This window comes from Leptodactylus fuscus, chromosome 5 (genome assembly GCF_031893055.1).
Source record: "Leptodactylus fuscus isolate aLepFus1 chromosome 5, aLepFus1.hap2, whole genome shotgun sequence".
In the NCBI taxonomy this organism is placed as follows: domain Eukaryota; kingdom Metazoa; phylum Chordata; class Amphibia; order Anura; family Leptodactylidae; genus Leptodactylus; species Leptodactylus fuscus.
Window position 1 is genome coordinate 157,796,122 of NC_134269.1, and position 112,482 is coordinate 157,908,603.

General features: G+C 40.5%; 2 protein-coding genes and 1 long non-coding RNA gene across 4 annotated transcripts; 2 read left to right on the forward strand and 1 right to left on the reverse strand.

Annotated features, from left to right (window-relative positions):
* Nucleotides 1–2,359: 2,359 nt before the first annotated feature.
* LTA4H (leukotriene A4 hydrolase) lies at nt 2,360–38,135 on the forward strand. Its single transcript, XM_075274544.1, has 19 exons — nt 2,360–2,589; nt 5,349–5,479; nt 6,655–6,775; nt 8,234–8,302; nt 10,550–10,654; nt 10,997–11,049; nt 13,577–13,649; nt 15,252–15,392; nt 25,446–25,469; nt 26,932–27,002; nt 28,141–28,252; nt 29,011–29,155; nt 30,612–30,715; nt 30,883–30,953; nt 31,880–31,934; nt 33,218–33,313; nt 33,896–33,978; nt 34,613–34,717; nt 37,871–38,135. Exons 1-19 carry the CDS (start codon nt 2,443–2,445, stop codon nt 37,989–37,991), a joined length of 1,827 nt encoding a protein of 608 aa, XP_075130645.1. The 5' UTR covers nt 2,360–2,442; the 3' UTR covers nt 37,992–38,135.
* Nucleotides 38,136–43,532: 5,397 nt separating this feature from the next.
* On the reverse strand, nt 43,533–64,214 carry LOC142203639 (uncharacterized). Its single transcript, XR_012716118.1, has 3 exons — nt 64,094–64,214; nt 46,337–46,361; nt 43,533–43,570 (listed from the first exon to the last, which is right to left on the reverse strand). It is a non-coding gene; the product is annotated as an uncharacterized LOC142203639 (long non-coding RNA).
* Nucleotides 64,215–77,690: 13,476 nt separating this feature from the next.
* APPL2 (adaptor protein, phosphotyrosine interacting with PH domain and leucine zipper 2) lies at nt 77,691–106,875 on the forward strand. 2 transcript variants are annotated; one of them, XM_075274547.1, is made up of 21 exons: nt 77,691–77,828; nt 82,638–82,736; nt 83,746–83,805; nt 84,456–84,527; nt 93,536–93,623; nt 94,883–94,924; nt 95,028–95,086; nt 95,975–96,121; nt 96,211–96,293; nt 96,565–96,723; nt 97,446–97,634; nt 98,407–98,449; nt 100,372–100,428; nt 100,521–100,609; nt 100,712–100,867; nt 100,953–101,008; nt 101,094–101,268; nt 101,591–101,627; nt 103,086–103,226; nt 104,734–104,781; nt 106,256–106,875. In XM_075274547.1, exons 1-21 carry the CDS (start codon nt 77,775–77,777, stop codon nt 106,388–106,390), a joined length of 1,989 nt encoding a protein of 662 aa, XP_075130648.1. In that variant the 5' UTR covers nt 77,691–77,774; the 3' UTR covers nt 106,391–106,875. The 2 variants fall into 2 exon arrangements, with proteins under 2 accessions (XP_075130648.1, XP_075130647.1); XM_075274546.1 differs by lacking the exons at nt 104,734–104,781; nt 106,256–106,875 and having other exon boundaries at nt 100,703–100,867; nt 103,086–103,247.
* Nucleotides 106,876–112,482: the final 5,607 nt, after the last annotated feature.

Below are 112,482 nucleotides of genomic sequence, written 5' to 3' on the forward strand. Positions count from 1 at the left end.
GCTACTGTTTGTTATTCCAGATCAATCCTATTCACTTGAATTGGTTTGAAGTTAGGCTAGACTCGCATCATATTTTACTACATTGTTCATGCATAGGAATGGTAAAAAAAATGTTGCAAACAGATACCCAGAAAAGGGGTTGGACATAGACTTCAATATCAAAAAAAAAAAAGAAAAAAAAAGTATGTATCGCTCACTTTTGTTTTTCAGTACAGAAAAATGTAATCTGCCACTGATGCAAACAGGTGCCCTGTCCTTGGTATCCATATTTTGCTGTACTTTTTTTTAAACATTACATGAACATTCTATTAAAAACTTGATGTGGAGCTAGCCTATGCTGCAGCATCTTCATTATTATTATTATTGTTTATTTATATAGCACCATTAATTCCATGGTGCTTTACATTTGGGGGTGACATACAGTGCACAGAATATACAGGTAGATATAATACTAACAATGACCGACTGGCCAATCCTGTGATTGTGGGGATCAGTCTTATGTGTCTTGGTAAGGAGTTCCAGAGTATGGGAGATGCACGGGAGAAATCTTGGAGACGGTTGTGTGAGGAGCGGATGAGAGTAGAGCGAAGTAGGAGGTCATTGGAGGATCTGAGGTTACGTGTGGGCAGGTAGCGGGAGATTAGGTCCGAGATATATGGAGGGGCCAGGTTGTGGATGGCTTTGTATGTTAGCGTTAGTAGCTTGAACTCAATTCGCTGGGCTATAGGTAGCCAGTGGAGGGACTGGCAGAGGGGAGCAGCCAACGAAGATCGGGGGGTGAGGTGGATTAAGCGAGCAGCGCAGTTTAAGGTGGGCTGGAGGGGGGCCAGGGTGTTTGCTGGGAGTCCATGGAGAAGGGTGTTGCAGTAATCTAGGCAGGAGATTATGAGGGCTTGGACAAGCATCTTGGTAGTTTCAGGGGTGAGGAAGGAGCGGATTCTATGGATGTTCTTGAGCTGGAGGCGGCAAGAGGTGTTGAGGGTTCATTCAGCTTAAAGGAAGGGGTGCTGGAAGTCAGACCCCAACCAAACTGATATTGATAGCTGAGCCTAAGGCCTGGTTCACATATGCGCCAGTAATCAGTTCGGGGGAGTCCATATGGGGAACCCACCGAACGCATTGGCAAGTGGTGTGCAGTGAAAACACACGGACCCCATAGACTATAATGGGGTCCGTGTGCTTTCCGCACGAGTCATGCGAACATGAAAGTAGATTGTGAAGTACTTTCCTGTCCACATGTTCCGTGTGGAAAGCACACAGACCCCATTATAGTCTATGGGGTCTGTGTGTTTTCACTGCACACCGCTTGCTCACAGTACTTGTCCATTGACGAGTATTATCAGGAGGGGAGGGGGCATTACTTCCCGCTCACAAAGTACAGCGCGATAGGCGCTGCTTTGAAGAAGGACGTACCTGACAGACTGTCAGGAAAACCCTTCTGACTGTAAAGAGCTACGGTACTGGGACCAAAAGCTCTTTACCTGGGGCGCAGATCGGGAAAGCAGATAGTGCGCTGAATTCAGCACACTGTCAGCTTTCCAGCAGTATATAGAACTGCCTGTGCCCCGGACCATAAAAGGTCCTCTTTAAACTTATGTGTAAAGATAGAGAGAAGAAGAGGGTCGGACACATCATCCAAAGCAATACCAGTGACTTTCCTAATAAGGCAACAGACCCCCGATCAAAAGGGGCATAGGAGTGTACATCCTCACCAAACATGCGCCATTATACCTTGGTCAACGTTACATAACCAGTAACAATCTGAGGTGGAGGGGTAGGTCTCATGAAGGACATAGGGGACTCTGTACCACTGAGAGAGAATTTGTGGCACAGGATTCGTTTCCTGCGCCATACAAGAACTTGTGGCAAGCCTGAAAGCGAGTAATGTTTATTTTTATAATTTTCCCAGGTTCTCTTGTTCCTAACCCACTCTTCACAATCTGGACATCCCTGTAATATAATAGCTATCTATAGCTGCCACTAGAGGGAGCTAAGTGTATACGGCAGTAATAATAACCCAGTATACAGGGAACTCCATGCTTCCTTTAGTGGTGTTCACAGGCAGTTGCACCATTTTTGTGGATTAAGCCAAACAACAAAGAAATTCTATGCACCAATTGTATTTCTGTAGCTGGAGGTGATACTAGCGGGTTCTCTGGCACTATCTGGCTACAGTCTATTCAGTCAGCCTCTTACATCCCGCTACATGTCTGCAGCACATTATAGGGTTACAGGTTGTGCCCGGCTCCCCATAGGCTGGCCACAGATCACGTGCCGGATTGCCATAGCAGCAGATGGCACTACATCTCCCATAAGGCCTTTCGCGGTCACGTGGCCCCGTTGCATGCAGGGATTGGGGTTTTTCTTTCTTCTCTTTAGTGTGTGAGCCGTCACTTTGCCGTCATTGTGGTGTGTGCACACAGCTCCGGTATCGCAGTCGTCATGTCTGACCCCAGCTCCTTCTGTGACCCGGAGCAGTTCACCACCCGGCACCTGAACCTGCACCTGAGCGTGGACTTCTCTGCCCGTGTCATCTCCGCCTCCTCTGCCCTGACTGTGCGATGCCTGCAGGACTCCCTCAGCAGCCTGGTACCTGAACTCTACCCCCTCATACACACAATGCTGCAGCCAAGCTCTGCTCTATAGACTCACATTGATAGAGCTGTCTACCTATCTGGAAGATGAGCATAGGCTACATAGCATCTATAGCCGGCTAGTGACCATGGTGCCCACATGGTGGCAGATTCTACCCTCTGTGACCAGCACTGCCAGCTATATGGCCACCATGTCCAGCCCTGCAGGTTACATTCACATAGTGATTATCTGTCTCTTCTAGGACATTGTGACCACTAGAAACTTACTGAACCTAGTACCAGATGTGGGACAAATTTCTTATATTTTCTGTAGATTTGTATTGTCTTAGATTTTTGATGCAGGGTTTCAGAGAAATAAGGGGTTAAAAAGAATTGGGCAGGAGGTGAAGAGTACCCGTTCACCTCCTGGGCGATTTGTAATCTGAAAGGGAGAATGAAGATACTTGTATAAGACAAGGTAGGTAGATGGCAGTCTGCGAACATGATCAGGACTGCTGTAGTCTCCAGATTTGGGAGCGCTGCCTGGGCTTGTTCTTCCCTATTGTCAAGCCAAGCCTGGCAGGGTGAAGACAGAGGAGTTACCCAGCTGGCACTTCTCCTAGTGCCTAGCTCTTTCTAAAACTGAGGGCTATGACTGGTATTTCCTATCATACTCTTATTAAATACCCTGATGGCGCGAGAGGCGCTAGAATTATCAAGAGACTTTTGTCTCTTACTATCTCTAGTGCATTTTAGTAGGTCTCTGTCAGGTGCCGGTGTAGATTTCAGCTATAAGGGGGCATTCATACAGAGTTTTGTGGCGCTGGTTTTGCCACAATAACTCGGGTAAAGAATACATGCTGAAAATAGAACTCCCATTGACTTCAATGAGATTTTTTTACATGACTAAGAAATGCGTCGCGCCAAAAAAAGACGTGTTTTTCGTCATGTTTTTTTACTCTTGTAAAAAAAAAAGATCTCATTGAAGTCAATGGGAGTCTTATTTTCAGCGTGTAGTCTTTACCCGAGTTATTGTGGCAAAAACAGCGCCACAAAACTCTGCGTGAGTACACTCTTAACTCCTGCAGAAAAGGGATAAAGTGATGCGTTTTCAGTTCAGATTGGATCACAGCACAAAGAGAAGTATTTTGCTGTATGTTCCTTAGTAAATTCTCCCCTTTGTTTTTTCTAAAACATGTTTCAAAGTAAGGCCATGTTCACACTTGTGGCAGAATCTCTGTAGGAAACTGAGTAGGAATGTCTGTCTGAAATTGGCAGACGTTCCTGCATGCAAAGCTTTGTTGTCCGTCACTCAGATTTAAAACAACGAACGCCCGACAGACCCCGTTATAGTCAGTGTGATCCATTGGGCTCCATATGTATTTGCTATTTTAGTGTTTTACCTGTCCAATGGTCCAGAACAACGGACAGGTGACGCCAGTGTGTACCTTACGGTAGCTTTCTTTCATGGTAGTATGGGAGCTTGTTGATAAGGGCAGCATAAATCTGCTGACATGTTCCTTCTAAATTTCCCTATTGTTCTCTTGCAGAATACAGTAAGATAAATCTCTGCTTGGTCACAATTTGTATTGTTTGGCATAAGTTTGTGCCAGCACACACTCTGTGCACAGTAATAATCGAAACCTGGCACATCAGAATTTCCTTACTTGAGCTTTGACCCCTTGTACAGTAGAGCTAATACAGATATATAGAGTTGTATTATGTTATATACTGTATAAGAGTTCCTCTTAGTTGTAGAACTACGAATTATAATGTGAGAATGCCACAGATTGTATTGCAGACTGTTGTTATAATCCTGTATACAGTTCCAGTCTGCTGTCTCACAAGTTAGTATTTTGGGTCGGGAGATTCTCTGCACTTATCGCAGTCTCTTGCCAGGATTTTATTCTGAAGTGTAGCAGTTTTTTTTACTGTATTAGCTTACTGTTTTGTAATCTTATACTTTGTAAGTAACTCGAGTACTTTAGTCTTCAGTTCACTTCGTCTCTCATTGCTACACCCTATATTATCATTCTTGATCACTAGTATGATGTGTTTGCACCAGGTAGGTGGCTCCTGTTCACACATCAGCTGATCAGTTGACGGAACATTCATACCTGATCTTTGCCTGTACTAAATATGTCCAGGATTAGCCAAGAAACAGTTGCTCCTTTATCGGTTGATCACATCTTTTATACAAGTATAATTATGGTTTGTGAACAGCACATCCTATGTAAACGGAATGGACTGCTGCTTAAAGGGGCTCAGCAGAGGCTGCTGTGCTGGTGACTCGTCTCTGATGTGCATACACATAGAGCAGACAGTGCACACAGACACTTCTGGTGCACGGTCGCAGCTCATTAGCATATGAATAAAACTGACTTATTCAAAATCTACTGAGACAATTTACATACTAAAGGTAGGTGTGGAATCGCCCTTCTAAAGGCTATGCAAGGATGTGCTTATCTAAAATTGGCTTTTCCCAATGATAGAGCCCCTTTAATTCACTTATCACCATAGCATACGTTTTGATACCCCCGCAGATATCACATTGGTCCCATGCTTGGTCTATAACTACAGGTACATCTGCGTGCCCTCTTTCGAGTACCACAACCCCTTAGTCAGAACCATTGATCGCACTTTGAGTACTTCTCTTGGAATATCATGTTTCTGGGTATTTTCAGACAACCTCTCTAGTGTTCTTATGATGTAGAGTAGTTTGTACACCTTGCTTATGATTCATAAGTGCTTATTTATATTTTTTATTCTCCATAGATTTTGGACACCAAAGACCTCACTATCAAGAAAGTTTCTCTCAATGGACAAGAGGCCAAATTTTCCCTCGGGACAGCTCATAGTTTTAAAGGCACACCACTGGAAATCACCCTTCCTTCCCCTCTGACCAGGTACAGTGGCCTTTTGCCTACCTTGCTTGCTCTTACCATGATTTTTTTCAGTTTTATGGTTGACACACAGTGGTCCTGGCACCCAGTTATCAGTTCTTGCACAGTAGTAGGTCCCGATCGATAGCTGGTTAGACTTCAGTTTATTATCTTTTTGGCTCTTTGACTTTTGACACTTTGGATTGCTTTGAAAATATGATTACAATTTGCAACCTTGTACGTTGTGAAGACTTTGACCCGCTTTATTACTAACCCTCATATCATGGTTGTCTGAAGCATTAACATAATGACTGGGCTAAGTACAAAATGTATTACTTTTATCATTCAGGCCCTGGGCTGCTTGCATGGCGGTTTCTCATCTTATAGTTGTATCTACTACAAGGTTCAGTACATTCATAGTAACATAGATTATTTTCACATTTCCATCACATTTTCTGTTTTATTTGAAAAGCAGGAAATAAAATGGGCATCAGTGCAACAAAAGGATCTTAGTTAGGGTTGAGCGATCGGGATTGGAAAAGATCGGATTCCGATCGGCAGTCGAGTAAATTTCACAATAGCGATCGGAATTTCGACCTGATTTTTTCCAGCAGGATAGAAGTCGGAGATTATTTCAAGATTGGCTCAACCCTCAAGTGACTTTTCCCATAGAGAAGCATTGACTAGGGTTGAGGATCGGGATCGGAAAAGATCGGATCCCGATTGGCGATCGAGCAAATTTCACGATCGGGATCGGCTGGAAAATGATCGGAAATCGGATTTTGAAATCGATCCTGAAATCTCAAGATCGGCTCAACCCTAATCTTAGTGTCTTACAATGGGGACCTTCATGTTCCACCATGGGAAGTTTGATAAGAAGACTAGTGCTGCATGTTACATTATTCTTTCAGTCAAATATGATGGAATGTCTTGGTAATATGAAAGTATCCTTATACAGGACACATGTAATCTTTCCAAGGCATATTAGACTGGGGCTGTAGATAAATAAAATGTAAACAGCATTTTAGATTTTCACTATTTTCAGACACTTGTGACACTTACAGATACAAATACAGCTGTGGATTTACAATTTCTGAAATCCAATTGTCAAAACTAATTTGGAAGTTCGTTCTCTAAAAATTTAAAATGTGTGTTTTTAATATCATTATTATTATTATTGTTATTATTCTCTTGCACAGAGGACAAGAAGCCGTTTTGGAAATCTGTTCTGAAACCTCACCCAAATCATCAGCTCTTCAGTGGCTTAAACCTGAGCAGACTGCAGGGAAGACTCATCCTTATCTCTTCAGTCAGTGCCAGGTGATGCAATAAACTTCTTACATATAAATGGGATGCAACAAAGAAAAATCCAGCACCGCTCCAGATTCCTTAAAACGTAGCCTTTATTCATGCTAATTTAAAATCCAAAAATCCATGCAATGCTGCTGTTACCATGCTTTTCCCAGTATGATGGAATCATGGTAACAGCAGCATTGCATGGATTTTTGGATTTTAAATCGGCATGAATAAAGGATTCATGCTGGATTTTTCTACGTTGCATTCCTTGGATGCATCCCAAGCCGATGGGTACAATATCCAAGCATCCTCCATTCTATTAATTTTGGCATACCCCTTGCATAGACTTTACACAGAGAAGGTCACGTAAGTGGGCTGTGATTCCCCTTGCCCTTATCCTCTTTCAAGCTTTGTATATAAATGGGATGTCCGAAACAAGATTTTGGCAAACTATCCTACTCTTAGGATACACTCATATGACCATGGCTAAAAATGGCCATGAAAAAATTAATAAAACTATTTGTTTTTCTGTATCCATTTCTATAGCTGTATTCATGAATCCCTTGGAGCCTTGAGTCTATTTAGGGATGCGTGAAAACAAAGAATTGCTTCATAGATTTCATTGTTTTGAAAATGGCTGTTTCTTGCGATCTAATTATAGGTCAATATCAGGTTGCTGGTGGTCTGGCACCACCGCTGATCAGCTAATTGTATAAAAAAAAAAATACAATTAACGTTTATAAATTTTTTTTTTTATTATTATTATCATTATTATTTATTTCATTGTTAAAAAAAAAAAATCCACACAGCTGCAGTTCGAGCTGCAGACCTCCACAGTACATTCTCTGTTTAGCTATAGGAGTGTGGGGAAAGGTGTGAAGTCCCAAAACAAATAAAATAGTCATCTTAAAGGGAGTCTGTCACCAGAAACCAGCATATTAACTGGAGCTCGGTCTCACTCGCTTATATTCTAGCCACATGCTCAGTACTGGTGTGGTTCTTGCCTGATCTGAGTAACATGTACTGCACATGTGCCGAGAATATACAAAGTGGCCTTGCCCTGTCAGTCAGAAGAAGGAATGGCAGAGGATGGCACAGAGGTAAGTTTAAGTGCTCCTGTGTCTCCAAAGGACTATTTTGCTTATTGAGAAGAACTACAGTTTCAGTGCACCGAAGGTGCCGATTCATAAGGGGCAACCAGTTTGTTTCAGGTAACCCTATGCTGGGTTCTGGAGAATGACTTTCTTTAATCTAATTCTGGATATGTTGGGGTGCTATGCTCAGTAGTCATAGTTGATTCCTCTTCTGATCTGACAAGGCTGATAAATGCGCTAAATGATGGAAAACAACATTTTAGCTATTCTTTTCCACAATGCAATTAAATTCCATTGTTTTTAGTAGTTTAACATTTTTCAATTAACCGTTGCATGTTTTACAGCAAGGACGACTGGTACCAATATCTTGTATTTTATGTTTTTTCAGGCTACACATTGCAGAACTATAATTCCTTGTCAAGATACTCCTTCAGTGAAGTTCACCTATTACTGTCAGGTTTGTTGCCAAAAGAAGAAACGGTAGAAGCTAGCCTTATTCTCACCAGCCTCAGCCACTACATTGGTGTCAGTGTTTCCTATAGAAATCCCTGATCATGACACTTACAGAAATACAAATCTAAGTAAACGTGGACGTAAATAAGCACAATTATTAATTTCTGTGTGCAACAATACCAAAGAAATACCAGAGCTCACACAGAGCACAATATCATAGTAAAAATTCATGATTTATTTAGACCACGGGGGTTAAAACATGTAGAATAATATGTGTGTGTGTGTGTGGGGGGGGGGCAACATAAAAAATACATAAGGAAGTGCTGGAACTATATATTAATCATCCTATATGTCCTCAATAATATAATAAATGTCAGCATAGACCACAAGCACATTCTCAGAAATGCAGCACAAAAAACTGCACCATGGATATAAACATCTTAACAATGGAGAGCACCCAGTGGTGAACCTAGCCTCTCTGCTGCCTGAGGCGGACGATTCAAAGACATACCCACCCCCCTACTGAATACCGGTGTGGGGGGGTGCTAGTTGTAACATCACAGTGAATACAGTGCAGTAACATTTTGTTACTTACAGGAGACGTCTGCTCACATTTCCCATCTCTTCCCTTTGGACCGCCATGACCACTTCTTTCAGCTCTGACTTGTCTCTGTAAAGTTTGCAACACAGACATTTTTGACTCCTCATTTCTCTCCCACAGACTGTGGGGCATAATAGAGGTTGGGTGGGCCACAGTGGGACATAATAGAGGTTGCGGGGGCCACTGTGGGGGATAATAGAGGTTGAGGAGGCCACTGTTGGGCATAATCGAGGTTGCAGGGGCCACTGTGGATGACGTCTTATCATCGCCACCTGCGCTGAGACGCAAAGGTCTAAGCCAGCCCAGGACAGGTCCGCTCAGTTTTGTTTTCACAGCGGCCTGTCTTAGGCTAGTTTAAAAAAAAAAAAAAATGCTCAAATTGCTGCCCCACTGAAAGTACTGCCGGAGGCGGCTGCCTTACCTCATTAGCGGTGCGCCCCTGAGAGCACCAGTGGAAAAGATATACACCACAGCACTTCACAACCCAACACGTGTTTCACTTCCTGCTTCATAATAAGCGTGAATTTATACTATTATATTCTGCTTTAGTATTATTGTTATTATTATTTTTATTTTTTTAATTATTGCAAAATATTGTTAGGAGATACTGTATATTTGTTATGCACTGCTGTGTGCGAATGTCCTATGATTGTCATCTGTAAAATCCCTATGATTACTGTAACACTTGTCATAACTGACCGGGCTCTCCTCAAGTGCAAACCAGACATTTTTCATCGGGACAGTGAAAGCAGCAAACAGCTATCTCTGAACCCTGAATTGGGGTCTACCATTCATTAAGATGGGCTCCTGGCCAATTTAGAAGATTCTGTTATGGGAGTCTCCTTAAAGTACTTTGTGGATGGGGCAACACTGTGGTTCACTGGTTAGCACTGTAGCCTTGCAGCGCTGGAGTCCTGGGTTCGAATCCCGCAAGGAACAATATCTGCAAGGAGTTTGTTTGTTCTCCCCGTGTTTGCGTGGATTTCCTCCCATTCTACAAAAACATACTGATAGGTTAAAAACTAAATAAATGTACATTGTGATCCCTATATGGGGCTCACAATCTATAGTAAAAAAAAAAAAAAAAGTACTTTGTGGAGAATAGTGAATCTTATGTGGCTGCCATTTTTCTGCTGAAAATTTTATAGAAATAAGGTCTTACACTGTTCCAAAAATTCACAGCTTCAGTTTGCAGTACAGTTTTACGTCGGCTATGTTTTTATATCTGTTTAATGCACTAAGAATATTTTCTTCTAGCCACACTGAAAATACCATATTGAATTAGTGACTAAGACACCATGTGGAGCTGAGTCTTCAGTGGAATGTACTCAGATGACACTCGACATGTCATTCGAGTACATTCTGTTATGTACAGTACTTACCTCTATGGGGACTTCCAATCCATTTTTTTACGATGACATGGAGCAGGAGAAGGACCTGCTCTTTCTTTATTGGAACAGACCAGCCCCCTTGGTTGGCACACAGGGAACCTCATTGTTGTGGTTTTCAAAAAGTTTTAGGAAATGCTGTTTTTCTGCATTATGTATTTTGTTTCCTTTGTGTGACATTCTGACAGATTTGCTTATTAACGTCAGGTATTAAAAAATTGTACATGTAATATATTTTAGCGTTGTTATATGTCTCCAATAGGTGTCTGTTCCAAAGGAGCTGGTGGCATTAATGAGTGCTCTAAGTGATGGAGATTTTATTAGTCCACAAGACTGTAGTAGGAAGATCTTTCGCTTCAAGCAAAATGTAGGTTGTTTTATTTCCTTTAATAATAATATTTATGATTAAATGTATGTTTACCTTCTAATATACAGTTTCATTTATTTGGGTTAGAATACAATGATTCCTTTGGCCCATAATGTAGTTTGCAAAATATGCCTGCCAGACCACAAGAATGCCTTCCCTTCCAGAACTAAAAAATAAGAAACTGCGAGACCTTGGTTAAACATAACAGAATCAAGTCAACAATTAAAACAAAAAATGATCATTACCGCATTTATTTCCTATGATCAGTATGTGCTTACTGAAACCCACAGAAAGCCTTTTGTACATAATATCAGCTTTTTTTTTTTGTTTCTATTTCAATAGGTGCCCATACCAAGCTATTTAATTGCTCTTGTGGTTGGCGCTTTGGAGGGGAGGTAAGTCTACTCCTGGTCTTGCTCTACATTAAATAAATATTATAATCAGTATTGTATATTACAGAGTAAAAGCTAAGTTCACACTGGAGAAAATTAAGGGGAATTTGAAGTGCACATCCTGCCTCAGATTCCTCTTCATTTTCCACCCTACATCTCCTTTAGACTCTGGGGCTGAAACTATGTCAAGATTGGCATTGGATACAGTGGTAGGCAGAATCTGGGTGGAATCCGCCACAATATCAACAGCAGATTCCATCATGCCCGTCAGGTCCTAGAAGTGCTATATTAAACAGACTTTTGTTACTACTTTAGGGTGGGTTCACACCTGTGCCCGGTATCCTCTTTCTGGTTTCTGTCTTCATTTGAATGAGTGTGCAAAGTGTCCGCCCGTGAGCGTCTTGTGCCTTTCTGCGGCGAAACCGTTTTTTTGTAACCAGACACAAAATCGGACATTCAGAACTTTGTGTCCGGTTACAAAAAAAAACTGTTTCGCCATGGAGACCAGAAGACGCTCACGCGCGGACACTGATTGCCGGGTTTCAGTCTCCTGTCGGCAGAAGACGGAAACCCTCAAAGCGGAGACCCGGGCGCAGGTGTAAACCCGCCCTTACTGAGTCATCACATATGACATTATGGGCTCTGCACTTGCAGGTTATCTAGCCCTTTGTGCCTAGGGCAACACTTACTTCCATTCTCAGGCACACTGTGCTTTAGTTCTTGGAATCAGAGCCATGTGGAGAACTCTTGGGAAGAAGCCACAACACATAGCTAGCACTGAAGCCTCTTTAGTTCAGGGGTCATGGCAGGTGAAATTTTCTATGAAGTGAATATTCAATAATATAAACTCTATTTTTTCTTAAATTGTAATTTTTTTTTTGAGGTTTTTACAAATAATTCAACAATAAAATAGAAGCAATAATGGAACTGTGAGACAAAGGTGCAACGTCACAAAGGGTAGCCATTGCACCCAACTATGTAAGGGCAACCAGTGTAGAAACATACAAAGAAGGGAAAAAAATTATCCAACTGCAAGACAAAAACATCAAATTAGATAAAGGGGAACTACAAAGACAAGAGGTAGAGGGGAAAAAGAGGGAGGGAGGGTAGGAGTTAGAGACCATGCAAGATATAGTATGACCACACAGCGTCAAAAGCTTCCATTGTATGATTAAGCGATAAGCAGTTTATACTGGGTTTCCCTAAAAGTTACACGTCGAGGACTTGGCCACACGGGACCAAATATAACCTGCCATTGTCCGGTTGAGATCTGCCTATTCAACGCCTCCGACCATTTGTTCATATACTTATCCCTCTGGAGAGGAGATTGTAAATACCTGGTATCAGGCCAGCTCTGCACACATTCTCAAAGGCAGTGGAGATTGAAACCTTCAGGGAGCCAAACTGGGAGGCCACAAAATAGACTATTTGCTGGTAATTGAACCACTCTGTAGAAGGCAAGTGTAGTACAGAAGTAAAATATCCAAAGGGCCTGATCTCCAAAGTCATCAGGTCTACCAGGTCAGCGATGTAAAAGAGGCCCCATTTACTCTATGGTTATACCATATCGGCTGATAGTTCCCCCAAGAGGAGTGGATTGTACAGGAAGGTAATCCTAGAGGAACGTGATGATACTAGGGGAAAAGTTTGGAACAGGATATCCAGATGGCGCATGTGAAGCAGATGGGCCTAAGGAAAAGGAAGGAAGGGGGAGTAACAGGACCACAAGAATGCATTAGGGTGGACCGGTGCCAGCCAAAATTTTACCTGATAACATCACAGAGAGGGATGCGGTGGCATTTACTGTTCCAGATAAACTGGAAAATAGAGTTTTGGAGGGAGCGTTGTTCTGACCAGGGCACTGCAACTGGTAGCGTTTCAAAGTAATAAATATGTTTCAGAAGGAGGGTCATTTTAACTGCCGTAATGCGAACTGTGAGAGATATATGAAAAGGCTGTCATCTGTCTAGAAGAGTGGGTTCACTAAACAGGCGGGGACAATTGACTGAGTAGAGAGAGTAAGAGGGAGACAGCTGAATACCCAGGTAGCGGAGGAGCGCTCCCTCCATTGAAAGTCAAATTTGGACCGGAGCAGCTGTAGAGTAGAGTCAGGAATGTTAAAGAGGACCTTACGTGACTTTGGGCACAGGCAGTTCTATATACTGCTGGAAAGCCGACAGTGCGCTGAATTCAGCGCACTGTCGGCTTCCCCGATCTGTGCCCCGGCGTAAAGAGCTAGCAGTGCCGGTACCGTAGCGCTTTACAGTCAGAAGGACGTTCCTGACAGTCCCCCACCTCTTCACAGTGAGTCGTCTCTCACATCAGAGCGTGTGGGGAAGACAGGGAGCAGTCTGTTGCGATGCTTATCTCTTCTGGAAAATGTTAGTATATTCTTTTGGTAAAATATGTATGTTTAATATGTATATATGTGTACATTTGTGTAAAGTATGTGTCTTGTATATTGTGTGAGTACTGTATGTTTTTATCGTCTTATGCTGTATTCATAATATACTATCATGTTATTTTTTAGGAAGATTGGTCCTAGAACTACAATATGGACTGAGAAAGAGCTCATGGAAGCTTCTGTCTATGAATTTGCTGAGGTGGGACGTTAAAACCTATTTTGAGGATGGGTTTGAGGCTAATGCCCCATGTAGTGAGCCACAGTATAAAAAAAAAAAAAAAAAAAAAGTTCCATGGGAAAAAACGCACAATGCACTGCAGGTTTTTCCGGCAACGCTTTTCACAGAAAGTCCACAGAGATTTCCTGTGCTTCAGTTATGCATATAGGGAAACCGCCACTGTTTCTGTAGGTATAATTGACATACTGCGATTTCCAAAACCACAACAGTTTTGGAAATTGCAGTGTGTCTGCTGTGCGTATTTTTCCGCAGTTTATGTATGGGAGTTTCTAGAATCTGTAAAATGCCGCTGCCTTAAGGGTTGGGGTCCCCAGCCATAAAGGGGTTGGCCACTTTCAGACCAATATTGAGAAACAAATGTTATTGTTTGTACAATAAAAAGATATACAATTTTCCAATATACTTTCTGTATCAATTCCTCACGGTTTTCTAGATCTCTGCTCAGTCATTCTGTTACTTCTAGTGGATAAAAGTCTGACCATGGTCATGTGATTTACGGTCCATGGTCATGTGATGAGCACACAGGTGCCGCTCGTTATAATCACAGCACAGTAATCAGACATCTGCCTGGTAATCAGCTGTGCACCTGTGTGTACATCACATGACCATGGACCGTAAGTCACATGACCATGGTCAGACTTTTATCCTCTAGAAGTAACAGAATGAATGACAGCAAGCAGAGATCTAGAAAACCGTGAGGAATTGATACAGAAAGTAGATTGGAAAACTGTATAATTTTTTGTTATACAAACCATAACATTTGTCTCTCAGTATTGGTCTGAAAGTAGCCAACCCCTTTAAGCTCATAGTCATATTAAATTAACGAAAGACACAAAAGTAAAAATGAAGTCTAAGGCTATGTTCACATCTGCGTAACATATTTTAGGAGCTTCTATTGCAAATTGGCTAAAACAAAGGAAAAAGTCTTAGGCTACTTTCACATGGTTGTGTTTGGTCAGTGATTTTGTTTGCCAATTGTGAGCCAAAATTAGGATTGGAAACTACACATAGATCAAGTATAGTAGAGATATTTGCACCTGTTCTGTTTTTTTAACCCACTCCTAGTTTTGGCACACAATCACTGGTGAAAATCACTGACGAAACATTGACCATGTGAAAGCAGCCTTATACAGTATATAGAACATCTATATGACAGAAAACGTAACAAATACCTTCCTGACACTTTACAGTTAATGGATTCCATTGGGATCTGTTTGTTTCTATTATATGACCTATCTATCCCATCTGAGTTTTGGCTAAAATGAACAACAAAATGGAAATGCAGATAGAGTAGGGAACATAACCTAAATTTGGCCATTCACACAAGGTAGCTGTCAGCTGACACTAGGTTCACACCTGCGTTGGGGTTTCAGTTTTTCGAGTCTGCTTGGGGACCTGATAAATGAAAACCCAATCTGCTCAAAAAGCGGATAGACTATAATAGGGCCTGCCCAAAAAATGCAGAAAGAAAAGTCCTGGACTTTTTTTTTAATAATTATATTTGTATTGAGATTCTTTTGTGTTAAACAATCTAATATATAATTTTCTACATTAATCTTGTAGACAGAAAAAATGCTGAAGCATGCCGAGTCTTTGGCAGGCCCTTATGTCTGGGAGAAGTATGACCTGCTGATTTTGCCTCCATCATTCCCATATGGTGGGATGGAGAACCCTTGCCTTACCTTTGTAACTCCAACTTTGCTGGTAAGTATTTGTGTATGAGACCTATTTCTTGCACTTTAGGTGATATATCGGCCTTATTAATATAAATAGATCGGTGCCATAAAACTTCTCACGTTCTGAAATCTCTCAGAATATAATAAAAATAATTCATTTTATGTATGTAGTGCCAACATGTTCCGCAGCACTGTACAATTTGTAGGGTTCAAGTACAGACAAAAAAAAGATACAAGATTACAAAGAAATAGTCACGTAACACAATGGGACTGAGGACTGAGGGCCCTGCTCGCAAGAGCTTACAATCTATGAGGTAGAGGGGGTGACACAAGAGGTAGCAGGGGCAGCTTCGGAGGTAGCATTACTTATACAGAGGTCCAGACAATTTTGTAATAGAGGTTACTGTCATTATACATGAATAAATCTTTATGAGCCGTCACCAGTCTTGTCCTTTAATGTGCAGATGGTGCCTGGACATATAAAGTTAGTATGAAACTGCATCATATCCTTTGTGGTAATACGGGAGCAGAGGAGGGTTAGTTTTAGGGATTCTAACTGCAGAAGAGTTTACATTAGGAATTCTGATAGGCCTGTCTGAAAAGATGTGTCTTTAGAAAAACAAAAAGAGAAAGCACCGCGCTACACCTAGTGCATTATCACTTGGTAACAGAAGATTCTAATAACAAGTGTAGGGATAATCACCTTATTCAGCTGTGATATGTCACAGCCCAAATATAGCTAGAAAAATAACACAGGGTAATCTCAGCAGCAGATCCAGCCGTATAGAAACGTAACAGACCAGAAAAATAGGACCAACTTCATATAAACTCTATTTGCCACAGTATGAGTTAAGTAAAAGATCCGCGCTTACCCTCAGGATAGTTGAATAATCGCCTTTATTTAAAAATCACAAACAGGGATCTTCATCACTACGCGTTACGGGACACCCTGGTCCCTTTTTCAAGTGCAAAAATAGATCAATGTTCCACAGTTTAAAAACACTAGGTTTAAATAGATCAGTAACTGGGGAAAGCCCTTCCCTATGGGCGTTTCCACATCACATGATTCCATGTTTCTATGGTCACAAATACAAACAGACAGGATATACATATAAAAAACTTATCCAGCTTCAAAATAGTAACAAAACATGATAGTCACCTATTAGTGTGTGGATATATATTAATAAAAAGAGGTCAAAAGCAACTGCCCCAAAAAATGAGGCACTGCAAAAATATATATATCAGAAAACACACATGCATCTCCTCATTAACCCTTAAGCGGGGGTCTAGTAGGAGAACAAAGGCTGTGCAATACCTCTGATATATCAGGGAGTTTATCCATCGATTCTCCATCCCCGATATATTACAGTCCACTCCAAACTCTTACTGTCCATCATTTACCGTGGAACGCTACTGCGCTCCACCGGAAAAGAAGAGGCCGGTGCATGCATGCATCATCCACATAACAGGCGCATGCGTGCTATCATGCCCCATACAGATAGAAAAAACTGATGTGCGCATGCGTTCAAACGCTCAAGACGGCCAATAGTTGTGTATACACACCCAAACAAGCGCAACCACGCCAATATCAATACGGGTATGCGCTTGAAAAAAAAGGGGGGGCATCTGACCCTAGTACTAATAGAATAAATATAAAATATCAGTGAAATTATAAATGAATATACACATATACAAATCATCATTAATACTGCATACTTACATGTAAATCTAAAAATAGACATCCATATATAAAATTTTAAATATAAAAATTATGTAATAGATACATTTTTATAAACATTTTTAATACAACTACCAGAGGAGTTAATAGTTGCCTCAAAACTACCCATAATGATCCTCAAGCAATAAAATCATAAATCCCTAGGGCTCTATGATGTAATATCTTCAAGGGCTTCATTTAACCCCAAGGGACATAAAGTATTTAATTGATATATCCAATACATCTCGCGACGCTTCAATACCTCAAACCTGTTGGGGACGTCAGCTGGGATGTAATCTATAGGGGTGACTCTAAAGCCTGTGAAGTCTTTATTATGTTGGGAAAGGAAATGTCGGGACACGCTGTGTTTAAGATATCCATTTAGAATATTTGAACGGTGTTTATTAACCCTACTCCGTAAGTACATAATAGTTCTCCCCACATATTGTAATCTACATGGACACTCCACCACATAAATAACATACGAAGTGGAGCAGTCCATGCAAAAATTTAGGGGGAAATATTTTTCACTAGAGTAGCTGTATACACGAGTAGTGTTATGTGTGATACATTCACAGCACTTGCAACGTGGATGGTTGCACTTAAAGCTGCCCTTACTAGTTATATCAGTAGAGGTCGTACTTTTTCCACTGACAGATCTTAGTCTACTAGGGGCAATCACATTTTTAATACTGCGGGCCCTTCTATATGTGATATTTGGTCTACTAGGTAAAATCTTTTTCAAATATTGGTCACTCATTAGAATGTACCAATATTTAGAAAGTATATCCCGAATTTTGTTATATGCTCCATTGTAGGTAGTCAAAAAGTTGTGTCTATAATTGCTAGTATTTGTCCTAACCCTTGACACTAAACAATCTGTCTGTGTTAGCTGATCCACTCTCTCTTTAGCCAGATTGATAATAGCATTCGGATAATTCTTAGCCCTGAACCTGTCCCAAATAACATTACTTTGGGATTGATAATCTCTATCATCCGTGCAATTTCTACGGATCCGTTTCATCTGACCAAAAGGGATATTCTTCTTCCATTTAACATGGTGTAGACTTTCATAATGTAACAGGCCATTACAGTCTACACTTTTAAAAAATGTTCTGGTAATAATCTTATTATCATCATGTGTGAGAACCAGATCTAAGTATTCCACAGAGGTTCCATCAATCTTACCAGAGAAATGGAGTCCCCAATTGTTATTATTCAGATATCTGACAAACTCTTCAAACAGATCTTCTGGCCCTTCCCATACAAACAAAAGGTCATCAATATAGCGCCGAAAGTATACTATATTACTGCACCATGTAGGGTTGTTGTAAATAAATTCTTGTTCAAATTCACCTACATATAAATTGGCGTAGCTGGGGGCAAATCTTGTCCCCATAGCTGTTCGGCAAACCTGAAGGTATGTTTGTTCCTGGAACTGAAAGACATTATGTTCCAATATAAATTTTATTCCATTTTTAATAAATTCTTTTTGAACTATTGGGAAATCAGATTTGGAGTCTAGGGCTGACTGGATGGCCATTAGTCCTCTATTGTGCGGAATATTGGTATAGAGTGATGTTATGTCCAATACAGCCCATGAATAGGAAGGTTTCCATTCAAAGGGTAGTAAATCAGAGAGTAAACTAGAGGAATCACGTAAATATGATGGAAGTTTAACCACTATTTTTTGTAACTGTATGTCTATATACTCAGACAGGTTACGCGTAAGAGCGTTCATACCGGAGATTATGGGACGACCGGGGGGGTTAGTAAGGTCTTTATTTTTCTACAGCTTAAACCACGGTATATTTGGACCTATACTGTGGGTTTCTTTAAAGGGGAATATCTCCCAGTGTCGACATCCTGTGGGAACCCCTGGCACTTGCAGCAAGCACCTCCGATACGTTTATTGAAACTGTGGGAACCGGTTGTGACATCGATTAAGATAAGACTATGGAATTTATTAAAAAACGACTCATTACTAGAGACGATCTTATTAACCACTACACCATCCTGCCATCATTGGGGGTTAATTTAAAGGAAAAGGACACCAATGATATAGAGGCATCAACTGACATCTCTAAAGAACAACTGAGCAAATTATTTTGGGAATTAGAGGATGTTTTGACAAAAGAAACAAGACATGCCATTGATTCTAAGTTTTTGAGCATATATCTGAAGGAGAGCCTAGTCCCTAGGGGACTAAGGCTTAAACATGAATCTCCGTTTCCCCAGGACTGTGACTTTACTAAACAGTGGGACTTGTGCCTACACCAATGTGAATTGGAACTAATGAAGCTACTAGTCCTCAAGAGCAATGAGTTAGCTTCTGAATTTGGCTCCAAGGTTGACACACTAGTTGAAGATCTTGATAAATTCAATCGACATGCGGATTTCATTCGATTATGTCGCATTATACAGACACGTACTCTTAATTTTGAACGTGGGATATTAGAGACTAAAACGGACAAATTGAATAGAGACCGCAACGATTATTTCTCTAATAATGTGAAATTTTGGTTAAAGGGAAATGGGAATGGTAATGATAACACCAAGGATAACCAAAATAAGAATAAAAATAAAAATGAAAATAAAAATAGAAATAATAGTAAGAATAAAAATAAGAATAACAACAGGGAAGGAGAAAAGTTGGATGACCTGTATAACGAAAAGTCTTACCCTTTGCAACAATCTTATAAAGGGACTAATAATTATAACCATAATACACAATCCTTGAGGAAAAAGATGTTTTTTCGTAGTATGGCTTCCAATAGAAACACTCCCAGTGGTTATAGTGGGAAAAGAAAAAACACTGATAACACAGATAAAAGAACCAAACTTGATTACAAATCAGGTACCATTAAGAGATTTTGGTCTAACCCCAATGCTGGGGCTGTTGACACCACCGTTCACATTGGTCATAAACATGACTACTTGTCTAAAAAATCTAATAAGAGGTCCATATATAAATGGGACCCTCCGGCTCCAGGATTAGGGGGTTCCAAATCACTTGCTTTACCTCCCACGTCCTTCGGGTTTGCCACGCCGATTGATCGATCTAGGTGGAATGCTAATACTACCAGTAGAAGCAAAAACAAAAGTAAGAATGAAAATGCTTTGATAGATACTGGAACCCTGCCAGTTGACTTTAAACAAGGTGGCAGGACCATTACTACAGTTGCCCAGGTTCACTCGATTGATCATGTTAGTTCCAACCTAATTATAGGAGAGGAGGACCTAGTAATAGAGGGTGAAACTTTGGATGATACCATCTCCGATTGTGGTTTGGAGGACTCTTTATATGGGACTCCCCTTTCCAACACCCAAATTGAGAGAGCTCTTGATAATTCAAGAAATGTTAATACAAATTCAAATAATAAGAGTTCTTTTTTAAAGCTTCCTCCCATTCTAACTCCCAAATTATTACTCAATACACAGGAAAAACCTCTGTATCACAAAATCTCAGAATATTACAGCCCGACTCGATTGAAAAGGAAAGACAGGGAGAGTATAGAGGAGATAAGGACGGAAATTCAACTAGAGTCTGCCCTAGAAGACGCTTTAGAAAAAGAGGGACTAGAGGAGGACGATTTAGGAATAGAAACAAAAAGAAACTCCCCACAGAGTCCGAATCACAAGAAAAACAGATTGTGACCGGAAATGTATATAATCTCTCTAAATACTCCCTATCGACAACTGAATTAGCAGTGTTATCTAAGGGATTATCTTTTTGTCCCGACCAGGAGGTCAATGAACTTCAATTATTTATCGATTTAAATCAGTATGTTAGAAAGCTGACTTTAGCTAGACATTTTAGCATTACTGAAAGGAAGAAACAGATAGCGACATCGGACCAGTCTAACGATCTGATTGGATCCGAGATCCCTATGGATAGTGCAGATTTGAAAACTGGAATTATCCATACGGGATTAAAACCGAAGTCCAAATTCTACCCGTTGCATCACAGAGGTAGTGCCGTGGAGACCTTCTTCTCCTTGGTATCTATGGAATTTAGGGATATAAATAATCCCGGTAATAAAAGGGAATCAAATTTGTCTAAAGTTGAGAAGAAGGCCCTTCGGTCATTAGCTGATAACACCTCTATCGTGGTTCGTAATGCGGACAAGGGGGGTGGGGTAGTTGTACAGGATAGAGTGGACTATTTGCGAGAGGCGCATCGGATTTTGTCCGATGAAGCTTATTATAAACCCCTGACCCATGATCCCACCCATGAACACATGATGGAATACAAATATCTTATAACATCAGGATTTACAAGTGTAGTATTGACCCTAAAAGAGAAAGAATATCTCAATGTGAAAGCCCCTACACCAGGGGTCTTTTACCACTTGCCAAAAATCCATAAAGACCTTACTAACCCCCCCGGTCGTCCCATAATCTCCGGTATGAACGCTCTTACGCGTAACCTGTCTGAGTATATAGACATACAGTTACAAAAAATAGTGGTTAAACTTCCATCATATTTACGTGATTCCTCTAGTTTACTCTCTGATTTACTACCCTTTGAATGGAAACCTTCCTATTCATGGGCTGTATTGGACATAACATCACTCTATACCAATATTCCGCACAATAGAGGACTAATGGCCATCCAGTCAGCCCTAGACTCCAAATCTGATTTCCCAATAGTTCAAAAAGAATTTATTAAAAATGGAATAAAATTTATATTGGAACATAATGTCTTTCAGTTCCAGGAACAAACATACCTTCAGGTTTGCGGAACAGCAATGGGGACAAGATTTGCCCCCAGCTACGCCAATTTATATGTAGGTGAATTTGAACAAGAATTTATTTACAACAACCCTACATGGTGCAGTAATATAGTATACTTTCGGCGCTATATTGATGACCTTTTGTTTGTATGGGAAGGGTCAGAAGATCTGTTTGAAGAGTTTGTCAGATATCTGAATAATAACAATTGGGGACTCCATTTCTCTGGTAAGATTGATGGAACCTCTGTGGAATACTTAGATCTGGTTCTCACACATGATGATAATAAGATTATTACCAGAACATTTTTTAAAAGTGTAGACTGTAATGGCCTGTTACATTATGAAAGTCTACACCATGTTAAATGGAAGAAGAATATCCCTTTTGGTCAGATGAAACGGATCCGTAGAAATTGCACGGATGATAGAGATTCTCAATCCCAAAGTAATGTTATTCGGGACAGGTTCAGGGCTAAGAATTATCCGAATGCTATTATCAATCTGGCTAAAGAGAGAGTGGATCAGCTAACACAGACAGATTGTTTAGTGTCAAGGGTTAGGACAAATACTAGCAATTATAGACACAACTTTTTGACTACCTACAATGGAGCATATAACAAAATTCGGGATATACTTTCTAAATATTGGTACATTCTAATGAGTGACCAATATTTGAAAAAGATTTTACCTAGTAGACCAAATATCACATATAGAAGGGCCCGCAGTATTAAAAATGTGATTGCCCCTAGTAGACTAAGATCTGTCAGTGGAAAAAGTACGACCTCTACTGATATAACTAGTAAGGGCAGCTTTAAGTGCAACCATCCACGTTGCAAGTGCTGTGAATGTATCACACATAACACTACTCGTGTATACAGCTACTCTAGTGAAAAATATTTCCCCCTAAATTTTTGCATGGACTGCTCCACTTCGTATGTTATTTATGTGGTGGAGTGTCCATGTAGATTACAATATGTGGGGAGAACTATTATGTACTTACGGAGTAGGGTTAATAAACACCGTTCAAATATTCTAAATGGATATCTTAAACACAGCGTGTCCCGACATTTCCTTTCCCAACATAATAAAGACTTCACAGGCTTTAGAGTCACCCCTATAGATTACATCCCAGCTGACGTCCCCAACAGGTTTGAGGTATTGAAGCGTCGCGAGATGTATTGGATATATCAATTAAATACTTTATGTCCCTTGGGGTTAAATGAAGCCCTTGAAGATATTACATCATAGAGCCCTAGGGATTTATGATTTTATTGCTTGAGGATCATTATGGGTAGTTTTGAGGCAACTATTAACTCCTCTGGTAGTTGTATTAAAAATGTTTATAAAAATGTATCTATTACATAATTTTTATATTTAAAATTTTATATATGGATGTCTATTTTTAGATTTACATGTAAGTATGCAGTATTAATGATGATTTGTATATGTGTATATTCATTTATAATTTCACTGATATTTTATATTTATATTTATTCTATTAGTACTAGGGTCAGATGCCCCCCCTTTTTTTCAAGCGCATACCCGTATTGATATTGGCGTGGTTGCGCTTGTTTGGGTGTGTATACACAACTATTGGCCGTCTTGAGCGTTTGAACGCATGCGCACATCAGTTTTTTCTATCTGTATGGGGCATGATAGCACGCATGCGCCTGTTATGTGGATGATGCATGCATGCACCGGCCTCTTCTTTTCCGGTGGAGCGCAGTAGCGTTCCACGGTAAATGATGGACAGTAAGAGTTTGGAGTGGACTGTAATATATCGGGGATGGAGAATCGATGGATAAACTCCCTGATATATCAGAGGTATTGCACAGCCTTTGTTCTCCTACTAGACCCCCGCTTAAGGGTTAATGAGGAGATGCATGTGTGTTTTCTGATATATATATTTTTGCAGTGCCTCATTTTTTGGGGCAGTTGCTTTTGACCTCTTTTTATTAATATATATCCACACACTAATAGGTGACTATCATGTTTTGTTACTATTTTGAAGCTGGATAAGTTTTTTATATGTATATCCTGTCTGTTTATAATTGTGACCATAGAAACATGGAATCATGTGATGTGGAAACGCCCATAGGGAAGGGCTTTCCCCAGTTACTGATCTATTTAAACCTAGTGTTTTTAAACTGTGGAACATTGATCTATTTTTGCACTTGAAAAAGGGACCAGGGTGTCCCATAACGCGTAGTGATGAAGATCCCTGTTTGTGATTTTTAAATAAAGGCGATTATTCAACTATCCTGAGGGTAAGCGCGGATCTTTTACTTCTTAACTCATACTGTGGCAAATAGAGTTTATATGAAGTTGGTCCTACTTTTCTGGTCTAGATGTGTCTTTAGTCTGGGCTTGAAGCTGTAGAAATTGGGAGTTAAAGGGGTATTCCCACCTCACATACTCAGCAGTCTTCACTCTTGTAAAATCTTCTTTCTTCCTGGTTTCTTGCATCATTTGGTGGGCGGGGTTTCACAGGCAACCTGCCGTTTAGCTCCGCCCCCAAATTTGAGTGTAGCTCCGCCCACCCACATTGGACTATGAAGTACAGGCAGCAGCAACTCCATTCTGTGTTACATACAGAGACTGCCTGGCTCTGCCATAATGAACACAACTGAATTAGCTAACCTGATAACTGGGAGAACAGAAGAAATGAAAGCAGCTCCTCTCCCCTATCTGCTAACAGGAAGCTAGGTCACATGGTGTTGACACAGGAATAGCTAGAAACACAGGCTCGCTCCCTGCACTTAGCCCCTCCTCCCTCCCCCCTGAGAGAAGCAGATACATCATTTGACTCAGGAGCAGCTAGGTCAGGGCTGTGGCCACAAAAAATTGAATAAAGTAATATAGTGGCCAAACAAAGCAGTTTTGCTGAAGCAGTGTATTTAGGAAAAGTCTTACATTCACATTAACAAGCAGTATAGATAGGATCCTTGTGATAGGACAACCCCTTTAATCTGATTGTCCGGGGTAGAGCATTCCAGAGAAGTGGTGCAGCTCGGGAGAAGTCTTGTATACGGGCGTGGGAGGTTCTGCTAATAGTGGATGTAAGGCTTAGGTCATTGAGTGACATTTAACCAGAGGTGCTCTGCTTCTATTCAAGTAAAGGGTTCAGAGCTGCAGTACCTGGTGCATCCCGACACTGATGTCCTATTCTGTTCATAGGTCATAAGCATGAAAATTACTGGGGAGGACTGGAAAATCCCTTTTCTTTTTTAGACAGATGTTAGTTGTGATTTTTGGTTCCTAATCACATGTATAGACAGAGAAAACAAGAAGTAAAATGATCCAGTGGTTAATGGATGATAATGGAATAAATATGTAATAATATATAATGAACACTTACAAATTACATTAGAAAATCTGGGTTGTTTTGGTTTTCTTTTTTTGCCATTCACAGAATTACTCTTGCATTAAGGCTGATTCTGATATTGCAGCTCTGATTTATTCACTTGATCAAGGTTAAACTGTAATACCAAACACAGCCATGGGCAAGAGTGGAGCTGTTTTGTAGCCTCATCCAAACCCTGTAACTACAATAATGATTATTGAAATATTTTATGACCTATAGAGGTGTTTAGTCTGATTCTACAACTTCTATAATGTTTCTGTATTCCAGGCCGGTGACCGATCTCTCGCGAGTGTGAGTATCCTTGTGAAATAAAATCATTGTGGGGGGCGGGGGGGAGGACTGTTTTGCCAAACCTGTTTTTGGGCTAAAATGAGTGATTTTGGCTGTTATACGCTGCACTCAATAAAAATGTGATGAGTTACACAACAGCTACAGTGCCACTTTTATAGTGGATTTAAGAGATTCGGCAATGCTTTACTCCATACAATGAAGAGACTGATGGGGATGTCACATGGGCCATTGAAGTAGCCCAAGTCTCTCTGTCCATATTGCTTGTGCTTAGGTATACTTATTATGCCCTAAGAGCAACTATTTGTGCACAAAGTAATCCACTAACATATAAATACATGTAAATCCATTGCAGTAAAAATAAGACAAAAAAATATATCAATACATTTTATTCTACATAAAGGACATATGTTAAAGGATAAAGGGAAGAAAGAGAGATCTTGGTGGAAAACAAACTGATCTTGGTGGAAAACAAACTGGATATATCCAGCCAGCTCAGATCAAACCTACTGTATAATCCTTAAACAATATCCCATCAATAATCCACTCCCTACATCCAGGACAAACATTCACTCCCTTTCCTGTAGTATTTCCCATCCAATCTTCCTACTGAAAATAGGAATTGACTCTCTGGATCACATTCCCCATCTCTGGAGATTTGGGGCCCTTCCATAATGACATTATCTTAAACCTAGCTTCACTTAAAGGGGTTGTCCAGTTTATGACACGTGTTATTGTTTGTATAATAAAAAGTTGTACAATTTTCCAATATACTTTCTGTATCATTTCCTCATGGGTTTTCTAGATCTCTGCTTGCTGTCATTCATTCTGAACAGCTCATTTCCAGGTAGATGTCTGATTCCAGTGCCGGTACTATGACAAGCTGTGTGTCCATCACGTGACCATGTACTTACATAGAACTAATGCTATATTAGGGTGCATGCACACTACATAACGCCGGGCGTGTATGAGAGCCATACACGCCGGCGTTACAGCAGGGCTGCCGAACACTTCCCATTCACTTCAATGGGAGCGCTCGTAAACGCCGCTGTTATGAGCGCTCCCATTGAAGTGAATGGGAAGTGTTCGGCAGTCTGCTGTAATGCCGGCGTGTACGGCTCTCATACACGCCCGGCGTTACTCAGTGTGCATGCACCCTTAGAAGGATTTTACTGGTGTGCAGAATTGATGGCCTATGGTTTGAGCTTCTCTGAACTGTAGTATCGGCCACTGACACTACTATAAGTGTGTATTTATGACTGAGCAATGGTGGGGCTATGGGACCTCCTTAGTTCACATGTATTATTTTCTTTGCATTACTTTTTATGTTGCGTGGTTGCAAATCCTCCATTTTCTGTTCTCTGCACTGGCCCCGTAATGAGGTTTTTCAGTACATGCAGCCATATTTACAGATGTCTGTTCTGTTTGACACCAGAAATGTAACTTTTGCCCATCTAATCTGTAGGTCATTGCACATGAAATTTCACACAGCTGGACAGGAAACTTGGTTACAAACAGAACCTGGGAAAACTTCTGGTATGTCCATTTCTCTGCGTCGTTCATCTCCTTACATGGTTGTCTCTGTCATCCCCAGGCAAATAGTTTTAGCTGATGAGGAAAGCATAACAATATCCATGTTACCTTATGGGACTCCAGTTCTGTTACCCTGTTATATTGGATCATGTTCTATAGATTGAAAGGGAATGCCACTGTACGTCAAAATTATTTTGTCACAAAAACTAGAATTTGATGAGTTTGTTTCTACTTTAAGCATCTCCAGTGATAATGCCTGGATAAGATTACATAGTGGTTGTCAGAAAAGCTTGAGCTGGTTGGGGATCAGAAATCCTCAGGACCTGAAAACTGGATGATAAAAATGTGGTATTTTCTTTTCCTAAATAGCGCCACATGTGCTCCTGGTTTGCATCTGGTATTGCAGGCATCCTTAGTCAAGTGATTGAGGGTGTGCAGCAATGTGAAACACAGACCATGGTGAGGACTGCTGCTGTCTATGGGGAAGAAAAAGTCCTTCTTTGACCCTCCAAACCTTATATATAATTTATTTTATTTATAGGTGGTCAAAAAACTTTCAGGCAATCTGAATTTTTCCCCCACTTACAACGTTTACCATAATAAATATAGGGGGTGATTTCAATTATTTTTTTTATAATTATTTATTTTATATTTTTTTTAAAAAAAACTTTTTTGCAACTTTTTGTTTTTTATTTTTAGATCCCCCTCGGGGACTTGCACATGCAATTATTGCTCACTGATACAATATAGCACTAAACATCTGCATTGCATTATATTGTGCTTATACTGGTGGCCTAAGGCAGGAGGAGCGTCAATGGGACATGTAAAGGAATCATTTCTCCCTTCTGCTGACTCTAGTCTTCACATTGGATTAAAACAAAAAACCTCTTTCCGGTGTGTGGCCTCAGTCTAAGAGATTGTTGAGGAGATGAGGCCAGAACGGACCATCACTCAGTATTCTACAGCTTGTGTGGGAATGCTTTACAATACAAGCGAAACAAAGCAAAAGTTTTTATTGACCCCAATTAGGACAAAGTATTTGGCCCAAAATACACAGAAATCAGTAATAAAAAAATGAATGCAAAGGTATATATAGCCTTTAAGGACCTTTAGTGATGGTCATTTATTTTATTTTTTTTAGGTTAAACGAAGGTCACACTGTGTATCTGGAGAGGAGAATTGATGGACTTCTCTATGGGGAACAGTTCCGACAGTTCAAAGCTTTGGGGGGATGGAAAGAGCTTCAAAATGCGGTATGTGGTGTTTTATCATATATATATATATATATATATATATATATATATATATATATATATATATATATATATATATATATTTTGGAGAAACTGTAGTATTTTATACTTTACACCAGATCATGTAGACATCCTTTTATTCCTGTAGCCTGGCTTCCTTAGGAATTGTTTCCAAATCTGGAATTTATCAGAGGCTGGAACTATCCCGGTTGTATGATATTCTCTGAACCAGTTTGTGCCAAAAGTTTACAGCAAAATCTTGCAAGTAAAGCTATACCCTCCCCCTTGTGACGCTAGTCTTAACAAATGACCTAAAGCTGGATGTTGGGTTTTGTACCAAAATTGACAAACTTTTTGCATTTTATCAGTGTTGGCTCCAGGTTTATGTGGGCCCTTGGGCAACGGAGCCTCAGTGGATCCCTTTTGGGGCAGTTCATGTGCGCCACAGCAAAAAAAATAGGAGCATAATAACATATTCCTAGTATGGGGAATAGTTTGCAGATGATTGAGTGTCTGAACATTTCAATGGAGATGCTACAGTATAGTACAAAGTACAATGCTCAACTACCTGCAGCACTCCCACTGAAAGAATGGAGCGGTGCACACTCTGCCTGACCTCTCCTGGGTTCGAACCCCCACTGATCTGCAAGTTATCCCCTATCCTACTATTACGCCACTCTTTTTTTCAATATATTGCTATTAAGTTCTTACCTTGGTAAATAGTGTTTGATATTTTGTGCATATGCTTCTGGATGCAGGTTAACACCTTCGGTGCCACTAATCCACTCACAAACTTGGTCCCCAATCTACATGAAGTTGATGTGGATGTTGCTTTCTCTTCTGTACCATATGAGAAAGGATTTGCCCTTTTGTTCCACTTGGAGCAGCTTCTTGGAGGACCAGGTCTGTAGTAATTGACTCAAAGTGATATAAAACATCAAGACTGTGCATTCTGAAACCTCCTAAGATTCGATGTTGACATAAAGCAGCCTTATAATCCCCATGTTTGTTTATTGAGTTTCTATAGTGCTTTCTGTGGATTTTTGACACACTGCTATATGATGCAGAGCAAAAAAAAAAAACTTGACTGTAAACCCAAAGGAATGCTCTGCAAGTTTATCATCTAGTCTGTGTAAAAATATCCTTCTATTTTGCACGTTGGATTTATTTGATTCTATTCATGTGTCCTTAAATTCCGTACTGGGCAAACAAAACAAGTTTCCAATATAATTATATTACTGAAAAAATATTATTCCAGCGACACAATCCGTCCTGGTTACTTCCACTTGCGTCATGCCCTTGTACGTTTATTAGATGGCTAGGGTTGCTACACCTTCACTATCTGTGGACAGGCTTCTGCAGTCATAACTCCATGTGTGTGCGATAGGATATTAAAAAGGCTGCCCGCAGTTAATGAGGACAGAGAAAGGCTCAGGAGGACCAAGGTACGTGACCTAGGCAGAAGTTAATGAGACCGGTTCATATATGGTATATTTTTGGTAATATAATTTTAGTACAACTTGTTTCATTTGCCCAGTAGGGGAAATCTGAATTGGGGTGTTAGGTGGTGAAGTATCTTTTTAAACTCTCTTACCTCTGATGCCAATATAAGACTACTCCAATCTAAAGATTAAAAAATTGGCCAGACATTATGGTTACAGATCCGGTGCACTGTCAGCTATTCAGCAGCTATCAGTCACTGGTAAGAGGCACATTGTGTTTTTTTGGTGCAGAGCAGAGGTCTTCCTGAGATATGCCTCCAGTTTGCTTCATTTTCAAGCATCTGTTTTTGAAAAAGCTTGGTAACAACCTATTTTCAGTGCCCCCAAATTGTTGCCCAGTCAGATTTGCAGTCTTACAAAACTCTGATGACTGTGCTGGCACTTGCGCCTGTCTGATTATTACAACGCCCCCCTCCACTCCTGATAGTACTTGTCCATAGATGAGTACTGGGGGGGGGCGCACGTTCCTCACCGCTCTCACAGTACAGCGCTATAGGGGCTACTGTGAGGAAGGGTGTTCCTGACTGACTTCTGACAGTGAAGAACTACGGTGCCGGCACTAATAGCTCTTCATCGGGGACACAGAATGTGAAAGCCGATGGTGCACTGAATTCAGCGTACTGTCCACTTTCTAGCGGTATATAAAACCGCATGTGCCCCAGGAGGTGAAAGGTCCTCTAACACCACGGGAAGTAACAAAATGGCTATGTGTTACTGGACTGTACAGGAGAAGTAAAATGACAAGCCCTTCCCTGATCATTCCCCGCTCTGCGGCTATTAGTTGACATTACATCTTACAGACTTCCTGCTCTGTTGTCTCCATTGTTTGTTACTTATTTTACTTATCTCTTTTCTAGATGTGTTTCTGGGGTTTTTGAAAACTTACTTACAGGTGTTTGCTTACAAGAGTGTAACCACAGAGGAGTGGAAAGCTTTCCTGTATTCATATTTCAAAGACAAGGTATGAATACATACAAGGATTTTTTTTTTTGGTTGTTTTCATAGCTCAACAAAAACCTAGATCATGTTAATCCAGAAGGTCAATGTATTGTCTTTAGTATTTGTATGGTGTTTTATGCCTTGTTCATATGCCTAGGCTAATGATATGTATTCTTCCTGCGTGTGTAGGTGGATATTCTTGATAAAGTTGACTGGAATGGGTGGATGAACACACCTGGGATGCCACCAGTGCAACCAAAGTGAGTTTTATTTTATGTACATATTTTATATTATTACTTTGCTTTATCTCTCTCAGTCCAAACCTTTATAGCATGAAAGTGTTTCCCATTGGGTACAGTACTGTTGCTGCCCAACCTTCATGCATTGTACAGTTATGTAATGAAGTGACTGTAGATCGGCATGTACAACCCCTTTGGTGATGCCTATTGCCATCTTCACACTGAAGACACTGATCTCTTGTCTGTGTCCCAATTGATCCAGTGTTATTACAGCCCTTTAAAGTTGTACAATCATACAGTGCGGTCTTCACACCAAATAAATGTTATGCACGCCTACTGGAGGTAAATGCTCAGCTTCTAAGGGATAAGACAAACCTAACATGACCTGTCTGTAATATGCTTGGACACACAGAGGACAGCGGTTTTAATACTGTCATAGGGCCAGCATTTGGTGCTGTGTATAGGCGGCCATTAGTATGATTAATGTCTCCTGTATTTTTTAAAATGTCACTTGGCTCATGATAAATTTCTCCGATGCTAACAAATGTTCTGAAATAGACACAAACTCTACATGCTGTCCATATCTGCATGACAAATGTATGTCCTCAGACATTGATAAATGCCTTGTACAGCAATGTCTTCTGATTAAAAATTCACACCTCTGCCACTCTGATGTATAAAAGGTCCTGACTGTAGCCCAGTCTCGCAGGAATTGCAGACTTTCATTAATAATGGCCGAGGCCTCCTGTAGCAGTTTTCAGCATCCTCACTATATAATTTTATTTTTTTAATAACACACCACCTATTGCTGTAAGTCATTCTTATGTGCAGTCACATGGTGATCTCCTCTCTCCTTTACCTTGGAGTGATAATAATAAAGCTGTATGCAGTTTCTCTTTGAGCACCAGACATTACATTAATACATATCTCCTACCCATATTTTGCAGGTATGACATGACTCTTGCCAATGCTTGCATTAACCTGGCCAACAAATGGACTGAGGTAAAAGATGCAACACTTATCTTCTTGGCTCTTAAAGTTGTAGCAGCATGTTTTTTATTTTATTTCAATGATCATCTTCCAAGAGCTATAACTCAGATTTTTTTTGTTGTTGTTGTTGTATTTCAACAGAACCATTAAATGTACTTTTTATGTTTTATTGAAAAACAGCAAACAAAAAAAGAGTGATGAAAAGAACCAGCACTTTTTAGGACAGTTCTGTGTGCTCGAAGTGAGATGTTAACTTTGTGCAGCAGGTTAACAGCATTGCCACAGCGCCCAATTTATATACCATATATACTCGAGTATAAGCCGATCCGAATATAAGCCGAGGCCCCTAATTTTACCACAAAAAACTGGGAAAAGTGGACTCGAGTATAAGCCTGGGAGGGGGAGGAATTCAGCTGCTACTGGAAAAATTAAAATAGATACCAATAAAAGATATGGAGGTAATAATTATTACATTAAACATTAAGGCACTTTATTATTACCTCCATATGTCTCACATATTAGTAACCCTTATATGGGGCACACGGTTTAATGTGAGGGACATGATGGGGTTATCTGTTATTAATGTGAGGCACATGGAGTTGCTAAAACTAAATTAATAACCCCAAACGCCTGACATTAATACCTTGTTTCCCTGAAAATAAGACAGTGTCTTATATTAAATTGTCGTCCTAAATACAGGATCTGTCTTAGCTCTTAGCGGAGCGCTGGCATGACTGCAGGCTGTAAGTAGTGTGTGTGTGTGGGGGGGGGGAGTGTGTGAAGGTATCCTATTTACCTTTCCCATCTTTGTAGCAGCGCTGGTGCTGTTGTTCATCATGGCAGCGGAAAAGGTGGGTGGGGCTAAGCGAGGCTTCTGGGGGAGGGGGGGGGTCCTATATCATCACTGTAGCAGTACAGCGTAAAAACTGTACTGAAAAAGTTGGCTAATACTTGAGTATATACGGTAGTTTGTTTTAATAAGTAAAATACCTTTTTGTTAAAAAAACAAACATATTTTTGCTTTATGTTCCCATATTCTGAGACAATGACATTTATTCCACCCAAAAATTGTTTTTAATGGTTCATACTTAGTACAGAAGCACCGATACAAATTAAATTATTTATATATATATATATATATATATATATATATGCGTGTGTGTATATATGTGTGTATATATATATATATATATATATATGTGTGTGTGTATATATATATATATATATATATATATATATATATATAAAATTTAGTTTTGCAGTTTTTTATTTGGATTTTTCTGTCCATTTTTTAGGCTAAGGAAAGTGATTTGAGTTCATTCACGGCAGCAGATGTGAAAGAGTTATCATCCCATCAGCAAATTGAGTTCCTGACTCTCTTGCTTCTTAAGGTAATTGTCTCTGCTTTGCCGTGGCAAATATGTCATATTTTATTATGCAAAGTGCTTTTTATTGTTTCCAGTTTATTAAACATGCTTACAGTAGGTAGACAACCAAGTATCCAACAACAATGATCTGTTCACAGGCGTTAAATCATCATCGTTGGTTTTGTTTTTCTGTAGCTAGATAGGAGAATGGACAATTCCAGTGAGATTTTATTGAACTGTTTTAACTATACTAGGTATCTCTTTACATTGGTGATGAAGAGGTTTTGGTTTTTTTTCCATCTCAGAAAGTATCTGTGTATGTCTAGGTTATCAGTTTCTAAATGGTGGGGTGGTGGTTAAGGTAGCATTTTATAATGTAAGCTATATTATTAGATCATGAGACTGTCATATCTCTTCTGCTACTCAGTATATGTTGTCATATGTCATTACTTGTTCCAATACATGGTAGTCAAGAGATGAAGATTTTTAAGCATGTATTCTTGGTTAGCAAAATCTTATAAATCAGTTTCCAACTTCTTTCCTTTTGTCATCAGATACAATGTGTGTCTCAAATATGAACCCTGATCTTCTTTTCATTCTCTACAGGATCCATTGCCTGTTTCTCATGTGAAACGTATGCAAGAGTTATACAACTTCAATAATGTCAAAAATTCTGAAATTTTATTCAGGTATATAACACAAGACCTACAGCTAGTTCACAATGTAGAAGAGGAAGTCTAAAATGTGACTGTTTAAAACCCCTCATCTACCATCTCAAATGTATTGCTTCTGCCCTCTGCTGGTTATTTACATGAAAAGCCTATTGTCAGTCACTAACAAGTTTTTGTGTTTTGGACAATAATGTTGCATTTTTATTAACTTCAGCGAGAAATAATGCAAGCAGTTGTATTCGGTCACTTTCTACCACTGCCATCATAGGGTTAGAGCAGTGGTTCTTAACCTTGTTTGATGTACCGAACCCACCAGTTTCTTATGCACATTCACCGAACCCTTCTTTAGTGATGAATCAGATATGATTTTTTTTTTTCCCCAAATTCAAGACATAGATATATGTTTGTTTTTTTTTTACTGGTACACAAAATGAACCGTGCATATGGTCTAGGGTTCTATCGATCCCTGGTTAAGAACCACTGGATTAGGTAGTGGTGGAGCTTTCTGCAACCCTATTCTAAACTGCTGTAAAACCTCTCACAAATATTATGGCTGGTATCTGTATTACACATCATTGTCCCCTTTGGAATATAGCCTTAAATTGTGGTATTGTTTTAAATAGGTTTTATTTGGTTTTCCCCTCACATATAGGTGGTTACGACTTTGTATTCGTGCTAAGTGGGAAGACGCTATTCCTTTGGCTTTAAAAATGGCAACAGAGCAGGGCCGGATGAAATTTACACGTCCCTTATATCGGTAAGATTTGTGGGTGGTGGATCTGGAAATAAAACTACTTTTAGTGATTGTTTTTCTACATTAGGCTATTAATAATGTTATCCTTTAATACTTAATTTACCAAATAGTTTCAAATTATGCAGAGATTTATTAATATTTGTCAGTGCTTGGGCCTCTTTTTTATTTCCTGCTATAAGGAGAATGCATCATCCTAGGTTTTTTTTTTGTACGTTTATGGAGCAGACATGTTGCCACAGCTAGAGATATGCTTTACATCAGCCACGTGAATGATAGAAACAATAGCCAGGAGCCTGAAGGTTATGGGACAGTTTTCTAGACAAAGCGTTGCATAGTAGATAAGGTTGGATGAAGACAACCTATAACCCTACAGTGTTGATCCAGAGGAAGGCAAAACAACCCATGAGGCCTATGCCAATTGCTCCATTTCAATCCGTAGTTTTGTTCTCTTTGAGCTTGTTTAATGAATCCACCATCACCACTTTCTGGGGCAAAGAGTTCCAGAGCCTCGCTGTTCTTACTGTAAAGAATCCCCTTCTATGTTGCTGGTGAAACCTTCTCTCCTCCAGACGTAGTGGATGTCCCCTTGTCACTGTCCTAGGAGTAAAAACATCATTAAAAAGCTCTTTGGGCTGTCCTTTCATATATTTGTACATTATTCCATCTTCCCTGTACACGTCTTTTCTCTAAGCTGAATAACTCCAATCCACTCATTCTCCTAATCATTTTTGTTGCCCTTCTTTGCACTTTTATTAGTTCTATTAAGTCCTCTAGTCTTTTTCATTAGCAATCTTACTTCCTATTAAGTACATAAAAGAACGAGAAAACATAGCACACCGGGGGAAAAAGTTTCTTACTAGAGATGAGCGAACACTGTTCGGATCAGCCGATCTGAACAGCACGCACCCATAGAAATGAATGGAAGCACCTGTGACGCTGACTTTGCCGGCATCCGGCCGGCATCACAGGTGCTTCCATTCATTTCTATGGGTGCGTGCTGTTCAGATCGGCTGATCCGAACAGTGTTCGCTCATCTCTAGTACTTACAACTCACTACCAAGTGAATAATCCCCCACCAATACCATAAGGCCCTCAAATAGGTATGTCCTTACCCAGCAACTAGATCAAGGAAAAGGTTAAACAAGGTAAGTACACTCAACATACTATAAATTATATATATATAAAAACAAACAAACACACAGTTCCTAGTAAGATTTACGGGACCCATTAAGTGTTTACACAAGAAAATCCATTGGTCAGCACCATGATTAGGGGTAGTGTTAACTCTCAATTAAAGGTCACCTGTTTAACCCAGGAAGAAGTGTTGCGGCACCTGCATAACACTAAAATAGAGAAATTGCGTGGTCCAGATGGAATACACCCCTGAGTTATGAGGGAATTATGCATGGTCATAGATAGACCTTTGTACCTAATATTTAATAAGTAGATACATCTTACACATAGTGTATCGTATGCCAAAGGATGGCAGGAGAGCCTGTTGGAGATATATTGGTAATACAATAGATGGTAGCGACTTGTACTTTGGGATTTTAAGCGACATACTCTTTGTTTGCTATGTGATTTACTTGTGTATTGAGTCGTATCATCTTAAATTCACAATATACTTTAGGGGTCCAATAAATCTTACTAGGAACCCTGTCCAGACAATTCATGTAGTGATGATAGCCAACATGATTGTAATGTTTCTATATGTATATTGGAGGTGTATCTGAGCTATGATTGCAATTTGTGATTCTGCTGACTTGGTATTTTTTCCTGTATAGTTGTCATCCTTTAGAAGTCCTTTTTGTATGAGTTTTTATGTATTCTGTATTTTTCAATTTTTTTTTATTTGTTGTAAGTTGAGTGTTGTACTTACCTTGTTTAACCTTTCCTCTACTAATTACATAATCATACTTTTTTTTTTTTTTTTTTAACGTCGACCAAAGTGCATTACTTTACATATGTCAACATTAAACTTCATTTGCCAAGTCTCCGCCCAAGCTTCCAGCTTCCTTAGATCACCTTGTAATATTCTACACTCCTCCTCATTATTGATTACCTTACAGAGTTTAGTATCTTCTGCAAATATGGACACCCTGCTTTGTAAACCCTCTACCAGGTCATTAATAAAGATATTAAACAAGAGAGGACCTAATACTGACCCCTGTGGCACCCCACTGGTGACTGTGGCCCAGTCTGAATATTTACCATTAACAAGTACCCTCTGTTTCCTATCAGTGAGCCAGTTGCAAACCCAAATGCATATGTTTTCCCTCAGTCCCAACATCCTCATTTTACATACGAACCTGTTATGTGGTACAGTATCAAAAGCCTTTGAAAAGTCCAGGTACACCACGTCTACTGCATTACCCATGTCCAGCCTTGAACTGACCTCCTCATAGAAGCTGATCAGATTAGTCTGACAGGACCAATTCCTCATAACCCATGCTGATTTGGTGTTATAAGATTATTTACATTGAGATACTCCAGGATAGCATCTCTTAGAAAGCCCTCAAATATCTTTCCCACCACAGAAGTCAAACTTACTGGCTGATATTTCCCAGGCTCACCTTTGTATTCCTTTTTGAAAACTAGCACCAAATTTCCTAAGACCAATCCTGTGGAACAGACCCAGTCATTACTGACTCATTAAATATTCAATATAAGGGTCTAACACTGTCCTTAATTCCCTCAGAACTCAGCAGTACATGCCATATTTTTCTATTTTAGTGTTATGTAGGCAGCACTGCACTTCCTCCTGGGTTAAACTGGTGACATTTAATTGAGAGTTAAAATACCCATAATTGTGTTGCTGGCCACTGGATTTTCTTATGTAAACACTGTAGAGAAGGCATTTAATAGTTTTTGGGTCCCCCCCCCAGGGTGCTGTGGTTGACACTTATACAAAGTTCATACACAGCTTTACTCCAGGTATCCATAACAACCAATCACAGATTTTTCTCTACTATCCAAACTAAGATAAACATGACACACAAAGTAGACCAGTGCAAAACTGGGCAATTCTCATGGTACCACCACAGAAAAGTGATACTATCAGAGCATCCTGCAGCACATATTCCCTCTTGTGGGTGATTTTGCTTTGTGTATAAATCTTAAAAAGGCATTTAATAGTTTTACTTTATGTTCTTGTAGGGACCTATACAACTTTGACAAAGCTCGAGATCAAGCGGTGAGCACCTTCCTCAAGAACAGGGCATTCATGCATCCAGTGACTGAAATGTTGGTGGCCAAAGACTTGCAAGTGAATGCCTAATGTATTTTATATACAATACTTGTTTCATTGTAGTAAATCTAACCATTTAAAACCTACTGCCTTAATCTTGTATATACACAGTGACAAGAAGAATTGGAACAAACTCACTATTTCTATGCTTCAATAAATCATGATGGCAAGGTTTATTTTTTTTCTTAGAGATACAGCTTCTATTTTCATATTAAGGCCAAGGCCCCATATGGCATTTTACAGTCAGAGAAAATCCCATGCCCACTTTGCAGTAAAAACAATGCTGCGGCCACACTGCAATTTCCAAAACTGATACAGCTTTGAAAATGGCAGTATATCAATTATACCTACAGAAACACTGCTTCATAGGAATGAATTGAAACAAAGCCCACAGCAGTTTTCCCTGCAGCGTACCACAATGCTTTAGCCTAAGGCCGGGACCCCACGATTTGCCCACGGCGGAAACGCTGCGGGAAAAACTGCAGCGTTTTACAGTGCAAGCAAAGGGGATGGGATTCATGCAAATCCCATGCCCCCTTTGCAGAAAAAACGCAATGCAGACACGTCATGTCAATTATATCTACGGAAAAGCTGGCGGCTTTATCACTGCGTTTACAGCCCGTGGGGCTTTAGCATAAAAGAGTTTTCCAGGTTCATAATAGTGTTGGCCTTTCCTCTGATTTGGCACATCTTGCTTGAACACCGTACTTATGAGAGGATGTCTTACCTTATAGAATTAATTTGGGCTAAAAAGTTCTCATTTATGTCTACATGGACTCATTGGAAGACAGATTAGAAGAGCGTCTTGTAAGGCCCACAGATGTCTTAAACACAAATATATGCATCATAAAGCTGGCATATTAAACTCTCCCATAATTTTAAAGTAAACAATGAAAATTGATTCTAATCTACAATCTGCACGTTCTAGAACAAGAGGAGATAAGCAGAAATGTATCCAGATTCAGTGGTAAAAGATTCAGTCCAACTAGTGATACTTCCTCATTCTAAGCTTTGGCGTCCAGTAGGTTGTTCTATTCAGTGACTGACAACCATCACTGTATGCACTTGAAGTGAATAAATTACTAGTTCTACTGAATCTTTATGATACTTCTGCTCTAGATCAAACACCAGGTCCAGTGTGACCGCTTCTCTTTAAGCACTGTTCATTATGATGCAAGAAATTCAGTACTCCAATTATAAGAGAGACTGTACAGAATGCATTGGTTACTGCAGCAAACCCTTTAACGCAAATACAGAAAAATAATTTTATTCATTTGTATAAAATTCATGTAAGCAGTTTGTATAAAAGTTTTGCATAGATGTGTTCATATCAACCAACATTAATTGTAGTAAGCCACGAACACCCAGTAAATAGATGAAGGTTATTTTCCATTTGAGTTCTACATTCAGAGAAGGATACTCTTATTTTCCTGAGCATGAGATGAATACTGCTAAATATCCATCTGGTGGGTCGGCCACTGCATGCTTGCTGTAGACTAAACTGCCGATTTGCGATCTACCTAAGACAGCTACAACTATTGCACCACGATTTATTTTTATTGCAAAACAAGCTTGGTTTTATGTAAATCTCTTTAGTGAAAATAGCTGCAAATTGTTTTGCTACTACAATATATGAATAGAGGTGAAGTGCATCAGTCAAGTCACAGTGACATAGCTCAGACTGGTGAACTCCGTGAGGATTGGTTGTGATACACAAGAATGCATCCATTCAATGACAGTTTACATAGTAAGGAATTCACGTAATCTGCAACACTTTCACTGTACAGAGAAAGGTCAAAAACATGAAACTGGTCATTCATTTTAGGCAGAAAGGTGTATTCCTTAGGTGCACAACTATTGCTACTATTAGTCACATATCACATTAAAGGCAAACTGGTTCATTAATCTAAAGTGTAATAAATTTCTCATGACACAGTGGTAGTCTTCTAGGCTTCCATGAATAAAAATTATGAATTTGAGTCTGTATCGGCAGCTGAGATGCGACCCAAAGTGTCCTCTGCATTATACAATAACCATGAGCTGTCACATCATCATTGTGGACTCAGTTACCCGTACTTAGTGTTAAGAGTTCTCAGATAAGTATTGTGCTAGCAGGTATTCCCCGGAAGATTATATTCAGACTTTGGGCTCGGTGCTTGTGCTCTTCCGCGGCCTGTAACCATTTAGAGATGTATTACATATACTCACCAAACATAAATAAGAGCAAATTCATTGCTGACCCAGCAGTTATGATTTAGTACTCGTTCTCATTAAACAGATAAGCACTTCCTATTACATTAAAGGGGTTTTCCAGGCTTTTTTTTTTTTTTTTTTTTTTTTTTTAAATAGTCTATTGGTGCTATTAATGGTTTAAAAGGTGCTCTATTACTGGGAAAAGTCATTTTTAACTAAGCACATCCTTGCATAGCCTTTAGAAAGGCTATTCCACACCTACCTTTTTATGTAAATCACCTCAGTAGTTTTTTTTAATGAGCCTGTTTATTCATATGCCAATTAGCTTACACTGTGCACTCTGGAAGTGTCATGCACCCTCTGCTACTCTCTCCTATGTGTGTACAGCACAGGCTGCTGCTGATGACTCATCTCCCTGTTCACACACATAGGAGAGAACACCACAGAGGAGTGCTCGCTGGGAACCTCCTGTGCTTACTGAAGCCAATTAGCATGTGGATAAAAACGGGCTCATTCAAAGGCGATTAGCATACAAAAGGTAGGTGTGGAATAGCCTTTCTAAATGCTATGCAAGTATGTGCTTAGTTTAAAAAAAAAAAAAATTCCCAATGATAGAGCCCCTTTAATAAGTGTAGTTATATACTTTTTAGTGTGTTTTGAGTGATTTCTGAGAGTCTTTGGGGGACCCTAGTGTATCCTGCTTTTGTTTACATCTTTCTGCTATGTAACTTCCTAACCCCTCTCTTCCCCCACCCATACAACCCTCCCTGTCTAGGTATCCTACCCTATCTATTCAGCCTAACTCCCGACCCATATTACATACTTACCCTCCATGGCTTCTTCTTGTGAGACTCCTCCTGTATTGTGTGCATGCTCCCCTGATGAGTCACCTCTACTGTGCATGTGGACATGCAGAAGAGGTGATTTTCTGGCAGCAGTGCCCTACCAGTACAGGAGGACCCTTTTGGCCGGAAGAAGCCGTGGATGGCAAGTATGCATGAAGTGGATTGGGGGGGGGGTAGTGGTGACTATCCTTTTCTGGAAATGGGGAAACTGATCATCACCGGATGATCAGAAAATGTCCCTGGGTGGTCACATGACCTACCCAGAGATATGAGTAAATATCCCAGACAACCCCTTTAATGTCTAAATACAATTGAACTAGTGGTAGCAGTCTGCTGCTGCCACAGTCTTTATACCTGCTCAAAAATTAATCTCTCTGGCTATAAAGAAAACGGAGCTTGAAGAGGAAAAGCACCCTATGTAATTTCATCAGACCATGTACAGTTCCCTATGGGGCCAGGCTGGAATTATCCAATACTGCACAAGAACCTGGATCTGGATATGCTGCTTTCTGTGATATTCTTACTGGCTTACCAAATAGGAAAACTGTTGAACAGACTGCAGAGTTATTTGTGAAGCTCACCATAATCTATGTTCGTGCAAAAACATTTGCTTAATGTGATTTAATATGCAGTTGTGCCCATGTACAGTTTTCAAACCACCATCTAAACACTGCTAGCACAGTTTGTGTGCCTGGAGACCTATTCTTAGATACAATACACAATTTCAGATCTAAAACAGTATTCAAAGTTGGAGTTCCAATTGTGTTTCAGGCGATAACTTTTAAAATAAAGTATAATAGTATTAGCAACATTACACACAAGTCAAAAATGACATTACAATTGTGGTCAACAGCTATGTTAAATATAGATTACAGGGATGGAGTTACTATAATGTATTTACCCATGTGGTCCTAAAATGTTTTGTTACTATATACTGCATGACAATATATAGTATCAAAACTTAGTTTAGTTTTAGTCCAACTTTTGGTTTTCTGGCAGTATTTGAGTCATTAATACATTTTGCAATGTTCTTTACTAATTCTATAATGCGGCTCCATATAAATAATCCTGACTGTTTTCAACCAGTGACATCTCTGGTAATATAGTTGACATTACAACCTCCTTCTCTCCCCCTTTCATAGGACACCAAATGAAAGTTTCTACATTTTAGAACACCCAATATATAAAATTGTTTGACATAACCCTCATTTTCTCTACATTTTATACAGCCCCCTTTCTCCATACACAGGATAATAATGTAGATCACAAAATATATTGATGACACAAATACTGCAAGAAAAAAAAAAAATCAAAGTTGTCCGAAAGTTTTGTTACTCTATAAGTAGTAACGTTGCATAGGTAAATGTCACTGAAGGCTAAGTTTTCATTAAATGAGCCCATCGTTTCATAACCTATAGTTACATTTTGCTGACAGATGCTATAGTAGACAACTTGCTAATCTATACATGACACCAGATCACAGTTACTTGACAACATGGGGTTACTGTACTGCGTGTGGACAAAGCATTAAAGGGATCCTATCACACAAACCCTTTTTTAGTGAGTAACGCGTCAGGATAGCCCTAAGAAAGGCTATTCTCCTACCTTTCGTTGTCTTCTCCGCGCCACCATTCGGTATGAATCCTGATTCTTGTCGGTATGCAAATGAGTTCTGTCGCAGCACTGGGGGCATCCCCAATGCTGCAAGAGAACGCTTTCCAGCGCTGCCTCCATCTTCGTGAGCGGCTTGTAACGTCTAGGCTTTGGGCAGAGCAGACTGCGCACGCCCACAGGCCACGAGAAAATGGCCGCTTACAATACTGTGCAAGCAGCCATTTTCTCGTAGCCTGTGGGCATGCGCAGTCTGCTCTGCCCAAGGCCTAAATGTTACAAGCCACCGCCGGAAGAAGAGGATGCTGATGACGAAGATGGAGGCGGCGGTGGAGAGAGTTCTCTTGCAGCATTGGGGACACCCCCAGTGCTGTTTGAGCGCTGGGGCCCACCCCCAGTCCTGCGAGAGAACTCATTTGCATACTGACAAGAACCGGGATTCCTACGGAACGGCGGCACGGAGAACACATCTAAAGGTAGGCGAAGAATAGCCTCTCTTAAGGCTATTCCGATGTGTTACTTATGAAAAAAAAAAAAAAAAGGGTTTGTGTGATCGGATCCCTGTGCTTTGTCCCACACGCAGTACAGTAACCCCATGTTGTCAAGTAACTGATCTGGATCTATGATAGGATCCCTATAAAGTGAGGGTCAACAGGACAAACAGCTTGCATTACATAAATTTGTATTTTTTTTTTATTTTTTTTTTTTTGGGGGGGGGGGGTCCGCTTTGATTAAACAGGAAAAAAAGTTATATGTACATACCTACACCTCCTTTTGAATCTTTATTTGAAGTAGATGCATCTGCAGGGAGACCAACATATACTCCTCCATAATTCCTCAAAGAAAATACATTAAACATAAAATACAGGTCTTCACTGATCAGAGTCATAAAAAGAACTGGAAATATAGGATTGATACTACACAAATTACCTGCGTTTGTCATCTGAGGAATCTTCTGACCTGTAAATCAGATAAGGAGTGTGACAATTTGTAGAGATTCTCACAACGCAGCAGAATGTTACCACATTTTCAGCAGCAGAAAGGACCATTCAAATCACTCAAAGATCAATGAACGTTTCATACTCAAAGACTTTACAAACTGACAATGGTCAGTGGTTTGGAAAAACAGTATGTGAACAGGTCTTTAGGATCTAGTAAAAAAAAAGGCAGAAGTCACTTCTCTATGACCATTGTGACTGCAGAGGTCAAACACTATTACAATATAAAGTACTATATTCATACCACATTTTCACATTAGAATATGGTGCATTTTGAAAGAAATAAAAATATAGTACTTGATCTGTAATCTTGTCCCCAAATGCGATAGAATTTGGTCAAAGAGTTGTCAAAGAGCTGGTGTTATATTTGGAGAGAATAGGGAGGCAGATGTACAAATATATGTACACCCGTTTCCTGACATATACTAAAATATGAAAGGGAGAGGGAAATTTGCCAGAATTCTGCAGTGCAGTGCTTGATGATAACGTCAAAGTACAGTCACAATTTGTGAGCTCAGATGCGGAAAAGGTGTATGACATTTTGCATTTTTTTCCTTCCTTTACTTTCTTCCTTTCCTTCCATAATGGCTCTTTCCACAGCGCTTTAAACAGAAAGTTCGCAATTTTCCTCCGTGGACTGTTACAATTATACCTATGGGGAAACCGCTGGTGTTTCCGTAGATATAATTGACATGCTGTGATTTACCGTAAAGTGGTCATGGAATTCCACTTTGCCTGTAATAAATACATTTTATTTCTATAGTGCCAACATATTCCAGAGCACTGTACAATTTATAGGGTTCAAATACAGACAGAGAGATAGATAAAGAAAGTCATTTCACACAATGGGACTGAGGGCCCTGCTCGCAAGAGCTTACAACCTATGGGGGGGGGAGAACGGGACACACAAAAGGTAGCAGGGGCGGCATTGCTTATACAGAGGTCAGAAAATTTTGTAATAGAGTTACTGACATTACACAAACAAAACTTTATGAGCAGTCACTAGTCGTGTCCTTTAACATGTGGATGGAGCTTGGACCTATAAAGTTAGCCTGAGATGGCATCATATTGTGGGGTAATATGGGAGTGGGGACAGAGGAGGGTTAAATTTTGGGGATTCTAATTACGGTACGGAAGGGTTTACATTAGAAATTGTGATGGGCCTGTCTGAATAGAGGTGTCTTTAGTTTGCGCTTGAAGCTGTAGAAATTAGGAGTTAATCTGATTGTCTGGGATAGAGCATTCCAGAGAAGAGGTGCAACTCGGGAGAAGTCTTGTATATGAGCGTGGGAGGTTCTGATAATAGAGGATGTAAGTGTTAGGTCATTGAGCGAACGGAGAACACGGGTTGAGCGGTAGAAAGAGATGAGGGAGGAAATGTATGGAGGTGCAGCATTATGGAGAGCCTTGTGGATGAGAGTGATAACTTTATATTTTATTCTATAATGAATAGGCAGCCAATGTAGCGACTGGCACAGACCTGAGGCATCGCTGTAGCGTCTAGCCTGATAGATGAGCCTGGCCGCTGCATTCAGAATAGATTGTAGAGGAGAGTTTAGTGAGGGGGAAGACCGATTAGTAAGGAGTTACAGTAGTCAGGGCGAGAATGAATCAGAGACAATAAGTGTCTTTAATGTATCTCTGGTAAGGACAGGGCATATTCTGGAGATGTTTTTGAGGTGGAGGTGACATGAGCGTGCAAGTGATTCAATATGAGGGGTGAAGGAAAGGTCTGACTCACACATCACCCCGAGGCAGCGGGCCTGCTGCCTAGGAGTTATAGTAAGGCCTGAGACTGCAATGTATACATCAGGGACAGACCTATTAGATGGTGGAAACAGTAGTAGTTCAGTCTTAGAGAGCTTTAGTTTCAGATAGAGCGAGGATATGATATTAGAAACAGCAGAAAGACAGTCACTGGTGTTCTGTATTAGTGCAGGGGTGATGTCACAGGAAGATGTGTATAATTGGGTGTCATCAGCATAAAGATGGCACTGGTATTGTAAAACTCTGCGATTTTTTTCCCCATGGCATTTGTCCCATGCTGCCCTTGCCTGCCACTGACTCCACTTTTCAAAATTGGGTAGGAAAGCAGTTATCTTATCTAGCAGATTGTATTACAGATAATTTGTGGGATTTGGGGGGGGGGGGGGCATGACAAATTTACGTTAAAAGTTGAACATTTTGTTACAAAGTCACTCTAAGGGGTAGCAATGTAATTACAAAATGGATGCAATGCAGGCTTCTTCAAAACTGACTATAAAAGGTTTCGCTCATGAAAAATTCTCCTCATGGTGTTTGGGCTAAATGTTATTACACACAGATATAGGTCCAGGAAAAGGGCAAAAATTCATAGTTCCAACAAGCATGACTATTTTATCAAATACCTTTTAGCACTTTAAGTTGAAAGTAAGAGTCAGATCTGACCTGGTGTTCTTAGATTACAGAACCATCAAGTTCTGAGTGTGTGTAGTATTACATTAGACTATTGCCAAGAAAATGCAGACCATTCTGCAGGCAACAGGTTATAGAGCAGATATATGGCAAGTGGGTGGTTTCTCTCAATGAGTGACATACAGAGTTGACCAGTCACTGAACATGACTTCCCACTGGAACCCTAGGCTCAGGAAAAGTCCAAGGGGGGAAAAGAAAAAAAAAAAAAATATGATATGGAGCAAAACAAAATAAATCTAGAAGCAATACGAAGAAATAAAATTAAAATACTCACATTTCAGTGCTGGAAACCTTGCACTCTAAAAAGTAAAAGAATGTTTTTTGTTAATTTTGTAAATGATTCCAGTAACATCTCACCTGTCCCAGCATGGTTCGGTCTTGCTGCGTCAATGTCTTTTTAATGTGGGAGAAAACATCAGAGTAGCAGGTCCAAGCCACGCTGGGATTCACTGGAGCACCAGGCACAGGTGAGTTTTTTTTTTTTTTTATTATTATTATTATTCATCACCTCCCCAGGCCTAATTTTAAATAAAAAAAACAAACATATATATATCCATATACCTCCCAAACCCCATCTGTATTAGTAGCCCTGACATCCACACTCTCTGAAGTAAACAGATTTGACACCTGACTCTTCTGCAGAAGGATCACTAGTCATGAGAAGCTTCTCCATCCTCTTGTGGGCCTCAGACAACAGCTGTCTGAGTGCAGCCTTATAAAGTCCCTTTGGAAATGGTTACAGCAAGTTCATATGGCAGATTTTGCATTGGCTCCACCATGCCAAGTCCACCATGGAAATCTTCCCACTAATTGGTAAAAAGACTTCCTTCTCCCATTCACTTCAATGCTAGATTCAGATGGAGTCGACTTGCGTGCAGGATTATCCCCCCCCCCCCTTCATTAGCTGATTTTATTTCAGCTATCAGGAAATAAAGTCTCTGCCTCCATTGAAATGAATAGGAGACAGAATTTCTGCAACAAATTCTGCTGCAAATGTTGTGTGAGCATACAGTTATAACCCCATAGCTATGTTGATAAGTTACAGGATGTAGCGTATAAGTATAAAGGAAGAAAGAAAAAAAAAAACTTGGCAAAAATTAGACAATACAGTTTTCCTAATATTAGATAACTAAGATTATTTCTTGATAAATTATTAACGGCACTCCAGCTACTGAAAAACAATAGCCTGGCAAGGACAAACCATAATCAATAGGGGAGTTAAAAGTCAAAGATAGTAAGTAAATAGCTGACACGACAGTACATCACCTGAACAGCCAACACCATGGGGACTGAGAGCCATGAAACAAAAAAAACCTCTCTAGGTAGAAAGTCCTGCAAGCTTTCAGGTTCACTTGTAACATGTAATACATTACATGGGTTTCTGATTACAAACTAGGCTCAAAGACTCAATTATGCGAGCATACCTATAAAGCTGTGTTCACACCTGTGTTAGCAGCTCTGTTAAAATCCATCATCGCCAAATGCAGAGTTGTCATATGGAGGGCTGTCACTTATTAACAGTTCTCAATGTATGACTGACAACTAGCTCTATATGCACAATGGGACCTCCTTCATAACTAGATGGCTGATTGACCAGTTGGAAAAGATTTTATCATTACTCATCAGCTTCTCCTGCAGACTAAATGGCATTTTCTATGGATTGCTAGAGAGATACCAACAAGTGTACAGCCAGACTGCTTGCTCTTAAAGGGATTTCCCAGGGCTTGTATTTATTTACTTTAAACTTTGGCTGGGGAGGGTGAACATGATAGCACCCATACTTGCCTGTGCCCCGTTTTTTCCACCAGTGATTATTAGTAACTAAGAAGTCCCCCTGGAAATTGTTACAGCAAGTTCATATGGCAGATTTTGCATTGCTCCACCATGCTAATTCCACCATGGAAATCTTCCCACTAATCGGCAAAAAGACTTCCTTCTCCTACTCACTTAAATGCTAGATTCAGATGGAATCGACTTGAATGCAGGATTATCCCCCCCCCCCTTCACTAGCTGATGTTATTTCAGCTATCAGGAAATAAAGTAACAAAGACTGTTCCATGTATCACCTTTGCTGAGGGCGAGAAGGCAGGACGTATGTTAGCGGTAGTCGTTGAATCATCATGTAGTAAAGGAGCTATGCTAAAAGAGTGGGGAGTTAAAGGGATACAATCATTGAATTCCTTTTTTGTCTGACTAACACGTAGGAATAGTCTTAAGAAAGGCTACTCTTCTCCTACCTTTAGAGGTCTTCTCCATGCCGTCATTCCGTAGAAATCCAGGTTCTCTTCGGTATGCAAATGAGTTCTGCCATACTGTGTAAGTGGTCATTTTCTTGTGGCCGCTGACCTACACAGTCGGCTCTGCCTGAGACCCGATGACATAGCCGACTGTGCATGCCTAGAAGACTGAATCCCAGGACGGAGGAAGACACGGAGAGGGCGTTCTAGAAGAGAGTCGTCACTGGAGATTTCTCTCGCAGCATTGGGGACGCCCCCAGTGCTGTTTGAGCGCTGGGGCCCGCCCCCAGTGTTGCAAGAGAACTCATTTGCACACTGAAGAAAACCCAGATTTTTACCGAATGGCGGTGCGGTGAAGACATCTAAAGGTAGGAGAATAGCCTTTTAGGCTATTCCTATGTGTTAGTCAGAAAAAAAGGATACCCAATGATAGGATCCCTTTAATACTAACATCCACTGAACTCCTAGGAGGGTAGGATAATTTTCTATACTAACCTTTACATATCCAAGACTTAGCTGGCAGACAAACTGGGGTTATCCATCATCTGCATCATTTTTTGGCCGCACTTTTCACAGGTGCTTTTTTAAAGAGGTCCTTTCATCAGATTGGGCACAGGCAGTTCTACATACTGCTGGAAATCAGACAGTGCACTATTGGCTTTCCCGATCTGTGCCCCGGGTAAAGCGCTATCTGTCCCGGTACCGTAACACTTTACAGTCAGAAGGGCGTTTGACAGTGTCAGGTACATCCTTCTCCACAGCAGCGCCTATCACGCTGTGTTATGCGAGCGGGGAGGAACGCCTCTTGCCTCTGCTCACAGTGCTCATCCATAGACGAGTATTATCATGAGGGGAGGGAGGTGTTCCTCCCCGGTCTCACAGTATAGCGCGATAGGTGCTGCTGTGGAGAAGGACGTTCCTGACAGTATCAGAAACGCCCTTCTGACTAAAGCATTACGGTACCGGGACAGATAGCGCTTTACCCGGGGCACAGATCGGAAGAGCCGATCGTGCACTGTCTGCTTTCCAGCAGTATATAGAACTGACTGTGCCCAATCTGATGAAAGGTCCTTTAAGACTCGTTTTACTGTGATGCTTATTTATGATATCGGAGTACCTCCCCGTTAAATGTTGTGCATGTGTTAGTTTAAATGCACCTTTTTTGGCCATGTTCACTTGGCGCCTTTTTTGTGCAAAAACATGCAAGTGTTGAAAAATTGCACAACTTTCAAATGCATTCTAACCCGATGGCTCTTTTACACTGCCCATGGACTGGAGTGCATTTGTGCCTCTTTAAAAATACACAAGCCATAAATACAGTGTAAAAAGGATCTCCATCTAAGCCGAGGCCCCTTTTCTTAACATGAAGCAGCAAAAAAAAAAATGGCGAGAGCAGCATTTCAGTGTGAAAGAGGCACAAAGGCTACATAAGGCATAGCACAGAAAGTTATGAAAAAAAAAAAAAAGAGCTTAATACCCCACTGACTCTTATGGGATCCCAGTGCCAGTACACTTTAATGGGGCTGCCAGACCTTGGACCCCCAGTGACCTGACACTTATTCCCTGTCCAACAAATAGGGGGCAAATCCGCAATGGCACTACCTCTAAGTGAGACACTACTTCTGAATCTACTAAAATTTTAATCAGGTCTTGTTCCTGCCAGGACATTTGCCTGGCTCAATGAACAACCTGGTTGCTGATACCCAAACCAAACAAAACTATTGACAGTGGAAACTCCTGGCTAAGCCTTTGGCCAATTGCTTTAATGCAGTGCTGCCAATGGTAATCCACAGAACAAGCAGGATTTATGCCAAACAATGTCAATCCTTGTGAATGGCCATCGGCCTGACGGTTTTGAATTTTTTCACCTGATGAAGGGCGAAGTGACACCCGAAACGCGTTGTGCCTTGTTCATATAATGAAGTCGTTGTTTTAGCCATACATCTGAGTGCGGGTCCTCAATCACTGGAACATCCAACTTTTGGTCCAGTTTCGGTCCTATCTTCTATCACCATTTATGTCTGCAATGGGTATAGAGGCTCAGCTGGATGCAAGTACTGGACCAGCGCCGCACCTCCCATGAGGCAACCTGAAGCGACCGCTTCAGGCGGCACTTTGCCAGGGCCCCAGGGAGGGCGGCATTTTTACTTACGTAAGCCAGTCCAGGACAAACTGTCCTGGACTGGCTTAGCACAGAGCGGTGGATTAGTGAGGCCGCTGAAGCAGCGCTGCTCCAGTGGCCTCCCCTCAAGCTCAGGCAGAGAGCAGGTCCTCTCCGTGCCTGCTCTCTACCTGCGAACACCGCTAAGCCCTGCCCCTTCACACCGCCACACCCCCTTCACTTCGCCCCCTCCTCCCGGCAGCGGGTGGCGGCTTTCTGTCGTTCGCCTCGGGCGGCGAAAGGGGCAGGTTCACCCCTGTACTCGATTAGTCAGGCACCAGTAGTATTTGTGGTGCTGCCTGTGCAGTCGGGCACTTTCCCTTTTAGAGGCATATATTTACTCTGGAGAGGATATATTACCCTGTACAAGCATTATTACACCTTTGCTGGCAGCAATCAAAAGACACCAAAGAAGTTTAACCATCCCTAGTGTCTTGAAGATGACCCATCATTCCCCATTGCAGCTACTTACGCTACAGTACACACACACACACACACGACAAGTAACTAGACTGGCAGAAAACACCACAAGGTCAAGTTGATTTTTAACCACAGTCCCTGCTTTTAGTTTTTATTTTAACCCCTGGACAACCACTCATTATGAATGAAACTAAAGCCATACCATGACCTCTTAAAAAGGGAATTTTTTTTAAATCCAAGTATCCGTTTTTTGAGTTTTTCTATTTTCACATATCCCAAAACATTTTTTTGATGGGAATTATGGTATGTTCACACGACTGAAACCTTTTCCATCGTGTGGCTTTTTTGCGTGGTTAGCCAATTGCTATTGGCACAGCGCAATAGCATTATACATAGGCAGCTCCCTCTCTCCCTGTAGATGCCGCAGGCGCTATTGTTTGCGGTAAATAAGAGGCATAACAGCCAGGATCAACAATTTTCTGCAAGTACATAGCTGGGCACACATGTAGAATACGGTCCATTAGTCTAAACATCTGTTACTAAGATATAAATTTTATATGTGTTTAATTTATCAGTATTCACTTTCTGCATTACTCTCCTACATCTCATCTTTATCTGAGATTTTTGTATGTTTTTCTTGTATTATATTATCTATGCTGTTGTAACACCGAATTTCCCCATGGTAGGGTTATTAAAGGATTATCTTATCTTAGTCCCAGGGTAGATGATCGCTTTTCTTCTAAAGTTAATTAGCAGTACCAATGCAATATTTCTGCATATTCCTATAAAATATATAAACTGCAAGAACCAGAGTGAAAATCCATGCGAGTCAAAGTAAATGGCTGTCTGTACAGTTAGCGATTTGCACAAGCATCTCTTCCTTGAATAGGAGCAGGGCTGCTTCTAGCCTTAGGCCCCTTGCAGATGACTGTGACCAGTGTGCTAGCCATGTATTTCACGGATAGCACACTGGCCCATTAATTTCTATGGGCCTGTACACGACCAAAAAAATTGTATAAAAACTGTATAAAATGGACAGCATTGTGTGTAGTTTGTATCTGGACCTTTGTACCCCCTTCTCTCCCAGTTGTATGACTGGTCTGCTTGTATTAGTGTTTGCTATTCCGGCTATTAAAAAAATTTTTCATCCCATTTTTTCCTCTGTCAATGTCCCACTGCTGGTTATACCATATGCTGAGGAGAGCTTTTACTCACATTCATCTCAAAAAGTAGCATGTGAGGAAACCCAAATCAATACACCATGAGACACTGTGCAAACCATAGAGGTTGCCATCTTAATGGAACGATAAACTGTATCCACATAATACATGGGCTTGGCATTTCCATTTCCTGTACCATCAATAGGACCCCATGTGTAGCTTTTACACCCACTTCAGAATAACGCATTTTAAAGAAACATTTGAGGCAATACACTAGATATAATAAGGTCACCCTGTCCCAGCATAGGAGTAAATGCCCAACCACGTCCATTGAAGCCAAATTATAACAGTTTATTTAGGCCAGCTGTTTTGTATACATCTATAGTCATGTGATGTAAACTAAGATTTTCTTATACATACAGTAGTGCTTCATAAAACCACAATTCCCTCGAGTGTCAAAGGTTGAGAGATCATACGGTATACCTCAAAGGAATGGGAAATATAAAGGAAGCACTAAGGTTATGTTCACATGGTGGAAAGTGAAGAGGAGTTACTCTTTTTCCACCACAGGATAGTCATGATGAAGCGCTGGTGCGGCTTTCCGCTGTGGATTAGACCCAGGTGAATAGGGCTATTCAGCAGGGAAGCCTGAACCAGAGAATCCTCAGAAAGGTCTAGCAGGACACTTATCTTTTCAGCGTACTGCTGCGATCTCTGCCTCCTATTGAAAACAATGGAAGGCAGGCTCTGCAGAACGTTCTGTGGATTCTAGGGCGAAATCCGCAGGAAATTCCTAGACATGACACATATACTTCTCTATTCAGCTATATCCAAATTTCTACTGTCAAATGCCTCAGAAAGCTTTAGTTTTTCAACAACCTGTAGTCATAGTCTTCAACTGAAGAGCAGCAGAGCAAAGTGTACAACAACCACTTGAGGACAAGGCCATGTTTAATATAGCACTAAGAGCACACGCTTACATTCAACTTCAGACTTCCATCTGTCCTAGGCTATGTTAATTAAAAATGAGCATGCCTATGGATCATACTTACCCCTAAGATAGACTGTGGGCCTATCGTGGGTCCAGGAGAGGCAAGTTTAGTGTTGAGTCCCATCTGAATGAGGTTGCCTTGTGGCAAATGGGCTTTTACAAGGTTGATCAATTATGTATACGAAAACCACAAATTTATATTTATAGATACCAACTAATAGTAGTAAATTCATATGTTTATAGAGCCAGTAGCAGCAAAGCATTTTCAGCATTTGGAGGTGCTGTAAATTTTGTGCAATTTATAATACACACACAAATGCACTTTCTTCAAAACTAAGCCCTACTCCAAAAATAAGCGCCAGTTACCATCAGCGCCTCCAGCACTAGTTATGTCACTTGAAGTCAAGACGACGTAAAATAGGCATACCGTAGCTCTCAAATGACCTGGACAAGTACTTTGCTACCTCCTGGTAGCCTTCCACAGCAGGGCAAAATCCCCTCACCCGCTGCCCCCTCCAGAGTCCCCTTCCTGCCTCCGCCTCCCAAGTGCCACCTCCTGCCCCCCCAGGTGTACTAGGCTGTGGGCTTGGCCATCTGTGACCAGGGTCAGATGCCACCCCTGCTCGCTCCCACATATGCAGCCACTCCACTACAGAACCTCCCCCTTACCATAAATCAGAACGTAAAGGAAATTAGAGGGCACGATGCCACTGCCACACAGTATTTAGAGAGAGCACCAGTGAGTTTGTTTAGACTAGAGATGAGCGAGTAGTATTCGATCGAATACTACGGTATTCGAAATACTCTTGATCGAGTACCATTCGCTATTCGAATGGAAAAGTTTGATGCAGAACCAGCATTGATTGGCCGAATGCTATACAGTCGGCCATTCAACGCTGGTTCTTCTCCTACCTTTGGAAGGCTTCTCCGTGCAGCTTCCCCGCAGCGTCTTCCGGCTCTGAATTCACTCTGCCAGGCATCGAGCCTGGGCAGAGCCGACTGCGCATGTCCACTTGTAGTGCCGGCATGCACAGTCGGCTTCGCCCAGGCCCGATGCCTGGCAGAGTGAATTCAGAGCCGGAAGATGCCGCGGGGACGCTGCAAGGAGAAGACTTCTCGGAGGATCCAGCCCGACCCTCACTTGTAGACTTGGTAAGTGTAATTTGATCGAACGTTGCCTACCCCTGAAACGAGCATTTTCCCCCATAGACTATAATAGGGTTCGATATTCGATTCGAGTAGTCAAATATTGAGGGGCTACTCGAAACGAATCTCGAACATTTTACTGTTCGCTCATCTCTATTTAAGACCCATTGACACTACACCATCATTTGTTCCTAACCATTTTGCAAGATTCGTCCAGAGCAAATCTGTACAATAAGACCCTTTTCCATATATATATATATATATATATATATATATATATATATATATATATAAAAATGACCCAGTCTTATTTTTGGAGAAACATGGGTGAGTGTGTCAATCTTTTTCATTAGGTCCTTAGTGTTCTCAACACATTTCCTATTACAGAACATATACCATTACAAGAGAAATGGCAATTAGAAAAATCATTACCAATGAATTATCAGTCTAGATGTATAAACAAACATTATGTTTGCCATTACATACTGTGCAGACAATGGCAAGAGCTGACAGAACAAGCTGTTTATGTCTAATGGACATATTGTTTGCAGAGTCGCCCTTTTATAACATTTGCAACCATGACCTATATTCTGCGGGGACAAAAGTGCACTTTAAGTTAGCTGAAACCGCTCTTATGAACAAAACTCGTAACCACTCATTTTCAGGCTACATTATAAATCCTGCTATGCAATTGCCACTTTTTTGTTCTGCGCTTGACAACCTCTAACATTCACTTGGACCATGTTTACTAGGAACAAATGGATTTTTATTTTACATTTGTTTTATCTAGTTATTTATCTTGGCTTTTACACCGTTGCATCAACAAATACATGTTTTTTTTTTATCATCAATAAAAACAATGAAAAGGCTCTGAATAGTCTTTTAGTCTCTTCTTGTACATCTAAAGTAGTGACAGAGCTTGTCCAACTCACAAACACTAAATTACAGGGAGATAAACAAAACTCCTCGCCAACCTTCCAATGCAAAGTCCATACATCTATCAAAGTTACTAAAAATCTGGCACATGAGATGACAATCTTTTTATGTGTAATCACGTTTTATTGAAAGTTTATATGGAACAGAAGGAATACAAAACATAAGACACAGGAAAGAGCGTAAACACCATTCACTAGTCCATAAACAAGAGATGACAATCTTTTTGATCTGTTTGTATAGCTGTAGTGCAGTATAAGTGTTGGCCTATGCAACTATGGGGTTATGCCTTTGAAGGATGCAGTCAGTGGCGGACTACCTGCCAAAAGATGATCAGCCACGTTACACATTTTTGGTTGAGGGTTGGTCAAAAACCCATCACATAAAAGCAGCTGTCTAACAAAATTGGGGGGAGGGTGGCGGCATTAGAGGATTAGTGTAATTTATAATGGTATGGGCATCATCATAAAACCAGATGAAGCCTCCACAGTGAACACACAATGCTCTACTGCATGTACAGTAATATGTATGCTGAACGGAAGATTGTACAAGCAAAAATGTTGCAATTCAGCGAATACATGCCTGAAAAACCCTTTGGGCTAGCATTAACCTACTAATGGCCGAAAGATCGCCAGCACACATAGTTGTACTATCAGTGTCCTTCACATCAATATCAAAGGGAGTCTATCAGCAGGAAAAAATTAATCTCAAACAAATGTCAGTACTTTGTAGGGTGTCTTCTATACTTTACAAATATGCCTCTTATTCTGCATTGCTGCCCCATTTTCATGAGTCAGTTTTTCTTTTATTCTTATGCAAGTTGACTAAAAATGGCTTGACGCTAGGTTCACACCTGCGTTCAGCTGTCCGTTCTGTGGTTTCCCTCTTCTGCATGCCAGAAGACGGAAACCACAGACCGGGTCCGGCGGTGAGCGTTTTATGCTCTCCGCCGCGAAACCGTTTTTTTTTTAATCCGGACATAGAGTACTGCATGTCCGACTGTGTCCGGATTATAAAACCCGGTTTCGCAGCGGAGAGCATGAAACGCTCACCGCCGCACAGCTTTCTCACCCATTCAAATGAATGGGTGAGAGAGACTCCTGCAGGTTTCCGTCTCCTGCTCTGTTTTATGCAGGAAACGGAAACCTGAAGTACGGAGTGCCGGGCACAGATGTGAACGAGCCCTTAGGCTATGGTCCCACGTAGCGAGCTGCAGCCAAAAAGGGTAACGTTTTCCTTCACAGACTTCCTGCTTCAATTATACCTATATGGACAACACTAGCATTTTCATAGGTATAATTGACACGTGACTTGCAATTTTACAAATGCTTGCGTTTTCATAACGTTTCTGCTGCAGATTTTTTTCTGCAGTGCGTGGATGGGATTAGCAACAATCCCATCCACTTTGCAGGTACTGTAAAATTCTGTGGTTTTTTTGCCACGGAGTTTCGCTAAGTGAGGTCCCCGCCTTAGGGGGTCCATCTTCTCCTGCTGGGGCTTCACTCTCTGCTCCAATGTCGGCCCACTGACAGTCTAGCTGGGCTGTGAGGAACGTCCTCTCCCCAACAATACTCATCCATAGCTCTGAACTGTCAGTGGGACCGACTGTCAGGAACGCCCTTCTGACAATGGTCAGGGGATAATCGTACACATCAGGGAGAGTGTGTGCCTACATAGGCAGTACTGAGACTTACAAGTCATTCCTGCTCCGCTAGGGATTCTGGGTAAAAAGTATGCAAATATATTCTCCAGGATGTAATTAGGAGAACAGTGCACTCTGTACGCCGCCCTCTAGAGGGCAGCATCCTTAACATCATGCATGACTCAGTTAAAAAGTCTAATATCATGATGCGGATTTAATTGCCAAATTAGTATTTCTATTCCAAAAGGAACAGATTCCCAGCTATGGACAGCGCTGTTTAAGCCTATTGGGCCATCCTCAGCATAGTGTAGGGATACTGATTTGGCAGATTGAGAGACTATAGACCAGGGGAGATATATATATATATATATATATATATATATATATATATATATATATATATATATATATATAATTACCTTCTGACAATGGGCAGAGATCAGTGACTGCACCAATATCTGCAGCCCCGGGGCACATAATGAGAGTCAATACGCACTGAATTCAACTGTTGGCTTTCTAGTGGTCTATAAACCACATGTGCAAGATATCATAAAAGGTTCTCTTTAACCCCTTCCCGCCGATGGCATTTTTTGATTTTTGTTTTTCGTTTGACTCCCCTCCTAAACCCCATAACTTTTTTTTTTTATTTCTCCGCTCCGAGAGGCATATGAGGTCTTAATCTTTGCGGGACAAATTTTTCCTCGTGATGCCGCAATTAATTATTCTGTATAATGTACTGGGAAGCTGGAGAGAAAAAAAAAAAAAAAAAAAATCAGAATGGGGTGGATCTGAAGAAAATGCATTTCTGTGACTATTACGGGCTTCGGGTTTACGGCGTTCACTGTGCAGCCAAAATGACATGTCCCCTGTATTCTGTGTTTCGTTTCGATTCCGGGGATACCAAATTTATACGGTTTTATTTACAGTTTAACCCCTTAAAAAAAAAAAAAATCCAAAACTGTTAATTTTTCTAAAAGTCACCATATTCTGACAGTCGTAACTTTTTTATACGTCCATGTACGGGGGATGTATAGGGCGTCTTTTTTTGCGGGGCCGGGTGTACTTTTTAGTTCTACCATTTTCGGGAAATGCTATTGCTTTGATCACTTTTTAACAATCAAAAACTGTGAAAAAACGGTGGTTTGGCACTTTTGACTATTATTCCCGCTACAACGTCTACCATACAGGAACAATATTTTTATAGATTTGTAGAGCGGGCGATTTCGAACACGGGGATACCTAACATTTATGCGTTTCACAGTATTTACTTTTATATGTGTTCTAGGGAAAGGGGGGTGATTTGAATTTAATAAAAAAAAAATTCACTTTTTTTTTTTTGCATTTATTAGACCCCCTAGGGGTCTTGAACCCCAGGGGGTCTGATCACTAATGCAATGCACTACAATGCTAATGCACTGCAATGCATTGCAAAAATAAAAAAAAAAAATAAAAAAAAAATCATCATTTCTTTTGCAGGCTGCATAGACCAGCCTGCAAAAGAAAGAGGCTGCAGACTGGAAACATGACGTCGGCCCTGGAGCGTGCAATCACCGGCAAAATGGCGGCGCCCATACGCCGCCGGGAAAATCGCGCCACCGGTGCCTTTGATCGAGGCGCCAGAGGGGTTAATGCCTCTGATCAGTCCAGGGACCGATCGGAGGCATTAGCGCTGGCTGTCTACTGTGTAACACAGTAGACTCCCGGGCGGCCGCCATAGTTAAACACCCGACATGCGCCGTACTAGTACGGTGGATGTCAGGATAGGGTTAAAGGGGCTCTATCATTGGGAAAAAGTCATTTTTAACTAAGCACATTCTTGCATAGGCATTAGAAAGGCTATTCCACACCTACCTTTTGTATGCAAAGTGCCTCAGTGGCTTTTGAATAAGTCAGTTTTTAATTCATATGCTAATTAGCTTCCAGCCAGCACAGGAAGTTCCCAGCAGCACTCATCTCTGATATTATCTCCTATCTGTGTTTGCAAACAGGAAACCAGCAGCAGTCTGTGCTGTACACATACATAGGAAACAATAGCAAAGAGGGTGCATGATCAGACTTCCAAGGTGCACCGAGAGGCTAATTAGCATATGTATAAAAACGGGCTAATTCAAAAACCACTGAGGCAATTTACATACAAAAGGTAGGTGTGGAATAGCCTTTCTAAATGCTATGCAAGTATGTGCTTAGTTAAAAATGACTTTTCCCAATGATAGAGCACCTTTAAGTAAGATCTCACAATATGTCACCATCTGCAGTTAGGAGAGGTTACATAGAAGAGTTTTACAGGTGTAATACTTAATAGGTTTAACCTGCAAAATGTAGAAAAACTGCAACAAAACCAATGAATACAGCTTGAAGTGCACCAACTCTGACTGCCTGGATACACTCTAAATAGCAAGGCAGCCTGTCCTGCTCACAGTTATATTAAATTACCTCAATAATGTCTTATATTTAGTGCGTTGCGTAATATAGATGTTGAGTTGCCCAAGTTCGCCGTTTATGCATGGAAGAGTTATAGAGATGGCTTCCACGCATGGGTAGGCAGAGCACTTTATAAACTCTTGTAGCAAGACCCAGAGTCTAATAATTTCACAGCTATAAACCTTTACCTATCTGCATGCAGAGTTTTGCAAACCATCAAACATTTATATCTGGGTGCAGTATTTATTTTTTTATCTGCGAGTTATATATAAAAACCTGTGTATACCAGTGTAAGCTTAGCACTATGTATGGCCTCGATTAAATGCATTAACATTGCATTTCAAGTCTGAATATACACTGGGGTTTGAGGTCTTAGGTTAGATCCAGAGCGGCGTTTTTCAGCTATTCCCCACTGTCATCAGCTCCAGTTTTTTTCTTCAAAATCTATTACAACTCCACAGTGGATTATTGTAAAGCGGAAGCAGTACAGCCTCCAGCAGAGAACAATTAACCCCTCGTGCAGCACGAAGACGCACCCTGAATTCAAATAGGGATGACCACCAGTACTGACAGCAAGGGAGAAAAAAAAAAATTGTGGAAAAGCTCAACCCAGAGCTGAGCTCTTCTACTGTTGTGGGGAAGGCAGCTGGCGACTGAGCTAGAGAACATCAAAGTCCAAGCCTGCGCGCTAGTAAATCTTGGATGTGCTTACTACAGCCTATGTAAGGATGAAAAGAAAAGCACCCAGAGGAAGTTGTTCTGGTTCTGCAGAACACCTACAGAGATAATAAAACTGCAATTGAGTAATTGTATGCATATTTTATATACATTAGAGGACAAATTTCTCAAATTCGCAGAGCTGTTTTTTTTTTTCCCAGCAGACAGACACCAAGGCAGAACTTCATAGCAAAGAATCCTTCAGACAGAACTTAGCGTAAGGTCTGATAAAAGTCTTTACCCATCAGCAGTTTCTCACTAATAGAGGCTGTGAAGTTCACTCAAAGACTGCCATGGCCTATACTTCTGATATACCAGAGAATACAGATACCCCTTTTCTTTGTCCAGCTGGGCTTAAAGGGTTTGCCCAAGATAAAACCATCCTTCCACACTAAGCTAAACACTCTGCCCACCTAACTTCCAACTTACTTTATCAAAAATGTATATTTACCTAGATTGCAGAGTGGTCATTTGACCACCCCAGGCACCTTATGCCTCTTATCTGCCTCCGGTTTATTTTAAAGGAAAAGCAGTGGCAGATTTTTATTTCAGGTAGCTAAAGAAGACCTTATGGCCTATTTTCAGGCAGTATCAGCGCTGAAAACCCTATACAATGTCAGGCAGATGGAAAATCTGCATGAAAATCTGACCCATTTTTTGTAAAAGCCAAGAGTGAAATCAAAAGGAATGGAAGTACACTTCTCAACATTGAAATTGGAAACACAGAGAAGGACAAGCTGTAGAGTAATCCGAATAGAGCAAGTAGCCAATGTCACCAAGATCTACAAATGACCAAATTTTCACTGAGCTCCAATCTGTGACGTGTGGGAGGGGCATATAAACCAGAATGAAAACAGCATTTTTATAGCCACAAAGCGTCAAAAAGTGGATCAAGTGGTGTGGAATTACTGAACAGGAGATATTACATAATGTGCCACTTGTCACACACAGCGGGACAGAATCATTTAACACCTTGGTTTCTCTCTCCAGCAGATCACTATTAGACCAAGATATCAGCACTGTTCAGCCTTGTGTGTACCAGTTGTTGGGAGGACAACGACAAAGTAAAATGACATCAAATGGTTGCAAAGGTGAAACCACTGCACTGATATTGCTTGTATGGAAGTGACAAGAATGATGCGTAGCGACCCATTCTGCACTGCAAGTGAAATTAGAACTTACATCCAAAACGTAGGGCAGAAAACAGCGTTGATGATGTGTGCAAGACACTGAGGTATGAGAAGTTTGAACCGAGACCACCACTGTCAAAGGCTATCCTCTTTAGCGAGGAGCCCTGCTTTTGTCTTAGATGCAATATTAGCCAGAGCCTGGTCTGAAGACCACGTGGACAATACTATAAAGAGGCCTTCACAAGCAAGTGTCACACCAATCCTTCTCCTGGTGTTATGGCATATTGTATGGTAACCTGACCATTCTGGTGGACAACACCAAGGCCCGTTTTGCTCATACTACTGAACAGCCTCCGTACCTGCAGTCCATTAACAGAGGGTTCCATCTGCATAGATTTGTACAGTGGTGGCGTCAACAACAACCACACACACTCATTATTATTGAAAGTTGCATTTCAGTATGTTATACAATACACACCTCTACGCCTAAATACATTGCATTAAGTCTCTGGAGTCTGTATTAGTGCATGGCTTGGTTCTTGGTACCAGTGGCTTTCATAATAAACAGTTCTGCAGTTGTCCTGGTATGAACCCTCAGTACCAAAATACTGGTTACTGCATGAGTGAAAATGACATTGTTCATCTGTCATTATCACTATTAACTAGCATTGATCTTCTGACTGTACTGGATGAATACTGCTCTAAGCAAAACTTCTATTAGAAGCATATGTGGACATCTACAGAGAGAAGGGAAGCATTCCTAAAATAGATCGAAATGAAAACTAAAGCAAAAATCCAAATATCGATTGGAAGCTATTTCCATGAACCATAAATCAACTCAATCTGCCATGACAACATGATATTCCACAACAAATATGGCAATATTTCTTCAATGAGGGATCAATAAGACTTTATATATAAGCTATCTATATATAGTCTGTGCACATATGAATCCAGCAAAGAGAAGGATGGAGTCTAACGCCATAAACTACTAGTAAATCACTGAGTCCTGTGACTCCTGTCATTTACCATCTAACATAGCAATAAAAGCTCTTTAGCTGCACTTTATGGCACATAATCTGAAGAGGATCTCTAGGCAGAAGCCTACCTAGGTGTGACACAAAAGTCCTACCTTCTGCCCAACGCCGATACATAATATACTATAATGTAAAGATCTCATGGTGCCTCTTAAGTAGGTGCACCCGCTGATGGGAGAGTACGGGTGACTTGTTTTTGGAGAATCTCCATTAGTGACAATAAATGAAACTTGTTTCCCGCAAGGTGCATTTCTAACATAAGGGTGTTATATACCATAATAGGGTATATAACAGGGTAATATATACCATGAAGGTGTGACCGAGATATGCACATCAGTTGCTAAAATAAGGGCTCCTGAAGAAACATAATTACATATAGTTGATGAGGTTGGATAAAGACATTAGCCCAACCTATAACCCTACAATCACTTTACCTTTGGGAGGCTAAGATAGCTTTTTATGCCATCCAACGTTCTGTAAAGTACCAAAAAATTGGATATCAGTTTATAACTGGAATATAAATATATTAATATAAATATTACAATAGCCCTACAGAAAGTGGTCCCACTAATAAGTTGATTAGGTTTCTATATGCTTTCCAGCTGTTTGTCAATGTCCCTTGCACATGAAGTTAGAGAATTCTAGTCATCGCCGATTTTCTGACACATCTTGTAATGCTCCACATAACTTGATGATGAATGACCTCACATTCTTATGTACCCTAGTTTCCTCTTTTAGCCCATCGTTGCAGGTGTGTACCTCAAATTTGTACTAACTTACCAAACAGTAACCAACGGTACAGAAATATTTAGCGTCTCTTTTGGGTTATGTTCACATGTGGTTAAGATTTTACTACACCTCATCTACATGCAGCAGGAAAAAAACCTAAATATACAATGGAAACATTTCAGGTGTAAATTTTTTACGCTGGGTCCACACCAGCCCTTGTATTATGCACTTTTCCCTTTTTGGGGTGGAAACCAGTTTAGTCTGAGGTCCACGGGTTTCCCCCAATTTTTTTTTTTTTTTAATGCGAATTAGGTTTCCATTTGGGAAGTCCCCAAGCAGACCCCAAAGAAAATCCCAATCTAGCCTAAGTCTCTGTTGCATCAAGTAGGCTGCAGATTTACATTGCATAGAGAGAACGCTGCAGCAAAAACTGCAGAATATGGGAATTCTATATAGTGTACACACTGATGAAGAATATTTCACAACAAAGCGAAAAAGTTTGCATTGTCCTGTACATAAGATACTTAGATGACAAGGTGACTTCTGTGTATAACTTCCTATACTATACTGTGTCTAAGATATGCTCACATGAAAAAAAAAAATAATTACAAAGACACATTTAGGGGTTTGCCAGTGATCTGAATCTGAGGCAGAGCCTGGGGTTTATGCTGCAGGCTGGCACCCTGATTAGACTCATTCAATGGAGCTAGTCAGGAAGGTCACCTGCCCAGGTTTCAGCAGCAATACCAGGGCAGGATATGTTTTTTAGATCAATGAAAAGACACATAGGAAAAATGTATGTACATGGATCACTGATGTGCAATGTATCATCAGAACATTCCTGGACACAGCTGATCCCTCAATAACCACAGGGGTTTGGTGGAGAAATCATAAAAATTAACCCTGATTTGGGATCCACTAAAGCAACTGGCATCAATGTAAAGCCCAAACCCCACAGCTCATCCCACTACCCTACATGACCTAATAGAGCAGCCCTAGTAAGACAGCAGCATCTAATAGTACAGAAGGTCATGCAGTCACCTGGCCGAGCTCTGTAAGTACTTTACCGAGCAGTGGGACGAATGCCCCCTGGTCACAGCCCTTACACCGGGACATGTCCCACAGCTTTCTACCACACCGTTCTATATATATGTGCTATGTCAGGGGCTGCATATGGCGAGCTGCTCACTAGCCGGGTATATAAAAGTGCCCTATGCCACAGCTGGCTGCGCTACTCCCAAAGGAAAGCTCTACCAAGTGGCAATGTCCTCCCATGGCAGCCCTATGTCAGGCTAATGCCTCCTTACCTCCCACAGCTGACGAACGCCCGCAGCCCATGCTGTCGGCTACACAGGAGAGCGCACGGTCAGGTTGCTGTCACGGGTACAGCTGGGCAGCAGGGAGCGGGGCTGGCGGATACTACAAGAGGGGCGGAGACAGCCCAAACACCGAGCGCACAGGCAGCGGAGAGCAGACTGAAGTACAGGGAGCAGGACGCGGCTGTAGCCCACATGGCATCTCACAGCTGTCCAATCACAGCCCGGCATACAACACTTCCTTCACTTCCATTGGTTCAACGCAAAGGGCGGGAATCTAAATGAGAGCAGCGCTCCCTGCAAGTTACTGCCCGTGCACTGCTAGGGGAGTCCCATGTGTATTCATAGGTGCAAAAATAAAATGAAGCCACTTTCTAAAGACATCCCTAGATTTTCTGTATATGTTTACACCTGTGTCCCCAATGGTTACAAACTGCAGAGATAATCTTTCTGTTATGTGATCCTGCAGTCGCACTCCCTTCCGCCTATCAAGTTAGGCTATGTTCACACAGATGAATGTTTTATAGCTAAAAAAAAATCACTTTGAGGAATTTGAAGCAGAATTTTCCTGCATGAATATTTGTACTGCAAATTCAGCACCTGCTAGGTGGTATATTTCCACCTCCCATTCACGTCAATGGGAGTTGTCAGGTGGACTTAGCCTGAAGATCAAGTATGTCGCTAGAAAAACAGGCCAAAATCAGGAGTGGATTGAGCAAAAGGGAGATTATTAATGGTTCCTATATATTCCCCATTCCGTTTGTAGCCACTCCTAGGTTTATTTCCAAAAACTGCAGCAAAATCTGCAACCAAAAGTAGCATTTCCTCAACCTAGGGCCTCAGGCGGGATTTGAAGAACATTTTAAACTGCAATCTGCCTCAGATTCAGTGCTAAATTCCCTTTGGAGTTGTACAAAAAAAAACAGCTTGTAAAAGTCAATGTACTGTTTAGTTATAAGAAGTCATTTTACTGAAAAAAAACCCCATTATATAGAAAAGTCTAGCATAAATTTCCTAAATCTCCTTGTAGAAGCCACAGCCAAAAAACGCTGCAGCTATAAATGACATGCTGAGAGTTACAAGAATGCAAGCCTTTTTTGAAATTACACCATTTCCGCTGCAGATTTTTTTCTGCAATGCATGGATTGGATTATCCAGAATCCCATTCACTTTGCAAGTAATGAAAAATACAGTGTTGTGCTGCAGCGTTTCCACAACATGGGGCCCTGAGTTCAGGCTGAGGCCCCATGTTGTAAAGCTTTCTTTGAAGCAGACTTTGCTGCATTTTTTGGGGGGTCCAAGAATGGCTACAGAAGGATTGGGAAATATATATGGGGCAGAACAGTGTGACTCAGTGGTTAGCAATGCAGCCTTGCAGTGCTGGAGTCCTGGGTTCAAATCCTGCCAAGGACATTTGCAAAGAGTTTGTTTGTTCTCCCACGTTTGCATGGGTTTCCTCTGGGTATTCTGGTTTCCTCCCACACCCCAAAGACATACTGATAGGGAATGTAGATTGTGAGGCCTATAATGGGACAGTGACTGACAACATCTGTTAAGTGCTGCAAAATATGATGGCACTATAAAAGTAAGCTAAATAAAATAATAATAAATAGAATACTCTTCTGCTCAATCCACTAAAGAAAAGAGTCAAAAGAATATGTCCACGACTTAAAGGGATTGTCCAGTAAATAAATGTTATTGTTTGTATAATGAAAGGTTATATAATTTTCCAATATATTTATTGATTCTATTCCTCACAGTTTTCTAGATCTCTGCTTGCTTCTAGTGGATAAAGTGAGTGTGCATCAGGGTTCAGCGCATCTCTGATGCAGTAGAGCTGAGTGTGCAGCAGGGTTCACATCTCCGGTGTAGCAGTGCTGGCCGTGTGCTCAGCTCGGTTGCATCTCCGGTGTAGCCGAGCTGAGCGCATGGCCAGCACTGCTAGATCTCGGCATAGGAATGCATTGACCAGCGTTGATTGGCCGAATGCCATACAGAGTACAGCATTCGGCCAATCAACGCTGGTTAAGCTGGAGGAGGCAAAGTCTAAGATCAGTCCACAGCAGTCTCCATTCTGGTCCGATCTTAGACTCCGCCTCCTCACAGACGAGCCTCTGGCAGAACCAGCGTTGATTGGCCGAATGCTGTACTCTGTATGGCGTTCGGCCAATCAACGCTGGTCAATGCATTCCTATGGGAAAAAGTCAGCTCCCGCATATCACAAGCTGACAGGGATCCCGACATAATACAGTGACTTGGGCATGTTAGATGCCCCCAGGCATGCTTCCCCTGCTGTCCCAGTTGCATTCCAGGGTGTTGGCATAATTTCCTGGGGTGTCATAGTGGACTTGATGATCCTCCTGAGTCGAATAGTGGTTCACCCTAAACAAGTATTTATTCCCCATAGACTATAATGGGGTTCGATGTTCGATCGAACAGTCGAGTATTTAGCGGCTACTTCAAACATTTCACTGTTTGCTCATCTCTAGTTATTGCAAACTAGATACCATTTGTATGTTAATCACTTCAGTCGTTTTTGAATGCTAATTAGCCTCCATCGTGCATCCAGAAGTTTCAGCAAGCACTCTCTACTGTGTGTGAGAGCAGGGAAGGCTGATGAGCCATCAGCAGCAGCATCCTCCCTGGTCTCACACACACAGCAGAGTGTGCTCACTGAGACTTCTGGGTGCACAATGGAGGCTAATTACCATATGAATAAAAACGGGCTCATTCAAAAACAACTAAGGCGATTAACATACAAAAGGTATGTGTGGAATAGCCTTTCTAAAGGCTATGCAAGTATGTGTTTAGTTAAAAATGAGTTTTCACAATGATAGGGCCCCTTTAAGATATGGCATAAGATTAAAATCTTTGAGGGTTTAACCTTGGGCCCCTACATTCCCACAGTACAATAGACATTCCTGAGTGGCCCTTCTGGCTACCAGCTCTGCAGGGATCTGTAACACAGCTCCATTCCAGTGAATGAGGATGTGGCGCACTGTAGTATCCTGTACAGTGTGCACTCCTGCACTCATTCATTGTGATGATCAGCAGGGGTTACTAAACTTGGCTCTTCACATTCAGGAAGTGATGGCGTATTCTTGTGACATGCAGAAACTATTAATGGTGGGAAAGCCTATTTAAAAAGCATACACAAATTACTTTCCTTAGCAGTGATAGCTACAGCTTGCTAAAAAAAAGTGACAGCTTTAGCACACATACAAGGATAGCCATAACCCCCATATACAGTGAGATACATGTCTCATATGGATGCTGCTACAAATTTCTATATAGAAGTCACATATATGTTCCCTAAACAAAGGGATTGCCATAGTATATGTTATTTCCAGAAGTGTTACTAAGGGCTCACTGTGGGGCTACCCATAGCTTCTGGACCAGGTGCAGCTGTGATCTCTATAGTTTATGCCAGTGGTTATGCCATGTATGTTACTTGTTACAGAATAAATGTCTGCCTGGAAAGCTGCTGTCACATTCACAAATGGTTTCAGTCTGGTAAACATTTGGCTGTGTTCACACGGAGGAATTTGCCGTGGATTTCGCGCCCAAATCTGGGGCAGATTCCTTCCAGAAGTCGCCTCCCATTGTTTTGAAGATTAGAAAAGCTAAATCCAAAGCAACCTTCTGATTTCCAGGATGTTTTTAGGGACATTTTAAATTGTTGACTTAGCTTTAGGGTTGGTTCACACTAGCGCTTGTATTCTGTCCGCAAGGAGACCCCCGGACGGAATGCAATCGCAATTGCAAGCGATGTGCTTGCAAAGCACACAGAGCCCATAGACTATGATCGGCTCTGTGTGCTTGCGCGCACTGCCCGCACAAATGAATTGTGCGGGCAGTGCGCGGCAAGCACACTGAGCCCATTATAGTCTATGGGCTCTGTGTGCTTTGCAAGCACATTGCTTGCAATTGCATTCCGTCCGGGGGGGGGGGGGGGTGTCTCCATGCGGACTCCTTGCGGACGGAAGCGCTAGTGTGAACCAACCCTTAGAATAAGTCATCAGTAGTTGATCCGTCGGTCAACCATACTAAGGCCCCAGCAGATCAGCTGTTTGAAGTGTCAGCGACACTCCCAGAGTACTGCTTCCACTTCACAGGCCATGTTGAGTACTGTTCACCGGTTACATAGTCTGACCGCAGCTCTGTCCTATTGAAGTTAATTGACTAAGCTGTAATACCAAGCACAGTTGCTGCAAAAACATGTGGCGCTGTGCTTGGTAATTATTGAAGAGGCTGCAGCCTCCTCAGACAGCTGATCAGCCAGAACCCCCAGTGTCAGACCTCTGCTGTTCTTTAATTGATGACCTATCCTTTAAGGGCTACAATGGGGAACAGCTGCTTTTTTTTAATAATGGGTTGTCTTCATGAGACAGCCCCTTTAGTTCTGGCAACACAGTAATTATAAATAAATGTATCTGTCCAATAAAATTATTCGCACACATAGTAAGATGTTATGTATCTTTACTCACCTACCATGCTAGAGAGTCGTTCTTCACACCATCAGACACCTTCCAACTCCCCAGACTATTCATTCTTAGCAGCTTGGCTCTGTTAATTCATGTTGTTTTCTAACAAATTCTACTTTTAGGTGACAACAAGAAAACATTGTCCTCCTTTATTTCTAAAGCCAAATAATGCAAGCAGTAATTCCTTGGGACTTTAGTATGATTCCTGCTTTGCCGTTTGATCAATAATAGACATTCTCACATATGCCCCATAGCACCAAGGCGCTGTTCACATGACATAGAGATGAGTGAAAACTGTGCAGCTGCCTAGATGTGTTATCTTTAACATGGGTGGTGGAAGTGTACAGACTGTTGTACTGATATATCCTGACAATGATTGTTTATTCAGGTCATTGGTGCACTAAAAGCCAACGCTACAACATATGAAATCCTGTATATGTCAGCCATGCAGTCATTTTTTTATCCAGACTTTGAGATGCTTTCTACTTGATCACCTTACATAAAAAATCATTCTCATTTCAATAACCCAGTCCATTGAATTTGTAGTAGTTTTTAGCCAGGCTTTGACAAAAGGTGGAACCAAATTGTAATTGAATCCCAGACAGATAAAACAGAAAATATATTTGTTGGCTAATGTAATAAGACTAAGGCCCAGTTCACATCTGCGTTTGGGTTTCTATTTGCACTGTCGGCTTTCTAGCGGTGTATTACACCACATGTGCCCCAAGAGGTGAAAGGTCCTCTTTAAGGCTATTCCGACGTGGGTTTAGCTAAAAACAGGATTCTAATGATAGCATCCCTTTAAATATACAGGTGTAATGTGGCTGATGGTCATGAGGAGAAGTTGTGTGGGGGGGCCCAAAATGAGCTTTTGTAGTCCAATATAGTGCTGAATTTTGCATCCAGGATAGAGTGGTCCAGTGTCTCTTTTGTCTTCCCTCAAGTATTCTCCATGGCCCTTGGGGTACTTCAACACTTTGTAAACAGGTCCTGGCCACCAACTAGCAATGGTAATCCAACTATATGGCTGGATCCCTTTTCCTCAAGTGGCTGTCTGTATGGTATGTTCACCCTTGCGAAAAAAAAAATACTTTCTTATGGCACTGTCTACATTATGCAAAACATTTATACATAACTGTTGTTACTTTTGAGAGCTGAGTGTGCCAAATTTCACATGAACATAGGGTCTGAGTAGTAAAAAGCAGCCATTTAATGCAAGAATTCTCACAACAATAGCCACATTATCTCTTGAGAAATATAAAATGCTTTCAGTGAGTGATTGTATGAAAGGCTTTATTGTCATTTCAACACATACTGACCTTGATGAAGAATTTGTCAATTCTTTCCAAGTTGAAATTAAAACAGGACCTTGAAAGTTCATAAAGTGTAATATTTGCCATAGTTCATGCAAAATTTGAAGAGGTAAAGAAGTTTGTTTATTACTAAAATATGTGTTAGTTAGATTTTGGGTTATTTTTTGCTATGGCTGGATGTACAAAGTAGGAAAATCCAACCCTTCCATAGGTTTTCTTTTCCTTCAGCATATTTTGTTACTCTTCCTCCCCCCCTTTTCATCTCCCTTCGTTGACCCTTACTCCCCAGGCGGGTCACACTGGTAATTAATGGCCTTTCATTCATTGATGCCCTGTGTTTTCCCCTTTGGTGTAAAATCAAATAAAACATTTTTGATGTAAAAAGCTAGAAAAGTCACATTAAACTTTTTTATTATTATAATTTTCATATGAAACTATAACACTATAATTCATAGATTGTAAGCTCTTGTGGGCAGGGCCCTTTATCCCACTCTGCCAGTCGGTCATTGTTAGTATTATATTTCTTTGTATATATTGTGTACTGTAAACCCCCACATGTAAAGCACCATGGAATTAATGGTGCTATAGAAATAAATAATAATAATAATAATAATAATAATTGAAATCTTGACCTGGGATATAGTAGTAATTGAACAACCAAACTAAGCCTGAGTTCACACTGAGTTTTTTGGTCAGGATTTTGAGGCGGAATCCGCCTCAAATTCCTCCTCCAAAAAATGCTTTACCATACAGTCCTATGTAATCCGCTTTTAATTTATTTCCACTAGCGGAAAAAAAGAAGCGACATGTCAATTCTTCAGGCATTTTCCGCCTGAAAAATCAATGCAAAACAATGGGAGGCAGAAAATTCTCCTCACAGTTTTTTCATGCGGAATTGGCAAAAACCTCCTGAAAAACCGTGAGGGGTTTTTAAGAAGATAATGCATTTAAAAAAATGCCTCTAAAAAAACATCTCAAAAAACGTGTCAAAAAACGCCACACAAATTCTACTTTAATTAAGCGGATTTTTCCTGACCAAAAAACCGTGTGAACTACTAAGTTGTACAACAATTACATATTTGTTTTATTAAAAAAAAAAACACTGAATTTTTCAAGTGAAATTTTTTTTTATTCTAAGTGCTTCGGTGTTAATTGGCGTTAAATATTTATAATGGTGCCCTTGTAGTTCTATTGATTTCTTCTCAGAACATGCACCGAATGTATCCATTACCAGTGGTCACACATGCTCAGTGGCTCATCCCTATCACCCAGATCATCTTGTTCATAGGCTGCATTGTGATTCCTGCTATTGTACAGACCAGTCACTAAGAATCAGCAACTTCTCACCAGCATTGAACACAGTCTTAAAATTAATCAACAGCATGGGGCACTATAAGAAGTACACAACAGCAATATTCAGGAAATGCATCATTTAATCATGGGACAACCGCATGATAATAAAATAATCAGTCAAAAATGGAAAAAAAAAACAATATGCAAGTTACTAGGGTAAAATGTATTCTAAAAGTTATGACTTTGCAGTACGGCTTTATTTGCGCCAATAGCTACTTATCACTGTTGGCAGACACTGCAGTCACTAGTTCTCTGCAGGTGGGGTATGGTCTGCCTAGAGATCGGATGGGAATTCACAGTCTGATAAATGTAACATTAATTGCACCAGGAAATCGGCACAAATCTCTCTTTTCTCTGTCACTAGCCAGCCCTCCTCCACTCCACCTTTTAACCTGTTGATAAAACCCTGGAATACAGTCAGGGTCCACACGGAATGAGCCGAGTGAGCCGTACACGCGAGCGCTTTCCATTCACTTGCCGGCTCCCATTGAAATGAATGGGATCTGCTTTATACACGCTGATTCTGAATGTGTTTTAATGTTCAGAATCAGTTATCGTATCCGTAGTGTGAATGGGCCCTCACATTGGATTGGCCGCATAAATCCAGCTCTTTCTAAATAACAAAGGCATCACTAAAAGAGAGCAATCAGAAAGATGGTTTTGCACGGAGATGGCAGACAATGCACCCGTGTGTCCTTCACATGACCATAGAATGTCCATCGCATTGATTTGTATCCTATGAAAGTAAACAACGAATCACAGCCTGCAAATATCTAGAAAACCATGAAGGATTGATACAGGAGGTTTATTGTAAAAGTGTATGACTTTTTATAATTATACAAACAATAACATGTATTTGCAGTAATTGAACAATCCCTTTAAGTTTCAATAGAAACACTGTACATGGTCTGACGATGACTTGTGGTGGACATCCATGTGAGAAGTGATCCTAAAAGTCATATAACAATGCAATTTAATAGAATAAAAAAACACTGGTCTTCCCGCTTGTTGGCCTGGACGCATACTCTACTCAAAGTGTACTTTTTTTTTAATAGTCTGATTTATCTTTGTTCCGTTTTTGGCAGTTTTAAGTAGGACTGCATAGAAATAGCTGCTTGGCCACTTTGCTGGAAGCTTCAGAAGACACGAATGTTGTTAGGATTTCAGTTCTCCATGTAAGGAAGTATGTCTGTGCATAATGCACAATCTGAGTTGTGAGCCTGTTTTATCTTGAATTCTGATTTATAGTGATATTAAAATGAATAATGATGCTATTTTTAGTAAATAATTAGGAAATGTAATTCAGGGATCCTTCCATCATAAGCTTTTGTCAGAGTGGAAATCATATGCTATAAATATAATTACAAGACTACAGACTCTATACAGGTGCCATTATTTAGCTCTTTGTTACTGAACTACATATTCATCATATATTAGTTATATTGTACATGGTATTAGAGGCAGGCAATGTTGTCTATAGTTTTTCAGTTGTGACAAATACTGGTCAGAGAGAAGGTGCGTGCTGATAAGGTAAGTCAAAGTGATACAGAGACAAAAGATAAAAGGTCATACTGTAACAAGAACATGTTAAAGGAGTTGTCCAGACTAAAATTTTAAAGTTTAAATCTGATGGGGGCAGTGAAAAAAAAAAAAAAACCACACTCACCTGTCCTAGTTGCTCCATTGTCATACCGCGCCTCCCGGTTTGTTTGTTCTCCTGGGTCTCTTCCGGCCTCAGTGGTCACGTAATTGCTGAGGCCAATCAGTGGCCGCAGGAAGAGGACCCATGATGTCAGATAGTGACATTCAGGCTCTTCACTGAGTGGCCTCAGTGGCTTCAGCACCTCGGAAGACACTGTGGGAGCAGATGACACAGGAGGCCCCGAAGCATCAGGGACAGATGAGTGTACATTTTTTTATTTATTCATTGACCCCAGCTTATTTAAACTTTTAAAGGGTTGTTTATTTTTGCCTGGACAACCCCTTTAAGTTTGGTTTCACATCTGCGCCAGAGTCGTTGGAGAATCTCAGAAACTGCAGATTTTTCGCTCTGCCACTTTCAGTTTTAAAATGCCAGAAGCCTGCGAACCCCAGGTTCCCTGGCAGAACTATACTAAGGAGAGCACAACGCTGGTGTAAATCTACAGTAGTGTAAGGCAGAGATACACATTAGACTAAGGTGATCATCTAATACATATTTGATTTTGGTCAATGTTTGTTCAGCACATAGCAGGGGAAAAAAAGAGCATAGGATATACACAATTTGAGCATGCCCTCTCCTTTTATCTCAAGATACACAGGCTTCTGCTAAAACTACATTCACGTCTGGCCAACCATACATCTATCCAGCATTCTGGCCCTTGATAGCCTTCATAGTCATATCAGACTAGAGAACAAGGACCAGGAGGACCAAAACTTCCAAAATCAAAAAATATCACATTTACCTCAAGCATTTTTCATGACTGCTTGGAGTATTCAGTATAATTCAGTTATATGATATGTATCTACATGATGCTGACTTCTTCCATTATGGAGAAGTCGGAAGGATTAATGAGCAATCAGAAAATAAGTTGAGACCTCAAGAACTAGGTGGAGACATACATTAAGGTGAAAGAACACCAGACAACATTATAATTTATTACATATTACAGTACACAGCAGAGTGGAAAATGTTTAGTTGGTGAAACATCTGGAGGCAATATCAAATGTATTTGATAAAAATTCCATGCAAAATGAACAATATTATTTTGGGCTAGAGTTCAATGAGAAAGTAAAAAATGAATAATACTTGGTGTACGTTTTCTTTTCCCCAGAACTCCAGTGCATTTCATGTTACTATTTCATTATACTATATGTTGTGTAAGCCAATGGCTGGTCAGGTAATGGAGGGCATGTACATCTCACCCAGAATACTCAGGTGGGTGAGATGAGAAAACTCCACGAATGTTTGTTCTCAGCAGACAACTTTCATCTGCTGAGCATTTTGGTAAATGCTCAATACTGGGCTGGACTTTTTGGAATAACAGGTAGGATTAGTAGTGGGACCTTTCATTCCATCCCCCTCCAGTCCACACTTTGGGGATGTTCCGGCAGCGACTCAGCTGCAAAGAGTCTCCTCATCAAGGAGGCTTAAAGGGGCTCTATCAGCAAAATCATGCTGCTAGAGCCCCACATATGCGTGCATAGCCTTTAAAAAGGCTATTCAGGCACCGTAAAAGTTAAATTAAACTACCCCCCCGTTTTAAAATAATAACTTAAAAAAGAATGTTCTCTACTTACGGAACGTGCACCCTGGGCGGGCATTCAGGGTGCGCCGTCTTCTTCTTCCCCGCCTCTTCTTCCTCTGATGTCTTCGGGTCCCGTCCTCCTCCGGCACTTGCTCGCAGACGCTGATAAAAAAAAATAGCCCGGGCGCATGCGCAGTAGCACGCGGCCTCTACTACGGCTACTGCGCATGCGCCCAGGCTATTTTTTTTTTATCAGTGTCCGCGAGCAAGGACGGGACCCGAAGACGTCAGATGAAGAAGAGGTGGGGAAGAAGAAGAAGACACACCCTGAATGCCCGCCCAGGGTGCACGTTCCGTAAGTAGAGAACATTCTTTTTTAAGTTATTATTTTCAAACGGGGGGGTAGTTTAATTTAACATTTACGGTGCCTGAATAGCCTTTTTAAAGGCTATGCACGCATATGTGGGGCTCTATCTGCAGGATTTTGCTGATAGAGCCCCTTTAAGAAGCCAGCTCCAGCAGCAACACTTTGGTAGAGCTTGGCTGGAGAGCTGAGAGGTCATATTTTTGGAGCTGTGTCCTGAATGATTCTACTAGCTTTTGGATTTCTGTTATTCTAGGTGAGGTAACCTATTCTATGTTTAGTTAGAGCCTAGCCGAGCAGGTATTTAATTTTGTATTGTTTCCTTTTGTTGCTGCACTACCTGTTTGAGTGAAAATAAACTCTACCTTTGTTTTGGACTAAAGGAAACTGGACTTGTGTGTCTATGCCACCCCACCTAGTAACCCCAGACCCTGACAGTTGTCATTCTTGCCACTTTCATTAGTTTATCATTCATATTTCTTTCCTTCAAATCATCAGCACTGTTTTCATGAAAAGTTGAATTATCTGCAGAGTTTTTCTAGGAAGTCTGCTATAAGCTTATATAAGCCATCATATTCTTCAATTCTGCCGCCTCTAGTTTAGTACATATTAGGGATCTGTTCAGTGTGCCTCCAGCCTCATGCATGTAGGCGCAATTTATTGATCTTATGTGTGTTTGAATAGTAACCCTGTGGATGGGATCACCAAACCAGTACCACCTGGGAGAGTGAGCAATCAAACGCAGGTTGTCACTGTGAGGACCTAAAGAAGCTAAACATATTAATGTCCTGCCTGTATAGGTCACCAATATCAAATCTATGGGGGTCTGAAACCTAGTATCTCCTTTGATAAGCTGTTCTTAGCAACTGATGCATAGTGAATAGAGCAGGAACCATACAGCGTTGTTCTCTGTAAAGTAGTTAGACCAGATTATTGAAGATACGGTCCACCACCAATCTGATATTATTAATCTTTCCTTAGGCTAAGACCCCACATAGTGGCCACAGAAAAAAAAAGTGCTGAGGGAAAAAACATGGAGGCAAGGTAACATATTTTTTTCCAAAACACTTTTCACAGAAAGTCCACAGAGGTTTACTCTGCAGATGTTCTGCCTCCATTGTACCTATAGGGAAACCATTGGCATTTCCCTAAGTATAATTGACATGCTGCAATTTCCAAAACCACAACAGTTTTGGAAATCACAGTGTGTCTGCTCCATGTATTTTTTTTTCAAGGTGTGAATGGGATTCGCTAGAATCCCATCCACCTTGCAGGAACTGTAAAATGGTCATACTGCGGCATTTACTTCACATGGGACCCTGATCTTAGGGCAGGTGATTAGTATGTTTAACCCAATAAATTCTTTTGTTGTGCATGTTGAGAATACATGGCTGCTTTTTGATTTTCATTAAGTCACACACTACAGCGGGTTGCAGGGGTCCAACCTGGCAAGGGCTAATAGGATTGTTGCATTATACACTGCACTACAGCAGTGTATTATTGAAACCTTACTTTAAGGCTAGGACAACATGGCAATTTTGGGCATCTCCTGTCACGTGATCAAAGATCACTGGGTTGCCCTGCGACTCATTCATTAATGTTACTGAATGGAGTCACATTGCAACCCCTAGCGTTCTTGTGACTGTGACTTCAAGTAACAAAAATGTTGAGTAATGCTTCACTTGAAGTTGCGGTTGTGGCACCAACAGCATTGCAATGTGACTTCATTGACTAACATTAGTGAAGGAAATGCAGGGAGACCCAGCAATCCATGGTCGTGCAATAGGCAGCCATGGAGTGATAGCCTCATTAAAATCTGCCTAGATAATGTACATGACCAAAATGGAGTCAGACATAACCCCATATGTACAATGCAACAAACACACTAAATTACTCAGTACTGCCAAACAAACATGAACTGTATGGCAAAAAGAAAAAATCTTGCCATGAGGAAGGGGCTAGCAATGCCCTGTAACCGATAGCCTTTGGAATGGAACCAGTCTACTCCATCAGTTACTTTGTAACTTTTTATGATGAATCAAATAAAAGCTATATTTTATATTTACTCCTGAATCATTATGGATCCTTCCTGGTAGACGCTGGATTTTATCTCCTTTTCTATGAACTGTGTGGGCTGGCGCACTTTGCATTATGAAAAGGACATGCCATGTGACAAAGGCCAAAACTGAGACCCAGTTCGGGCCATTCCATTCCCCTCTCCACAAGAAAATGTGAAGAGAAAAGTGCTGCGATTTTTCATGTGGAAACCACATGGACCCCATTATAGTCTATGTTGTCCGCGGGTTTCCTAAGGTAACCACTTTTTTATTCGGATTAGGTTTTCGGTTGGGGGGGTCCCCAAGTGGACTCCCTGAAAGGAAACCCATGCACAGATGTGAACCAGGCCTGACTATGGTATTAAGTGGTTAAAGGGCACATATAATGGTTATTTATTTTATTCTGTAACAGACCTTAATGGATTGGTAATGGGTCTGTCAGGTGCATTTTACCAGGTAGAGTAAAACAGCAGACTACATTCAGGAAAAACTTGTCACAATGACAAACCGTGACACCTGAGACATGACACCAATGCTTTATTTACATAAAAATACTTTGCATTTGTTTTTTTGTTTTTTTTATTTCTTCCAACAATGTCTCAACATATAGCCTTTTAACCCTTGGTGCTACAGAGATTAGCTGATAGAAGTATACCGTGCTGAGGTTACATGAGCCTGGCATGAGTGCCCCTTGCATTGCTGGCCACATCTTCCCTGCTCCTTATCACACAGGATATTCTTTGCTTGGAGGGCTTTGCTGCCAACTAGCGGCCGCAGGTGTAATTTCAGTTCAGTACGTGTCGCTGAGCTCTGGAGGAAGGGCTGTTAATTGAATCCAGCTAAATAATTCAGTATCAGCCCTGTGGAGGACAACATGCCTGCTGTGGATAAACTGCTGCTGGAGGAGGCTTTGCTAGACAGCCCTCAGGTAAGGGCGCCTGCCTTGCTTATGATGAGGGACAGAGAGGGGCACAGATTGCAGGGTGACGCTTTATGCGCATAGTCAGATCTCACGCAGCTACAGGGAAGTAACGTGTAAATAACTCAGGGGGCAAAGTCCGAGACCTGCAGCAATAAGGGGCATGAGGGCAGGCTGCCAGGGGCATAGTCTGTGGGCAGTGCAGCAGGAAGGAGGACGTATACCCGGATGCTAGGAAACTTTGCTTTGTTATGGCGAGCCTTGCCGTACCTGTGCACTCTCTGAGGTCACATGACTGGCTGCGGGGTGGGTGAGGTGGTGGCAGTGCCCTGGGTAATGTCACCCTGGAGCTGCTGGGACTAGTAGTGTGACCGGCTGCTGTGAGGCCTGTGGGGAGGAGGACAGACAGGGCAGCCTGTTGTGCAGCGCTCAGGATTACTGTGGGAGAAGGTGTTGTGTGACTAGGGACATAGCATGGCTTTCTCCTCACCATGACTGTAGCAAGATGTGTGAAGAAAAGTGAGAGCAGGCCCAGCCCTCATCACCAAACCCTCTCCACATCATAGGTGCCCACACATGTCAGCACTTTGTCCCTTATGTCACGTGAGCAAACACTTTCTTTGGTACCCAGTATATAAATAGCATTAATCAAAAAAACAAAAAATTACTCCAGCATGCCCAATTATATATAAAAATATAACTTTTATTTCAAAAATTTAAAAACATAGTACAGACATGGATCCAGGCACATACAAATAAATAGCATTGCTGGTATTTCAGTAGGACTTCAGCAGGATATCAATAATCCCAACATCCTGCCTATATAGTGGAGTCAAGGGATTTCAAGTCCCAGAAATAAAACCAGTGGTACACCCCTCCCCAATCCCCCATTGCTCCCATTCTGGCGTGTCCTGGTCCTGTTCTGGTCCTCCACTGCATCACATGACCACTGACTATGAATCTTACAGCACTGGTTGTATGGACTTGAAGTCTGTCTTTATCCATTCCTATGAGACACTTGGTGTAACTCTAAATGGGGTCAATAGAGAAACTGACTTCAAGTCCACACATAAGATGCTGTAAAATTTAGTGATGCGGAGTGCAGGTCACATACTTTATAATATAACACTGTAAGTGAAGAGGGGGTGCTGCATACAGTGTCTAATATATGTGATGCTAGGGTGGCTAAGTCAGATCCTTACCAGTGTCCTACAGATTCATTCAATGAATGTAGATCACCATGAATACCAGCATGTAACAGGACTATGACTATAGAGTTGCAGGCGTACTTGGGCAGAGCAACAAGTGTTTCCTGTCTCTACTTTCACAAACGCTTATGCTAAGCAGGGGACAATAAGAGCAGTAATAAAGAAGCAAAGTTGAATCAAAAGTACAATGTGCTATGGACTTCATTAGATACCTGATAAAACACTTAGTATAGTGTCGAAACAGCCTGTACTCTGATGACTTTAAAGGGGAAAACTTTAGACGTGCTACTGATACTCATTGGATAGATTTACAAGGGTGCTTGTAAAATATTTGTTATCTAGTCACTCATAGTAGGCAGCTAGCTACACTTTGGTACTGTGTTTATTTTATTATGCATATACATATCAAAATATTGTCTGTCTTCTTTCACCACTAAGGACTCAATTTGTATGCAGCACAGTTTTGATGAACAGGAAATGTAACTTTCTGTGTCTAGGAAAAGTGAATGCTCTGTACTAGAAAGCAGTGTATCAGATGTATTAGGATAAATACTCCAGATAATTCTGCGGATAAAGCGGTTGTTTAACCCTTAAGGACTATCATGGTGTCTTATCATAATGATATGTGTATGGTAGTGGTGTATGATAGACACCATGATAGTACTTAAAGAGGACCTTTCATCACTTGGGGCACAGGCAGTTCTATATACCGCTAGAAAGCCGACAGTGTGCTGAATTCATCGCACTGTCGGCTTTCGCTATTGGTGCCAGTACCGTAGCTCTTCACCGTCAGAAGGGCATTCCTGACAGTCAGTTAGGAATGCCCTTCCTCACAGCAGTGCCTATAATGCTCTCACAGTACAGTACTATAGACGCTGCTGTGAGGAAGGGCGTTCCTGACTGACTGTCAGGAATGCCCTTCTGATGGTGAAGCGCTACAGTACTGGCACAGATCGGGAAAGCCGACAGTGTGATGAATTCAGCGCACTGTCGGCTTTCTAGCGCTTAATAAAACCGAATGTGCCGCAAGTGATGAAAGGTCCTTTTTAAGGGTTATACCCTATTGGTGGATACCAATAGATAGGTCATCAATATCAGATCAGTGTAATGACCCTTCTGCACTGTTACATCTCATATTACATTCATTTGACCACTATTCAGTATCTAAGTCTTGGAACACCCTTTAAGTAGAGTAAGCACGTTGTCCCCAAAAATCAGCGTCCAATGAAGTTTAATGCATAGCTAGTTGATCACTGAAGCTAACAGCTCTATAAAACTGTGGGCAGCTACCAGACCACCTGCACTGGATCATAATGGAATTGATGGGTGCTGTTTATTTAGTTTTTTGTTTGTTTTAATTTTAGGAAATTTTTTGCTTTGCCATTAATATGTACTTTGCGGTTCAACCCCTTTTAAGCTAAGGCACCACGTTGCATAAACACATTTTGCGAAAATCAAGGTTTTTGCTGCTGCTTTGTCCACAGTGGAAAAAAACACTGTTTTACAATACTAGCAAAGTGAATATGAAGTGATATGTTGTTAATCTCATTCACATGTTGCAGAAAAAAAGCTGCATTTTCAAAAATGCAGCATGTTCATTTTAGCTGCAGAATCTCAAGAGTTTTCTCGCAGCAAAAACTGAAGGAAAAACATTGCAGGAAAAACTCAGCATGTTGTCATTGTTTTTAGTTTTAGAATGTTTATATATATATTTCACTACCTGGGGTTATAGGGTAGGTTAGCACTTCTGTTATTTAATGTCCGTTACACTCTTTCACTGGATGAGAGCAACGGACATTAAATGATGCAGATGGAACCCCTCCCCCCCCCCAGTTGTGTGCCCATCTGCATTCACCCCAATGAAAAAAACATAATAGGAGCTTTCTTATGTCATGTTTTTCACTTTTCTGACAGAAGAAATGACGTGCATGTAGAACTTTTTATTCCACTATTAAAGTAAGCAAATATGACAAAAGAAAATGTCCATCATGTTGTTTACATTTGTGTCAATGGGAAAAGAAACAGATAGTGTCTGTTTCTGTTACTCTACTGCAATTAATGTCTGTTGTAACGGACATTAATAATAGTAATGTGAATATAGCCTTAAACTCTGCTTCAAAGCTGCAAACTGAGCTTCAAAACCTTTTTTTTTTATTACAGTTAAGTTTTATGTTACGTTCCTCAGCTTGTTTGGATGACTAATATTCCAGTGGTTTTCACTCATGTGATGAAACAGTCATTGCAAGTAGTCCTGTCCAAATTGGCTGGACCTTTGAGTGAACCTTGTGTTCTAATTTCAAAGACTTTTTTCCTTCTTTTACCATACTAAAGGAAGTAAGCTTTGTTTCTAAGAGTGCTTTTACACAGGCCATACATTCAGAATACTGATTTACTTTTGTGCCTTCTTTCTATTACTTAACTAAATCAGAGAGGTTTTCTCAAAGACAACTGCTATAGAATGGGATCTGTGGCATGTTCCCCACGTTCCCAGTGCATCTTTTCTGTTTTGTTTTTTTTTCCAGGGAAACCACAGCACAGCCAGGCATTTTCCCTACTGGGGACATTTAGGACTTAGAGATGTCATGATGGGACAACCTCTTTTAAGCAACTAAGTTTTCATGGCATGTTTGTCAGATTTTAAAGGGTTGGCCAGTGTGTGGAAAGGTACTGAATGCATAGTTCCATGGACTTAGGGGTTTTAAAAATACGTCATCAATATATCTTATATTTTCTATATCTATATTTTTGCACAACCCCTTTAATGTTTTATAACATATTGCAGTAATCTGTAGCTAACAGTAGTTCCTTAAGAGCTGCGGGTTCCTTCAAAGTGGATGGGGTTCTAGCAAATCCCATCCACACACTGTGGGAAAATACCGCAGCATGTCAATAATACCCACAAATATAATGGAAACATGTGAAAAGCAATGCATTACTGCTGTGGTTTTTCCTGCAGCGTTTTTTTTGCTGTGGCCCGTTATATGGGCTTCAAGTGGCCTGCTACATGGGCTTCCTCCTGCCTCTGCGATCACTCAGTTAGGTGTCATAAACATGACCATGCTATTTTTCATAGACCTTCCATGTTGGTCTATTTCAGTTCGTTCTACGTATATATAAAATGTAAAGAACCACTAAGGTTACTTCTACCATTTTTGAAGTATTTAAATGCCTTTAATGTGACAGACAAGAATGTTTGCTTCTTTTTTCTTAACACTGAACTACATTCCTTTTGCCCATTACAATGTGGTTGGGTGAGGAACATTGTTAACATATGACCTGTTTTAATAAATAGATTTGGTCCTGCATCACAATTGGCCCCCAGGCTTATTATTCTTTGTCTGAATATCTATATACAAAGTCTCCTGGAGAGCTTGGATTTAATTTGCCATTGCCACAACAGACTTTATCCCTACAGTATGTTTTCCTTTGTGTCCCCCTCCTGTCCCCATAACAGTTCTTTTTTTTTTTTTTAAACAAGATACATAAATTCACAATTTAAATATGGTTTTTGAATTCATCTTATTTGGAGTTGAAGAATTGCCGTATTTCTATCAAATATTAGATTTATCATTTACATATATATTTTGTAATGTTTTTATTATTTTGATAGACCCGCTCCCTCCTGAGTGTTTTTGAAGAAGATGCTGGAACGCTAACAGATTATACAAACCAGCTTCTGCAGACTATGCAGAGAGTTTATGGGGCCCAGGTGAGTACTCAAAAGTAGTCAAACCAGTTTCCATGTTTGTTTGTTGTTGTCCACATTGCCTGTAAAATATTCTTTATGGTATGTACTGGAATATAATCAGTTTGGGGAGGACTAAGGATAGGACATCACTTTAATATTGTTTTACTGTGTAACGTTTGTAAACTTGCTACATCTGTCACCCAGTCACATGACTGTGATGTGCTGAAGGGTTTCCGTGGCAGCCAAGGGATGTCGGGTATTTAAATATGGTGAAGACCTGACGGCAATGCCCACAATGAGTGCCAACAGTGATCACGGGCGCTTTAGATAACCGCCATGGCGCTATTTCCTGGTAGTGCATGTGGGTCACCATGTTGGGGTGGATTGCCAACCTCCTGAACAAGATCCAGGAAGAGGTTAATTAATTGTGTTGCATTTGCCTCCAGAATTCACAGTAATTAGACCAGCATATGACGAGCCTGTCTTAACAAACTTTTCTCAGTCTGTCACAATTGAGCATTTGCACCAAATAACTGACCTACATGTTTTCTCTATATTTATTATGTGATTTAGAGACTTTTTGCATCTAGCTTGACAACGAGTGTGTGGCTGATCAGGAAAGGTGTGAGGTACAGTGGGAAACAGGCATGGCTGAAAGGAGTTGTCCTTGGTAAATGTCTGATTGGCAGAGGGCTGGCCAAGGATTCGCTGCTGAGGGTTGTGTTCAGTCCCCGTAGTATACTGCACATGGAGTCATAAGCAGATAGCTCTGTGCCCTGTATTTTGGCACTGCTGTGTTACTGCAGCTCAGCTGCTATTGACTTCAGTGGGAGCAGTGCTGTAGTATGAGTGCCCAGCCACTACAATGGTGCTCCAATAGATGGTGTAAAGTTAGACAAAAGCGTTGACATCAGGGGTGTCATTATTTTTCCCTTTGATAATAAATATTAGAAGATGTTTTAAAAGAAATGAATTCATTTGTAAATTCCATATTTAGTTTCTAACATAAGTATTTCTCTTTTATCTGAAGAATGAAATGTGTTTGGCTACCCAGCAGCTGTCCAGCCAACTCCTTGCCTATGAAAAACAGGTATTGTACAGATACATTATTAATATTTTATCTCATTTGTAATGGGGTAATTTGATAATAAATATTGAAATGAAGTAAACTACTTTAAATACCCCTTTAAATGTACAGTGTAATTTTGTCTTATAAGCATGTTTAGTGCTTCGGTAAAGGTGTGTTTCTGACCTAGACATTTGTAGCATATTCATAGGATAAATATGCAGTAAAAGACTTTTTATACTTCCTGATCGGTGCCTCCATTGCTGTGATATCAGCTTTTTTTTCTGATATGATGAGCTGTTTTGTGCAACAAGTATGTTCCTATTGCTCAAATCACTCTTAAGAGCTACCTCCCACTATGGGACCAGGGGCAGGCATTATACATATCGATCATAGCAGGGGGATGGACTAAGCGCTGCAAAAAATAGCTTTATGGTGCAGTAAGAACAACAGTGACACCTTTGGTGCACCACACTGTTCATTAGCATATCAGGAAACTAACTTATATCTCAGCAACAAATGCACCGATTGGGAGGCAGAAAAAATGTAATAGGGACTGTTTAGTGACCGACTTCCATTAAGGCTAGGTTCACATCTGTGTCGTAGACTCCATTAGGAGCAGATTCCATCAAGAATGGCAGAAAAAAATCTGTGTTGTCTGTATTCATTTCTAGAATTTTGCCCTGGGAAAAGGAGATGAAGAAGTCATATCAACTCTACAATATTTTGCAGATGTAGTCAGTGAGGTTAGTATTTTTTCAATTCTTACTCTAATTCAATAAAACTAGAATATTTCTATGATTGTTAATGGGAAGTTTTACACAGGCTTACAGTTTAGATGCAGTAGAAAATACCTGCTATTAAAGCTGCAGCAGCACATCTCATGAGTGCAAACCTGTACGTCGCCTGCCTGTACATCAGTGATACTCATGATGACCTGTATGCCACCAGCAAATAACTTTTTTTCTATTACCCCTCAATTAACTTTTGCCAGGTTTACTTTTTGGCCAGAGTTTTATGCTTCCATGTTTCCTATTTAGCATTTAAAGCTGCAAGGCAAATTCCTAACACAAATCATAGAAGTAAATCCTAGACCAAAAAGTATGACCTCCATAACTGGCAGATCTGCAATGTCCTGGAGCAATAGTGGGATAGCACTTGTCAAGCTTTTTGATAGATATTTATGTCAGATTGTTATTGATAACTGAGATTTTCAGGACAACTCATATGTGTATGCTAATAATTGTCTGCAGCAAAATGATTTACAACTAGAAGATGTGAAAATGCTTTTTGCACCTCAGTTGGAGATGAAAAGCCCAAAAGTAGTTTGTCACAGCTTCTGGTTAGATGCTGCTGATTTATAGGAAATCTATCAGTAACAAAATGTGCCGTTTTGTTTCTCTAACTACCGGGAATTGTATGAGAAAGCATAGTTACCCACAGGTGAACCAGGAAAAAGTCATATATATATAATAGTCATTTTAATGGGTGATATTTGAGGGCCATCTCTAAAGGGAACGTTTTGTCAGAAAACAAACTATTGTTTAAACTGAGTTTTTTTTTTAAATTAAAGCATCTTTTTTGTGTTTTTTTTTTAGCCAGTTTTTATGACATTATCTGTATTTTTTTTAAAAAAATCCTGACATGTTGCAGTTTTTATTCTGACACTAAGCCTAATACAGTGAAATCTCTTTGAGCCGACCACCCAAATTTGTACAAAACTGGACGTCTATAGGGGTATAGGGTCAAATTAAAAAAGTGTAAAAAATGTCTAACAGAGTCAGCAAGCACGTACAGTTCCCAAGAGCTCCAAATAATGATCATAGAACTCAAAATTAGAGATGAGCAAATAGTATTCAAAACTATAGATTCGAATACCTCACTCCATAGGAATGAATGGAAGTGACCGACGCTTACCACCTTGGTGTTAGGCCGCTTCCATTCATTCCTATGGGAGCGAGGTATTCGAAACTATGGTTTTGAATACTATTCGCTCACCTCTAATCAAAATCATTTCTGCTTTAGCACAGAACAAGGTGTCACATCAACAGTTCATAAAGAGTCAGGCCTAGACTAGGACTAAGAAAATATCCATGGCATTGTACAAAGGTCTCTCCAACCCACACACATGACCATAGAGGCTCCAACTCTGTCTTACTTCAAGGGTGTCATGCACATTTTCCTAGTTCAAGATAGCCCCGTCATTCGTCCCCACTATGGTTTTCCTCTCGTTCCTAATCACCATGAATATATCACATTAAATCAGGGTCCTAAGCAGGGCCAGCGTCAGCACATGGCATAGTCGGGCAAGTGCCGGGACCCACAGACCCTCTGGGGGCCCCCCGACACTTGCCCACCCCAGCACAGAACGCAGGTGCAGTGCCCCCAGTTGGCGGGAGGTATGTCCCGATTTCAACTCATCGGCAGAGGACACCGATGAGTTGAATACATATGCGGGTAAAGCAGGAGCTGTCACAGCTCAGCTCCTGCCTTACCGCTGCGCTCCGGCTTCGGCGTGTGTAGGCGCGATGTGATGACGTCACATCGGGCTTACAACTATGTGAGTGGAGTGAGAGAGCGGCAGGGGAGCATTGGAAGGTGAGTACAAGTGTTTGTGTTAAACATTGAGGGGAACATAATGTAGGGGGCCTATGAAACTGGGGGCAGATGAGGGGGGGAGAATGGCATGAAACTGGGGCAGATGAAGGGGGGGGGGAAACAGCATGACACTGGGGCAGATGAAGGGGGGAGAATGGCATGACACTGGGGCAAATGAAGGGGGGGAGAACGGCATGACACTGGGGCAGATGAAGGGGGGGAAACGAGAGATCGAGGGGGGAATATAATTTACAGGTGACTGTAGGAAGATTATACTGTGTGGGGGTGCATGAAAAATGAATGAGAATGGGCGGAGTCAACATAAAAGTGGGTGGAGCTAAGTTTGCCACGGCGCGCACGCACGCCGCATATTTTGTCCCTCTTTCGGCTCTTCAAAAGTTGGGAGGTATGCTCACTCATCGCACCGGAGCGTCTTCACCGGCTGGCTGCATAGGTGACGCCACACTCCTGCGTGATGACGTGTTGTCACTCGCTTCGTCCGCCCACAGCGGCGCACAGTGTCCCAACTCCTTGCTTGTAGGAGGCGGAAGGACAGGATCGAGCTCCCCATTGGTGAGTATTCTTCAGGGGGGAGAGGGAGTTGGGAGAGGGGGGAAGAGGGGGAGGGGGAGAGAGGCAGGGAGCCCATTGATTTGCTCCACAAGGGGCCCCACTGAGACTCTGTCGCCCAAAGGCCCATAAAAACCTGGTGCCGGCCCTGGTCCTAAGTATGGTTCGCTTTTTATTCCTATTCCACAACATGGCTGCATTTTCCCCCTTCACAGTTAACCTTGGTGATACTTGCTGACATTTCATAGGCCAAAATCTGAGCTTCACTTGGGAACACCCCAAGAATGCCCATTTTATTGTGGGGTATACATAAAACCTGTCCCTTTTGTGGTCCAGTTTCCAAGAGAGTTGGCATGTACTGTATACTCAGTATCTCAGTGGTAGCTTGCATTGACTAGGACATGAGCTTTCATCTCCAGTGTGATGCTGGTGATTTTCTTCCCTGACTTTGCAAGTCTCCTGCACTTGCTTGCTGCAGTCCATTGATATGACACAGCACAGAGCTGCCTCCATATTTGTCTAACAATGTATGTAAGTCCAATTTGTGGTCTTTTCATGGGCATTCTCAATTAAAAATTTGCAAAATAAATTGGTCTTTGTTTTGATTTGGTCTACTGATAGAGAAGTATCTGCTATAAAGTATAATGGGAGAAAAATCGGTCACTGAAAAAATGGCCTTATTAATTAGAATAGCGATGCCTCGGGTCTGTGCCAGTCGCTACATTGGCTGCCTATTCATTATAGAATAAAATATAAAGTTATTACTCTCATCCACAAGGCTCTCCATAATGCTGCACCTCCCTACATTTCCTCCCTCATCTCTGTCTACCGCCCAACCCGTGCTCTCCGCTCACTCAATGACCTAACACTTACATCCTCTATTATCAGAACCTCCCACGCTCGTATACAAGACTTCTCCCGAGCTGCACCACTTCTCTGGAATACTCTACCCCGGAAAATCAATTTAACTCCCAATTTCTACAGCTTCAAACGCAAACTAAAGACACATCTTTTCAGACAGGCCTATCACAATTCCTAATGTAAACCCTTCCGTACTATAATTAGAATCCCCAAAATTTAACCTTCCTCTGTCCCCGCTCCCACATTACCCCACATGATATGTCTTTTCAGGCTAACTTTATTTGTCCAAGCTCCATCCACATGTTACAGGACACCACCAGTGATGGCTCATAAAGTTTCGTTTGTGTAATGACAGTAACCTCTATTACAAAATTGTCTGAATACTGTATAAGCAATACCGCCCCTGCTACCTCTTGTGTCACCCCCTCTACCTCATAGATTGTAAGTTCTTGCGAGCAGGGCTCTCAGTCCCATTGTGTGAAATGAAGTTCTTTGTTATGTATCTGTCTGTATTTGAACCCTACAAATTGTACAGCGCTGCGGAATATGTTGGCACTATATAAATAATTTTTTTTTTAATTATTATTATTAATAATAAAGGAGTCTTACTGTAATATGCTAACACTTCCTGATCTGTAAACTGTATATTGATCACTTTTCAGCAGTCATTTCATTATTGTCACAGACAGGATTACAATGGAAGTAATTTATTATAAAGCTGGAGGCAGATATCTAGGGATCCACCACTGACAATAGGTGATGAGGTCAGCTCACCCCCTGTCCTTCTTTGTACAGTTCACAGACCATATTTAGAATATTCTCCCAAAGTATTAGGACATCGTTCTTAATCATTGAATTCAGTAGTTTCAGGGGGATGGGTCACTGACTACTGAGATGTGTAGTGCATAAAGTTATTAATGCTCTGCTGGCTTAATAACAGAATAACTCCAGACTTTTTCTGGCATTAATATCAATACAAAACTGCTTACCAAGTCTGAGCAGCTGCAAGAATCGGTTGTTACCCTGACAGTACATATAGGTCATTTCAGGTTAGAATTTTAGTTGTGCAATATGCTGTTTCCAGTGGATGAGGCACCTACCCTCATTGGTACACATGGCCTTATAAATTTTACAGAGTTACCTCCCTTGCATATCAGCAGCTGTAACTGAAGCAGTGAGGACGAGATGTGAAGACCACCATATTTGTAATAACAATTTCCTGTTTTTTTGTGGAAAAGTTTCTATGGAGTGAGTCACTTAGCAGGGTTGGGAAACAGGTAATGGACCAATTCCTAAATAGAATATCCCAGTAAATATATGATTGTCTTCAACAAGTGTAGAAAGCTAATAAATTGGAAAAAAAAATACATATTCTTTTTTAGAAAATAAGTCTACAGACCTATATATAAAAAGCAGAGAACAAATGTCAATAGAAGTTTATAACCCCCCCCCCAAAAAAAAGAAAAAAGAAAAGAAAAACTAAAAATTGAAATCATCCACCTTTCTATAGATTTGAAATAAAGATTAATAAACAAGAACAAACATACATAGTAACCAAAATAATGGAGAGGTGGACCGCTAAAATAGCAGTAACAGATGAAGTTGGATGGACCCTATTGACTTTAATGAGATCTATCATTTTAATTCTGATACTGGCGGAGGTAAAAGTCCTCCATTCAAGACTTTTTCATCCCCTGATTTTCAGACGGACACTGTGACGAAATCTCCAACAGAGACTCAGACGCACACATGCATTTTTAAGTAATTGACTGCACCTTACTTTAAAGGAGCACTCCAAGGATTCAGGGCCTGACATAGGGGTCCTCTATAGTGCTTTTTGAATCCCTACGCCCCCATGTTATCAGGTGTATCACAGTGAATCCGCTTTGCCTGGCGTGTTCCTTTAAAGACTCAGCAGTGGTACATAGATTTTCTTAAACAATTTAACCTATAGTGGGGTCTTTGATCTAGCACGGTTGGTCAATATTATGGATTGATAAATTGCATGTATGGTTTGGAGCCCATTTTGCAATCTTAGTCTCATTGTGCAGTGCCACTTAATCAATTATTTCTCGCTTTCTGTTCTCAGAATTGTACCTAAGGTGAAAATTGCTGTCAGGCATTGCATTGTCCTTGTTTCTGACTCGCTTGCCTTTTCTTGGAAGTATAGTCAATGTAACAATAAAGCCAGATTCTTATTTTACTTTGTAGATATATAATTTCTTCGTATTGGAGTTGATACACAACACATATACCGAGTAGGAGTTTTGTTTGCTTTCCCATGCACCCAAAGCACACATCTTGGGTTCTATTGAGACATCTTGGTCACCCTTAGGAACCTCCTGCAGTGTTTCATATGCAGATTCCATTATCACTAATAGATCAAGCTCCAGTCTTCACCAGTTAACCCTTTCAAATAACTGGACAAGCACTGATTTCAGCTGGTTCTAGAGGTATTTAATAAATCATAATGTATTTTGCTATGCAAATATTGATAAGTAGTAACAGTATTGTTCTGGAATAGTAACAGATGTTTTTTTAATCAAAGGCTAAGCCATGCTCTATAAGGCCCCTTTCACATCATGTCTGTACCTTATGGACGGATATCCTTTAGGTTTCTGATGGGCAGCTATACCTTTATATCTGTAAAGGAAAGAATAGTCTGTAGTGTGTCACAGCAGAAAGGTATAGTTTATTTGCAGCATACAGTGGCATTTGTTAGACTTTCATGTTTAGTACATATTTCATGAGATTTCCCCAGTTTGTAAGTCAGATGTGAAAGGAAAATGAGATGTGAGCAAAGCTGCCTGACCTAAATATCCCAGTAATACTGCACAAGTTAGGTTTTGTTCACACTACCGTTATTACAGTCTGTTGCTGCTCTTTCATTCTGTGTTTGTATTGTTATTCATCAGAACAGTGATAAAACATGATGAGAGTAAGCTTCTGTCATGTTTTTTTACATGGGGGTGAATGCAGATGGACGTAGGGGGCCTTGTCTGTATCTGTTGTTTAATGTTTGCTCTTATCCTGGGATGAATGAGAGCAACACATCTTCAAAGAAACTGCTATTATTATACTCTGGGTCTTTTCATATTACAGAGTATAATAAATGGAAACCCAGGGAAGGCCTCCGACCATTATACTGAAGCGACCCCAGAGTATAATAGCAGTTTTCATTCGACCAGTTCAGTAGCAAACTGCCGGGCGAACCTCAAAGGATGTATCTCACAGAGTTCGCGCAACACTTAGTCATACTGTAAAAGAGGCCTGACCTAAACAATCAACATTAACATATTCCACAGCACATTACAAATCATAGTGTTCATGGACAGGCAAAGTGAAAATACAGAGTAGTAAATCAATTCACACACTAGAAGTGAGGAGCCTGCTCATAAGAACTTACAAGCTATGAAATAGAGGGGGTGATACAAGAGGTAGAAGTGCTTATACAGGGGTCCAGAAATAAGGTAACAAATCAGTGAAGCTGTTTGAGCCGGTCACCAGCAATGTTCTTGTAGGTGCAGATCCAAAGTGTTTAGGCATACAAGGTTATAGACGTATATATAGATAAGATCCGCAACTCTTCATCGTAAAAAATATGTGTTCTTTATTTCTTCATATTAAAACGGTATAGAACCATGGACAGACAAGTGCAAAAGCAGGAAAAACACAAAGTGTAATTAAAAAAACGCTGGTATTACATAGCTGGCTGACGCGTTTCAAGACCGCGAGGTCTCTTAATCATAGCCTTCTAGGTAGAGCACCTAGAAGGCTATGATTAAGAGACCTCGCGGTCTTGAAACGCATCAGCCAGCTATGTAATACCAGCGTTTTTTTAATTACACTTTGTGTTTTTCCTGCTTTTGCACTTGTCTGTCCATGGTTCTATACCGTTTTAATATGAAGAAATAAAGAACACATATTTTTTACGATGAAGAGTTGCGGATCTTATCTATATATACGTCTTTGATCAATTTTTCTTCTTCAAGTCCGGAAGAATTGGATCGTGCACCTTACATCGGAATATGGTGAGCTGTTTTATCAATAATGTTTTTTCTTGAAAAATAACTTTTTTCTTGATAAGTTTTTTTTTTTATACAAGGTTATACATCGATAAAGGCATTATATCCTGTGGTATAATGTAGGGAGTTCAGAAGTGTTAGAAAGAACATTAGGAAAAGTTAAAGGCCTGTCTGAACACGCACGTGTTCTTGGGTTGCGCTTGAAGCTGTGGAAATTGAGTGTTTTGTCCTGGGTTCATTTTGGAGAACTGATGCAAGTTGGAAGAAGCTTTGGAGACAGAAGTTGGTGGTCCTGATTAAAGGGGTTCTATCATTGGGAAAAGTCATTTTTAACTAATCACTTCCTTACATAGCCTTTAGAAAGGCTACTTCACACCTACCTTTTGTATGTGAGTTGCCTCAGTGGTTTTTGAATGAGCCTGTTTTTCTTCATATGGTAATTAGCTTCCAGCCAGCACAGGAAGTTGTCAGCCAGCACTCCTCTCTGCTATTATCTCCTATCTGTGTGTGCAAGCAGGACGCTGAGTCATCGTCATCAGCAGCCTGTGTTGTACAGACACATAGGAAAGAATAGCAGGGAGGGTGCACAAAGAGACTTCCGGGGTGCACCAAAAGGCTAATTAGCATATGAATAAAACGGGCTAATTAAAAAACCACTGAGGTCATTTACATACAAAAGGTAGGCATGGAATAGCGTTTCTAAAGGCTATGCAAGGATGTGCTTATCTAAAAATGACTTTTCCCAATGATAGAGCCCCTTTAAAGGGATTCTACCACTAAAACACATTTTTTTCTAGTTAACACGTCGGAATAGCCTTTAGAAAGGCTATTCTTCTCCTACCTTTAGAAGTGCTCTCCGCCGCGCCGTTCGTTCAAAATACCGGTTTGTACCGGTATGCTAATGAGTTCTCTCGCAGCGATGGGGGCGTCCCCATCGCAGGAGCAGCGATGGGGGCGTCCCCATTGCAGCTCGAAAACCGACCGCAGCGCCGCCTCTATGGTCTTCTGTATCCTCCCCTTGCTTCTTCAGCGTCTCTGTCGGACTCCTGCGCAGTACGCTCTGTTCGGCGAAGATTTCCAAACGTACTGCGCATGCACGAAATTGCGGTCCCAGCCATAGTGCGGGCACTGCAATTTCGCGCATGCGCAGTACGTTCGGCAATCTTCGCCGAACAGAGCGTACTGCGCAGGCCTCCGACAGGACGCTGAAGAAGCAAGGGGAGGATACAGAAGACCATAGAGGCGGCGCTGCGGTCGGTTTTCGAGCTGCAATGGGGACGCCCCCATCGCTGCTCCTGCGATGGGGACGCCCCCATCGCTGCGAGAGAACTCATTAGCATACCGGTACAAACCGGTATTTTGAACGAACGGCGCGGCGGAGAGCCCATCCAAAGGTAAGAGACGAATAGCCTTTCTAAAGGCTATTCCGACGTGTTAACTAGAAAAAAAAGTGTTTTAGTGGTAGAATCCCTTTAAGGCTATGGGCCCACAGCAAAGTTATTAGCACAGAAAGTTCTTAGAGGTTCGCTTGGAGATTGTCAATGGAGCATACTGACTTTCATCTAAATCTACAAGCACTTTATGTTAAAACCTCTTCTTTAGTGACAACAGGAAAAACCATTTATCTTTCAGATACTGTATTTAAAAGTTACTTTTGGTTACTGTTATATTTCAATAAATATTTTTCTTATTTATTCCAGCTCAATGTGCTTCATACAGAACTAGCAAAGCAGCTGGCAGACAGTATGGTGCTGCCCTTGATACAGTTCCGTGAAAAAGACCTCACAGGTAAATAAGGTTTTCATTTGTGTTTCTTCATTTTTTTAAAAGTATTTTTCAATATTGCTATTTCGCTTAGTATATTTCTTACATTTGTATTACACAAATGGTCCTTTGATTGGAATGTTATGTGGCTGTAGGCATTGGTACATCTTAGCTGTAACGCTGGCAGGAGCCACCGCTGTGTCTTACTTTTGGCCCCTGGGTGCTGGTTTCTTGTAGTATGCCCCTGACAGCTGCTGGGTCCTATTACAAGTAGTGTTTCCTGGGTGTGCAGTGCTTCCTAAAGGGACAGCACTTCCTGAACACTAGCTACCACACACCCTTTGTTAAATAAAACACCTTCCCCATGGAATGGGTGCCTGAGCAATAAGGTACCCAGTGTACTGAAAAGGTGTATGCCATAGTTTTGAATCACCTAGGTCCGCTGTCATTGAATGAACACTTCTCCAAGATGTAGTGTATAGAGGTTTCTCTGCAACATAATCAGATCTATGTACAGGGGTTAAACGATGACTACCAAGGAACCTCTTAGACAACACCCAAGTGAAATCCAGTGGGTCTACAACTGCACTGTGGGCGGGTCTATGGCTCTCTGGAGCACTGCTGTTGCCACTCAGACTACGACCAACACCTACTTGTATCATCTCATACAGAGGGAGTTGATTCTCCTATGACACAGTTGAGGACCAGATTAAAGTTGGCAACTAACTAATATAGCCACGGGAACGATTACCTTTACCTATAATTTACATTCTGTACTCTTCTAACAGGCCAAAGACTAGAAATAAAGGTGGGAACGCTACTTAAAGGGATTAAAGAGGTGAACTAGAATTATAAAAACTAGTCTGCTTTTTAAATTTATAAAAACATCTGTACTATTGTCCATTTTCAGTGTCTTGTATAGGTCACCTGACTGGTCCATTCTCTTTGTAGCTAAAATGTAATAAAAATTATATATTGTGCTGTTTGGCTAAAATAATCGATTAAAAGAATACTAAGGACACATTGTCATGTTCATACATTTTCTTGACTACAAAATTTTTAAAGGAGGAATACAATTTTTCCAGTGAAATATCACTATAACATGAGTGATAGCTTTTATCGCCTATATATGAATAGGTTTCATCGCCTATTTTATAATGTTTACTTAAACTTTTGTAAATGATTATTTCCCTAAAGGCAACAAATATAGTGACAATTTGTAACATATCACATCTATTTTAATATTTGTTTCAATAATTTCATTTCATTTTATTTTTTTACAGAAGTAAGCACATTAAAAGATCTCTTTCTTCTTGCTAGTAATGGTATGTTTGTTTTCAAATACAGATAATCTTTTATGAAATAAGTGTAATATTGGTCCCATGATATTCATGCTTTACATAACTCTTTATTCATTGAATGTTTTAGAGCATGACCTGTCCATGGCAAAGTACAGCAGGCTGCCCAAAAAGAGAGAGAATGAAAAAGTAAGCAATAAGTTGATAATAAAGTCAGCAAAGATGATTAACTATATGAAAAAAGGTTATTCGTCCTAAAGCCTTACGGAATTACAGTATATTGTCCAAATATACAATTTGCACTCTGAGAACATTGTTACATACTACTCAGTGTATGAGGATATTTCTCACTTGAGACTGCTTATATTTGATGTGTTATGTTTTCAGCACATTTTGTAGGCACAACTACAAGGGATGGATTATAGGGGAGCAAAAATAAAGTTGGCTCTACCACCATGATTTGTCTAGTTCTGCTGTAAATATGCTGTGTGATATAGAGTGAGGGGGTAAAAGCTGTTGGATATTTCTTTGTTTAGCTAGGAGAGAGGTGTCCATGTTAAAGTCTAACATGTCAACCATGCTTCTCCCTAAACTTGTCAATATTAGTGGTGATCCCCTAACAGATCTACTTATGTCTAGCTTGGTTATATATCCCTCTTATTGGAGAGGACTTCCCTATCGGATATTTTGACCAAGGACTACCAACTTTATTTTGACTATATATGGATCACAGTTAAATGCAAGACGGAGAATGAATTATGACATTTCCCATTACCAACTTGTCTTGAGCTCAACTTTCCCTATATACACCAGTATACAAAGGCTTATAGACATTGTGTCTAAAGTGGCTCATTGCTTACCATAATAGGCAATTCACTAAAATACACTCATAACATGTGGTTTCCCTGGATCCACAATTGTTTCTCATATTTGCACAAGTCATGTACCACAGATGAACCCTCCCAGGAACATTATAGATGTGTGTGAACCTTCATTTTATGTAGGGAATTTGAATTACTGGATAAATTTATGATCCAGTAAAATTGTTGTAACTTTTTACTTATTCATTTTGTAAAGCTAAAATCTGAGATTGCAAAAGAAGTTGCTGGCGCTAGAAGAAAACAACACCTCTCATCTTTACAGTACTACTGTGCCTTAAATGCTCTACAGTACAGGAAGAGGACGGCAATGCTGGATCCTATTCTTGGGTACACAGAAGGACAGGTGATGGCTATGTTTTTAGCTTTTTACCAAATAGAATTATAAAAGGGTTTACATAATATTAAAATGCAACGTATTTTATTATTTTGCAGATTGCGTTTCTGAAAAAAGGATATGAAATGTTTTCCAAAAAAATGGATGGATTTCTAGCTTCTGTGTCCAGAATGATGCAACGGTACGCATATCCAAGTCTGATATAACTTTAATACTAAACTGGGAAGTTTTTTAAGCAGGTGTTTTGTGAACACATCTCAATCTACCCTGGTTTAATGTATCATTTGCCCAGCAGAACATAAGCTACCAATTTCCTTTATGCTTCCAAGAGGAGTTAGCAGACTATCAACTATCTGGGAAACATATTGTCTTGTATCTGTTTGTACCTTAGGATTATATTACTGAAATTATGCCCAGGATCAACTACTGAGGTCTGCCATCTGTTCTTTTAGAATACGAGGAGAGTTGGATGCTGAAGCTGAGGCTATGAGGATTACACAACAGGAGCTACTTTCTGGAAGTGATGCCATATATACACCAGATTATGATGTGTCTTCTCCAGTTATCAACCGAAACCTGATCCAAAAGGCTGGCTATCTAAACATGAGAAGGTAAAATCTATGTTGCTTGAAGGTCACCATGTAAAGGGAACCTGTCAAGTGCCACCATAGACTGGACCCAGGATGAAGTCATTTCCTTTCCATTGCTGTCCCTCTATAATCTTGCTGTTGCTGTAAAGTAAAGTTTATAATGTTTGAAAATGGCCTGGTCTAACTTCAGTCTAATTTTACTGCTTTCCTGACCTTTAGGGTAAGTTCACACGATGTAACGTTGAGCGTGATCTGGCACGTATACACATGACGGCAGATGACGCGCTCAAAATGCTCCCATTCATTTCAATGGGAGTTAGGAGCGTATATGCCGCGTTATTTTGCGCCTGTGATTTTGCGTCCGCAAAATCACGGGCGCAAAATAACGCGGCGTATACGCTCTTAACTCCCATTGAAATCTATGGGATCTTTTACGGCGTGCAAACTCTGACACGCCGTATACGTGCCAGATCATGCTCAACGTTACATCGTGTGAACTTACCCTTAGAGCAAAAGAAGATAATGGCAATAATTTAAAAAGGTTTAAAAACGAAATAATAAACAAGTAAGTAAATATACTGTAAAAAATCTTATGCCTATTGTGGATTTTTTGCAGGTGGATCATACAAACTAAAGAAATATGAGCCATATTTAAAATTGAAAAGGGGCGCCTTTATTTTATGCATAGCATTTTATCATGTAGATGTATATTTTTGAAAGCCATTTTTTTTTATACCCTTTAGCAAAACCGGTTTGGTTACCACAACATGGGAGAGACTCTATTTCTTCACACAAGGGGGTAACCTAATGTGTCAGCACCGAGGTGAAGTGGCTGGGGGTCTGATTCAGGACCTAGATAATTGTTCGGTTATGGCAGTGGACTGTGAGGACAGACGATATTGCTTTCAAATCACCTCTCCCAATGGCAAATCGTGAGTGCTTCTGTTTGTTTATTTTCACACTGGCCATATACAGTATGTAAAGTGTGATATGACTTAGTTATGTAAGGTTCAATATATATCAATAACTTTTGGTGTTTGCTAATGCAAGATGTCATGTACATTTATTATGAAATTATCTAGATGCAGTTTAGTTTTATCTTTTGTGTATATTTACATGTACACAATTCTGTAGGCTGAAATATAAAGACAGACTTGGGTGTCAGAGTATGGCAGAAGAGCATATTGAACAAACATTTTAAAAATTTTTTGTTGGTATCACTGTGATCATTTTGACCCTCTATACTGCGCCATGAACTGTTTATAATGGAAACCCATAAATAATGAAGGAATTGCAATATTTCCCCATTCTATCCCACAAATATTTTTAGCAGTTTCCTAATAAATACAGTATGATACATATTAAAATGAACTTGTCTGGATTTCCATATGAAATTGCAGGTTGCCAGAAAGTACAAGCCACGTCCCTGAAGGTGTATTGTATGTAAATGTTTGACATCACTGGATTCCCTGCAGTATGTTTCTTTATTTTTTTTACACGCACAGACACACACACAAAAAAAACCACACTGCACAATGCCCATACAGCACATTTGTGAAGATTTCACTAACTAGTTTTGTAAAAATTCTGTGATTTCCTTCCAAGCTATCAAGTTACAGGGATTTATTTACTAAAATGCTTAGAATGCTAAATCATTTACTTTTTCTGTTTTCTAACATAAGTATTTATCCATTGCTGCTCTAGGAGTCTCATTCTCCAAGCTGAAGGAAAACGGGAGTATGAAGAGGTAATTATTTCTATTAGGAGCACTAATATTGGTTATTGACTGAAAAGGAAGCAAACAGGTTGTCCAGGGCAAACAGTTTATAACAAGGAGGTTAGGGAAGTTGGAAAAAAAACAACATACTCTCCTTTCCTCCAGTGTCTCCCACCGCGATCCTTCCCAACAGCACCCCACTGCCTCTTACAGAGGAAGTCCTCACCTCATGTGACCATTGAGGCCAATCAGCGGCCTCAGTTGCCTAAGGAAGAAACCGAGACATCACTCACATACGTCACCTGTGGCGTCCTGTGTCTTTTTTTCTTTGTCCGCTGATTAGCCCCAGTGGTCAAGTGAGGCGAGGACTTATGCCAGAACAACACCCCAGGAGCAGCAGGACTGGACCACAGTGGGAGACACCAGAGAGCTGGGGACAAGTGAGTATGCCTTTTTTTTGTTTTGTTTTTTCACCTTCCCCAAAAACAGTTTTCCTAATGGAATATTATTACTATGAAATTCTTTGCCTTTTACTAAGCAGGGGGCCACACACATCTTGTACTTTTGCATAGAATAAAGGATTAATATTTTATTCCTGGGCGATATATTGTAAAAGTGGTGGTTAATATGTGGTATATGGTGGTAGAATATATGACTAGTGTATGTATTTTAACTAGCGGTATAAGGTAAAATAGGAGATTATTAACCAGGGGTGTAGGATATATGGGGTTATTATTTTGTTCTAGGGTAAGTTATCATGCAAATCAGTTCTAGACAGGGAGACAGAGGAAAGTGTAGTTATGTGCAGTCACACAGTTCTCTCAGTGATTGGGCAGACATTGCATGATGTTCTCTGCTCGGTCATTAAAGGAGTTATTCGACTTGAAATAAATCATAAAAACTGCTGCAAATGGTGTAAATAATTAGTGGCTGCAGTGGTCCTGTGCCTTTCTGCTGGTATCACTTTTCAGTTGTGGGAGCCATGATACCATAGTACTGTATGTGATAGCTGCATCCTCTGACTGGCTGTAGTGGCTCAAGGACAGGGAGGACATTGGTAGCAGCAGTGCTGGGTCATTCTGTAAAAGAAGAGGTGACTACTGCTTGTCTTTTGTCTTTTTACACTACGCCATATACAGCAGTATTTCATTTTTTTTTTCTTAAAGGGGTATTCCCATAACTCTTGTTATGAAACAACAGGCTCTGTGCTCTCTTCACTTCCTGGATTTCTCGGCACATTGGTGGGCAGGGTTTCATTTGCTCTGCTATGTTTGCAGTCAGTAATGAGGGATTGGTTTGTAAATGCATTACTACAGTATAACGCTGATGTGGAAACTGATGTAGCAGAGCTGGATTTGAGTCAGCTTGCATTACATACAGAGGTAACAGACTCCTTATCTCAGCCCTTATCAGCCAAATTCAATTAAACCGGCTGACAAATGGAAAAGCTGAAGATACACAGCACAGTAATCCCGGAGCTCTCACCTCCCCCTCCCCTATCTGAGGAGCTCCGTTGCTTGTCAGCTCCTCCCTTCAGTCTTAAATCTACATAAACTAGCAGTATACATAGGATCCTTGTGATGGGACAACCCCTTTAAGGTAGAGTCCTGAGCCACCCTGAATGAGATCTGTAAGACACACAGTGTTTAGCAAGTGCTTTTAATGTTAAACTGTGTGTCCTGTGATCCGAAAAAAATATTATATATATATATATATATATATATATATATATATATATATATATATATATATATATATTAATATTATATATAATATATTAGGAAAGACATATAATGAAAAATGTTGTCTGCAAGTTGCAGTTGAAGCCATATGTGAAACCCCAACCTTAGGTTTGACTTTGTAGTAACAACAAGGTAAAGATTTTTTTATTCATGTGTTGAGTTTTATATGTGTTGAGTGTAGGTAGTAAGTTCTTCCTTCTTCATTTTTAGTGGATTTGTGCAATCAACAATATATCGAGACAAATCTACCTATCAGATAACCCCGAGGTACTGTTATACATTGGCATTTACTTCCTAATAGTCTGTGGTTTCATCCTGAAATACATGTGTAATAAGCTGTCATTTCTTACTCCCAATAGGCTGTAGCCATACGGCTCAATCAGACAGCTCAGCAAGCAGTAACTCCTATCACCAGTTTTGATAGAAAACTTGAAAACATACCACAAAGGTACTTACAAGATATGATAGTGTTTAGGTTTCGTTCTTAAGGAATAGACTCTTATGTGGTTATGTACATTTCAATTCTTGTTTCTGAATTCAGTCTGAACAGTGAAAGTGTGATGCAGACGGTATCAGAAAGTGAATCATTGCCTGTGCAAGCCTCCAGGGAACCAGAGCTGGAACAGTTAATTGCCCCTGGAACCCCCATACAGTTCGACATTGTCTTACCGGCCTCCGAATTCCAGGACCAAAATAGAGGCAACAGGTATATTATACAGAGTTTCTGCAGCTATTGTTACCGGTTGTGTAGTGTGACTTTATAATCCTGTGATCCATATTGCTGTTTTCAGACGTACAAATCCATTTGGGGAATCTGATGATAAACTCGACAGGTCTGCAGATGAAGGTAACACTTTTAATCTTTCCACCAGAATTATAATTTTTTGGAATTTATTGCCATTGTTTAATTTTTTGATTTTGCATCATTTCAGGTTTACTTTTGCAGCAGGTGTTTGTTGTTCGCTTCTTAGGCTCGATGGCAGTAAAATCAGACCGTACCAACCAGGTTATATTTGAAGCGATGAGGCAGGTCTTGGCCGCACGAGCCATTCATAATATATTTCGGATGACAGAATCCCACTTGATGGTAACCAGCAAAAGTTTAAGGTAAATTTTGTACTGCTGTTCCTAACGTAAAAATGAATACAATACAGTACAATACAGTCCACAGGGGTTTATGGTATATTTCATGGAACGAATTGCACGGTCTACAGCACTTTTCTTCCCATCAAAATTGCCTGAACCCTGATGGAAAGCTTTCATGTCCAGCTTTTATTTCTTATAGTACTCATGAAAAATAAAAGATGTGTTGTAATGAGTTACTACAGACAACAAAGACCGTTTTTCTTTTAGCTAGTTTTCATGAATCTGCCCCATTGTTCCATGTATATCCCATTATATTGGATGTAATTTTTCTTTTATATTTCAGATTAATAGATCCACAAACACAAGTTGTAAGAATAAGTGTAAGTACATATTCCTTTTTATTTTAGATTTTGTTTTTGAACAGTGTGGGTACAATGGTTGTTTTTGTACGGTGGACATCTGAAGACTATATTATCTTTTTTTTACTATTTGGGTCATTCTTCTATTTGGGATCATTTTTCATTCAAAGTCCATTGTTATCTGTTCAATCAAAATAATTCATATACGGTATGTATCTGTGTCATAGTTCATTATGATGGCTTTAGAATAGTTTACTGACTACAGTAGATAACAAAATAAATGGGAAATATATAGGAAGTTCTTATACTTCTACTACTTCTCACGTCTGCTCAATCCATTCCCAGCTTTGGCTCAAAAAATAAAATAAAGGGGTTGTCCCGAAACATGGCAGACTTGCTCACACTGTCACTCTTACTTTGAGTAGTGTCTTCAGGTGGCACATTAACATGAACATATTACTGCAACTCAAAAATGGACTTTGATGAATATTGTTTATTTTAATTAGATAAAATTAAATGTTTATTAATGTAATTGATGAACTATTAACAATAAAAAGAAATTCAAGAGACGTTTCGCTGTGCAGTGTTATACAGGGTAATTGCATGTCACCTGAGTTATTGAGATTGCATAGGGATTGGATATAGTGATATAATGCTATACCCAGACTTTCACCAGGGTTATATCACTCCCGGACTCCCATCTCTTGCACACAACACGTTTTCTTTAAGTAGTGTTTACAACATTATGTTTATTGGCGATTGCAGACATACAATGGGTGTAGTCCGTCTGAACGCATTAATGTTGGCTAGGTCCTTCTGTCTGAAAAAATTCAAACAGCCAAGTCAAGAAAAAAATAAGCTAATATGTTATTTGAATAGAAAGTATTTTCCAATCTGTTGACACTTTGTTTATCCAAATCACCTACTGCTGGTGAATGTTACAGTACACCAGCGGGTATTCCTCATACGTAATGGGACAAATGCTAATGAGAAACTATTGTTACCTAAAGGGTTATTCCCATTGCAGGCTCTCATGTCTGAGACTGAAATACCCATCTATATGGCAGCCTGAGGAGACTTGGAGTACAGAAACAGCAGAATGACCTGTCCTGTTTCCCATAGAAGTTAATACAGAAACAGCCTGGCATGTTATTTAACTTCTAAGTTACATTGTAGTTTGCTGTGCTACCCATTTCCATAAGTCTCATGCACTTCTATGGGAGTTATGGAAACAGCAAAAGATGGCTTGCTAGGCTGTTTCTGTATTTCCAGGGACAGGTATTCCATTCTAAATGATAAATGGCTGATATAGAAATACCCCTTTAAACATATGAAAGAAAAGTGCTTACTTAGCTATATTAGTTTTAAAGGGATGTCACACAGTGTTTATTGACTAATGGGAATTATTACTTTCATTCATGACTGGGTTTTTATTTTTTTTTAAATTAAAATTATCATTACTTTTATCTGTTTCACCAGTTTGACCTTGAACACATAACACAATTTGCTGCCCATCTAGAAAATAAGCGCTTGGTGGGATTTGTTGTTTGTACAGCTGAAGCATCTGGAGATGAATCCTTGAGTGCCTATGTCCTGGAAAGTAACACAGAGGGAGAAAAGGTCTGTACTTAGATTATGTTTTCCTGTCTTCTGCTGCATTTGGTAAAATCAATGATTTGAATACAGAAATCCTATTTCTACAGATCTATAGTATTATCATTCCAACTGCACAATAAGTTATCATTGTCTTACAGGTAGATTTTAGAAATGTGTGTGAATAGAGTAAATCTATGGAAGGGCTTGTTATTGTTAGAAGGAAATCTGTAGATATTTAGTGCACAGAATGTTCCACAAGCACCCTAGTTTACTACTCTGAAGGTGTCCCAGCATAGGTTTACACATAGTTAGTCCACTACGTTCCTATATTTGCCACCTGTAAGTGACTGTATAGGAGAAATCCAGCAGGTGTGGTATAGCTACTTTGAATAATAGTGCGATTCTTATGTTTCTTTATTTTTGTCATTTGATTCATATTTGCATGTATCATATTTTGGCAGATATTATAGACTGTGATGTAATATCTCAGGCGTTATAGGTGGTCTGTACTTATTACTTTGGCTATATTTCATATCCTCTTGTATATTTAACCCTTGCTTACCTGACCGTCTTCTCCCCTGACTTCCCCATATACATGCATACTTTCTTTAGCATGTTTATTGCTGTGAGACTTGTAGAAAAGTTTTTAGGCAGCTGCTAATCTGGCAAGTGGTGTCATAGAAAAAGGGGAAGCGTTTGGGAACAAGAGCAACTCAGTCACCAAGAGGTAGGCCATGTAGTGCAAACGTGCAGAGTGAATAAAAGTCACAGACACTCTGCTCACTCAATAACTGCAGAGTTGCAAACCGCCTCTGACATTAACATCAGCACAAAATCTATATACAAGAAGCTTTATGGCTTGGGTTCTCATAGCCAAACAGCTTCATGCAAGCCTTACATCAACAAGCACAGTGCCAAATGTTGGCTATAGTAGAGCAGAGCACGCCGCTATTAGACTCTGCAGTAGTGATGAATTACTCTTCTCTATTTGGCAGTCTAATGGTGAAGTATGGATTTTGCTGTTTTAGTTGCGATATCAAAGCTCATGCGTGTTATGTGTAGGTGTCTTAATACTTTTGTTCATATAGTGTATTCAAGATAATATTACCATTTTGCTGAATCCAGCTGTAGCGTTTTGCCAGCAGTGGAAGGCATCTTTTTTGTACAGTTTAGAATCCATAGCATAATCTATAAAATTCTAGCATGTAGGGGTGTCCATGAACTATTTTAATGAATTAAAAAAAAAAATTCTATGACATTATGCCTTGGTGTTCTCTCACAACATAACTTTCTCCAGTAAACTCCCATTTCATGCAAATATAAAAGATGAATGTGTGAATCCCATCCCTTATACATGTAAGATTAAATAGCCATTATAGTGAAGTACAGGATAAATGCACAGCATCACTTTACAATTGTTCTAAAGTAAAAACTGTTCTCTAAGCTTCTGAATATGGATCCTCCAAAGCAGCAATTTTAACTAGTCAGGCCCATTGTGGTGCTGTAACAACCCTTCATTTCTTCTCCACAGATTTGTTTTGCCATTAGCCTGGGAAAAGAAATTGCTGCGGCTGAAAAGGCAAGTATTGTTCATACCCCATAGTTTATGAAATGTTCATGAGAGATTACATCCACATTACCCATCACCCCTAATGTTCTGCGCTCCTGGATTGTGGTATTTTAGGCAAGTGGCTGAGCTAGTGGAGTTGAGTTTTGGCATTATCTCACGATTGAGCTCAGAAGACAAATAGTATCCATTAAGGATCTCTGTCTGACGCTTAACACATTGTAAGTCGGAAAAACATTTTTCAGTTCTCTTTTGGCTGAAAAAAGTGCTCACATGGTCATTTTACAATAGACATGACAGTATATGCCTTTTCTCATATGGGCAAGTTCATCAACATTATAAAAAAAAGACATAAACTAAACACATCCAAGTATTAAACATTGATCTATGCTTCTCACCAAAACCTACAAAAATGGACGCTTAGCATACATTTTGTTCAAGGTGTATAAGCCCACTTCATGGCAACCACTATAGTAAGTCTCTACTCTTTTGGGTCAGATGAATGAGATTGGATACCCAAATCCTTTGCAAGAAAAAGATGAACTGAACCATGTTTAGGAAGGACAGTGGGTAGGAATAAGTGGCAGGCCTAGATAATTGATAAAGGAGTTGTAGTGCTCCTTGGAGGACTGCTATCCCCTTGTTTTGCTGATTTATGGGGGCTTGGAGGTCATACCCCCAAACAATAATCATACATTGGCCCCAGACAATTGATTTTGACATAGCTACTGATAAGAGTTCACTGGTAAAATCATGACATTCTTTTACTTAAAGGAAGTCTATCACTGCACCCATGTACTTTAAACTGCTCCCATAGTGCTGTAGATGCTGTTAGCAGAATAAAAACCATACCTTTCTTATGTTTCAGAGCCCCGGGGATGGGGAGAAAAAGAAATTTTCTTTTCTTTATTCAAATGAAAATGTTGGAGCACAAGGGGAGTTTTCTTCTGTTACTGAGCACTGCTGCATCATTGCTAAACACACCCATCCTGCATTCGGCTCCTCCCCCCTGGCCAGTGTGAGGATCAACTGACACTGGGAGGATCAAAACACACTGCCCAGGGGAAGGAGCTGTATGCAGGATGGCCATGTGTAGAGTTATGATGCAGCATTGTAGTAATAGAAGAAAACTCCACCTGTACTCCAATATCCTCATTTAAATAAAGAATAAAAGTTTATTCTAGTTTTTTCTAGGCATCCCTGGGGCTCTGAAACATAAGAATGGTATGGTTTTTATTGCGCTGACAGCATCTACAGCACTATGGGAATGGTTTAAAGTACCTGGGGTAGTGATAGACTCCCTTTGAGTTGCATGTACTATGAAAAGTGGAAAATGGTATAAATATAGACATCTTGGCGTTTCAGATTTCCTGATTATTCAGGAATATATGTGAATGCAGTGGTGTCGTTCTTTGTGTATACATTAACTGTATGAGAAGAGCAGCGTGGAAAGAGCCTTATTAATGCTGTTACTTTTTCATTGCAGGATCCAGAAGCGCTGGCGCAACTGATGTCATCAGTTCCATTATCAAATGATGGCAAGTTTGTCCTCCTGAATGTCCAGTCCGAGGATGATCCGGATAGTGTACCCTGCACTGAAGAGCTGGAATCTGAAGCATAACATAAGTGACCTCCTACTTGCACTTTTGCAAGTACTTTAAATCAAGGCCTGATTGGTGAAATGTTGAGGTAGTTCTTTATAGGTGGTTGTTTTCATACAATGTAATGATGTGCACTTACCACTAATGGCAGATTGTGCTATAAATGTTTACTGCAGTCCAATTGTGATAATCTGGCACCCATGGGTTCAATGAAGAACTGGATGACGGCAATCTCTAGATCAGTGTTTCTTAAAGAATTGATCGTGTGTTTCTGTCCCCAATTTTAAAATTAACCCGTGTGCAGTGTAATGTTACTAAACTGAAAATGCAGGTCAACAGACATTTTGAGGCTCTACTAAGATTGCATTGTGTATTATGTATTTGACCTCTTGTGCATACAGGGAACATAGGTACAACAGAGGAGTAGAAAGGAAGTCAGGGCTTCGGAGGGAAGCACATGACTTTACAATACAATACAATACAGCTATTGATAAATTGTTTAATAACATTACACAACACAGACTCATTTTCAAATGGGCAAATGGGAATACTAAAGCAAATTTTACTCTTCTGTAAACGGTGTTAGCTCTCATATTGTTGATTGAAAGTCCATTTTGATAGACGTGATCATGTGCTGCACAGGACTTTCTATGGTTGAAGTATGGCTAACCTCTTTGTCCAACTGAGTTCAAGAGAGTGTAAGTATACTTTTCATTTTTTTTTTATAAATCTATAGTGCATATGAAGGGAACAAGCTTTGCAATACGCTTTAAAAAAAACAACCTTGTGACTTTAACTAATACTCCTGTCTTGTCTTCTTAACTGAGTAATTTCAGTCCATACCCTGTAGACCAGTGATTTTCAACCAGTGTGCCGCGGCACACTAGTGTGCCGTGACACATGGTCGGGTGTGCCGCGGGGAAAGTTCCCCAGACGCGTGCCAAGATTGTCACGGGAGACCTATTTTGCTGGCACAGCAGGCAGTCCCCGTGTAAATGTAGACGGAGCGTCCCTTCACTGCTCTGCTAGCTAGAGCTGAGGTGTAGGACACGCCCCCTTCTCTCCCTGCCACCAATCAGAGGTGAGCCTCTCCCTGCACAGGATAAGGGCTCCTTGGACCTGCTGCTACATGTGAGGAGGAGCTCCTGCCGTCTGCAGCCCTGAATAGGAGAGGAGGAGAGGAAGCTGAACAAAGTGAAAGTAAAAGAAAACACCAGGTTAGTAACTATTCTTATTAATGTCAGGCATTTGGGGTTATTAATTTAGTTTTAGTAACTCCATGTGCCTCACATTAATAGCAATTAACCCCATCATGTCCCTCATATTAACCCCTGTGGCTCACATAAGAGTTAATAACAGGTGTGACATATGGGGGTACTATATAATGAAGATATTTACTTAATTATTACCTCCATATGTCTCACATATTAGTGTCCCTTATGTAAAGCACACAGGGGGTTAATGTGAGGGACATGATGGGGTTCACTGCTATTAATATGAGGCACATTGAGTTGTAACCTGTAATATACATGACCAGACTTTTTATACACAACTGTGGATAAGAGTACAGACCTATACATGAGTCCCCCTGCGAACTTCCGGTTGGCACATGCGCAATGGAAGGGCGGCAAGAAGACTTCCTGTTCCTTAGTGAATTAACCAGGGCTGGGTATGTACTTCAGGGTATGGTCCTCGGGTTACGACAAGCCTGCTGCAGAACCTCATTTTCTGAATGCTATACAGTGTATAGCATTCGGCAAATGAAGGCTGATTGTGTAGCAGGCTCGTCCTTGCTACGAGCAGGTAAGTATGCTGTTACCAGTTGACTTTTTCTCATTGAAATGAATAGACCAGCGTTGATTGGCCAGTTGCCAGTGATTTGGCCAATCAACGCTGGTTCTGCCAGAGGCTCGTCTGAGGAGGCGGAGTCTAACATCGGACTATTCATTCCAATGAGAAAAACTCTTGCCTGCCCGTGGCAAGGACGTGCCTGCTGCAGAATCAGTGTTCATTTGCCGAATGCTATACATATATATAGCATTCGGCAAATAAATATATATACTGTATAGCATTTAGCAAATGAGGTTCTGCAGCAGGCTCGTCGTAACCACGAAACAGTATGCCTATACCCCTGCTAGACATGGCAAACTCTCAAAACCGGAAAGAGATCTTCGACCGGAAATAGGAAGGGCGGGACTTAATCCTTTGTTATTGTTGTCAAAGGGGGACTCATGTATACATTTCTAAGGACCCATATATACAGCCATTCTTTTTGTGGCTGTGTATCTGGGCCAAATTGAAGAGCTGAAAATTGTAGAGCAGGTCCTATATCTGTCCTATACCTACCCTATATCAGTCCTATATATACCATATATCTGTCCTATACATCCCTATATCTGTCTGCATTTGTGGCCCTGTCAATTAATTTTTAATGTTTATATCAGTGAAAACCACATGCGTGACACTTGTATGCAGAAGGTGTAAGGCTGAGGCCCCACGTTGCATAAACGCAGCGTTTTTGTTGCAGATTTTGCGGCAGTTTATTTCAACCAAAGAATCAACCATTTAGAATCTATATTATTAACTATATGTATAATATGTACTGTTTTAGTGTCATTTTGTGCCATTTTGGTTGGTGGTGTGCCCCGGGATTTTTTAAGTGTAAAAAGTGTGCCGCGGCTCAAAAAAGGTTGAAAATCACTGCTGTAGACAAGCAAATTAGTTTTAGAGTCCAATGTATGGAGAAGGAAGGAGGCGAGTCATTTATGTTAGGAGAAGACTGGATAGTAATTTCTGATAACCCGGTTGTGCTGTGAAGGAAAACGGTCTCTCTATAGTGTAGATGTCTGTCCAGTTTTCCTCCCCTTCCCATCTCCAAAGACATCTATTGTACAGATCAGATCAGTTGGAGAATGAAGAAGTGATAAAACGGACCATTGTCTTTAATAAAGTGTCTTACAAAGTTTTTCTTTCACCTGCACTATGGAGCTATGCACCAATAAATAAAAGTATACTTGCTGTTTCTCCTTGTGGTAACTGCCATAACATCTGTAGCATAGACTAGGGTCAATGCTGAGGACCAGACATTATCATGTTCTGGTCGCTAAGGCCCTACCTGTATACTAGATTATTAGATTGATCTTTAAGGAGGACACCACCTTTGCCAAGTCCTCTTCCTAGCATCTCTTAATAGGTGCTACTCCACTTATGGAATTTTTTCTCTATCCCCCACCGTTCTCGAGCAACAAGTGCAGTTAGTTTTGTTGTCTAATATGCTATTTAGGCTCTGTACTGTCCAGGAGATTGGTGTCCAGCAGGATTAGGCAAGGTTCTGAACTGACAGTGTCCACCTGTTTCATGCTCTTGCCTGACACTGCCACCTGACCGTAAAGAGCCTAAGAGGCGTATCAGGCACCAAAACTAACACTTATTACTTGGGGAGGGCTAGAGAGAAAATTCCAACTGCGCTGAATCAGTGGAACAGCAGCTATTAATGGATGCTGAGAACTGCAGTTGGTGTTAGAAGGTCTTCTTTAAATCTCTAACATTATAATCCAATATCACTGGTACATCAGATCAAATATGTGTATTCGAAAATTATTTTCTTTCCTTAACTATGTCCATCTGTGACTTAGTAACTCTTTTACTCATTTACATAAAGGCCATGGCCTACAGTTTCCATCATATGAGAACTTTTTCAACATAGTAATGAAATACAGTACCTGACAACAGATGTCAGTCATTTGCTTATCTGCACAAGCTCAAAGTCACCTGCAGAAAAGCAAATGTCTGACATCTAACCCGACTGATGTTTGCATACTGTGCATTGCACAAAGAGGCTGCACAAGCTACTCAGTCCCAGCATGATGAAAGACTATGTATAAAATCATAGGTGAACTTCAATGTACGATATCTACAATCAAATATTTACAGTAGTAGAATAGTTGCTCTCTTAACTGTTACCTCCTGCATCATGGAAATGCCTAGGATGTGCTGCCCATATCGGCATTCTTTCTTGTTGAGGTTAATGCATTGCTGCTGCCTTGAATGGCTCTATTTCTCCATATTGGAGACAACTGAGGTCCCTTCCTAAAGCTGAGCTTAGCGCAGAGATGAAATCTACTGACATTACAATTATTTCTGAGCACGCCTGGGCAGAGAAACACCACTGAGGGCTTTTCTTTATCTCATCCATCAATCTTCAGTAGCAGTAAACTCCATCTTGTGACCAAAGAATATGACTACTGCTGCAGCCTAGTCCTTCCACTGTGTTTGTACCAAAGCCAGAAGTAATCCGAGCAGGAAGCAAACGTCCTTCCCATATATTTGTGATTCCATATAAATCCACTTTAAGTTGAAATCTGCCACACACACTGTGACACTAGTCTATTGCTCGATACATGCACCAATATTACAGCTGCAAGCGCTGACCTGACTGTGGGTCTGAGGGTATTAAAGGGATCTGTTCAATGTTATTGTGCCAGGACTTGCTGCTGTAGTATGGGTGCACAAACTATGTTAGTGTGAAACTGATCCAAGTGACCAGACTTTTATTAAAGAGTTTGAAGATTTAGCAATTTAGTCAGCCTAATGTAATATGTAAATCCTGGAAAATCAGGATATTCATAGACATGATCTCAGACTGTATATAGACATATATTTTCCTAAAAAACATAAACTGCATTTAAAAAAAGGCACCCATGGTGCTCAGAGCATGTAGTTATAGATCTTTCATATGCCCCTTTTCCAGACACTCCAGTGCATGAGAGGGAGAAAGCAACTGTTGTTAAAGGGGTTTGCCATCTTATATATTATCATCATTACAAGAGTGGGTAAAGGAGATACAGGCAACAGATTTGGTCATGAACCAAATTTATTCAAAAGGTACAAAGATTGCGTTCCTTAGGCATACATAAGATATCTTACCCCATGTTGTCAGTGCGCTGAAGATGTTAAAGATATTTAAGTTATCACACAACTGGATATCTGTCACTGTCAAAACGTTGTGAAGGGTTTCTTTCTATGTTTTGTCAGCGGGATGAAACAAACTCAGACCATTGCTCTATTTCCAGTGTCTTCTAAGCATCACATTTTATGAATACACATTGTTTATTGTGATACAATTCCTGGCACAAGCTGGGGCATTCGGTCATGTGACAATGGGTAGGAGGAACGAATATGGCAGAAACGAGATGACATAAAAATAGTTACATATTTTCATTGTTAGTTTTCAGCTCCTGTCATAGTTTATAGCCTTATGACTTTTTGTTTAATATTATTAGTCTTTTGCATCTTGTGACAACATTCTATATTTCTTCATAACATTCCTCTTTCTGTTTGCTATTCATATGTACTATGTATTTTTCTTTCTAAAGACTGGGCAAAGTCTATGCCAATGTTTACAGGTAACTTACACTACTACTAGATTGTACAAAGCGGAGTATTAATCACTAAGCTGGCACTAGCAAGACAATTTATGTCTCGATCAGTGAAACGACTGGAGGGTCCTTCCTAATTTCTGCACTATGAATACATTTGATTATCCATGACAAATAAAACAATGTCATCTATTTTAAATCATTGTATCATGTGATCATTATGCCACTTTGTATTGGCCACTTTATAGCTAATGTTAAAGGAGTGTTCCAAGGCCAAATATTGCTTAGGAGGGGTTATTAATAAGTTGGTGGAGGTTTGACTCCCAGAATCTCGATAATTTAAGCCGCTCTCAGCACAGTGTACGGCTTCCAGCTTTATGCTGAGAACCATTGATTGGTTGGTTTTTCAGATCCTTCACCAATCTGGATATTCATGGTTTTCCATAGACATCAGTCTTGGACAGCTCTTTAAGAAATGTGCGAAAGATATCGATAGCCAGCTTCCTAATATAACCTGGAGATGGGTCCTATTCTGTTTTATTACTGAAGCCACATCACATCATTCTGCCAGACTTCAGACCCCTCTGGATATTAATCCTTCTTGTGAGGCTTTATAAGACATGCATGCCCATTACTGTACAGTACAGATTCTGCGTTATCCCAGGTTTAAAAAAATAAAATAAAAAAACAAACAGGCATGCTGTATCTTTAAGGCTGAACATAAATGTAGGCTT

Bases quoted from the DNA above. Each gene is read 5' to 3' on its own strand.
- LTA4H (XM_075274544.1), top strand. From the start codon at position 2,443: ATGTCTGACCCCAGCTCCTTCTGTGACCCGGAGCAGTTCACCACCCGG. The intron at 8,303-10,549 runs GTTTGTTGCCAA...TGTCTCCAATAG, and splicing joins AGTTCACCTATTACTGTCAG to GTGTCTGTTCCAAAGGAGCT. The intron at 30,954-31,879 runs GTGAGTTTTATT...CATATTTTGCAG, and splicing joins ATGCCACCAGTGCAACCAAA to GTATGACATGACTCTTGCCA.
- APPL2 (XM_075274547.1), top strand. From the start codon at position 77,775: ATGCCTGCTGTGGATAAACTGCTGCTGGAGGAGGCTTTGCTAGACAGC. The intron at 97,635-98,406 runs GTGAGTGCTTCT...TTGCTGCTCTAG, and splicing joins ACCTCTCCCAATGGCAAATC to GAGTCTCATTCTCCAAGCTG. The intron at 100,868-100,952 runs GTATATTATACA...TGCTGTTTTCAG, and splicing joins GACCAAAATAGAGGCAACAG to ACGTACAAATCCATTTGGGG.